At 38.5% G+C, this 132,545-nt stretch overlaps 2 protein-coding genes across 3 annotated transcripts; both read left to right on the top strand.

The window, feature by feature from the left end:
• Nucleotides 1-11,985: 11,985 nt before the first annotated feature.
• nkx3-2 (NK3 homeobox 2) lies at nt 11,986-16,359 on the top strand. The gene is made up of 2 exons (XM_037544961.1): nt 11,986-12,342; nt 13,608-16,359. The coding sequence occupies exons 1-2, from the start codon at nt 11,991-11,993 to the stop codon at nt 14,093-14,095; spliced, it is 840 nt and encodes a 279-aa protein (XP_037400858.1). The 5' UTR covers nt 11,986-11,990; the 3' UTR covers nt 14,096-16,359.
• Nucleotides 16,360-29,272: 12,913 nt separating this feature from the next.
• Nucleotides 29,273-70,703, top strand: rab28 (RAB28, member RAS oncogene family). 2 transcript variants are annotated; one of them, XM_017705395.2, is made up of 8 exons: nt 29,273-29,477; nt 37,843-37,939; nt 44,100-44,188; nt 45,486-45,615; nt 66,012-66,115; nt 66,347-66,424; nt 67,666-67,765; nt 69,066-70,703. In XM_017705395.2, the coding sequence occupies exons 1-7, from the start codon at nt 29,403-29,405 to the stop codon at nt 67,756-67,758; spliced, it is 666 nt and encodes a 221-aa protein (XP_017560884.1). In that variant the 5' UTR covers nt 29,273-29,402; the 3' UTR covers nt 67,759-67,765; nt 69,066-70,703. The 2 variants fall into 2 exon arrangements, with proteins under 2 accessions (XP_017560884.1, XP_017560883.1); XM_017705394.2 differs by lacking the exon at nt 67,666-67,765.
• The last annotated feature ends 61,842 nt before the right edge of the window (nt 70,704-132,545 follow it).

Raw genomic sequence — 132,545 nt, 5'->3', positions numbered from 1 at the left:
ATCTTCAGCACCTTCTGTGCTTATCTGAGCTGATTTCTGCACTGGCTAGATTTAGCTACTCAGGGAGAGCGATCAAAAGTCTACCTTGAGACTATTACTGAACACCCCACTGTGGAATTCCTGTGGTCCTCTATATCTATACTATATCTATAAACAATATGCAGACTTACCTAGAAGGCTTGGTTTAAATGTGTACATTTGGGACAGACTTGTGCAGTGTGTAGGCGCAGGTGCATCTGACATGTAGGTTGTACTCATCGTTTTTTTTTTTTTTAATGAGCTGATTTATTTATTTATTTTTTTTTTTATGATGACCACTGGCCTTAGACTGGAATTAGACAGCCCTACCATCCATGTGTCTGCAAGACTGGTGATTGTGGTGCCGCTGTCCTCTTTGTGTGCGCCCGCGAGGTCTGCAACTCCCTTGGATGTCCCACTTCTCTTTTTGGTGTCATGAGCAGCTTCTGGTTAGCTACTAGAAGTTAAGAAGAATGCTTTTCAATGGTCTCCTCTGGGTGGGTCACACACTAGAGGGTGCTCATGAGAAAGTGCAAAATGAATAGCTGATTTTTATACAAAATTTTATTAGGTGTTTCATAAATGAGGAAAATTCCCTGCCTGAATGAAATACATCTGAACACATTTAATTAGTTTATTCTTTGTTTATTCACCTCCATTCATTAAGAACTGTGTTTTGCATTCATGTTTTTGTTAAATGTGAATAGAAGTGGGCAGAATCCCCCCAAACTGGAGGAACTCAATTCTCATGAAATGTGCATCTCATACTCCTTTCATAGTCCAGGCCCGTAGCCAGGGGGGATCGAAGGGTTCGTTCTAAAAAAGGCACACAAAGTTTGATGAAAATCTCTGTGGGTTGAGTTCCAAAGTGTCCAATTTCCCGGAAAATGACCCTAAAGGAGAGGAAAAACAGACAGACAGTGAAGGCAAGACCCAATTAAAAAATAAAGAAAAAGAAGGTGGGATACAAAAGATGGAGAGGAAAAATAGACAATGAAGAAAAGCAACAGAGATACAGAGGAGGGAGAACAACAACAGACCTAGGTGAGCAACAGAGAGAGACAACGAAGTGCCAGCACAGTTGTAGGAAGATTTGAATAAGATGGAACACTTCAATTTATATCATTATTAATTCATGTTTAAGTTTTAATGACCATACCGATAGTGTACCTCATGAAGTAATTCTTATCTATTTATGTCAACAGTAGAGAGAGGCAATAAAGGACAGCAACATCAGAGACAGACAATGGAGGGCAGCAACAGAGACAATGGAACAAAGCAGCAGACAACTGAGGTGAGCAACAGAGACAGACAATGAAGTCACATCACAGATGTAGGAAGTTTGAGTAACACTTACATTTATATCAAATTTATGTTAACAGTGGGGAGCAACAGACGAACAAATAAGGACAGCAACAACAGACTCACAACAAACTTATAATGAATAAAATATGTCTAAATTAAAAGGTTTGAAGTGTGCTCGTGTATTTAGGGGGCATTGGAGTAGAGAGCCAAATGAAGTCCACTTTTGGGGGAAAAAGATCCCCCCCATCACAATGCTGGCTACGGGCCTGTAGTCCTGCATCTTTTCTTCACACCTTCATCGGAAATGTTGGGAGAAACATCATCATCATGAGAACATCAGCAACTGCATGTCCCACTAAGACACAATCACATCTACGCACTCACAGGCTTAACGAGTGTTTGCACATTTTTGCAGAATTTAGAAATAAATTCACATTAAAGCCTTAACACACCAAGTGTAAACAGTAAGTTCAAGTGTGTGTGTAAATAGTGGTATCTTTCACAACAGATGCCATTTTTCAGAGAGAGAAAATGCCACATTATTTTATTCTTTGTTCAGACTTTTTTTTCGCAGCATGAACCATCTGACCTATCACTATTGTCTTTGGTGTTGGCATGGCGACAATCAAGATGTGCTGTGTTCCATCAAATTATGCTTTCTCACAAATGTTAAAAGTCAAAGTCTCCAAAAGCAACTCAAATGGAGCTCATACTGGGCTACTAACATTTGCGTTTTAGCCTATGTGGAAGCAGCTTCTGAATGAAGCAGTGAAGCTGTTCTACTTTCACTTTTCCAAAATGGACAGCAGCCCAATGTCACTGTTTGCTTGGTCTGTCAGATGACAATGATGTCTTATTTGCACTTGAAGACATTCTGTATGTTTGTTTTGTGCATTGTCTTGTGTGGAGCTGAATCTGTATCTAAAATCAGCTCTATCTGAGTTATAGAAATCCAAACAGTAAGTGAAAGAGTTTGTAAAGTTTTAGCTCCTGAAACTCTCCATTCCCCTTTCAATTTGCCAAATTGCAAAGCATCCTGCATATTATCACAGCCTGTTTCATGAGAAGCAAAGAACCTTCTCATAGGTATTCTTCACACTCTATTTTTTCGCTCTGCCTACAGTGAGTGTAGTTTTGATGCAAAAAAAATGTGGCTAAATGTTTTGTCATATTTTCACACTGTGTTGGATGTGTAGCAGCCATTGGTGTGCACTTAAACAAAACCCAAGTATGGGCTTTATTCATTCTCATTCCCAAGTATCTTTTCATTCTTGTTCAGCTTCAGGGCCACTGGCTGGATGATTGGGACAGGGATCAGGGAGGCATCACTTTTTTGAGATACTGTACCTACCCCTCTTGTTATGCAAGCATAAATGTTGTGCTTGCACCAGACGTCAGTGGGCCACATCATGCCCTGAAACAAACTTTAATTCTAAAACCTGCTGCTTCCTTCTGCAGATGGATGCATCCCACTATACGTCATGTGCCGTGTGTCTCTTCATTACCGGAGACCAAAGGGCACCCTGGGGGAGGGAGTTAGGATTTCTTTTGGGACTAAAAGCACTTTAATGTTGTGTCATGTCTTATTTCTCTCTTCAGGCCTTTCTTCTGTGACGTCCAGCATGAAGAATGCATGCGAGACGGAGAAAACGCGTCACAACTTCTTCAGGCGGTTCACTCTAAATGACTTTTGGCAAAGAGGCTTACGTTGTGAGCTCAGTCTGGCAGGAAAATGAAAGAAAAGGGGGTGGTGGGTCAGAGGTAGATAGAGAGAGCAGCGGGGAGGGACCATTTAGGCTGTCAGAAGTGGGCCAGGAGAGCAGCATGTACATACTGCCATGAGGCTGTCACAGCCGAGAAACACATGCTGTTTAACAACTTGCAGCGTTAATGCTCCGCTGAGAAAGTGCACCCATGCTGAAAATAAGCTTGTGATCTCTCTATTACTTAGAGACGGTGGCTAAGTTTCACTGCAGTGAGCCGTGGAGAGGGTGAGACAGCACAAGGGCAGATTCTGCAGACAGCTTCATGCAGCGTTTACTTCATAGAGAGGCTTTATTTTAAAAGAATACTCTGGCTTTACTATAAATGTAGTTAACTAGGCAGAAACTCCATGTTTGTTAGCAGACCTAATCACATTGTAATGAAATACTGACACAGTTTCTTAAAGTTTGCTTACAGCAACAAAATTTGGGCCTTAAGATTTAGGCCTTATTTGAGCTAGGTTAATTTTAGGACACAATTGTAAGTGATTTACTAAAATATTCATCGTTTTTTTTTTGGTCTGGCAGTAAAAACTGTGGAGAGATTTTTGTCCAGTATAAATCAACAGTGTGTGTAGAATTCAGCATGACAGTAATTGTGGAGTGATTTTAATCTGGTATGAATCTGCAGTGTGTGTAGTTAATTTAATCCAGCATGAATCCAGCACTTCACTGTGTATAGTTTTCACACTGTGACAAATAATTGTGGAGTAATTTTAATCCAGTTTGAATCTGCAGTGTGTGTGATTTTTACAGTCCAACAATAGTAATCCTAGTGAATTTAATCCAGTATAAATCCTAAGCGTGTGCAGTTTGCACAGTCTGAGAGTTATAACTGGGGAGTGATTTTAATTGGGTAAGAATCTGCAGTGTGTGTAGTTTTTACAGTCCAACAGTAGTAATTATAGTTCATTTAAAAGACAATGGTGGGATGGGTGTCCAGCTTATGAGTCTCAGAATACGACGTCTTCCTCTCGCCCTTCTTCAATAAGTACATGTGAGGTACATTTTTGTCTGACCTATTTTTAAAGTAATTAAAAACACAAGCGCCAACTCCTCTCACTCTGACTGGACTGAACGTTTGCTCTAAGTGGTTCTCCACGCATGCATGTCATTTTCAATCAGATTACTTGTAGTGAGCATGTAAATGAATATTTTCCATCAGATTGTTTATTAGATGGAGCATATAAACACCTATGAATCTGTAATCAGAATGTATTCAATTGGATTGGCAAAAATGCAGTGACTGTTGAACTGCTAGTGAGCAACGAAGGGTGAAATATATGGAGGAGTGAGAACCCCCACTGTGGAAACAATAGGGGTTTCACAGCCATCAACCTCTGCAGCGTGTCTGAGAAGACTGAGGTCTTTTCAGGCTTTAGTTGAGCTCAGGTGAATTACTGAAGAATTACAAACCAGAAGTATTTTTTAACCTGTGATTTGTTATTTTGACACACCCTGCTTAGCACCTGCTGCATGCTTTCAACACTGTGAGAGCAAGGAGCAAGCAGGAAATACTGAAAGAGTATACAAATGTGTCAATGAGAAGAGGAAATTATCCCAGTGGTGTTGTCACATGTACACATTATCCTGTCAGCAAAGAACATTGTTTTAAATGTTAAGCCGTTTTGTAATGCCCAACACATGCTACTGCATTTCACTTACTCGTCATAGCCATTTATCTGTGATGTTGACACTATTTGTTTCTCACCGCCAAAAATGACCTCCCATTACACTTATCACACACAAAGCCAGCTGTTACTCGCCTTCCATCACAACACACAAACTCTGGTGAGCTCAGCTCAGTTCAGCTGAGCAATGACACAAACACAGACACTGAATTTTCATTGGAGTGTGCTAAAGTGAAAGTGAAGGGATTTGTCCCAGAACACATCATGAATTTTCCTTTTTCTTTATGATATGTGTCATTGGGAGTGGGCTTTATACATACAAGAAATATCAATGCTAAATTGTGATTAATACTGCCTCTATAAGAAAAAATACAAATGTGTTTTCCATTATACAGCAGCTGTTATTCTTTTCTAAAACCCTTTATATCCAAAATTGTAACAAATGGATATACAACATTTTGAGCTGTAACACTTCTCTCTAGGTTTCTGCTTTAGTAGAAGCAGGAAAATGTTTGCTTGTGAGTAAACATATGTATCAAAAGTAAGGAGGCTTTCAGTTATTATAGATCTTGTATAATGCTGTTTTAAATGAGTTATTATAGAGACATGTGTAACTACAGTGATGAAAAACTTGTTTATGTTGCAGCCACTCTCTCTCTCTCCACTCTCTCTCTCTCTCTCTCTCTCTCTCTCTCTCTCTCTATATATATATATATATATATATATATATATATATAATGTATGTTTTTTCTTGCCTATATATTTTTTTTCTCTTTCTCTCTTTTTATGTAACTGTCTATTTTCTTTTCTTTCTCTCTCTGACACACAAACTATCTTTATCTTTTTCTCACTGTTTTTCTTCTGGATCTGTTTTGCTTTCTCTCAAATCTCTCTGTCACTGCGTTCTCTCCTCTGTGTTTCTGTTTTCTACTTTTTATCTTTCTCTCAATGTTTGTATCTGTTCTCTCCTCCACCCCCATCTCTCCATGTCTCTCTCTTTTTATCGTAGATTAGAGTTTGTCCTATTTGATAATAATGATGATGATCAATTATTATTATTATTATTATTATTATTATTATTATTATTATTATTATTATTATTATTATTATTATTATCATTATTATTTGCAGTATTGATATATAGTTCTAAATGAATATGTGTAACTATTATATGTAATTATAATAAAAATAATGTCATTAGTATGTGAGTATGTGTTTTAAATGTTGGGTAAAATTGGCTAAAAATTATATTTACTTTTCGTTATACTCAACACAAATGCACACACACACACACACACACACACACTCACATCACTGACTTTTACTCTCCTGTCATTAGGATGTGCTGCTCTAAAAAACACACACAGACAAGCGCGCTCTGTGAACAGACTGCATGAAAAAAACCCATAAAAACACACACACTGTACTTCTGTTTCACTCCCTCTCTCGACACACATACTCACTGACCGTGTTTACTCCCAACATCTTGTCAGTCGTTCTGTCTGAATGATGGATTACTAAGGGCAAGCAAGACAATGCAGTGTTTGAGATTAGTGATCAAACCTGACAGGAGTGTTTTGGTGAGATCACCTTCAAACCGCCAAACTCTCTGTCAGCCTTGAACCCTGTGAGGCTCTTCAGACTGTCAGTTTGTGTTGGTGTCTGATAGCACGTTCAATATGAACATATGTGAATACTAATATTAATGATGATTGTTCAATGATGGAATGTGCCTGTATGGAGAAAGCTTCTGGTATGAAGTCATATAGTACCCTAATGGAAACTGCGTTTGTATTGTTCACAGTGTGTCCTACTGAGGCCAGACCAGTCCTGATATTGTATCTCTGAAACTTATTGTAGGGAGCTAAAAATTCAGATAGAATAGAATGGCTTGGTGTCAAATCAATCTGAAAACCATTTTCGATCTATCCCACATCTATGGGTTAGGGTTAGGGTAATCGATCAGCTGAGACATGTTTGGTGTCCAGTTTTTTTTCTTCTTTAGACTAAAACGGGGGCTATGAGCCTGATATTGCTAACAAACACTAGAAGTCAATAGTCACCCAAATCTTTTCTGTAAGTACATTCCTCAAAACTTCTCACAACCTTCTCTAACCGTACCCAGGTTTCCATGAAATGTTTGAGGACACCGTTTCTTTTTCACAGCTGAAATCTGGAGACAGCCACTTTACAAAACACTTGTAGTATTATTTATAGTTCACAGTGCATCACATCACATACTAACTCACATCAACGTGTCTGCATGACTTCAAGATATCTGAGATACTGTTTTATATGATCACCAATGAAGCAGATGCCAATATTTTTAGGTAAACAATACTGTCAATGTGGCATTTTTAACGTGCATTTCATATATTTTTGATTTGAAAACAATAATATGCTATGATAGGTAGTGTGTGCAAGTCTGCGCGCTGATTCTGAAACTAACTGAAAACAAGTGCTGGGTTTGGCTCTGAGCTCAACCTTTGGCTGAAATGCCTAATGCTTTAATACTAATAATGAATCCCATACTGTATGTGTCACTGCTGCTACAGGATAAAACCTCCAGCATGTAATTCGTTCTTAGCGTTGATTAACCCTTACAGCATCCATCTGCTACTAATACAGCAGTGTGGCTTTTACTGTACAGCCACTTCTCCCTGTGTAATCTGTACATGTCGCTTTATCTCCAGCTGTCTTTTTAATCTGTTAAACACCATGATATATATGTTTTTGGTGGTGGTGTGGTGGTGGTGTATAGAATATATAATTAATTAACATACTACTGCTAATACTAATACATAACTACAGTACATAATGATAGCATATAGCATATGTGAATGTTATTTGTATTTATATAATGTTTCATTATAGTAATTACCAATTTTCAGTATTTACAGTATAACAAAATTACTTGGTTAGCTACTACTACTACTACTACTAATAATAATAATATCATTGCATATATGTCATTTTATCATATAACTAATAATTAAAACATACATGTATGGTTGAAAATATGAAATTTTTATGCAATAATAAACAATAACAGTTTCAATGTTTCACATTTTCGGTTATTGTAGTACAGAATATAAAGTCATAATTAATGAGCAAACTGCTTCTATATACTGCTATATAATACTAATTGTCATTATTGTCATTAATTGTATTATTATGTAACTACAATATAAGTGCAGCCTATGTGTTTTACTCTGTGTTATGGGTAATTATATATTAATAACAATATTTAATTATATCAGTATAATATCAGGTATTATAGTATAGAATCTAAAATAGCGTTATTCATTTTTAAACTATTACTAAATGTAAAAATGGTTATTATTATGTAACTATAATTTAACTACAGCCTACGTGTGTGTGTACGTGTACTACGGGTAATTATATTAAAATAACAACGTTCATAAATACAGTATAGAATATAGAATAATGTATAATACATTTATACGCTACCACTACTACTACGCTACTGCTAACAATAATAATAGTCCATCCATCCATCCATCCATCCATCCAGCCCAATAATGAAGCTGTAGTGAATCGAGTGTCCACTGGGTGGCGCTCCTGTTCTGGCGCTCAGGCGGTTTCAGAGTGTCAAACAGCGCGGAACATTTCAGCCTGTTTTATATGCTATAATACTGAGTCTCTCAGCGCCTGAGCCCTGAAGCAGAACAGTCACTCTGTGGTGGGGCGAGTAAATTCACCGCCTTTCCAAACAGGCTGGGGGTTTTCACACTGAGAACCTGTGTGTGTTGTGTGACTGTAGGACGCGGACTGTTGTCTGCATTCAGACCGTTTCTAACGTTCTTTAACAAATATGAACATGACGGCGCGGAGTTCAGTACTGGGTTTTATTGCATCCCCGACTCATCAAACAGCCGCTGTGAACCATATGGGCAAAGTAACCCAACTCCAAACAGAATAAACACGTAAATAAATAAATAAACAAACAAAAACTTTATTCATCTGTTTGTTAAATAATAATATTAATAATAATAATAATAATAATAATAATAATGTCACTTTTTAAATGCTGTCATTTATTTTTGTTAATTCATGATCAAAAATAATATGCCTTAAATATCATCTGTTCCCCAATAACGAGACTAGATTTCTGGTGTAGAGTCTATTCGCCTTCCTTCTGTAAACAGAAGCTCAAAACATATTGAATATATATTTCATTTCTCATCATTGCGTGTGATAAAGCGTGTGTAATGTATGCAATGCGATGATTTTTGTACTTTATTTGGATAACGCGGTAACACTTTAGAATAATACTGCACGTGGAAAAAGTTAGATATGAGTTATAATTAGTTTATATATATATAATTAGCATATTAATCGTTAAAAATAGTTTACAAATACCTTAAAAATCATTAATAAGAAGTTACAACACATTAACAATAAAAAGGCCAGCGGTAAAACTCCAGATCTTGCTGGTTGCTCTTCTCCATCAGGCAGCACTGAACCTGCCAGCTTCATCACATATTCAGATCCATATTATATAACAGCTCTCGTTTGCTTGCTTATTAATGTGTAATAGCTGTCTAAATTATTCTTAGTATTTGTGACTTAATCATAGTAATATGCTAGTTTTACATTATTCATAAACTCTTTAATAAACCACTCTAATCCTCTCTGTCAGTAATAATGAACACTGCGCCGAGTTATTAATGAAATGAGATTAAAGATGATGCAGCGCAGCTTTGCGGGGTGTAAATCGTCGTTTTCCCCATCATATATTCGCTGTGAACGAGGTGAGGGGAAAAGCAGCGCTGTGAAGGACAGAAAACGGCTTCACAAATGATTGAACTACACATCTGATCTACTGACAACAACCTCCATAACTCCATAAAACGGTCCGGTCACATAAAGCGCCCCTAGTAACATTTTACAGTCATGTGCAAAGGTTTTGGTCCCCCTGGGTCACCTAGCTGCATGTTGAAAATAAGTGAACACATCTACAGAACACACTTCTGGACATTTCAATGCATGCAATGATGGTTTGTGTAAAAGTATTGGCACATTTTATGTTTTATATCTTATGTTCTCAAGGAGTGTTAAACTAGGCAAAGACATAAAAACTGTGCGCTCATATTTGCAGAAAAATGCCATGTTGAGGTTTGTTCTCTGTAAAGGATGTTTTCCCTAAAATCAGCCAAACTTAATTTCACCGGGAGTCTTCAAACTTTTGCATACGACTGTATTTAGTGATATCCATGGGTATAGTTTAATATACTTCTGTTTATACCCAGATATGAATGTATATATGTTTATACTCGTGTTTAAATAACTATTTTTCAGTTTAAAATTTTCTTTTAACGTGTATAGTTATATTCGAGAAGTCATAGTAGTTGATCATTCATTATTATCTCATTTTCGTCGTTATTTTTTTTACCTGGAAAAGAAACAGAATACAACTACGAGCCTTAGGCGTGTTTTGATGAGGAGATTGTTTACTAAAACAGAAAGCAAGACCTTCTCAATAATCACAGATAAACGCTACCAAACTGCGAGAGCCCTGAAAACACCAATCAACGTCAGGAAACGCCTCCATCCGTCTCACCAACGCATCCCTTCTTCTCTTCTTTACCTGAGAAAGACTTGGCTGGCATTTAAGCTGCTGAAGAAAGAGGAACACTCAAACACTTCGGTTTCCCAACAAATGTGGCTGAAACAGTTTTAATTTTAAACGTTTGGGATAAATACCGTAATTTTATACTTTATTTATTCAGTGCAGTTTAAATATATATTACTGAAAATATGCTCTAGAATGGGACGTCGGGGGTATAAAGCCCCCTAGCAGTGGGCTGTGGATCAGTGAAACTGGCGTTAGAGTGGCGTTTATGATTCACTAATGCTTATGTGTCTGAATGCAATCAAATCCTCTGTAATATATATATATATATATATATATATATATATATATCCATCCATCCATTTTCTAAGCCGCTTCTCCGTCTATATATATATGATTGCATTCAGACATATAAGCATTAGTGAGGTCAGGTACTGGTGCTGGATGATTAGTTGTGAATCATAAACGCCACTCTAACGCCCATAATCTGCGCGAGCGGGAGGTACCTGGAATATACAGCCTGCAACATGTATTTTATTTATTTATATATTTTTTCAGGACATGAACGGTGTGGGCATTTCTGAAGTAAATAATTATAAAATGTAAATAAAATAAGTAACAAATATAATAAATATGATACACATAAATATAAATATACATAAATATAATAAAATCGCATAATTCTTATAATAATAATAATGATAATAATTTTATTTATAATTGTTATTCATAATTAAAAATCGCTATTCTTCTTCTGATCATTATTATATTATTATTAGTAGGTAGTATTATTATCGTTGTCGTTGTTGTTGTAAAGGAAATCAAATAAGTTCACAATATGCAAAAAAAAAACCAAAACTAAATAATTAAATAGAAAGAAAGAAAAAGAAAGAAAGAAAAAAAGAAAGAAGAGTAAGTAAGTTCATTTAAAGCTCCTGCCTGGTGATGTCCATGTTTTCAGTCCGGTGTGCAAAAAGCTACACACGAGTGTATTTTTCACACCCGCTTTCCGACACGCTCTGAGATGATCTAGTAATTCCTCGCGGGCAACCTTTCGTTCTAGAACACATCTGAAACATAAAACCGGTCCAGAAGCGTTCTAGAACGGTGAAACAAGTGAGTACAAACCGCCAGCCAATCCCAGCGCGCGAGGGGCGTGGCCTTACCGGAATAAAGTTTTGGAACTCTCTGCCTCCTCGCCTCCCAGAGCAGTCTGTGACCGCGAATCTGTTGGCCAATCCCTGCGCGGGAAGGGCAAGGTTCTAAAAAGCGAAGCTCAACGGGATCTAAAACGGCTGGCCAATCCTGGCGCGCGAGGGGCGTGGCTTGTCAGAGAACGGGTGGGATAAGAAGAAACTGAGCTTTTGCCAGTCGCAAGCGGAGGTCTCTTCATGTTTGTCCAATAGCAGGAAAGGATTAAGTAGGGGGTGGAGTTGTTGCTGAAAGGGGGGTCAGTGCCCCCCCCTCCCCTTCAGGTGAAGAGTGGGACGGTAAAAGCGCTTTCTCTCACTCTGAAGTTGCACCGCGTCTGGATTTTACCCCCCAAATCGACCCACCCTCCCCCCAAACCACCGCCAGAAGGCACGCGGGACGACATGAGAGTCCGAGGCGGATTACTGCTGCTGGTCTGAGAGAAGCTGGTCTTGTTTTCGGTTCCTTTTTTCGTCTAAACTTGCCATGGCGGTGCGGTTCTCCATCCAGGCCATTCTGGACAGAAAGGAGGAGAGCCGCCAGCTGAAGGGTTTGTTCGCAGAGAGCGCGTGCTGGGAGGACGGAGAACGGCAGCGTAGCGCCTGCGTGGCGCGAGAAGAGCGGGAGGGGTATGAGACCGACTCCGGGCTGAGCGAGGACAACGAGGACGGAGGCGGAGGCGGTGGTAGAAGAGGAATAGGGGAGAAAAGTGTCTCCCCGAGAGCGAAGGAGAGAGACAGAGCCGCGCTGGAGGAAGAGGAGGAGGAGGAGGATGAAGAGGAAACCGCGGAGAGCGCGAGAGCGCTGAGCGACTGCGAGCTTTCCAACAGCGTGTGCGGTGAGAGTTAGAAAGTGTGTGTGTAGGTGGAAGAGAGTGTGTGGGGAGCACGCGAGAGTGTGTGAGAGAGAGTGACGAGTGGTTTTAATAAAGTGATAAAGTGATCTGCTTTAAATCTTTTCCACTGAAACAGTGAAGCGGTGACGAGCCAGGAGAGCCTGAATAGAACAGCTGAAGTATTCATCTCAAACTGAATGCTTAAAATACACACTGCAAGCTGTAAATTTAGCCCTAAAACTGTTTACAATTTACAATTAATCCTCTCTTCTCACTCAAACATTTCCCTGAAGAGATTTTACGCAGCTCTTTCAAAGTAAAGGGCACATTTAAGGCCAAACATTTCATTGAGATGTTTATCTAAGTGGCCATTGGACTATAGTAGGGAATCTGATATTGAAAGAAAAGAGAAAGAGTTGCTAAATATTTATGTTGTAGTTGGTTGACGGAGAAACTGTCAGAGCTGCTGAAGATACTGCAGATACTGTAAATGATACTGCAGACATTGTAGGTGATATAGATACTGTAAATGATGTTGTAGATGTCGTAGTCATTCACATAATATGTTCAAACTGTGAAACTTGTGAGTGTGCGTTGGCAGAAAGAAACTATACCTAAAAAAAAAATCAACCTAACCAAAATAAATACATATTAAAAATGAAAACCTTGAAATGCAGAAAATGCAGAATGTAAATTAAAAGAAAAAAGTAAAAATAAAAATAAAAAACAATTTCAATGGTAAATCAGTAAAAACAAATACACCTGAAAAAAGTCAAAAACACTACAGATAATTTAAATGACTAAAATGCAATGTTAAAAATGAAATAAGATTTAAAAAAAGAAATAAAATAAATGAAAAAGTCAAAATTAGTAATTCATTTAATTCGTATACATATGCTAAAATTTATTTAAATGAAGTAATAATAATAATAACAATAATACATTCAAAAACAAACAAACCAATAAATCTCGAACTGTTTAACAGTTTAAAAACAAAACCTCTGACGTCACCGATTTAAAGCCTTCTGTAAGACTATTAGGCAGCCTAGTCTTGGTACTGATGCTCTAAATGGGATTTAAAAATATGTGCAGTGTTTTAGTTGTCTTACTATTTTTAGATTTATTAATATTTACTCACTGTACACGCAGTTTATCTGTGTTGCTGCTGTACTTTGTTGTGACGGAGGAGGCCAAACATAATTTCCCTGACCAACTCTGTTCTGTTCTCTAACTGTTTTCTCATCGTGGTGTTTCATTTATCTACCCAGACTCCAGCACCGTGGAGGACCCGGGCTGTTGTGAGGGGAGGACCATCTCCGACCCCCCTAAGCAGCGGAAGAAGCGCTCTCGTGCCGCTTTCTCCCACGCTCAGGTGTTCGAGCTGGAGCGCCGCTTCAACCACCAGCGCTACCTGTCCGGCCCCGAGCGCGCGGACTTGGCAGCCTCGCTCAAGCTGACGGAGACGCAGGTGAAGATCTGGTTCCAGAACCGCAGGTACAAGACCAAAAGGCGTCAGATGGCTGCCGACCTTCTGGCGTCCGCCTCCGCCGCGTCCGCTTCTGTTACGGGAGCCGCCCCGGGTGCGAGGAGGGTGGCGGTCAAGGTGCTGGTGCGGGACGACCGGAGGCAGTACGCGCCGGGGGACGTGCTGCTGCGGCCTCCACTGCTCGCGCTGCCGCCCTCGTGCTACTGCCCTCCGTATGCATACTGCCTGCCCGCGTGGAGCCTCTCCGCTTGCGCCACAGGGAACCAGTGACGCAGCTTCCTATTTATTCTGCAGCGCAGCTGAGACTAAACCGATGGACCTGGCAAAAGGAGAGGACTGCCCAGTGTCTCGCTGCGGACTGACGACAGCACATTCGGTGTTGTCCATAAGCCGTGTTCGAAATGGCACCCTACTCACAGTTAACCGGTGGAGAAGCATCCACGCGCTCTGTTCACATACTTGCGTTCTGTAGTCTACACTCGTCTAGTAGGTAGTGCACACTAACTAAGACACGGACCACCTACCAGTCCGCTAGTACTCTAGTACCCTACAGTTAGAACCGCTGAGCACTTAGCTACAGTGGATGCAGCTTAGAGGATGGTTAGTTTGCAAGCCATTATAGCTGCTTACACTTCTCCCTTTGAGAAACGTACCGTGCGCTGTATTTACCGTGCGCTGCATTCATTTACTAGCTAGCGCGAACTAGCCAAGACACTGGCTAGGCTAAACTTACCAGTCCACCAGTACTCAGTCTACACCTAAAACTGCTGCGCACTTAACTACAATGGATGCAAGCTAGCTAGTTTGTAGGCCATTATAGATACTCACTGTTCTCCATTTGCGAAACGCCCCACACGCTGTGTTCACATTGCCATACTTGTGTTCTGTAGGCTACGCTCGTCCACTAACTAGTGCATGCTAACCAACTAATGTAAACCAACCAGTGTCCCAGTACTTACTCGGCCTACAGCTAAAACTGCTAATTACAGTCGAACGGGCTCACTTGTTGCTTAGTTTAGGCCTAATAGCTGCTCACTATAGTCCATTGGAGAGACAGAGCACTATGTTCAAAATGTCCTTGCGTTCTGTAAGCCACATACATCTGGTAGGTAGTGCATACAAACCAAGACACAGACTATCTACTAGTCTGCCACTACACAGCCTACAGTTAAACCCGCTGCTCACTTAACTACAGTGAACGCAGCTCACTTGCTGGTTAGTTTGTAGGCCATTATAGCTACTCACTATTCTCCACTGGAGACACCTAGCACGCATCATGGTCACATTGATATACTCGCGTTCTGTAGGCTACAGTATTTTGCTAACTAGCGCATGCTAACCAGGGTAAACCTACCAGTCCACCAGCCTTTAGCTACTGCTAATACCGCTGCACATTTAAGTACAATGGATGGGGCTCGCTTGGTGGCTAGCTAATATAAAAACAATATAACAAGCAAAATATGAGTAAAGCTAATGTAACAACTGTGCAGGAGACACAAGCATAGAAAACTCATAGAAACAAGTGAACATAAACACAGATAGCTTCATCCTCAGCCATCTGAGTAGTGGTTACTGGAATTCTGGGATTTCTGACTGAGCATGTACTGTAGCCTGCTAGAATTTTCCAAGTGCACAAATCCAATTCTGGCGGACTTGTTGCTAGTGTACTAGCGTTTTGGAACAAATTAGCTATGGCAACTAGAAGCAAAGCATTTTAAAATACAAGCACTCTTGAGCGAACTGTGTTCTAGAATACATCAAACTTTCTAGAACGCGAGTGGCCTAGGCATCAGGCTAGCATTGTGGAACACATGCACACATGAGCTTAGCCTACTCAAACACAAATATGCACTCGCTAAGCAAGCAAGAATTAGTATGCATGAGATAAGCGCTGTAGAACACAAGTGCACACTATGACGGAACAAAACCAAAGTGCAAGTTCTAGATCGAACACATTCAACACACAAGTTAAGTGTTATATGATCCAACCGTTCTAGAACATGAATAAGTGTCAGGAGCTAATTGGAGTGCAACCATGGTTTGGATGCTACCTACTGTGGTGCGCTGTGGGACTTCGCGCGTGCACTGGATTATTTCTCCATGGACATAACCTGCAAAATGATGGACTTCCAAACTAGTGCACTAAATCGAGAGCATACAAGTGAATAGGGTGCACTTTCGGACTTCCAAGGGACCAGGGAAGGGGCGATGTATCCAGAGACCTGCCTTCAACTGTTTTAAGCTGAACTAGCCCCCTGTCTCTCTACAGACTGATGATATCACCTTCGGTATTATAAAGCGTTTGGTATTATTATATTATTGTTTTTCTCTGAATGTATGGAATGTCTTTGATTTCGGTTCAGAGGGCAGAGAGGCTTTTTGAAGCGTTTCTTTCCTCCACTTGGAGAGCAGCTGTTGTAGGTGAACAGTGACGGTAAGACTCCAGCACTTTGCACACCTTTATAGTCTAAATCGTATTTCAGGATGGGATCATTGAGTTGAAGGGTTTGGTGGCATTAAAACCTGAAACCTCGAAGTTTATTTTTTATCAAACATGCTTGTTTCTCTGTTAGTGTAAAATGTTTTTTTTTGTTGTTTATTGAAAAAGAAAGCAGACATTAAACATATGAAGCAGAATTTGAACCGTTTCTCCCTCCTGTTTTGTACAAGTGGTGGCTGTTGTAGAAAGTGACGTCAGTGGGCCGTGACTTCAGTTTGTATTTAAAATAGAAATACAGTTTAGGGCTAGGATTACAGGGTTATTTAGTCCTTGCAGAAGAGAACTCACATGCTAGAAAAAAGAAAAACAAAATAAAAGACATGAATAAATAAAAGTCCTGAAACGCAACTCCCTAAACTATATTTTTCGCGAGAAAATGTTTTAGAAAACGTATACAAAATATATGTTAAATATTTGAATAAGTTGATTATTATTATTATTATTATTATTATTAATATTAATTGTAGTAGTAGTATTGTATTTTTGTTTTATGAAAACGCATTGCCACAATTAACAACAGTAATAATAATAATAATAATAATAATAATAATAATAATGGTATACTTCTGTGTTTGTGTCGTTGTGCCGATTTTTCTCATATTATGGTCTAATAATGCCGTTAGAGTCTAATGTTATTAGGGAAGGTGATGAATGGTCCTCTGTAGGTCCACCGTCCTGCTTTATGAGCTCTGTGAGCTGCGTTTGGGGCAGTAAAACGTGTTAATATGATTTAATGCTCCTTTGGCCGGAGGGGCAGCAGCGCTGGAGCTGTAGATCAACCTTAAACCCTTCTGAGCTGAGTTTAGCAGAAACACGGGAGGTGCATCTTCTCTGACACAGCGAGCGGCGTTAAAGGCTGCAGCACTGCAGCAGCGTCACTGTTACAGTGGAAAGTATCTGAGCTGGTAACAGAGGAAAAGAGATGAAGAGCCTTTTATTTTGGGTGAAATGTCAGTCAGTGTTTTCTGTTCGGGTAGATACGTTTTCTCCTACGCGCTTATCTGCGTCTTGACCGGGTTAATCTGGGGTGTTGAGAAGAGGCTCTAAATGCTTGTGTGATCTGTAGCTCTAAATTGATAAAGGCGTCCCGTGAGCACGTGTGTTTTGGGTCGATGCCAGAATAGTAGGCGCGCGCTGTGTAGCGGAGCGGCCTAAGAGTAGCAGCAGCGGTCATATTTAGAATTGGTCAGTGAATTGTTTAAGGCTGTCTGTGTGTAATAAAAATACCTTTAGGAGAGTGTTTTTATTGCTGTTGTTGTTGTTAATTGCGTGGTCGACATTCCAGAGCATAAAAAGAAAAATGACAAGCCGAATAAAAGTAAAACTAATGGAACAATTAACAAATGTCTTAAAAAAAAGCACATTCTGCCTCGAGACATCAGAGCAACTAGACATCAGTGTGATCATTTGGAGCCAACACGTTTAAAGTTACTTTTAAAACAAAATGTGTTGAAATATTTATGTAGCCACTTGAAGATAACCCATTTTGTATTAGACGGTGTTAAATGACAATATGACACAGAAACTGTTAAACATGTGACACAAGTAAGAGTGCTTTTTAAAGTGTATCTTAAAATTTTGTGTCGATTAAACCTTTAATAATAAGTTGGCAGAACACTAATTTGTCTTACTTTCTGTTTTTGTCAAAAACATATTATGAATCAATTATTATTTGAAATACAGTGAAAGTCAATGAGCGCAATGAACCTGAGCGTTAAGTTAAAGCGCTATATAAACAGTGCATTGCGCTGTCTTACCAGCTGACAGCTTTCAAAACCAATTTCCACAGGAGTATTGCACAATCCTGATTGGTTAATCCTGATGGCAGCTGGCAATCCAATGCAGCGAGCTAAAAGCACATGACTGGTAAGTTTGACATTCAGACGTTATTAAATATGCAGGGCTCGTTAATGATGAAATTGCTGGCCTGTAACGCTCTTTGACACGCGTCATGTGCGCTGTGTTTACGGCCGTTTGGGATTATGCTCAGACATTTTAAGAGGGGTTCAAACCCGGAGCGTGTTTAGTCGTACTACCCTGCGCACACATCACCTCAAATGCTGCAGATTATTCATTTGTTTACTTGTTTACTTAGTTACATATGTACTGTGCCTATGAAATCCAGCAGGTCGCATCAGGATGTTTTCCTCTTCTTCACTCACCTTTATCTGATAAACAGGCTCCACGTAGGCTATTCTAAGCAGCACCTTCTGAGGCAAATAGTGTTAAGAGTTTTATGTCTAAAGGGGAACTTCGAAGGGTTTTTTTATTCTACACAGGTCATTTATTCAGCAACACAAACTTTATTATCTTAAAACAATGTCTCAGACATCAGGCAGTGTATTTATATATTTATAGCCCTTTCGTGTAGAGACTTTCTGTGAGGTATCTTTTAGAGGTGGGCGTTTGGTTCTTGTCACCGCCACTGTGAATATTCTCACTCGTTAAGTTACTTTAAAGCGGAGCATTTCACATCAAACCAAGCGGAATGACTTCGTTTACGCCTCAACCATTTAATTATGGAAAATGCCGTGTGAGTTATTGTTTAATATCGTTTTATATTGTTGCGGCACGTTATAATGTGTAATAGTGCGTCATGGTGTGAGGTTTTCAGTTTGTTGTAGCTGTGCTCAGTATCGCGGTGTGTTGTGTTGTGTTGTGTTGTGTTGGGGTGTGTTATGGTGTGTGTGCCGATCCTCCTGCTCCGTCTCAGCAGGAGGTTCACCTGTGTTCACCATCAAGGACGAATATTTGAATCCATTTTAACTCACATCTCTCGTTCCCCCCTCGTGGCTGCAGTAGGATATTTATATATATGTAATAGAGATCTGAGTCTCTCTTCAGGCTGAAACTGGATCCGTAACGGGTGCGGAAATAAACACATTCAGACTGTTTTAGCAGCTCGGATTCGCCAGTAGTAGTTCAGATGAGCAGAGTCTGTGTGGGGTTTCCTTCAAGCGGATTACTGACTATATTAAAGATATCATATGTGTAATTACGGTGTAATAAGTGCGTTTTATTGCCTGTTTAGAGTGTTTACAACAGGAGGGCGCTACTTCAAAAACAAATCATAGGAAAAATATTAAAACGTCCACAGCGGGGTTAAGGAGTGAGAAAACGATCAATAATAACGATGACAAATGATATGATAAAGTATATAATACTACATGCATTGGTGAAAAGAAACATTAACCTCGCGATGAGTGAGAGGTAGAAAGATATACAGTTATTCAGGTTTTATATCTACTCCATTAATCACTGAACTAAGATAGACAGAGATGTACATGCCTTTTCTGGTCGAATGTAGGCGCGTGTATTTATTGAGAAGACGAGAAGATTCTAGTGTGTGTGTGTGTATGTGTGTGTGTGTGTGTGTGTGTGTGTGTGTGTGTGTGTGTGTGTGTGTGTGTGTGTGTGTGTGTGCGTGCGTGATCTCTCATTTGCCTGCGGGTTTTTAGAGCGGCTCTGTGATTGTTAGCATTTAGATTGTGATTCAGAATTGTTTTATCTTACTGAGATTTGTTTAACTGATAAACCAACTGGTTTGTTATCATTTAAAAATGATATTTCTGGAAACCTGCCTCGGCCTTTGGTCGGTTCTACAGTAATGAATGAAGAACTGATACCGTCGCTAATGAATCAAAAGCCAACAAATCCACCACTATTATTAATGCTAGAGTTAATGTTGGTGTTAGTGGTGGTATGAATGTTAATGTTTAGATTAGTGTTAGAGTTAATATTGCGGTCACGGACGTATTGCCGTTAAGTTGTGTGGTTTTTAAATGTTATGTTTAATTTTTTTTTCTTACTTATTTTGGGTATCTTTATTTCTCTTGATTTTCTTCATTTATTTCTCCTTGTTTGAGCGACCTGAGGCCAACTTAATTTTACAGCTGATTCTATTGCGGGATTCTTACACTTTAAATTACACTGGGAGGAAAGAACGGCTGTTTCCATCATCACCTCACATTATTAAAAAATGCTTCAGGTAGGACACACACACTCTGCACCCACCCAGCACACACCTCTGAGTGCGTGTGACTATATAAGTGACAGAGAGAGAGAGAGAGAGAGGGAGAGAGAAGCTGTGACTTGTGAGAGAGTGTGTGATGCTGAATGAGCTTTAAATTCCTCCGCGTAAATGCGCGCGATGGTTAAACTTTCCGGGAAGCTGAAATGAGAGGAGAGAGATCACACACACTCCGTAGAAATGACTCACAGATGGAGCTACACACACACACACACACACACACACACACGCACACACACACACACACGGTCTCTCTCTCTCTCTCTGTACAATACAGCTTCAGTAATAAAGCGTGGCTTTTATGTTATTTATTTTATCCCTCCGCCTCTCCTGTATATTTATGCTGTGATTGGACACGTCAAAGGTGATTTCTGTCCTCGCGCTAATAGCGCGCGCCTGACGGGCCTAATAGCGCCTAATCAGGGAGGTAATAATTCAGCCGGGGAGGGGGTGATGTAGGGGTAATAATCGGAGGCGGAGAGTCAGGGGGGCTCATAATCTCACCCCAGATCCCCTTTCGCCTTTAATGGGACCAGAGTAGCGCTTCAGCCTTGCGCTGCAAATACCCCCTCGCGTGCGAGCAATTCATTCATTCATTCATTCATTCATTCATTCATTCATTCATTCATTCATTCATTCATATGCTCGTCCCTGACTTCACGCGTTAATTTGTATCCTGATTGAAAAGTGAGGGCACGTGCTCATTTATGTGTGCGAGCGCATAGGTATGTGTCTGTGAAGTTGCCTCGAGCGGAGAAGATCATCTGACCCACACCCGTCAAAGACGGACAGGGTTCAAGTTAAGCGACACGGTCAAGCGTAACAGCGCTCGCGCCTCTGTACTCCTACTCGCGAGCACGTTCACCTTAACAACGTCTGAGGCAGAAAGATCAGAAGAGCAGCTATCAGACAGAACCCGGGCGCACGTTTTAATATTTAGACTTTCAGTATCTTTAGGAATTAAATGACAGTTAGTCTCTAAACGGGATTATCTGAATGATCTCTTAATTATAGCAACGACTGTGAAGAAGGAACAGGAGGAACTAAATTGTAATACTACTACCGCCGCTAGGCCCAATAATAATAACAACCTCAATACAGTATTATTATTATTATTATTATTATTTCATTATCCTTAAATAAAGATTAGCTGCGGTGTTTTTATATATGTGTTTTTTTTTAACATTAAGGGCTCTATGTCCCCACGTTCTTTGCCTCCCAGGCTTTTCCCCTGCAGAATTCAGTTCGATGCAATTATGGGTTTTGATCATATTTTCTCATCTGTCTACGCGAATATTGTATTTAAAAATACACTCATTTTTGTTGTATTATTTATATTGTCTTTTTTGTTTTTAACTGGGTAGTGTGCGTGTGTAGAGAAGTGAAAAGACGGGGGGCGGGGGTGAAAAATATTAGACTGTGTGTGGACTAGACGGACTGATTTTAAACTAAAGAGCAGCAGACCATCAAACTGTTTATCAAATGTTATTATATTTTATATTAATGAACTGATAATTATAACTGAATAAGTGAAATTGATATACAAACTCTCACCCAATTAACTTTTTTATACTTTGAGGTTTTTTTTATCTCAAACATATATAATATAATATAATATAATATAATATAATATAATATAATATAATATAATATAATATAATATAATTAGCTAATTATCATTATTTAGCCCGAGTTCTTATTTTATTTTATTTCATAAACCTATATTTTGGTGTAACATCTCACATTTTAAATGCGTAATTATTTTTTTGTATTAATTGCTGACTTTTATTCATCATTTGATGGATGTATTATTTTAAACACCCATATGGGGCGTTGCATGTTTACAAATGTAGACATGCAAGAAATGATCTTAAACACATTACGATGTAGTTATATCTGAGGCAGATAGATGTTTTTGCATTATTTTGCGTTATTAAATGCATATTTAAAACATTATTAAAAATTGTAAAAATATATTTTTTTCCAACATATAAAAAATAATGTTTTTCCAAACATGACATCACCTGTGTTTAAGAAAGTAACTCAGTTGCACGCAACACCGTGTATGAAACGGCAAAACTAAAGCAGTAATTCTTAAAGGATGAACACATACTGCCTTTCTCACCTTCGCTCACACTGACTGAGCCTTAATAACACAATTCAGATCTCTGACTCTTCCTCCTGTAAATCTGTAGAGGAAAACCTGTTTGGGCTCCCAGACGGGAAAACAGCTGTGAATGAAAAGACGTGGTTAACACCCCAGAGGAATGCTGAGAATAAATGATAATCAAAGGCTTAGAATAGCGTGACGTTTGCTGCTGATTTGTTACTCTTATTATATATTAAGAGGCTAACCGAGAAGATGATATCTTGCCATCGCTCTCTCTCTCTCTCTCTCTCTCTCTCTCACACACACACACACACACACACACACACACACACACACACACACACACACACACACACACACACAAACACTCTCTCAGGAGTGCTGACCGTGGAGTGGAGGTGCGCTCGGGGCTCGTTTAAACTAAGGACATGTTGCTAACGCTGTCAACTTGCCCCATCTTGTCCCCAACGCTCCTGAAATGACCCATGTTGTCCGCACTCCACTCTGAAAGCGCACTCTGTTTGAAATGTTCTGAGAAGTAGCTCTGCGGTAGAAACCTGTCTGAAAACAGCCCAAAACGGTCCCTGCAGAGGAAAAGCGTCTCCAGGCCAGTCAGATGGACCCGACTAGCGCGCGGTGGGTTTACTGATGTTTATGGCCAATCTAGCTGGTCAGTCCACCATAATAAGCTACAGTGTTGTTAAATGCGTTTCTTTAGCAGATTTGTTGACTTTATGTGTTCAAAAGTTTAGACACACTTTCAGAATAAAAGGTGCAGGTACATTTTAGTTCAACAAAGTATAAACCAATATACCCTCAAAGGTGTGTCCAACTGTATGCCTTAAAAATACTTTTTCCCCCTCCCGGGCACTGTATAACCCAAGGCATGATATAAAGAGTTAATGCGACTTAAAATACACACATTTGCAATGGAATATGTTACAATGTTCTCTATAACCAAAGAGCCTGAAGACCCTTGAGGGGACCACCCAACTGACAGTTTAGCACCTTTTCTTTTTCTGAGAATGCACCTGCTTATCCAACAGTTTTAGAAATTAAGGATATTGTTAAAGGGCAATTCCACCATTTTTAACAATTTCTGCACTGATAAATTTTTATGTAAACTTTTTTTATTTCAAAGCGGTTTGATATGAAGTGGTTTTTGGAGACATTTCAGAATACAGTGGTGGTAACCAGGGGTCACAACATCTAAAACACACATGCATCCATTTTATTCAGTATCCAAGACTGTAAATGTACATCTGAGTTTTTCATTTCATTTCATGTTGATGGTAAATTTGTAAATCTGAAAAAACAAGTCGTCTTTGAGGACTATTTGGTTTCTAATGATCTAAAAGTACACCTCCACCATGAATGGATTTTAAAAATACACGTTAGGCCAAAATAAAAAGCAAAACTTCTGTAAAACAATGTCTCATAACCATTTCATGTAATAGCTTTCTGTGAGAGAGATTTAAAAGGCATAAACTCTGTTAGACGTCTGGTACCACCACAGTGAACAACTATGAGTCTGCAAGCTTCTCTAGAATGGAATATTTCACACCACCTGACTTTGTTCACATTTTACCCACTTAATTATAAGGGAATTTTGAGAAATTGGCGGAATACCCCTTTAATATGCAGTTTGTCCCTCTTTGCTGCAGTAATAGCAAAGGCTTTTTTCAAGATGAGACCCTTATTAGTCCCATTATTAGACCCATCTGTGAAGTGAAACACCACATACACACTAGTGAGAACACACACACTAGGGGGCAGTGAGCACACTTACCCGGTGGGCAGTGGGCAGTGGGCAGCCCTATCTACAGTGCCCAGGGAGCAGTTGGGGGTTAGGTGCTTTGCTCGAGGACACCTCAGTCATGTACTGTCAGCACTGGGGATTGAACCAGTGACCTGATGATGATGATTAGTTCTTGATCACAAATCCCACTTTGCGCTGGGCAGATTTATACTTCTCATTCCTCATGGCCACATACTGAGCTTGACTTGTCTTAAAAGTTCTACCACCTGAAGCAGACCGTTCTGTTTATATGTGCTTATATGTGAACATTTTTCTGCATATGAGTCTATCGTTCAGCTTATAAACATAACACTTTGTGTAACACGGCTGACTTGTGAATTTGCTCTTTTAAAGGGCAAATTAAAGCTAAAATAGCTGTTGTTTTACCAGGACCCTATCTGGATTAAGCTGTCAACGACAATGATGATGATGATGATGATGATAGCTGTTGTTTTGTTTAGTTGTAGCCAGCGATGCTATATTCTTACAAATTATTGGCTTGAAACACACTCAAAAAATAGTGCTGGATTTCCTTATAATCTTATGCCAAATGGTTCCACTCAGCTGTGTTAGATAGATAGGATGCTCAATTTACTACTCCAGCATTCAACTTAAGGTAATGTTAAACTATATTTGTAGAAACTAAATACAAGTCAATAGGTTTAAATTGTTTTTTTTTTACTTCATTACTGAGCTGTTCTATGGTCATGCTTGACAGTAGAGCATGATAACTTGCTTAAACACTCATTAACATTGTGGGTAGTTGGTTTACCGCAAAATATAACAGAAATAAACACAAAGTGTAGGGTGGGAGGAAAGACAACACAAAGAGGGAAAGTGACACAATATGCAAATAGATGATGCCAGGAGCCAATGAGAAAGATGTTGAGATTTACTCAGTTGCGCTGACCAAGCACATCTGACAACTCACAGTATTTCAGGAACAACACAACTGGCTCAGTTTAATTTACTTACATTGGTTAAAGGAGAACTTCACCGATTTTCCAAAATTTCTGCATACTTAAATGGCTGGCATTTAAATAAAGTCATTCAGAGTGGTTTGGTGTGAAATGCTCTTTTCTGGAGAAACCTACGAGTCAGAGTTGTTCACAGTGGTGGTGATAGGAGCCAGGCGTCTGAAGAGTTTAATGCGTCTATATAACACCCAAAAGGTTTCTTATACTGTAGCAATGTGAAGCTTGTAAAAATAGAACTCTTTGAGTGTTCATGGTTCTATAAAGAAGAACAAAACTTTTATATAAAGTAGATTTGTACCCTCATAAACCTTACAATGTAAAACATAAACATAGTGGTTTGGATCAAAATAGTGGTTGGTAAATAAAATGGCTGTATTTGACAGCTGACATGTGGCGACCCCTAGTTCCTAGTGCCAACAGTGTAAAGAAAAAGTGTCTCTACAAATGAACCATTTCACGTCAAAGCACTCTAAATGACTCTACATCTCAAGGACTGAATTATACAGAGGTTTTTAGAGAACCAGGAAATAAGCACTAACCTGCCCTACCTGTAACATTGTGATTTGTAATCACATTTGCAAACTGTAATCATTTATTGACAAATGCACTAAAAATCATGCATGTTACACATACAGGCCCAATCCCATTCTACCCCTCGCCCCTACCACTTAGCCCTCAGCCCTGTTCACGTCTAGGGGTAGGGTGTCCTGATTTTTGTTGAGATAGAGGGGTAGGGCGAAGTGTTAGGGCTACATGACCCTACAAATAGAGGTTTTTCAGAGACTCCAAACAGAGTGCTATGAGAAAAAAAAGAAAAACCAGCAAAATGGAGCACAAGAGACCAAAGAAACCCACAAACGTTAGAATTTTCTCTGTTAAAAAAATGACGATAACCTCTGTACTATCTTAGTTTAATGTCGTTTCAATGTATTATGGTCCTTTTCTTCATAACAAGCATAAACATCGCTAATAGCATGCTAATGTCTCAGTAGCTAGCTAGCTAAGTTTCCCATTCCACCTTAAATAGTTCAGCAGTTCTGATGCCTAAAGTGCTAGCATGTATATACTGCACCATTTAAGGTGGAACGGGAAAATTCAAACAAGAACTTGGACTTTAGCTTCGTGTCACCAAAGAGTTAAGGGTGGGCGATAATAAATACTTGTCCCTCTTTGACAGCATACGATTCCCTAAATGTAACTAAAGCCCAGCAGTGAGGTTGCCTTTCTCTGCTATCACTGGCAGGGTCGGATACAGAACACCGCTAGCAGCCTGTTAAGTAAGTGATATGTTTTTTAATCCCACAAACGGGGAAATTCCACCTCCGCATTTAACCCATCCATGAAGTGAAACACCACATACACACTAGTGAATACACACACACTAGGGGTCAGTGAGCACATTTGCCCAGAGCAGTGGGCAGCCCTATCCAAGGTGCCCAGGGAGCAATTGGGGGTTAGGTGTCTTGCTCAAGGATACCTCAGTCATGGACTGTCGGTGCTGGGGATCGAAGCGGCAACCTTCCGGTCACAGGGCCAGTTCCCTAACCTCCAGCCCATGACTGCCCCTAATGAATAAATGCTTTTGTTTTTTTGTTTAGTTTGAGGGTCTAGGTCAATTTATAGGGCAGGCTCAGTTTCAAAGGGTTAGGATGAACCTCAAAACAAGGGATAGGGGTAAAAAGAAGAAATAGGATTGGGTCTCAGTAATAGGATTGGGCCTCGGTTTCCCAATTGTCTGTCAATGATATTCTTAATGAATATTCCATATTTAAAATACATTACTTTATTCTTGTGCATGAAATATTTTTTTTTCATTTTATTGTTGATATACTCATTAGATTTCATTGCAAGATAATACATCTACAGTATTCTTTATACATATTTAAAAAGGATACTTCTTCAAGGGTTCTTTACTAAGACCAATTTCAGGCTTCAGTGGTTCCTTGGAAAATGTGTTGTGTATGGTTCTATGTATAAGGGTTCTGTTGTTGTTACGGTGTCAGTCTCGCAACAGTAGAACAACCCTTTTTGTTGCCATAGCCTCTATTTAAAAATGATATGTTTCTATATGGAAATCATGGTTCTAAGCAGCCTAGTTTAAATTGCTCTATGTAGGTTATAGACTTCCAACAGTGATCGCCTCTCTTGTCCTATCAAATTTGCAGGCACTTAGTTGCAGCCCGCGCGCGTAACCCGCGCCTCATTTCAAATTTAAATTTCAACGGCTCAGCTAGAAGCCAATCCAACGGTCGTTTGGCCTGCGGCTAAAATGAACTGGTAAATTAAGCGGATGATTTTCTTGTTTTGTTGTTGTTTTTTCACGTTTATTAACCCGAGACATGTTTACAGATTATATCCCAATCATAATTATCTTATTCCAGTGTGTGCTTTCCCTTATCTTGCTTGCCTTAGAAACGTTAACGTTAGCTAGTTAGCTGGCTAGCTAACTTAGCGTGGTTCATCATGAGGGGTTTAAGTTCCACCTGAGTAAATATGACTAGCTACTGCTCTCTTTACAGTAGGCTACCTGAGTACATTTTGCCTGTAGCAGTATTTTTTTGTGGTAATTAATGAACAACATTTCTACGTTCACTCTTTCTAATACAGTTTTCAATTTAGTGAACATTTTTCATAGCAGTTAAGAGTACAAACATCACTCTGTATCTCACAACTTGTAACCTGAGGTAGGCTAACGTTAGCTAGGTTAGTTAGCTAAATCATTTGCTCCCAATTTAGTTAGCTATTGCTTACTAATTAGCTAAATTACCATAGCTAGCTGGCTCAACTAGGTTAACTTAACTAGCTAAATGGCTATTGTGTGCATGACTCTATTATTTTACTAACTATCTAGCTAGCTACAGTAATTATTCCAGTAGTAACTACTGGAGTTAGTAGGGATTTTCAGTAACGTTACTTTTTCTACACTTGGTTAGAGTGTGAAAAGAAATCTGCAAATTGTTTTAAAAAATGCCTGCTAAGTTAAACATTAACAAACTCTTCGGGGTGGTTTGGTGTATAACGTGTATTAATTTTAGAGAAACGTTTGTCAGAATTGTTCACTGCTGTGGTGATAGGAACCAGACGTCTGAAGCGTTTAAAGGTTCTATCACTTCGTAGAAAGCTAACTAGGTGTTCGATATAGTGCGAACACTCTGCCTGATGCCTGAAACACTGTTCTGTTATAGTTTTGTGAAGTTTTTATAGGCTTTATAAAGGCTATCAAAACCTCTCACATGTATAGGTTCAATGGACGCTTTGGATATTCAGTAAATTGTTATTTTGTTGCGTTGTAGACATCACAACCCCTGGTTTTATCTACAATGCACCATTTCACACCAAACAACTCTGAATGGTTTTGTTTATATCTTAACGACTAAATTATGCTGATATTTTGAAGGAAAAAAAACGGTGGCATTGTCCTTTAACACTGACAGTAAAAGTCATTTTTTTAGGAATTTGAAAGAAGAATGGTGTTGTATTCATAAAACAATGTGTCAGACATCAGGCTTCATTTTATCTAACAATTTCATGCTATAACTTTCCGTCACGGAGCTTTCAGAGGAATGAAAGACGTCTTGTTCCCTTCACTACCACTGTGAACAATTCTGGCTCGGTAAGCTTTTCTAGTACGAAGCATTTTACATCACACCCCTGTAAATAACTTTGTTTACATCTCAAGCATTGAATTATGCAGATTTTTAGAAAAAATGCTGGAGCTCCTCTTCAAGCTGGTTGAAAACGCTAACGCCGCACATCATGAGCACACACACACACACACACACACACACGCCTGCGCTCGGTTACCCTTAGCAACAAGGAAGCGTCATGGTGGACTAGTCCATGTAGCAAATGCAGGGACCTCTAACGTACTAAAACCATGATTCCCTCTCTCTGTGTTTGGACACGCATTCACGCACGGGCTTTGTTCTCGGATAAACTACTAGACCGTACGTTTCCGAAACTGACTTCACCAGGATTTGTCCCCAAACTGTCAGCTAATGAAATGGTTCGCGCCTGTGTTGAGTAGCTATCTGTTGGGTGAAGATGGCGGCTGGTTGCTTAGCGCTGCTACCACAGATTTTTCACTGATCATTGAAATACATTGTGCTTAGTTTTGTTCACTTGTGTTGTTAGGTTTGTGCTCGCTGTATAAGTCAACGACATGTCAGATTCTGAAGAAGACAGTCAGGACAGGCAGCTAAAGATGGTGTTAATCGGAGACGGAGCCTCGGGAAAGGTGAGTGAGGGGGATTTACAGCCTGAGAAGAGGAGGATGCTAACTGCTAATGCTAATGCTGCACCATACTCTTCGGTCAGTTATCTATTAAAACATGCACGTAGTTGACCCACGAGCACATATAAGAGCACTATTAAATCTCGTAAAGTGACGTTACAGACCACAGCAGACCAGTTGCTTTAGTAGGTCCAAAAGCTAAGTAGCTAACAAGCTCCTAGAGTTTATCTGATGGGATGATGCAGGGATTGGAAGGGCAGCCAGTGTGTCAGTGACATGTACATAAGATAAAGCTTATGTTTGTGCTCTTTTGAGACATTGAGGTTAGGTCAAAATATTAAAAGTTGAAAATTGTCACAAAAGTAGGTGTTATAGTTGCACAAATTGTGCTTTAATGAATAACGAGTAATCCTGCAGAGCTTAAAGGGGAATTCCACCAACCTTTCAAAATTTGTTCAAAATTAAATAGTTAAGATGTAAAGTCATTCAGAGTGGTTTGATGTGATGTCATGTGAAATGCTCTGTTCAAGAGAAACTTACTTAGTCAGAATCGCTCACAGTGGTGGTGAAAGGAACCAGGCCGCAGAAGAGTTTAATGACTCTAAAAGCTCCCTCACAAAAAAAAGCATTTCTTGAAATGCCTATGAATACGCTGCCTGGTGCATGAGCCATTGTACTGTTGTTAAATCATTTTGTTGGTCCATTTATTTTAATCCATTCATGCTAGAGTGGTATATGCAGGGCATTGTAAGGTAAAATAGTCCAGATTTTCCACGGTTTTACATGTGTAAGTTTGCTAGTGGTTTTGGATAATACATAGAAAGGCTATATTTGTGTACATCATGGCCCTTGGCTCCTCTCACCACCACTGTAAATAAATTTGAGTCTGAAAGTTACTCTACAACAGAACATTTTACATGAAACTCGGGCTCTCGATAGTTGTTGGTCTTGTAATGATGTTAGTGCTTTGACCATTTATCAGACAGCAGGAAGGGAGATCACGGCACATACTAAAATGTAATCTGGAAATTTTCTAAATAGGTTCAAGTAGAACATGCTTTTAGTTATGTCTAGTGGAGTTTACCAACGTCATCTTAATAAACAACAATTGGAGAGATATTTCCTGAGATTCACACCAAAGACTATTTTTGTACCACAGAAGTACATTTTTAATAATAAATGCTTATTTTTAATTAGTTGTATGTACTTTGTGTGTTGTTATATAGCAGTGTTTTGGAGCATGTAAACAAGTCACTAGCTAGGCTAGTACAGCCTCCTCGCAGTGGGGTTAATTTTACAAATTTTACACATTACAGATAACAATAAAATAAATAATAGGAGTTATACCCCACACACCCCATTTAAGCGTCTTTTCTCTTTTCATCATAATTCTTTAAATGCATTTAGGTTGGAAAGCTATTCTAGCTCAAACAACAAACAAATGCATTGATTTACCAGACTTTTTAATGACCGTTACATCTAGCCACTCAGTCCAATGCAGTTAACCTCATGTGTGGGGTATTGTAAAATTTGCACTCCTGCAACTTTTGGGTGAATTGTGTAGATGCTGGAAACGGTTTATATTTTTATTTATCGCCAATATGTATAGATTACTTGTATAAAAGATCATTTATCTTGCTCAAGTGCTTTTTAAAATTACTCAGCAAAAAACAAATGGTCTAACTTTGTGCCTCAAGCTCATTAGGCCTAATGGTAATGTGATTAATATCATTTGCATTTGTTAGTCTGGTCTTTGCTTGCACTTGCTATTTCTTTATGTATCAACCTCAGTGAGGCATAAAACATACATCTTTCCCTATCTATGACACAGTTGAGATGCCTTTTTCTGGATGTTTGCAGACCTGGCCTGTATCTGACTGTGTTTATTAGTGATCCACAGGCACCAATAAACATATTTGTAACTAGACGTTTGCCAGACTCCTTTCAAAAATTTCAGTATGAGTTACAATCATTTATGAATATATTATAGAAATAGAGCTATTTTTAACATGGCTCACAAAGATAAGTCTGCATTTAGATCTGGCTTGAGTCTTTTCTCTACAATCTCCCTGTATAAACCTATTAATGCTGCCTGAAGCTTAATCCACAGTGTGTGCAACAAGCTGCCTGCTGCTTGCACGGATTCTCACTCTGTTAGCATGTCCAGTGCTGCACTTTGTGATGTATTTTGAAAATATATGCATATTGTAAACAGGGTTACACTTAAATTAAACTTTGGCCACAGTGAGACTTTTGCTGTCGATCATATCTACTGTTCAGGTGGTTCTTATCCCAGTATTTACCTCTCATCTTTAAGAAGAATATACCAATCATAGTACCTGAGTACACTTCAGTACACTCTGCTACAGTAGTACTTTAGTGAATATTCAGCAGTTCAGTACAGTTCAGTATTTTATTTCTCATTCTAAAATGTGAGACAGAACTTCTCCATGGCTGCAAAAACTACTTATGAGAGGTTGGTAGATATATAGTTAAACTAAAAGCCTGTTGTTGTCATAATTTAGAGTGTTGTATCCTCACTGCAAATTTTAAAGTTATCAGAATCTTCGCCATTTTGTGTCTTACATGCTGTCTGTTGCAATGCTAATCTAGAGCCATTGGACCTGAATAGAGTGGTGGTTCTTGTTTGAAAATGAGTGTTTTCTTCATTTGTTTGTACAGCACTTTGATCAAATAAAGGAAAAAGAAAGCGAAAAGGTGGAGGCTAGACAGGATGTAACATGCTGTTTTGCAAACCAGCTGTTAAATGTAATGCTTTTGTGCAGTTGCCCGGTTAAAATGATGCAAACTGGCGAATAGTGTTACTGTACTATAACTCCTCTCTTTAAACATGTTGTATTGCCAAACCTCTAGGCTGGCACGTGTACACCAGCACATGCAAAAGTACACACATGAAGACTGACTGATGTGGGGGACTTTGTCTATGGAGTTTTGTAGTGTTTTTTTAGATGGTTATTCATTTGTGGTGTTTCAAGGCAATGCAAATGAGTTCTGTATGTGTAATTATCTGTTCCAATGTGTGTGCTGCTTCAGTAGAGCTCGACTTATTCTCTGACTGCCTCAAAGCACCACAAATGAACAGCCATCCCAAAAAACGCTATAAACCCCTAAACCCATAAAACCTACCACATTAGTATGTGTGTGTGTGTGTGTGTGTGTGTGTATAATTATAATTGTCTGTGTGCAGACTTTCTCAGTATGACTCTACGGCCCTAGTGTTGGTGCTGATTTCCATCTGGAGCCAAGCACACACATAATCATACATAGTCATAAAGATCCACAGGTACTCATGTAGGGCCTTATAAAGTCAGTGTGTGTCCTGGCTTGTATGCCGGAGCCTGCAAGAATAAGCTAAGTGTCCTGGACTCCACTTCTCCTCTATCTTTTGCCCACTGCTCCTGCACTGGTGATGGACATGGACATGGACTTCTGTGTGTGTGGATTCTCTAAATATTTAAGTGTACTTGTTTTGTCATTGAGAATGTCTGATTGTTCAGAAAGTTGAGGTTATCGTTGTTTTCTCCTCTTTCTTGAATTAACAGGCTCTGTTTGAATCTGTCTCCAGGAAGATGTGAAGCTTGCTGTGATTGAGCAGCTTTGAATTCTACTCCTTTTAGTTGTGAAGAAAATAATCTAAGAGGGGAATAAAAATGAGCAATTCTTAAAAGGAGTCTGAGAGGCCCAGTGACTGACAACATTGTTACTACTGAGAGAGGGAAGGAGAGAAAGCTGGACAGAGGGTGAGGCAGTCAGAGTTACTCTGGTGAGTGTTCAGAGTAATTTGCTGTGCAACCAGTTTGAGTTGGCCCATGACTGAGAGCTTGATCCATTCAAGAACAAGCTTGTGTGTGTGTGGTGTATTTTCCCTTCTTTCACAAGGAAAGTGGTTGAGGCTATGTGTCCGCTTTAGCAGATTTTTTTAGTCCTATTCCTTTTCTTAATGTATAATTAATAGTGTAATTTTAATATAATACCTATTGTACAGCATTACATGGTACAGCAAATGACTTGTCACATTTGTCCTGTGGGGTTTAAGAAATAATAGACATGGCAATAACAATAGTAAGGATTACATTTAGTATTAAAGGAGTAAACCAAAGTAGGAAATATTTTAGTAAACCATGTTCAGCATATAGCTATAATGCAGAAGATCAGACTCATCACAATAAGTACATGAGAGTAACAGAAACATCAATGTGTAATACAGGCACAATTGGGGGCTGTATTTCCAAAGTTATTCTATGAAAAGGTTTGTGATTTAACTTTTAATGAGGTTTAAGGTTGATGTAGCTTAACTGAAGCAAGCAACATGTCTGCAGTCTGGGATTATTATGCTCTGTAACATCAGAATTTCAATAGGTTGCACCACCAGCAAGGATTTCAGTACATCAGATTTGATTAAGCTTTTAAATAAAAACATGCCAAAGAGCACTGTAAATTTTCATAGCTCTGAAACCATGTAAATGGGAAGTTGCCCAGCCAGTAAATGCCATTTGTTTAAGCATAGTATGTTTTGTTTGTTGTTTCATGTCACATAAAGCATTAATATATCCCAATAAATAAATAAACAGTGTAATGGTATAAACATCAGGATTTATTGACATTTATTAGTTAGGTTGGACACACTTATGATTGATATTGATACTTGGAATAAGCAGATACTTTAGGGTCAGATTTCGGTATTGGAAAAGAAAAAGTGGTATTTATGCATCCCGACTATGGAGGGTGTGCACACTGCCCTACAGAGACCAGGGCTGCTGAGTCCAGTTGTGTGGTACGCTGCACTGTTTTACTATTTTCCCTCATTTAGCACACCTGATTCAATTACATAGTAACTTAGCGCTTTATGAGTTGCCTTGAGTTTGTTAAAGCAGGTTAAACACTAAACTCAAGCAAGCAAGGCCCTTCAGGACTTCACACATCTGGATTAGATCTGTAAGGAAAAAAGGAGAGAGAGGGGAGGTAAGAGAGACAGAGCCAGTGTAAATGTGCGATCGTCAGTGTTTTTGTCCAGTGCTCATATAACAAAGTGTGATTGGCTGTCCACTTACATCAGCACTGCATATGTTTTGTCACATACTATGCAGAATATTTTAAGTTTTTCTTTTAAGTATGAACATTAAAGCAACGTGTTCCATTACACAAGGCAACTAATTAAGGATGTTATGTGAAATGCCTCAGATGTTTCTCTAAGCTAAAGAAAAATGCTGTAGAATATAGTAGAGAGGTTTTGCTGAAGTAAAATTCCATTGTTTCTGTGAATGGAATACTGAAACTAACTGACTCTTCAATCTGTTTTGATGACCTGAGCTGTCTCTGAAACTGTGCTCTGTCCACTAGTGTTCAGAATGCTCAAACAGTCCCACAGTACATCACAATAAGCACAATAAGCAGGTGTACACCCAGAGTTCTTTATCAGGTATGAGATACCCATAGAGTGATAAGAGGACCATTTCGGACACAGCACTGGTTTCAGACTAGGGTCAGGGATTAACCTAAGAATAGCTCTACTCCCATCGGTTTGGTCCTATGTAAGTGAATGAGAGATAGGTGCAACAACTGTCATAGTACAAAGTCCTGTGTTTGTTAGATGTGCATTCTGAGTAATTATGGTGGCACTCAGAAAAAGTGGGTAGCACAAAGATATATTTGGTAGCACGCAGAGATGTACATTTTAAAATATGCTTATTTATTTTTCTTAGTGCAATGTGTTTTAGCCACTGTTAGAGAGCTAGTAACATCTTCACATCTTCTACTAGTTATTTTCTCTTCGGCAGATAATGTCCCAGTGTTGCTTTGACAGTGTAATATTTGCCAATGTAGCATTTATAACAGAGAAATATTTTTTCCTTGTTTCTGGTCCTCATCTGTCAAGGATACAGCTGCATGACACCGCACTGTCTTCCATAATGTTTTTCACACCCTTGGCAACACTGAAAATTGCGTTTCACTGGATTGTTGTAGATTTGGACCAGTGTATATGTAGGATTGGTCTGTTTTTCTGTGTGTGTGAGAGAGAGGATGCACTTATGAATTTTTATTACTGCATATGACTTCAATTCTCATTTTGGCTGTTTTTGTTAGCTTTTTTAATCACAAAGCTCACATTGTACATGGGCTAAAAGAGCTCATGAAGGACACTAGCACATTTATAGTGATTTCTTTTAGCCGATGTTGCACTATAAATAACATTTTTTCTTCTTTAATAGCATTTTAATAGCTAAATTTTCATAACTTAAAAATATTTTGCTAGTAAGAGGCAACTGACTGTTTAAGACCATCATCATGCTATGACATTTTGTGGTAGGTGTAGCAGATTCAAATACATCATGAGTACACTTACTTTCCACACATTATTTATATCATAAAATTGCAAAAAAAAAAAAAGCTGATTTCCGATCCTCTGCTGAACTTGGCTGATTCTGATTGGACATTGCTTGTGTGTGTGTGTGTGTGTGTGTGTTTGTGTTTGTGTTCATCTGTCTTTGCATGTAGATGTGGAGGAGTGAAGTTTGTATGTGTATTAATCTTCTCTGAAGGTGCCTTAATGTTAAGAAGAGGCATTTGGAGTCTCTCTAAGCAGTGTTTTTGAGTTTTCTATTAGATGCTCTGCCCTTCACTTCTCTCCCTCTCATTCATCAGCCTGAATGGAAGTTGGCACATACGCAGCATTCTCTGCCTTTCCCACGCACCCTTATTCCCCTCATACAGAGAACACACACAGCTTACACTCTGTATCTGTAGGGGATGTGTGTGTGTGTGTGTGGGTGTGGATGTGGGTGTGCGTGGGTGAAGGGGTTGGGATGGGGTAAGGGGGTCGGGGGTGAGTGGTATGTTATGTGGTGTGTGGAGTGTGTACACTCGCTTAAAGCTGTACTCCTAAATGGCTGTGATGCTCTACATTAAGCTGCTGTCAGTCACAAGTGATGTCATACTTGTGCCCCCCCATCCTCCCACACTAATCAGTGTAATAAATGACTATTACACGCACACATGCACAAGCACACATACACATGCACACATGCACAGATCTTGCTCAGAGGGTCTTGCTTTGGTTTTTATATTTAGCTCACTGGCAGAAGAACCAAAGTGCTCAAAGCTACCAGGTCCCTCCAACATTAACATTAACAGCAGTGTTTATTTTAAAACGTGTTTTTATTGGAGAGTGCAGGGATGACGAGGATCTGTTTGCTTACGGCATCATTCTGTGTTTTTGTGAGCAGTACACAAAATGAGGCTTAGGAACATCTAGCTCTTCTACCTCATGAAAATACTGAACAAGAGTTCGTCCTTGGCAATATTTATAGTCTGTATAGTTGACTACCCTATTTATGTTTATTTATTTATGTGGTTTTTTTTTTGGTGATGCAAAAGAGAACATCCTTGGCCAAAATCCAAAATTCTGGACTTTATACCGTAAAATGCTGACAATAAATAAAAGACAGTTTGCAAAAATAAACTTTATATAAATAAATTAAAAACAGTATATATATATAAAATAATATTAATAATAATAATAATAACAACATTATATAAATAAATTGCATTTTATAAAGAAAACAAAAAAATATGGGCAAACAGGGAATGGTTGGTCATTTATGGCAGTGTATCACAGTATTTTCGACTTGTTCTCTGCATTTTGATTTTGGCGTTGTGAATTTTTTTTGTTATTTCAAAAATATGTGGCAACATATTGGGTATATAATTTTTTAGGTTTTGTTGTTTTGCTGTATTCTACGTTTCACATGGATTGCTCTTAAATGGAGGACTCAGTGGGTGTTATATCCCCACTGCCTATTTAGCAGATGCATTCGAAACTGTGAAATAGTTCCATCAGGCTGACGTTTTTCATTGTTTATCTGCTGCCGCTTTATTGTTTGAATGCATCTGCGATGACCAGTGCAGGATGCAAAGGCAAAAACTCTGATTTTGATACTTTGTTGTATGGCTAATCTTTTTGCTCTTTTCTCTTTTTTGGTCAAATGCTTCATTTATTATTTTTTTTCCACTCACGAAAGTGTTATTTTTGACCATTTCCAACCATATTTTTTCTGTGGTTGAAATTTTGGGACTTTTTAGGGTTGCTTACAAATAAAATATTTTCGACATGAACGTTGAATGTTTTTTACTGATTATCTTTACAATATGAATCTAATACAGTTTTAAGAATTTAAAAATAAATGAAGGCTGTGTTGCTACACTTGTATATGTAATAAATAGTTATAAGTAGTCTGGCCTAATGGTGAACATAAACAAATGCTGTTTTGAGCTTTTATTTTGATTTAATTAATTTCTTTCTCTCTCATTCTTCACTTCATCCCTGATCTCCCCTTTTTTTCTCTCTCAGACGTCACTCGCCACCCGTTTTGCACAGGAGGCTTTTGGGAAACAGTACAAACAGACGATAGGGCTGGATTTCTTCCTCAAGAGAATCACCCTGCCAGGTGAGACACAAGCCAAACACACGCGCACACACGCGCACACACACACACACACGGGTTTCGGTGTCAGCACAGAAGTACTTAGAGAATTGAAAGTGAAGCTGAACGAGCTCAGACTCATTAAGAGTCCTGCCTGACCTGCTCATGTTGGACAATTCAAGTGCACTTTCAAGGCTGAACATTAGGCCACTACTGGGTGGACACAAGCATACCCTTTAAGAGTTTTGTCTGACAAGCTAGAATTGTGAGGCTTAATCCAAAACAGCCTTATGTTCCACAAAAGTGCACTGCATGGGGTTTACGACTCATTACACCTACCTGTCTGCCTGAAGCAAAATCCAAAACAGCTCCCTTTTTGATCTCCTCTATGTGTGCTGTGCCTACTCAGCATTTTGAACATCGTTCTTTTTCATGATTGAATGTAGTTTAATATATGGGTGCTGCCCATCATCATTGAAAGTTTAAGGGAATGAAGAGTTTCAGTGTTTTGTTTGGTCTTGTGTGAATGCAGTTTCTGTAGCCCTGTGGCTGTACCACAGTACATTTGTCAGAGGTGTTCAGCAGTTAGTTTCTTACTGTGTGTGTGTGTGTGTGTGTGTGTGTGTGTGTCTCTGCGGTGAGGTGTCTGAGTCTTCTCAGTTTTATTCACATTGAGTGCTCTTCACTAAAGCAACAGATATTGTTCTCTAATGCTAAGTTTAGACACTTTCCATGTTATGTGACTTGTGAGATGTGTTTGTACAGGCTCCTGGTGATCTAAAGATACTTGACATGAATTCTTTGGAATATTATAGAGTTGGTTGGGTTACTTGACAGCTCTGCAGTGTGTGAATAATAATTTGAAAGCTCAGGATGCTCATGACACGATCTATGCTCAAGTCAGCTTTCTTATGTAGTTTTCAAAGATTATGAAGTATTGCGGTTAAATACGGTACTGTGTAAAAGCGAAAGATCAACTTTAATTTTTTAATTATCAGTAAAAATGACCACTATGCAGAAATGTTGGGGGGGAAAAGTAGAAAACCTTCAGCAGAAAATTACACCGAAGCCTTACTTACAACTAAATATATCATCACAGTTTTAAGTATTTAGTGTGTCTACTCTTTGCCTTTATTACAGCTTCAATTCCTGTCTGGATGCTTTGTTTTAAAAAGAACTCTGCGGGAATATTTTTCAACACTCCTAAAGTTCAGTTTTAGACATACTCACAATCCAACTATTCGCAAACACATTCAGTGATGATGAGGCCTGGACTTTGGGGTGGTCAATCAGTTGTGCTGAGAACACCAGCAGATTCTTGGTTAGATTTGCAAATTCTACCCATTTATTTTATTCTAAAATAGCTTCTTGATAGTGACACATCCTTTCAGACCCATAGCACTAAGTTGTCTTCTCAGAGTTAATTGACTGAAATACCTGTAGTGTTTCTGTTTTATGGTGTTTTTTTTAGATACATAGATATATAAAATGGCTCTGTGTTGTATTGTTCACGCTGCAGAATCACACGCACTTTCTCTTGGTATTAATTTCTCTACTAAGGCCAGATCAAAGATGAGTTGACGCTAAAGTAGTGTGTCACAGCAAACTTCCAGTGAACTCCTTAGCAACATGAATAGATGTTTTTAATCTAGTTGCAGTAAAAGCATCCCAGACGTCCTGTTATAGATATCTGTGTGCAGTTGTTTAGAGAAGAAATTGTATTATTCATTGCAGTTAATCATGATTGATTCAATTCAACACACACTAGGTGCTCTAGAATGTTTGTAAATGGTATGAAGGTTAACGTTACCTTAAATTAAAAAAATAATTTTAGTATGACCTCAGATTTACAGAAAATATGTATTATATGGGGTGGATCAAAGTACACTAATAGTTTTTACTTATGTTGTCTTGGCTTGTAAACAACTTTCCGCAGCTACTGCTATTATAAAGTATTTATTTTTCTCAATGTTTGTTGAGTTTTAGTAGAGTACTATATTTATTGCAGCTTTCTGAATGCCTGAATTCATAAATTGATCCAGACAGTCTTGCAGGAGACTTAGGAGAAACTGTCTATTTTTCATAACAGCGGCACAGAAAAATGTTTTTGACATATTTAACATAGTGCTCACACTTTTTCCTTGCTGCGTTTGTTTTCAGCCCTGTTCCCATGCAGGGAGGAGAGATTAGCAAGGCTTCTTGTTTTTGTTTTCACGCTCCCATGCACCATAACTCAGCCGTGTGTGTATGTGTGTATATGTGTGTGTGCTGTTTGGAGCGGTTTTCAGGGGTTTGGGAAACGCAGGCTCTAGTTTTTATACCACATCAGCAGAATCTGCACTGGCTGCAAGCCGAAGGGATTCACTTACCGTAAAGACTGAATTATAGAATAAATAAAGAATATGTATATTTTATATAACTGAGTGAAGAGAGTGGGGTGGAAACACACATGAGGTGCTTCATGGTTGGTTCAGTATGGCTTTACGTGGTGATGTGTAGTCTGGATGTAATGACTGTAACACTGTATGCTTCCAGCAGAGAGAGGGACAGAGAGAAAGTGGGTACAGACCTTTTCTATGATTTGTGCCTATGTATGTATAGTGCCTTATGTAACATACACACATCTCCTCTTCTCTGACACTCTACAAATTTGCTAGTTTCCCTCTTCATATTTTGTATTTTAATTATCGTTGTTTTTCTTAACACCACATATATTTTCCTGTGCTAGTGGATTTGGCAGAGACCAGTAAATGCAAACAGAGACAGAGAGAGAGAGGGAGGCTAATGAGGGAGCTAGGTTTTAGGCATGTGTACCAAGACAAGACTGGGATGCAACTCAACTAGTTGAATCTGTTGGTATATTATTGTGTTTGTTTATGAAAGTAAACTGTGAAAATTTGTTTTGGTATTAATGTCACAATACTTTTTAAGACAAACAATGTGACTGGAATTGGAAGTTCCACTCATACATGCATCTTGTCACAAAATCCTGTTAGTTGAGTTTTTAGTTAGAAGTATACATTTTTTCTATATTCTGTTGTTTTAGGGCTGTTTTTTAGAAACTCTTTATGTAACTGCAGTAGAATTTCAATTTTACTTCCATGCTAAGGAATAATTGTTGCTTTAACAGTGGGAGAATGCTGACTAAGTCTAAATTAATGCAGTTAGCTCCAGGTCTGATCAAACAGGCTCTGGATCTCATGTGGGAGGGTGAAAAGTAGTTTTTGTTAAAGTTGCATACAACCCCAATTCCAATGAAGTTGGGACGTTGTGTAAAACATAAATAAAAACAGAATGCAATGATTTGTAAATGCTTTTCAACCTATATTCAACTGAATACACTACAAAGACAAGATATTTAATGTTCAAACGGATAAACTTTATTGTTTTTTGCAAGTGTTCACTTATTTTGAATTTGATGCCTACAACACATTCCAAAGAAGTTGTATGTTTACCACTGTGTTACATCACCTTTCCTTTTAACAACACTCAATAAGCATTTGGGAACTGAGGACACTAATTGTTGAAGCTTTGTAAGTGGAATTCTTTCCCATTCTTGCTTGATGTACAACTTCAGTTGCTCAACCATCTGGGGTCTCCGTTGTCGTATTTTGCGCTTCATAATGAGCCACACATTTTCAATGGGAGACAAGTCTGGACTGCAGGAAAGCCAGTCTAGTACCTGCAGTCGTTTACTATGAAGCCACGGTGTTGTAACACGTGCAGAATGTGGCTTGGCATTGTCTTGCTGAAATAAGCAGGGACATCCCTGAAAAAGACGTTGCTTGGATGGCAGCATATGTTGCTCCAAAACCTGTATGTACCTTTCAGCATTAATGGTGCCTTCACAGATGTGCAAGTTACCCATGCCATGGGCACTAACACACCCCCAAACCATCAGAGATGCTGGCTTTTGAACTTTGCACTGATAACAATCTGGACAGTCCTTTTCCTCTTTGGCCCGGAGGAAACAACGTCCATGATTTCTAAAAACAATTTGAAATGTGGACTCGTCAGACCACAGGGCACTTTTCCACTTTGCGTCAGTCCATCTCAGATGAGCTCGGGCCCAGAGAAGCTGGCGGTGTTTCTGGGTGTTGTTGATATATGGCTTTCGCTTTGCATGGCAGAGTTTTAACTTGCACTTGTAGATGGAGCGACAAACTGTGTTCACTGACAATGGTTTTCTGAAGTGTTCCTAAGCCAATGTGGTAATATCCGTTACAGAATGATATCAGTTTTTAATGCAATGCTGCCTGAGGGATCGAAGGTCGTGGGCATTCAATGTTGGTTTTCCGCCTTGCCGCTTACTTGCAGAGATTTCTCCAGATTCTCTGAATCTTTTGATGGTATTATGGACTGTAAATGATGAAATCCCTAAATTCCTTGCAATTGCACATTGAGAAACATTGTTCTTAAACTGTTGGACTATTTGCTCACACAGTTGTTCACAAAGTGGTGAACCTCACCCTGTCCTTGCTTGTGAACGACTGAGCCTTTCAGGGATGCTCCCCTTATACCCAATCATGACACTCACCTGTTTCCAATTAACTTGTTCACCTGTGGAATGTTCCAAATAGGTGTTTTTTGAGCATTCCACAGCTTTCCCAGTCTTTTCTTCTTTGAAACATGTTGCAGGCATCAAATTCAAAATGAGTGAATATTTGCAAAAAACAATAAAATTTATCTGTTTGAACATTAAATATCTTGTCTTTGTAGTGTATTCAATTGAATATAGGTTGAAAAGGATTTGCAAATCATCGTATTCTGTTTTTATTTATGTTTTACACAACGTCCCACTTCATTGGAATTGGAGTTGTATTTGTGAATGTGTGGAAGTTGAACTGGTCTGGTGGTTTGTTACAAGGAAAAAACCCTCAGACAGTCCAGTGCAAGTAGCCACTTGAGCCACAGGCTGTACCAGTCCTCAAATGTGAAATGTGAAATGTTGTGCCCAGGAGGAACTGGACAATAGGCAGTGTCGACTTGTGATCAGTGTAATAAATCCCAAATATTCATAATCGTCAGTAATTTAGCTGTTGTCAGAAAGTGATAATCATGCAGAAAACGACTTTTTAAAATGGTGGTGCGTATTTTTGGACTGATTTATTATTGGGTGTAGTTGTGTAGGTAATCTCAGAGATATGGCAATGCACTGTACTAGGAAGTGGATGAATAATTAATTCTACTGGGGATGACAGTTACTGTGTTTAAAAAAAATAATTACTGTATTAAATGTAAATATCCAGTAGCAATTAAAGAAATTAAAGCAGTTATTAAATTGGGACACCTTAGAATCCAGCTTAGAAAAGTATGTTTTCATTTGGAAAGTTCTGAACTCAATTTGACTGTGGAAATCAAGCTGATCTGATTTCAAAACTCTTATTGAGTAATTTCTGGAACTCTTTGTTTTGATTTTATTGTAAAATTGTAGTTAGTTTTGTGGTGTGAATTTGTGTACATTGTTGCAGCAGAGTGAGTTAGAGGGCTAATGGTCAGTTTGTGCATGATTATGTTGCTGGCTTGAACTCTGTGGCTGCAGAATTCAGAGCTGAAACATTTTGTATAGTTGAGGTTCTTTCAGCTGCCCAGAGTACAGTACATACCACATTTGACCACTTGTGCAATCTACATGTGATCTACATACTATCCAGAAAAGAAAACTTTTGTTAAAAGTCTATACAATAAATAAGTGTATGAAGTGCGAACCGCACTTAATATATATAACCATCCAACAGTCTATGTTGTTGTCCAAATGCATGTTTAGAGAGCAAACCTGTGTGCAACACTGATATACAAATATGCACAACTGCCAATGTACACCCACAGTTATGTCCACATTTGCACACACTTATTTGCCCAAACACTTTTGTATTGTATTAAAAGATTGATATTACATTTGACATTTATTATATTACATGACTAAATAAATAGCTTGTATTACATTACAGCATTGATATTACCTTGTAGTACTCTGGGGCCATAAAACAGCACAGAGCTAAAAAGATACTTTTTTTTTTTTTAGGAAAATAAAATTTAAAGGAAGAGAACGGTGCATTGCAACCACATATTATAGTTGTGTGCTTATTGTTAAGTGTAGTCAAATGCCTTATTCTAACATTGTCATTGTTTGATTAGGACATAACACTGGAAAGCATGTGCATACTATCATCTGCTGTTACAGGAAACTTGAACGTCACTTTGCAAGTGTGGGACATCGGGGGACAAACTATTGGAGGAAAGATGCTGGATAAATATATCTATGGTGCTCAGGTACACACACAGACACACACACACACACACACACCCTCAGATGAGTAGTATTTAGTTTTGGTATTGTGAAAGTTCCTCATGAAAAGTATCGGGATATATGTGTGGGTTTGACTATTTGAGTTCAACTTAATTGTAATTGTACAATTCACTGCATAGTTCCATAGTAAATTACATTGACATTAATAGCTACAAATATGCAAATATGAATAAATTACAAATGTAGTTACAATCGATTTACATTCTGTATTGACAGGTTTGTGTCTGCATTTCCAAATGTTTTATTTATTTTGATCATGCATTTGTTTCTGCATTTCCAGTTGTGCTATTTGTTTTCATTAAACATTAACATAAATATAATGTGCATTTTTTTTTTCTTTCAAAAATGACTGCACAACATTTCACCTAATTCTTATGACAATAAAATAATTCCTCTTCTACCAAGGAACACAATTGTTTTTGATTGAAACTTGATTGAGAAAAACACACTTTTGACAGGATTTCTCTGCTTGTTTAAATAGTTTTACCTAAGTAAAGTGTTAGCATGCATTTGTTATTGTTATAAGGATTTCTAATCTATTAGAGTAATAAGTGCATGGTTTAGTCCCAGGAGAGCTGTAGTAAAACACGTACACTCACAGTCCTTCCAGGGCTCACTCACACTGTTCTTGATGTCAGTTCGTATATAACTGGTCCCAAGCTTTGTACATAGGGGAATAGCCCTAGCGTGCTTGCCCAGAGAAGGGGTCAGTTGGGCAACAAGGTCTGCATGGAGACTACCAACACCACATACACTAGTGCCACCTACTGCTCAATCTCACATACTCACTCACTGTCACACTGGCACACACACACACACACACACACACACACACACACACACACACACACACATGCACACAAATGATGGGAGTGAAAGTCCCATACGCACTCACCCTGACACAAGAGCACACTGCCATGTGTGCTGGACAGAGTGGATTACAGCACTGCCAAGGCTCTATTGCCCTTAAAGTGAAACAGCTTTATAAAATTGTACAGCTATTATTAACTATATTAATATATGGAATGAATGAATAATGTTCCTGTTTTCTTGGTGAGGTATATTTCTGGCAGTCTGTGTAAGTACTGAAGCCCATATACTGCATGTTATTGAAAATGGCACTAATATATGAGTGGGGTATATGCTTAACAATAAGTGATATATAGATCTAATATATCATACTATGTGTTTTGAATAGGGAGAGTTATTAATGTAATATACTTTATGTAATTTGTAATGTGCCTGTGTTTGTGTGTGCAGGGTGTTCTCTTGGTGTATGACATCACTAACTCTCAAAGTTTTGAGAATCTAGAGGACTGGTACAGCATGGTGAAGAAAGCAAATGAGGAGTCTGAAGTACAACCAGTTATAGCTCTGGTGGCCAACAAGAGTGAGTACACACACCTATACACATACACACTCCCACATTGCATATACTTGGGTTGACATTTTTAAAAGTATTTGTTTCTCTGAGTGCATTGGCAAAGTCTTTGTATGATGTTTTTTTCCCCCAGTTACAAAAAAGTAGATACAGGGACAGTATGACTTCTGTCGATTTGTTGCATCATAAGAGGAAATAATATGTGGCACAGACAGAACTTTAAACAATGAAGCCACAAAACCGAAATAAACTTGAGAAAATAAGACATACAAAGTCACAGCACATGTGATGCACAAACAAAATGAATCAGCTCAGTCGGCGCAGTAAAGGTAACATTATGGTAAATAAACTAGAGTGTCTTAAGGAAGAGAGGAACATTTCAGTGAAGCTGTTTTTAAGTGTGCCATCATTAGTGCATTGTGTGTGTGTCAATCCCTACATCCCATATGCCAGCCATAAACATGGTAATGTTCAATGCAGAAATCCTTAGCCAGTGATGTATCAGATGTTGTCTAGGCATTTAACAGTGAGAAAAAGGGAAATAGATAATAATTGAATAATGATTGTGTTCTAGAATTGAGAAAAGGAAATGTGAAAATCTTTTTTTTAAAGGAAAAGTGAAAAAAAACATGACTAAGATGAGGTAATCAAAGGTAGTAATAATAATAATAATAATAATAAAAATACACTGCCTGGCCATAAAAAGGTCACCTCCTGGATTTAACTAAGCAAATAGATAAGAGCTTCCCATTGGATAATTACTACATGGGTTATTATGTTTCAGCTGGCAACAAGTTATTTAATCCTAACTGATGCAGTCAGTAGCTTCTCATTTGTTCAACAACCATGGTGAAAGACACATCCTATGGTCGTGGAAAAGATGTTAATCTGTTTCAGAAGGATCAAATTATTGGCATACATCAAGCAGAGATAACATCTAAGGAGATTGCTGAAACTACTAAAATCAGGTTAAGAACTGTCCAACGCATTATTAAAAAGTGAAAGGACAGTGGGGAAGCATCATCTTCGAGGATGGAATGTGGTCGGAAAAAAAATCTTGAATGATCATGATCGGCAATCACTTAAACGTTTGGTGAAATCAAACAAAACAACAGTAGAACTCAGGGATATGTTAAATACTGAAAGTAAGAGCATTTCCACACGGCACAATGCAAAGACATAAGAAATACATACATAAGAAAGCCAGTTATTAGTGAGGCTAACTGGCAAAAACTGCTATTTGCCCTGTTCCAGAGTGGTGGGCGCATCAGGGTAAGAAGATAGGCAGCTGAAGTGATGCACCCATCATGCCTAGTGCCTACCGTACAAGCCTGTGGGGGTAGTGCTATGATCTGGGGTTGCTGCAGTTGGTCAGGGCTAGGTTCAGCAACATTATGTGCCCAAAGAATGAGGTCAGCTGACTACCTGAATATACCGAACGACCAGGTTATTCAGCCACTGGATTTTTTCTTTCTTGATGGCACGGGCATATTCCAGGATGACAGTGCCAGTATTCATCGGGCTCAAATTGTGAAAGAGTGGTTCAGGGAGCATGAGACATCATTTTTACACATGGTTAGAGTCCAGACCTGAACCCCATTGAGAATCTTTGGGATGTGCTAGAGAAGACTTTGCACAGTGGTCCAAATCTCCCATCATTAGTATAAGATCTTGGGGGAAATTAATGCATCTCTGGACAGAAATAAATGTGCTGGCATTGCAGAAGCTTGTGGAAACGATGCCACAGCGAATGTGTGCCGTAATCAAAGCTAAAGGTGGTCCAACGAAATATTAGAGCGTGTGACCTTTTTTTTTTTTGACCAGGCAGTGTAATATTAATAATAATTTACTGTTTAGAGACATACATATTTTAGCCATATGATTTATTGCTTGCAATTATACTTTTTATTCAGAAGCACTTTCTACTGAGAAATAAAATGTTAAAGTAAAAAGGTTTAATCTTTCAGTGGAAAGATTAAAGCAAATTTTCTAATTCTGGTTTGTTGTGACCTTGTTTAATTTTTTTCCTCACTGAAACAAAGCTGTTATCCTTAGAATAGTCAGCTATAGGGCTTGATTGATATGTCAATTAACTGGGCATTCACAGTATTTTCTTGATAACACTGGCAATAACACACTGATTCTAGGGCCATTTCTGGATTCCAATTCACAAACACAAGTGAAAGACTGTCTGTTTAACTATGTGATGGCAGTACACGCTGAACTGGTCTGAACACAGAACACCATCATGCTAAGTGTTATGAAAACATATAAAATGCATGCAAATTTAACATTTAGAATGGGAATGCTGATAAACTTTTTTGAAGAATGCTAATGAAAATTTATAAAATAATAAGTGATAAAACAAAAGCGCAAAGCATTCTGGGTGTCTCCACTCAACAGTTTCTGTTGTTTCAGAAGTTTAAGAAGTGTGATAATTGAGAACTGATTGGCGATCCTATCATTCAGTAAGACACTGTTTAACCAAAATTGTTTGAATATAAAATTGAAATCCAAAATATAAATATAAAGTTGAAAACATTTTTTCGGTTATCAGAATTTTACCCCCCTAAAATCAGTATTAGTTTTTGCCACCAAAAATGTTCTCATCAATCTGGTCCTAGTTGAGTGATCAAAAGATAGACTACATATAAACCGACTACAGAAATACTTGCTTATAGCTTTAAATTAAAGTGTGTTTGTTAGTCAAGTAGTAATGGAGACAGATAGTATATAAAACATGTTCATAGTACAACAGTGTGATCTGTCTCTCTTATCTGTGTATATGACTGTGCATGGTCTGATCCAGCAGTTACTGCTACATCCATATTTCATTCACATTTTTATACTTTGCTTATCTCACCCCGTGACCCTCAGATACCCTCTTTGATGTACACACACAGACACACATGCATGTGTTACGTTCTACACAGCCAGACAGTAGAGCTGCACACAAACGCGCATTCCCCTGGTAGAGTAAACACAGGAGATATGTGTGAGACAAGCAGGGCTGCTCATCTGCTCTTGTTCATTACTATATATCACAGACTAATGCCGTGTGTGTGCGCGTGTGTGTGTGAGAGTGTGAGAAACAGAGAGAGAGAGACAGACAGACAGACAGAATGAGAGAGGTCTGCCTGGGAAGTATTTGAAACAATTTATACAACATGGCATTGTGATACTTTGAGTGAAAAAATGATGTTGTGAGGTGTTGTCATTTATTTTTAAAGTTTCTGAAAAGGTAATGCCATACCAAAAAGAGTTCTTGGAGTAGACCCCTAATATTCATCAACCATTGTAAGTCACACTGGATAAAAACGTACGATCTAGAATGTATGTAAATGTATTAAAACATTTTCATTTAATTTAAAGCAGAATTAGCTAAAACATTTTATTTTGTGAAAGTTGTCTTTTGGAGTTATAACTTGTCAAAAGTAATACATAAATATGTAATGCAGTGCAGTATATCATCAAGCTATATTTAGCAAACCACAGATCTTTAAAATTAAAATAGAATAGTATTGTGGCTCAAATGTCTAGATAATATTGTAATGTAAGGCCTCTTGTGATTCCCACCCCTGCTGGAAGGATAGATTGAGTTGGTCCCCTTTTGCTGCTATACCAGCCTCTGTTCTTTGTTTGACTCATTTTATGGCCTGTGAGATTTAAACTGCTTAATGCTAGATTTTATGCAGTCATTAACATATTTCAGGCAATATAGTATATGTTAATTTAAAAATGGCACACTCCCAGTTTACAAATTGGTGTATTAAGATGATGTATCTATGTGCTGTGATATCGCTTGCTTTAAAACTGTGAATACTTTTGCATATGAGAATGTTTTGAAAATAAATGAGTGTAGGAATTTTGGCATAGCTTCCAGTTCATAAACAGTCTTTAATTTTTTTTCTAGTGATAAATAGGGTATTTCTGTCAGCTAAAACCAGTCTGACTATTCTCCATTGACCCATGAAAAAATCAATAAGGTGTCATTAAGGTGTCACTGCCATTCACTGGATGTTCTTTTCATTAGTGCACCATTCTGAGTAAACTCTAGGGTCTGTTGTGAGTGAAAATCCCAGGATATATATAAATACTCAGATCAGCTCATCCGGCTTCAACAATCATGCCTTGGTCAAAATCACATTCTCCATTCTGATGGTTGATGTAAGAAAGTGGAATCTGATCTAACTTTGTCATCCTTTATTAGGCTTCAGATCTTTTTTCTCCTCTCTTTCCATCTTCACTCTGCCTGTTAATAATTTAGTATTCAGGTCCAGACGTATTTGCCAATGGTAGTGTTTTTATGTTCATTGGTATGAGTGCTCTGCCTGGATTTTCCAAAGAACACAAGAAGAACAAGAAGTATCTTAGATATCTGGAACATAGACATATAAACACACACACATTAGGAATTGTAGCCATGTTACAGGGACATCCTAACTCTCCAAATAAAAATAGTAGTACAGAAGCATCCTAAATAGACAAAATTTACTAAACGTCGTTCAAACTTTAGGAGATCCCAAGCAGTGTCCTGACTTTAGTTTAAATTGTTAAATTTCTCTTGTTTTTAGGCAACTGTGACGGGTGGCATGGTTCACTACTTCCGTAATGGTGTCATTTGTTTATATTGCAGAAAGATAGTTTCATTTTTGAGATGTCTTCTTTTTAAAAAAAAAAACAGCGCACTGTAGACACAATCTCCACCATCCACCTTTGTGTGTTAATGTTAATGAAACGTTATTCAAGTAAAATTTAGGGTGATGGCAGAGTTGAATGTTTGGCTGTTTATTTCGAGGAATAATGTTAGCGCGGCTCGCAGACCAGCTATAATTTTGGACAAAGGACACTGAAACAGGAGTGGCCATGCCTTGTAAAACAGCAAGGGGAATTATCACAATATTCTTAACTTCTAGTTTATCCTAATTTAGTTTTGTTTTGACCTTCTTAAATCAGTAATAGAAGTCATTTAGATCTCTAACAATCATTTTTAACATTATTTAATTACATGTTTGTTACAACTGTGAAATGTATATTTGTGAAAAATCTTGATGTGACAAATCTTAACGTCAGACTAAAGATAGAACGTTTTTGTAATACATCTCATAGAAGAAAAAAAAATCACAGCCGCATGCATATGAAAGTCGTATAACTACGTATGCAGTCATGTAACTGTAATTATATAATTTGTGAAATATTGTCATTATATGATATTTGCAGTATGAAACACACTGTCAAAGCCAACCCTGCAAGTACAGTCATAAGAACTGTGAAACAAATTCATTTCTAGAGTGTATATTAGTTGTAGTCCATCAGGTAATTCACTCACTAGGATGAATTCAGATGTCTGTAAACAAAGGGCTTCATGATTTATAAAATGCCCAAAAGTTGTGCAGTTTGGGACTGCAGTGCCAGTGGTAAACTAAGAGTAAAACCAACTACAATTTGAGACTTTACCATTTGCCTGCTAAAAATGAGTCAGCCCCAAAACATCCTCAGAGGCTCAGGCACCACTTGTACTTACTGCCTTTGCTGTCTGTAGCCTGTATTCTTAAAATAAATAACATTGAGCATCATGACAGCAGCTGTGTAATCCTGCTGGTGTGTGCTTTCAAACAGCGTTTTTTCCCTTGTAATAATGCACAAAAATGCTGTTTAAGTGCCTGTTGTGCATTGTTTTGGAGAATCTGAGTTATTCTGAAGGAAATGTATATTGTATAAAATGTATAAATATATAAAAGTATATTTCACAAAATTTACAAGATTTTGTTTTTCCCAGTTAGAATGACGAATTGTTCCAATAATTGTTCTGAATTAACAAGTGCTACAATTTTATAATATGTGCTACTACGCTTGCAACTTTCATGGCATCAGCACTACATGCTGAGAAGGTTTATGCACAGCCCCAGCACTACAGTGTTATTTCTGCCTCTATGATCTGTTCATTGTAAGATTTAGTTGGCCCTCTGAATGTTTATCAGGCTTCATGAAAGCAGATTTGGTCTTACTGAAAACAACTGAAAAGTCCTGGATGAGATATTTATTGAAAGCAGGATTGATTTTGTAGTCTCACTGAAACTGCATGGGGAGATCGCTAATGCAACTTGATGATCCGGATTCTGAGTTATAAAAATGACATTTTCCCTGCACTCTGTGGACTGTGTGAAAGAGAGAAAGTGTATATGTGCTTGCCTTTGCTGTCAGCCTTTATAATCTGTTTCATTTATGTGTCTATAAGGAGCAGTAAGTTATATCCCCCCCACACACACACTCTCACTCTCTCTCTCTCTCTCTCTCTCTCTCTCTCTCTCTCTCCATTCTTGTTTTGGTGACTTTAATGGGTTCAGTTCTCTTAACCTCTCCTCATCAGTCACTGCTTTTAGCACCCCCACCCCACCCACCCCTCCTTCCAAACACACACAAGCACACAGATACAGACAGGCACTCATTAGGAACTATGGGAAACACTGCCCTGCAAAGGCGTTTGTGTGCGCATTGTATGTTTAAAGTAAAAGAAGTAGTATAATCATGTCTGGTATGAGATCTCTCATAAATGTTGACTTGCATCGAGGCCTAAATGCAGTCGACTTAAGTTTAAGCCATTTAGGTGTATGTGCATGGGCACAAGCTTGAATGCCCCTCTCTGTGTGTAGGTGTGAGTCTCTCTCCCTCTCTCTCGTTCACTCTCTTTTAGGGAGAGCCTTAATTGCTCCAAGGGGAAATCTGAGTGTACTGCTACTCCTGTAGCAGCTCCAGGCCAGGCTTGGCCCAAATTTACCGTAGACCTCCCTGCACTTTTTAAACTTATTCGCAACATTCCTGTGTATGTTTGTGTACACCTGCTTATCCAATGTTTCCTCTGAAATCAAGGTTATTAGTAGGCCTATGGTCCCCTGTTTGCTGCAGTAACAGCCTTCTGTTCTGTGAAGTCTTCTGTGAACATTGCTGAGGCGATATGGTTGCATTCCCATTAGTGAGGTCAGGTACTGATATTGGATGATTAGTTCTAGATCATAAACATCACTCCAGCTCATCCCAAAGGTATTAGATGATGCTTCATCAACCCACACGATACAGTTGTACTGCTCCACAGCCCAGTAGACTACTCTAGCTGACTTTCAACAACTGGTATGGTGACCTTGTGTGCAGCTTCTTCAGAGCATCTCATTCTGTTGCTCGCACTTCTCTGTGGAGATTATACAAGCAATAGGGGTGTCACCAATGGATGTACCTTAAAGTAGCAGATTTTACTTAGAAGGGGATACTTCTGGATACTTTTGGACTTAGAGTTTATGTTTGGCACACCATTATACATACCCTGAGCTACTCCACCTACTGTTTATTTTTTTCATTTTTTAAGTTTTTCATTTCGATTTAGTTTCAAGGTTAGTTAGTTTTAAAGGTGCATTAATAATTTGTTTTATCTGATTTTTTGGTTTAGGTTTTTGTGTAATTTCATTTTAATTTTTTAGTGCTGTGATGATTGCTCTGACAGTAGGTATTTGGTAGGCTTAGAATAGAATTAACACAACAGACTTAGCTCAGCTCCTTCTTTACTTAAAATCATCAGAGGGGTCCACTTCCAAACTTTCATTTACACTCTCAAAAAACAAAAACAAAAGCTCTTTCTCAATAATTGTATTTTGATTAGATTTATTTTTCTGTTTTTTATTACAGCTGAGTACAATTTTTCACTTCTAGTTTTTGTCTTGGTAATAATTTAAGTAAACTGTAATAACCCAGCACCATATTTATCCAATCATAAGTCATTTAACCAGCATATGCCTTCAGCTCAATAGCATAATGCTAGCTTACTAACAATTACTTAACCTGTGGCAAGTATAGAGATTGCTCAATTTTCTTTTTGGCCTCAATGCTGTTAGACCACCTGTTAGATACTTGTAGCGTACAAAGGGAAATGTTTGTGATGTGAATTGGCCAATTACCACACTACTGGGTACACCTGTATCATTTGACATTTAGCAGTGAGGACAGTATTTAGTGGGGCATGATCCAGTGTGCACTAGAGAAGGAGCTTACTCAGAGTGTCAGCCATGTCACTCAAGACAACAGTTTGTGCCCTGAGATTATAGTCTGAACCGCTTTAGGGTTACGCTAGTAACGAGATATGTGTTTGTGTGGATGAATGAGTGAGCTCAGCAGAGAGTGCTACATGTGCTGGTTGATCCTTTAGGTAAATATTGGTGCACATGGTGCTGCAGAGAGGAGCAGCCATAGCGACTTGTGTGGTACGACATGGGCCATTACACCTCTGTCTCTCTCTCTCTCTCTCTCTCTCTCTCTCTCTCTCTCTCTCTCTCTCTCTCTCTCTCTCTCTCTCTCTCTCTCTCATGCACGCACACACATACGTACACACATACATATACATATACATGTATGCCTACTATTACTCTGCTGCCATGACACTACCAGCCAACTGACCACACATGGAGCCTTTTCAAGGCATCCCCATTGCACAAATAATTCTGGATGTTCAAATTGTATAATTAAACCTGTGTTGCTGATATTAGTACTATAAAACGTGGATGAGTGTGTATGTGTTGTTGATGTTGTTAGTCAGAAGTCATCTGTCCATCTATTTATTTATCTATCTATCCATGGGTCCATCCATCTGTCTATAGATGTGCGCAAATAGGAATTCTGGCCTGATGCCAATATCGGAATTTTTCTTTGTACATTTCTGCCAGTGTTGGCACGCAAACATTTATAAAATGTGGAAATTCGGAAATGAACAGAGAAATGTGGACTGTATCTGTAGTGGAATATAAAGATGCAGATATTTAAGCACAGCAGCCAAGTTTCACCTAAATGTTCTGCTCCTTAGGATTACAATAAATTCCATGTGAAAATTGATGGGAAACATGGGAAACTGTCCAATGGCTGTAATTTTTTAAAGCAATTATCTGTCAGTATCAATGTGATATGAAATCACTGTACATCCTTACTATCTATAGACGTGTATATAGATGTAGGTGGAAGGTAGTAACATTACTGGCAAATTTTTGTGTATGTGTGTGGTCCTCTGCAGTCTCTTCAGCACTGGGGTTTTTGTTGGCTTTCATAAGTCCTGGGAGCCCATAAAGTGTTATAGCCATACTCTGGGCCCCTGCACACAACACACATGATTTTGCCCTTAAGAGTATTTCAATAGAAATGTTTTTGGGTAGTTGTGCTAGCTACATTGCAAGTTTGTTTTATTGTTGCATATGTTAATGTGTTTATTTCAGTTTGAGTATTATGTAGGTATCGAATGTGTGTGTGTGTGTGTGTGTGTGTGTGTGTGTGTGTGCGCGTGTGCGCGCGCGCATGTGCACGTGTGTGCATGTGGCTATGTGTGAGTGAGTGTGTATGACCATGAGTGTGTGCACCCCTGCTGTGCTGTGTTGCAGTAGAAAGATGATCCTGTGATGTATGAGCTGTTGACAGAACACTTCTGACCATCAGGAAACCTGTTCCCAGTGCAGTCCCAGCACATTCAGACACACACACGCACACACATCCACACACAAACATACATCTTAACACGCGGCAGTGACCTGGACCCGGTCTACAAAGACTGTTCTGTCTTAGAACTCCCACTCTAGCAATCACACACACACACACACACACACACACACACACCACTAACAAACTCACACATACTAATGCACATGCATTTGCTTTAGTCTGTATGTGTAATTTACTTACATTTACATACTTGCTCTGAAGATTTAGTGAACTCATTAATCATTGTTTACATATTAATTCATTCATTTCTTTATTCACTCATACTTTTGGGTGTGTGGACCTGTCAGAGCTGATTGCTTTCTGAATGATCAGATGCTTACAAAATATAGTCATTACAAGAATACTTGGACATTTTCATTATACGCAATACATATTAAACCTCAAAAAAATTATTATGATAAGTTAGGACTGTCAAACCCCCAAATAGTTCTACTATTAAAAACATTGTATATTTTTTTAACGTTTCATGTACTGTATTAAATCCAATTAAATATTCCTAATTACGCTAAAATGTTACAAAGCCTGCAGGTGATATCTGTGATATGTTAAAAAAAATACAGTGACATAACTCATCACAGTGATGCCAAAATATTGTTGTTTGCCAAGCCCTAGTTATTACTAAAGTCGAGGCTTGGGAAACATGTAAAATGTGACTTAAATTTATAATTAATATCTTAGTATTGGAATACTCTAATTTACACAACTATACCACATGAATGGTTTTTCACTTTATTAAATAAACCTATTCTACAAATCAGTAGAGCGCAACATCCATCCATCCATCCATTTTCCACGCCGCTTCTCCGTCAGGGTCGCGGGGGGGTGCTGGAGCCTATCCCAGCAGTCATCGGGCAGAATGCAGGATACACCCTGGACAGGTCGCCAGGGCAGACAGACAGACACAGACAGTCACTCACACACACACACACCTAGGGGCAATTTAGCATGTCCAATTGGACAATCTGCATGTCTTTGGACAGTGGGAGAAAACCGGAGGAAACCCATGCAGACACGGGGAGAACATGCAAACTCCACACAGAGAGGACCTGGTCACCCGGCCGTGGAATCGAACCCAGGCCCTCCTCGCGACAGCGCTACCCACCGCGCCACTGTGCTGCCCTACAGCGCAACAGTGCAGTGAAAAATATTGCTTAAATATATTTGGTTCAAATTTGTACAGTGGTTCCACAATGAAATATATCAGCACAATTACTGTTGTTCATTTTCCTTACTATTGGCAATAATTATGTTTATGTGATGTATTTTATTAATGTAAAATCAATGTACACATTTAAGTCAAGTACATTTAAAGCAATACTTTATTCAGTGTATGTGCTAGGAGAAATGAATTCTGTGTGAATATGAAAAGATCTCAGTTGCATACGTCTAATCTTAGTGCTCGTGAAAGTTGTAGGTCCCACTTTTCCCAAAACTTGGCATGTAGAGTATCAAACCACATTTTCCACTGGCCCAAGCAGTCTCTTCAGTGCTTCAGTATTTAATTTATACAATATTTAAACACTGGGAAAGTGCTTCCTGTAGTTTTTTGATGCTACAGAAACCAATATTTTGTTTTAGGAACCATACACACATAAGCACAGCCTGCTAGGCTGTTCTCCATTTGACAAAGATATAATTTGATTAGCAAAACACAGAATCCCCCTTTAAGATATGCATACGCACAAATATTAAACAATCTGCCTGTTTCAACTCAAGACAAACATACTTCTAGATGCACATACAGATTCCCTGACAAATACTTCACTCCAGTGCTGAATGGTGGTATGGTATAAAAGGGAGAAAAGAGAAATATGTATGTGTTTTTTTTTTTTTTTTCCTTTCCTTGAACACTTCATTTGAGCACTTCATCTCTTACACAGAAACACACGCACATCCATGACTAAGGCTGCTGTTCTCACTGATTGGTTTGGGCTGCTTCTCCTCCATGCTGTTCTGAGTGGCCTGGCAGCCGTAGAAGTCCTGCTCAGCTGCCCAAACTGTGGCCACAGACCCTAATGCTAGGCCCTGACTGCTTTTATGAGCTGTGCTTGTGGCATTTATGAAACAGTTTGTTTTCATATTGCTTATGAAGTTACATGCTATGAAGCCATTTAATAGAGCAGTGGATTCAGTAAAGAGGCAGTCAATGTCCAGAGTGATTAGCATCACCAAGCCAGAGTACTGCAGTTTCCACATGCTTATACAGCCCAGTGACTTCCTGAAAGGTTGAAGCCATCCTGACCAGCTCTGTCTAAATCTACCCCTCAATCCAACACTGTGCTGCTTAACTTTAAATCTCACCATATGTTTATGCCCAGTATGCCTTAACCATGGCAATGTTGAAGTCCTGTCCAGACATCAAAGGTTTTTGTCACAGTGTTTGCTGTAGCCTAATTCGGGGCAGATTAAGTGTAGGTTCAGACTTACTTGCTTATTAGTAGAGAATAACTGTAATTAGTCTACAACTAACTCTCCTCCCTTGACACTAGGTCCTCCTTCTCCATCAACATCAATGGATTGCAAAAAAGAGAGAACGGCTGTGTGTAGTATGCTTTTTTTTTTTGGTATGTTTTAAACGACTTTACACATGGAAACTTGTATCATGGCCATTTAATGTTGCGCACACACACACACACTCACGTCTTTATCACATGCTCATCTCATTCCACATAAATGGTTATTTCATGTAAATCTCAGCATGTGGTATTCAAGCCAAACTTAGCTCTTGGAGCCTTCACAGCAGTGCTTTGCCATAGTCACACTACAAAACTTTGTATGTTTTGTGCTGTAGAAATTTGTTTCAAGCTGTGAAAGGTTAAGGCAGTAGTATGTAATGTATTATGGAAGTGAGATTAGACTTTAAAGTTTAGAAATGAGCTGCAAATTTTAAAGCATTGAGTTCTGCAACATTATTATAAATGCTGTTTCTACAACTCTAGATAGAGATTTTGAGACGAGATTTGTGTTCAGCCCAAAAGATGTGGTAATATTTTTGGTATGTGTGTAGTGGAAGTGTTTTTGTGCGTGTTAGTATCTCAATCTGCAGACAGTGTCTGTGCTTTATCAGAGTAAATGGGTGTTGAAGTGTGCTGATGGCTCTGTTAGTCACTGTGTTTATAACTTCGCAGAGCCACTTAAGAGAGGCGCATCAGCGAGGGGTCTGCCTCCCTCATGCTTTCTCTAATGGAACGACCCGACTGGGGAGCAGCTTCTTAGTGGAGCTATTTAACAGCAGCTAGCAAGCTCTAAAGACCAGACAAGCGCCACCCCTCTCCTCCATATCCTGCTCTCTCATGTACATAGCTGCAGTGGGCCGAATTACATCTGGAGTTCAGAGGTCCTCTGAGTTTCATAAAAGCCCTTTAGCCCTCACTGTGGGGTTCGACCTGCATAACTCTGCCTTGTCCCCACACTCACTGTGTGTTTAGGTTAAACAGTGTTGGTGGCTGTTAACAGTGTTATGTGAAGTTTATTTGCTGGCAGTTACCTGCTCCGTTAAATGTTCCAGGCTGACCCCAGCACAAAGAGAGCTCTCACTTCACTGTGCTCTCTCTGTGCGTTCTGTCCAGACCTAATGCACTGGAGGTTGAGAAATTAATATGCATTTTCATATGGCTTATTCATAAACCTTAATTTCATAAGTTTTTTGTGCATTTATTTATCTTTTATTTTTATCTTTTTATATAATTTTATTTTTATTTATTTATATCTATCATTGTTCATTGCATTGTTAATTGCTCTATTAAGGTTATGTCTGCTTTTACACTAGGTCTTATTTATCAAGGAGACAGAATTTAACTTGAAGCTGAGAGACTGGGGCTCAAGGTCATCTGATTTCTTCTGATTTTGTTCATGCAGTTAACAGGTAACAGCTTTCAGTGCTATATTAAAGCTCATGGATCAGTTGATGGTTTTAGATACATGTTGTTATCACACCAGTGCACCAGTAAAAGACCCATAATGGAATCCTGAGACACACTACAAGCTTCAGTAATAGAGATGTATAAGTTCAAGTAGAATTTCTGGTGTGGGTGTGAATGTGTGTGCGTGTGTTTCAGATGGCATGACGCCACAGCGGCGGTTGTTAAAGTAAACATTTCCTGGTGAGAGGGACGAGGTGTAGCCATTGCTCTTTTCTCCTTGTAATCTGTCATAGCTCCATCTCTCTCTCTCTCTCTCTCTCTCTCTCTCTCTCTCTCTCTCTCTCTCTCTCTCTCTCTCTCTCTCTCTCTCTCTCAGCTTTAACTCTTTAAAAAGCTTGCTGATGATTCGTCTTGCCATCTCTCACATGCACACGTAAACAGTTTATTTAGTGTTTGCTTGGTCTTCCTGCTATACAGACACACTGACACCAACTGAGAAGAACCAGACCTCCATGACCAGATCCACACACACTGATAACCCTCAACCACTGCATTAATAACAACCCCAACTCCTCCTCCACACACACACACACACACACACACACAAGTCACAGATAGAGAGAAAGAGAGACAGACAGATGTACAAACAAGAGCACAAGAGAGAAAGGCAGACCTCCACTACCAGATCTGCACAAGCTGATAACCCTCAAGTGCATTAATAACGTACACACACATACACAAATGCAGATAGTAAGGGAACAGCAGGATTAGTTCTGTATCCGTTGGTGCCATGCATGAGTGAGTGAGTATGGGAGATGGGACACACTGGTCTAGATTAGATTAGACGAGAAAAATGATCAGCAGGACTGTAATGTACACAAGACTGTATGGATTCAAACTGTGGGATTTGTTTAGCTTTGTCTACCTGATCGGGCTGGGGTTAAGTCTAATGCTAATGGCCTATTTTGACATCATACCATCATTTAGCTGGATGAAGGCAGTAGCGAGTCTGCATATTTTGAAAGCTCTGGCCTGCTCATTGGCAATATTTAAAAGACCTAGTACAGTGTTTGTTTCATTTTCACTTGATTTTTTTTTTCTTCATCATGAACAGATACTCAAACCTGGGATGACTCATTAACCACACTGGCCTATAAGCAGTGTTATTTTTACTGTGCTCTTTTGATTCTGTTAAATTTTGATGTTTGAGCATCTGAAAGAGTTACTAAATGGATATTGGGAAACAATAAACAAAAACAGGCAAGTTTTTACCTCATATTAAGGTAAAAAGACTTGTTGTCTTCTATATATAATTCACTTGTTAAAGAAATTTGTTATATTTGTTTTGCTGATTGAGTTTATTATTTGATATATTTGTTATTGTTTATGTCCATAATCAATTTTTTGTCACTGCAGTAATTTAACCTGTGCTACTATTAGAAATATAAGGTGTTATTCAACAATTTGGGTGATGATGGACTTGGGTCAATATCAAACTCAAAACTTGATGATTTGGATTGAACTGTGTACACTTCTAGTTGTCATTTTTGTTTTCTCATTGTGTTGTTTGCTGTGATTGATGCAGCCAAAAATAATTTTCCCACCTTAATTGGACAGCAATTATACTTCTGTTCTGTGGGTAAGCTGTAAGTTCTGGCACTTGGCTATAACATACATCACCACTACCTCTGTGTTGATGAAAGTGAATGTATTTAAGTCATTGAGATATTAAGATGTATTTATAGCATTTTGCAACTTTTCCCATTCACTTTTTCTCTGTCCCTCTCTGTTTCTCTTGTGCTCGTGTGCACTCTTATGTGTGCTTATGTGTGATAACTGTACTCTCTCAGTGACGGTCAGGTCTGGAGCAGAATAACACTGTTCTGTTCTCCATGTCCCACTGCTGGAGAAAGTCTATATGTACAATAACTCCATTGCAGACTTCCAGCCACTATTTTTGGTAACAATAGCTTTTAGGAAAATATTTCTCCAACGAAACACATTAGTCTATTTGTACCGATAATGAATGAGGCATGTCAGGAATACTTCACGGTAACTGCCAAAATATCCTGTGGTTTTTCATTTCACATGCAAAATCTCTTGTGTGTAAGTGAGTAAGTGGTGTGTGTGTGCACGAGTGAGACTGTGCACACGATTGGGGACAAATGCTGAATTTTACTTCAGACTAAAGGCTTTTTTGGAAAGAATATTTTAAATATTTTGAACTGCTGATGGTTCTGGTTGTTCAGGTATGACTCTACACAGAACTATCATGATTTATGCTGACCTCAGATCATGTGTGAGAAGAACTGCAATTCTGCAATGTGTGAACATGTTGCAGAGTATAGTTTTAAGGTGTGTGTGTGTGTGTGGGTGCGTGTGTGTGTGTGTGTGTGTGTGTGTGTGTGTGTGTGTGTGTTTATACTTTGCCATGTTATACTTTTGCTGTGCGTGATGACCAAATGTTCCCACCGGTAGGACAAGGAGACCCAGTGCCATTGATGCAGAGCACTTCTCTTATGCATCACTTCTCTTATGCATCAATGGCACCAAAAACTAGTCGAATGCTAATGTCGTCAGGGGTGCATACAGACCAGTTTTAGGGGGTTCGGGTGGTGGGGTTCAGGCGGGGCACAGAATCCGATGAGAGAGACATCTGTGAATGGTTTCATTTGAATTTATAAAATATACATTGTATTTACAATGAACAAGCTTGCTTTAGTACCACAAACCAGTCAGGTGTTGCTGAGCCAACTCTGTCCAGTGTGAGTTTTTGGGATCATTGAAGATCATGGTGCTATAACTTGTGTTGAAAGCTGCAACAGTGCTTTTGCTTTCAAGTTTCTCCCAATTTGTGGTGTCTGTCGTGGATACTGACAACTTGCTTTACAGAACATCAAATCTAATTTGATCCAATTCCAAAGTTGAATTTTCGAATTCCTCTTTTTGTCGTATCGTCATGATAAACTTATTTTTTATCCTCAAAACTGCCCTTGGCTCTTAATTCTACGGTGAAGTTATCACTTGCCATCACTTTAGTTATTGTGCTGGTAACATTAACATTACAGTTGGTAAATACTAACAGAATTTGATTTGATGCAATGAGTTCTGTGTCTGAACGAACAGTTGTTTAATTATTAATTGTTGATATTTGTAAATGTATCAGAATTCACCTAGTAAAAAGCTTCACAGCAAATGGCCACTTGGGTCATAGGCTCTGCATATTTAGTGGCCAGAATGTGAAATATTGTGGCCCTGGGTGCCAAAACCAATTATGTTCAATCATTGAAAACTATCAGATTTTAGGAGACGTGTATTAACACTAGCTATGCTACATTTGTTGCTTTGGATTGAGTAGTGGAGAAGATTGAATGGACTTATGTTTTATGTCTGAAAAGCACTTCTGTACAACTGTAAGTAAAGTATGTTTCATTGTTTTGATGCTTCTCATCGGCCTTCAACAACAGTCGAAGAAGTTGTAGCTTAGTGACAGCAGGAATCACAAGCATGCATCTGACGAGCTTGCATTTGGAGTTTTACATCTGAAGTCTTTTGTTTTGGCTGGTTGAGCTGTAGTTGAATGCCATCGAAATCCAAACATACAGTGTGTGATTTTAGAAAACTTGTTCTTTGGTGACTCACACTTTATATACTTATGCTGTAAATTTAAAAAGACAGTTGTGTAGACAAAGCCTATGTTTTATGTGCTCTCACCCTGAAATGAAATGAAAATGCCCCATCCATGTTGTGTGAGATGCAGCCATTGCAGACAGCTCTGTCCATGAACTTCAAATAAAGCTATTTCATTCAAAACAACACGCTTTATGCCGAGTACTGAGCATACACTGAGAAACTGAGCTACCTTGCTGCTGGGGCTCTTTACGGCCTGTTTTACAAAAACCAAGGCAGTTTTGAAAAATCAGTCAGAGTAAATTTGGCAGATATGAACTTCAGTCTTCAAATTTGTTTGAGTAAAAGAGCCGACCCTATACCACTTTTGATAGTGATGTATCCCTGATAATTACAGAAGTGTAGATTGTGTGTGTGTGTGTGTGTGTGTGTATATATATATATATATATATGTATATATATATATATATATATATATATTCGCACATATGCAAGTGTGTATGTAAGGTTGATTGATAAGCATTTAGAAGTGTTGAGGATCTAATGGATCTAAAGGATTAGCTGTGTTTAGTGATGGTAGCAGCCAGAGAGCCTCCTCTGCTCCAGACCATCATTAATAAAACACACATACTCACATTTACCTGTTTATACATACAGAGACAAGGAGTTAGTGTCGGTGCCAGGGAATGCATCTGCGTTTTTTGTGTGTATTGAGTATTCCTATGTGTAAAATGATCTCTTCAGTCTTGGTTAAATTAGTTTTTGCTGTGGTAGTATATGGATCACTGAGTGTCATTGAATGACTTATATTTGTCATACTGAGAGATTACCCATGGCTATGGGTCTCTGAACTTTAAGGGCTACAGTCACATAATGTTGACAGAGGGATGTCAAAACTGCTGGGGAATAAAGGTTCAAATCTCTCCCTGCATGGTTAGCGAGACTCTTGTCGTACAGTTATCTTCATATGTTGTCTTCAGGTATTTGTGCATGACTGTACTCAATAGAAACGGTACAGTCTGTAAACTTTTACAGATATTTTGGAAATTTACTTTAAGTTTGCAAAATGTCTAAAAACTGCTTCTTTCACTCACACTTTCACAAGGGCTTAAAAGCAGGGTGCTGGTGAGGATGAAAGCTTGAATAGAAGCGATCTTGAGGGAAGCTATAGGGAAACGCAATACCTTGCTACCTATACACACAGACACACTCCCGTACAGAGCTTCAGTAGACACTGGGTGTGTCTATCCCTGACACAAAGCCCAGAAAGAGAAGAAGAGAATCTTTACTTTCAGCTCAGTGACTTCTGCTTGACCCCTCTGTGTTGACCTGGTGGTGACCCCGCAGTGACATCACAGTGGGTGTGTGTGGCGAGTTTCATGGCTCACAGTGAGGCAGGACATTGTTGTGAATGCACTAAATCAGTCCATGCTGACAGCACATAGATTTCAGTTCCTTGAGGCCAAAATTGTGTTAATGTGGTGCATGCAGGTAATCAGTGACCACTTGCATAATACATGTTAAGTGAATTTTGGCTTAAACGTTACCTTAAGTGCATTGCATAAAATCTCTCTGGAAAGTGAAAAAATTATAATATTGTGTATGTGTAATTTTGTTGACAGTGGCACTGTTTAAATTTGCAGCTTAAAATGTATCCCTTTAAGCAACTAACATAAACATACTAAACTAACATAAATGCTTAATATATTTTATGCAAACTGCCATAGCTCATCTTTCATTCCTGTCATGCACACATACATGCAGATGTCATGTCTGCAGAGTCATAGAGAGGTCAGTATGTGTATGTATATGTGAGGGAATATGTTCCCTCAGGGTAAAGAGTACAATGTTCTATAGGATAATACTGTGTAATGGTAGCTGTAGCCTTTTGGGATGTATGTTTATTTCAGCTCTCCTTCTCTCTCTCTCTCTCTCTCTCTTTCTCTTTGTCTCTCTATATCTCTATCTATCTCTCTCTCTGTCTCTCTCTCTCTCTCTCTCTCTCTCTCTCTCTCTCTCTCTCTCTCTCTCTCTCACACACACTCACACATGCGCACACACACATACAATAAAAGCTTGTAAACCATCCCATGTTTATTGATGATTGCACTGCAGAAAGAAAAAAGGTGCTAATAAAAGGTGCATATTTCTGTGGTAGCCTGGTTTGTGTCTAATAACTAGACGAAAGATCTTATTTAGATATTTAGAGCTTAAATGTTACTTTTGTGATGTAGCAAACAGTATTCAACATACAGTGATGCAGTATTGCATTTAATTCCTCTCAGCTTTAGAAATCATAAATCAGCGTCTAAATAATACATTTATTTAGACATTTATTGTATCTGATCCTTAAAGACTTCATTTGCATTTGAATGAACTTGTTAATGATGTATTAAACTCCTTAGTGAAATTGTGAAAATGAGTCTATATCAAATAGTTACATTTAAAGCTGTAGTTCAGCTTTAGTTTTATATAATGAGTACTTTAGGAAAGAATTTTAATACCTGGAGTGAAATTTGAAAATTATGTTTATACGGCAATGCTTGGCTTTTAAAAAACTTTTTGTCTGACCACAGCAACTTTTGTCACATTTTTGTTGGATCGTTTAGGCACTTAGAGACTGCAGAGTGAAAGCAATATCTCCTTTTTTGCCACTGTACTATAGAGGTTTTGTAGTTTGGAAATTGCTGACACATATTTCTTCAGCTGTAAGTGTTTCAAGGTCTCACAGTTGCATCCCTAATTATTTTCTTCCAGCTTAGTGCTGTTTGGGTTGTGTGATATTTCTTGCATTTTTTTTTATCTGATCTGTAATTTGCTTTTGATGCGCTTTTGTCTTGATAATTGACTCGATTCACCACCTGACTGAGGAGCATGCAGTGGTTTTGATCCTGTACCCTTCCAGTATTTAGATTGGAGCTTGTCAGTGCACACCAACAGAAGAATCTTGCCAAGGCAATATTGTACACCTGACTGAATTGAGGATGACAGGCTGAAAGAGTCTCAGTACTCATATAGTGCTCATATTTCAGCTTTTTTTTCCGGTTTTCAGTTTATTGAACTTTGTGTAATCTTTGGATTTGTCCAGTTGCAGCAGTTTACATTTAAAAATAGCTGCACGCCAGTTTAGCAACTGCAAAAACGTCTGCAAAGCCACTGTGTACTGTGTGTACTGAACTGACTACAAGGCTGTATGTGTGTGACAGAGAGAGAAAGAGTTGAATTTCAGCCTCTTGGCTAAATTATTTTCTCTTATTAAGGTTGTGGTGGAGTGGCTACATCCTGTCTCTCTCTTTCTGTTTCTCACACATGAAAACACAGATTTAAACATTCTGCTTTTGTAAATGTGTGTGATTCTCTAATGTGCATGTATTGTTTGCTTAGTTGATTTGGAGCACATGCGGACAGTAAAGGTGGACAAGCATCAGCGTTTCTGTCAAGAGAATGGCCTCATCAGCCAGTTTGTGTCAGCTAAGACGGGAGACTCGGTCAGTAACACACACCTGCAAACACTAGCTCATATACTCTAAAGTATGAACACACATTGATCCATGCACACACATTAATCCAAGTATGATCCATTCATCATAAAAGTGTCACATAATAAAAAGACCATCTACCCTTTTAAAAAATGTAGATAACAGTCTTTCTGACAGTGACAATATGTTTATTTAAGGGAAGTCAAATAGTATCTTTGTGTCATTGTGTGTGTTCTCTAGGTGTTCCTTTGTTTCCAGAGAGTGGCAGCAGAGATTTTGGGAATAAAACTCAATAAAGCAGAAATAGAGCAGTCGCAGGTAAGCATGACCTATTTAGAATGTATGGATGCTTGTGTTTGTGGGTGGGCAGTAATAAATAAACACATTTTTTCGCATTTAAATGCTTTATTTTTTTTTTATTGAAGTACTTAAATAAATACATAACACCTGTCAACCTATTCTGCAATCCTTCTTTTTTCAGAATAAATAAATATTTATAATAGGCATTTTTGTCTCCCAAAGTCTAACAATATCAGGTGTGACCATCCAGCCATGTATGCAGATTAAGTAAACTATTTAAAAAATGTAATTTACTTAAATAAAAAATAATATGGCATGACTTTTTTGAAATGTTACAGATAATAACATCTTGCAAAATAAAGCAACTTAAAAATATGTTTACCTAATTGCAAAACATCTATAAATTCAGTTTTCTCTTAATCTAATCTAGTTTACCAAGTTAGGTGGTAAGACCCCAGGAAATCCACAAAAATCTCTTATTATTAAAATAAGGTTTATTTAGTTGGGAAAAAACGTATAACCTTGAGTTCAAGGACAAAATATTATACAGGTGCCCAAGTAGTTTATTACAAGGACCTCACGTTTTCAGTAGTGGTGAATAACTTTTTACATTTATATATGGTTGGTAAACTTGATCCTGTTTTAAATGTGAATTTATACCTTTATGAAAACTATGAAGCCTTAAAAAAATAATAATAGTAGTTTTTAAATTTGGAATTTCTAAAATCATTTTGAAATCTATTTTTCATTGACCTGTATGTTGGACTGCATCTGCAGGGTTACTGGTAGGGATCTGATTTAGTAAGCTAATCTAAAAGCTCAGCAGCTGTGTGTGTGTGTGTGTGTGCGTGCGTGCGTGCGTGCGTGCGTGCGTGTGTGTGCTGATCTCTCATTACTAGTTGTCAGGTCATCAGGTTTAGAGAGGTTAACATGAGGTCATGACCCCTGAACAGATAGCCTCTGCAGAGAAGCCCTCTCCATCATTCTGGAAAAGTGCGTGTGAGTGTGTGTGTGACAGAGAGAGAGAGAGAGAGAGAGAGAGAGAGAGATTAATGAGAGACTAAAGTGTCAACACTTGTCTTTCATCATAATTAATCATTATTAGCTACAAACACACTTTAACTGTTCTTTCTTGTCATTGCTCTTTGCATTCTCATTTTCATAACTCTTTGTTTTGCCTGTTTTTCCCCACCCTTTTACATCTTTTTCCTGTCTCTTCTTGCCTTTCTTTGTGTGTGTACTTGCATGCATATCTGTAGCGGATAGTTCGAGCTGAGTTGGTGGACTATCCTCAGGATGAGGGACTGATTACTCAAGACTCCAATCAGAGCAAGATCTGCTCTGTTCAGTAACATAACAGTATGTGCGAGTGTCTGTGTGAGTGTGCAAGGATGAGTGAGCATTTACACTTCAGCTGTAGAGTTTGTTGCTTTGTAACTGTACCTGTAGTTTTCTTAGATCACTGGGCTGTTTAGAATTGACCTGAATCATAGTTAACGTAGCTTTCATGTGCATTGTTAATTCATGTGATTTTTCTGCTTTTCCATATGCTTTTATTTTATTGTGAGGCAGTGTCATCAACCATTCTTGAACATTTCAAAGGACTTTTCATTTAAATATCATTATTACGTTTCCCACAAAATTACTTCTTTTAACCATGGTATTTAACTGACATTTTATAGGTGTTTCTGAGAAACTAATATGGGTGCATTTCATCTTGTAATTCTCTACAAGTTTGCTAGTTTGACCTCTTTCATTGCCGGAAAAATAACTGTTATATTTGTACCGTAGTAAACTCCTGCTAGTTGCAACAAAAGTAACTTACATTTAAATTAAGTAGCAGGCCAACCATCTGAGCATAGTAAGAGTTAATTCATATGAAGACACAATGCTCCAGGATAAGGTTAGTTATTGTTTGAAATTTGCATATTCGGATAGCACTGATGAATCCATGAAATGCTTCAGATTCTTAAACAATATTTGATATTTATCTAAAAAGGTATATAAAAAAGCAGAGAATAATAAATCATGTACATCATTAGACAGTGACTAATGAAATGCTTTTATTCTTTTAGGACGTTATAGCGATCTGTCTGTCTGTCTGTCTGTCTGTCTGTCTGTCTATCTATCTATCTATCTATCTATCTATCTATCTATGTTTACATACAATAATTTGTAATACATGTATAAATAAAAAAAATAAATCTATAGAAAGCCTCAACTGATTCCCATTATTTATTTCATCAAATAACAAAATTATATTTTAAATTAGAAAGCTAAATCTTTGGATTTTAGTCTAACCAGGTAGGTGCAGCCACATGCTTATAAGTGAAGCCTTTTAAACTGGCCATACATCTTGTTATACCACAGTGTAATAGCACTTTGCAAACCGGGCTGAGGCGTTTCTGGTTACAGATTGTGCAGGTTGTGCAGTTTGAAACATATCCAGACAATGGAAATAAGGAATGACTATTACTGTCAAGCTGTCTATTGATGGTTAATGAAAAGATTTGGCCGACAGCAACTATATCCAGGACTGACCACCTTAATAATCTATCAGTTAGTATTTTCAGTGGTAAATCATGGATTTAGAAAGGGGTTAGATAAAGATGTGCTGACAAATTGAATGTCTTCTCTCCTTTTCATGCTTGGCCTGTAGCGAGTGGTGAAGGCGGACATTGTGAACTACAGTCAAGAGTCTGTGGCCAGGACGGTCAACCCTCCACGAAGCTCCATGTGTGTCATACAGTGATCAACAGACACTGGGTTCCTTTTTTCACCTCCCCTTTTCTCTCTTTTTCTCTTTTCTCTCTTTGTCTAGATATCTCTGAAAGGATTAGTAAGAGACTGCAACCAGCAAACTGCTCCATAAAGCAGTGCATAGACTACACACACTCATACCTCTTGGCTCTTGTATAAAGTGTGTGTTTGTGTGTATGTCTTCAGTTTTAGTTGTTGATATTCTGAAGCAGTGTTGTATTTATGCTGAATACGTTTAATGTGCACAGCATAGACACATTCCTACATTTGCTGTTATATAATTAACATGTTGTGGAGGGCAGCTCTTCAGTCCTTGTATTTACAACACAAGAGAAAAGCAGATTTTACAATTATTGTTTTGTGAAAAAGACCATGATAAAAGAACAGAGAAGAACAGGGAGAGAGGTAGGGAAAGTGAAGGTGCTCATGTGCCGTGAAATGAACTCCAAGCAGAACCTCGCTACTCGTTTACAGATTCTTCTTTTCTGTCTGTTTTCTCTTTGTTTTGCTAATTAGAGAGAGTGAGTTTCAGAACATAGTGTATATTTAAGAGCAGAGCATAGCAGCGCCAATCTTCAAACCTTGAGCGTTTTTTTTTGTTTTTGTGTAAGCAAGTCCAAAGGGAGAAGAAGGCAAAAGATTGTATTGGTTTCTGATGGTGAGAGCAATTGTTGTCAAGCTACCAACTGGGTGGGAAGTATTGGGAGTGCAAGATGTAATGATAGTTTAGTATAGTAGTGTGGGACCTAATTGAGACTCAGTTGAAGACATCTCCACTCAGTCCAAAGTGACTGTCACAGAATAGCCAAACTCGAGCTGTGATGACTCTGGGTTCTGATAGCTCAGCTCAGTCAGGCGGTGCATGTGTATCTTAAATGAGCCCTGTAGGTAGGATGCTGCAGTCAGAAAAGCTACTTTCTAAATGTACCTAATAATGAGCATGCTATGGAGCAAACCAGCCAAGCCATGTCCATCAGTGGAGGACTTTTCCAAACTGCTCTTAACACACTATCAACCCAGGATTCTTATTTTACAGTGTTTTTGCTGTGCTTGCTCTCTCTATTTTGTAAATGTGCATCATACCATCACATTTATTATAAAAAAAAATTTTTCCCCCTCTGCTACCATATTACAGTACATACAGTCACAACATATTGCAATGATTTCTTGTTCTGGACCAATAAGGTGAAGACACTTTTCTGCAGAACAGCCATGACACTTTAACATCCACACAGGTCTTCACCTCAGCTGCAACATATGTACTTGACAAATGTTTTTTTTTTTTTTGTCTTGTGAAAGTCTATTTTTTCTGTTGTGTCAATCCTGCAAGTGTTTTCATTCATGAATTGTAATGGGATCTGAAGAACTCTTGGAAAAGTTCTGTCGAATGTCTTCTGAAAATCTTTATTTAAACACTAAGCGTTATCAAGCCAAGCTTTACTCGTTCTAGTGAAACAGAATGTTGTATACTCTGTACATTTAGGAATAAAAAAAATGTGTCGTTTTGTAAGCATTATTAAAATATTACAACACGTTATGATGCTTATTATTTTTCATCCTTTGGAAATGTGAAACATACATTTTCCAAATCCAAATCCCAAGGTTGTATTATTACTATGGCAGATGATAGTCATGTGGTCGAGGAAATTGTCCAATATGAATATGTTTAAAGCGAGATGGCTGTAATAGAGTGTAATGTGATCTGGGTAAGTAGTTATGCTTGAGATCCTCTGCTCTGCTCTCCTGGGCTGTTCGCCTCATCAGCTTGCAGTTTTTTTCCTGCAGATGTAGACCTAAAAAGTGATTGGCAGTGGAGGATGAGTTGACCTGATGGGGAAGTGAAATACAGTTAAAGCAGTTTAAAACTGCAAAAACAAAAAAAATTTGTGTCTGGAAATACATGAGTAATGATCATTTGAAGAGCCCATTATGGATTGTGAGACTATTTAAGGAAATGTAAAGGAAAAATGATATTCCAAGAACCTTAAATGTATATTCCTCTTTGCAGCGCTCTTTTGTGAGTATAGGTGAGGCAGATTAAACAGTCTGGGTTGATGTGAAACCACAGAGTGTGATGGAGAAGCGAACAATAGGGCTGGTATCAGTTAAAGCAGGTGTATGATGTGTCCTGAAACATGGCCGATGTGCCTTTTTCATCTGCAGGTGTGACAATGCAGTTGAAGACAGAGGAGACCCCAGGGAGCTGTAATTTCAGCCCTGCTGGGGCATTTTTCACACAGAGAGTGGCCTTACAAACACACTACTAATGAGGGAAAAGCCCTTTGAGCCTTCATCTTTACTTAAAGGGTCCCTAAACCCATTTAGACAGGTGATGTTTTTATTTTTATGTCATGATTGTATACTGAAATAAATGTTTAAAACTTTTATTTATTATAGGGTAGAAACATTTTAATTTCACTAATCTCTAGGAATGTGACAAAAGACAGATTTACGTCTAATTTTTTTTTTTTTTGAGCTACAGAAGTTAAAAATGTTTAAAAATGGCTTGCTTCATTGCGATTTAGATTGACAATGCAATGCTCCTTTCTAACAGTTTTTTTTTGTGTTCATGCAAATTTTAACCTAAGGTAAAATAAGATCTGTATATTTCCTACTTAATTTCTATAGTGTTTTGTATTATATCTCATGTCTTAGGCTCTGAATGATATTCTAAATAGGGATGCACCGATATGCCTGAAGACAGATTGACTCTTAACTGGATGAGCATTACAAAGAAATTTAACTTTCATTCTTGTTGTTATAAATGCAGTAAAATTAATAAAATGTAGACATTTTAGCACAGTAGCCCAGCATCACCTAAATATTCTGCGCTTCAAGAGTACAAGAAATAGATAATCAAATATCGGTTTGAAAGATCAGTTAAATGTAAACATGTGCCAGTAATCTTATTTTAAGCAGTTGTCTGACATTTCCAATACAGTACCAATGTCATCATGCATCTCTAATTCTATATCAATATGTTTACAATAAGAGAAAAAAATGAAACTTACATTATTTGTTGCACATGTATTTAATCACCACTAGTGAACATCACTTTAAAATGCAATAAACATGAGTGTCTTAAGCCGTTCTCTAACTTTGATGTCCCACATTATCTGAATCCATTTAACCACCGGTGGTTCCAAAATGCACTTCGTCATATTCTTCTTTCATTTTTCATAAGCTACATTCAAAAAGGGAGAGCTGTTACTGTCTTCCTTACAGTCAAATAGATGGGTGATATAATTTTAAACCCTTATAATAGAAGAATCTGGGCTATAAACTATAAACAGATGGTGTCTCCTCAGTCATATACTGTGTAAAAAATATTTTTTATAAAATAATACAAACAGCATCTAAGATTTTTAGCTTTCAGCAAATTTCAGTAAATTGTAAGCATATCGCAATATGTGTATGGGCAGCTTTTACCAAAAATAAATAAATAAATAAAAATTTGCATTTATGTCATGCAGTTATTTAATAATTTGCCTTACGATTTGGTCATGTAAATGCAGATGGGAAAACCAAAATATTCCCTGGAGAATAAGAGGTTAAAGAACATTATTAGTTATGAAATGAATGATTAACATCAAAACCTATGAAATCATAATACAACGTATGAAAATCACAAAATGTATCACATCACAATTTTTCTACCAATGCACTTAGACTGTTGCTTACAAGTGGCCTGCTGCTGCTGCTGCTGTGGTTGTTGCTATTGTTACTGTACCTGTTGTTGGTGATGGTGGTGATGATGTTATAGCAACTCAAAGGTGCTCCTCGAACTTGTGTGCATGCCTCTAGCTCCTCATATCCGCTATGTGAAAAGGACAAAAAGGAAAGAAAAAGAAAGAAAAGGGAAAAAATTGCAGCCGTCACCACTGGTGACAGGCCGCTCTCCTTGCTGTTTGGACAGGTGTTTTATTTTTATTTCGTTTTTTTCCCCCTTAAGAAAACAGCAGCACATCACTTTGCCCTCCTGCTCAAAAAGACACAAGGAAAGAATAATATGTGTCGGAAAATACGGCGGAAAAGGGGCTAAACCCTGACAGACGGGCGGAGGGATTTAAGTCCTGATGAATTTGTCCGCCTGTTCCACCGGCTGCTGGCTGTGAGTGATGGTGAGGCTAATTTGCTCAGTGTCAGTTAGCTTTTGCTGTGAGAGTCTCTGCTGTGGAAGAAAGAAGAAAGTGAGAGAGAAAAAAAAATTCAGTTCTGACAGCAGAGGAAGCTGCTTTAACGGCTCTCAGGGCACCGAAACCAGTCACTAAATGCACAGACGGCACCAGAAAGAGGCACTGAACTCACCAAAAAAAGTTTCATATCATATCATATTTGTCAGTCAGTATTTGACTTAAGTAATGTCTTTCACTGCCGCCCAAACACAAACAAAATATCATTTATAATCTCAATTCATTCACATAAACATTAAAATTGTGGATTAAAGTAAAAAAATTCTCAGCAGAATAGCAGAAGAGTAACTGCTGTTACTAAACTGAGATGTTCTGCATTAAATGCTTCGAATCCTTTTGCTGGAAGTGAGCAATTTAAAAAAGTAACTGCATAGATTTTTCATGCTTTTTCCCCCTTTTTTCTTGCATATATAGAAGCAACAAATGGAAGTTTGCAACCAATGATTTTGAAGGCAGATCGTACCACTTTCTCTAGCTGCTCTCTCTCTCTTATGCTATACTGTCATACCAGCTACATATGGAGAAAGGTCAACACACTTCCCACAATAACTATAAGAGTGTGTCAGTCTCACGTCACACCAAATTTTTTAAGTTCTTATTAAAAGAAGCCTTTAGTGATCTTTTCCCAAAAAGACAGCAATGTTGCTCTCCCACTAAAGCGATGTGTTGACGATCGTCCCCAGAAACTTGAAGGAGGCAACCATCTTCACCTCTTTGCCATTTATGATCAGAGATGGTAGGGCCACCTTCCATCTTCTGAATTCTGAACTCCTATGTATGTAAGTGCAAAATGAAATCACTACAAGCATCAAAAACAGTGAACAATAGCACGAACAGCAGCAAGCACAAGCAGCACCAAAACAAATCACTGATTGTACCAAAAATCACCAATCATGTACTAAAAGCACAAACAGTAGCGAAATGAGCCACTAAGAGCAACAAGAACACCTAAGCCAATAACTAAAATTACCAACAGTAGAAAAGTGAGTCACTAAAAGCACCAAAATCACCAAAAACTGAACGCCACAAAAATAGTTCATTATTTTCTTGTGTCAAGTGGTTGCACACATCAACACAGGACATCAACACAATTTCTTTAAGTTGGCTTGTTTTGGCAATTCATGTAACACATTCATTGACCACTTGACATTTAAATCACGTAAGTTCAAAGCAGTATTTTTTTCAATGTAGGATTGCTGTTGTATTAGTTCTGGCTTTAGTAAACATGGTTGAAATCTTTCTTTCATCTTGCATACTTATTACCTAGAGGTTTTTATTACTATTTCTGTCCCTATTAAGCATGCCATGTTGTTAAATAAATGTGGTTATGAACGTACGAAATTATGAGTGCTTGCCGAAGCTGTGTGAAATCTTAATCCAGTCACTTTATTAATCTAGTCACTATACTCCGTTTATTTTTGTGAGACATATAGCCACCCGGTGTATGTAAGGTCTGTCAAAACGTGACTAGTGATAAGTTAATTATGGTCAGTAGTTTTCACCTTCGACACATAAGGCCTGGCTTGGAATCAAGGAGAGCCGATCAACATGACAGTCCTGACAGAGTTGAAGCTGCGCCGAACACCTTAAACTCCTAAAAACCTACAATTAGTCAGTAATGAGGTTCAATTACATTTTATTAGGGACTTTAAAATGGTCTCCGATGAGTAAGCCGGTTAAAGGGAGCCGGCTGTGCGATGCACAAAGTGGAGAATAAGTGCTCATTGTGGAAGAGAGATGTTTGGCCTATGTTAGTGCATGTGTGTGTGTCTGTTTTACAAGTGTTTTCAGAGTGATGTCAGACATTAACGATGACATTAACTGTGAAGTTGCCGAGTATGTTCATTTCAGTGGCGCTGATCTGTAACTGGATCCCGACTGACCTCTGTACGCTGGGTGGTTTTAGGGTCTTCCGTAAGTACCCACATCATGCACGCAGCACAGAAGGAGACATTGTGGACCATCGGCTCATCGCTCAGGCTGAGCTCTTAAACATGGACAATAGGCCATCTGTTTGCCAGAGGCAAGGAGATTGTTAAAGTCAAGTGTAAATAAATGCCACCTGTATTAACTCCCATTTGGGTGGTCAGACTAGACGTGCTGATACAGTTAGACGTCTTAACAGTTACAGTGGAACTGCCTATGGGATGGGACAGGGTTTTGTGAGACATTATTTGGAGCCCATCTGTATGCCTGATGGATATTACAAGACTAACTGTGCTTTGCTTTTGGAATTTTTCATGGGCTGACTCGATGCACTTTCTTCCTTTTTGGCAAGCACATATGAGACAAATACTTGAAGTTGAAAGTTAAAGTTGTTTAACAGAAAAAAATTGGCATAGTGGTTTGGCTGACAGATACAGTAGATATGATAGTCGGGGATCACCCTTAAATGATTTATTTTTCAGTCATTAAACGTCCAGTCAACAGCAATTATTTACAGTCATTATTCAGCATCAGGAAAAAAACAAAAAAAACAGAAAACACATATTTCACAGAAACTTACACCGAATCCTCAACAACTAAATATAATAGCAGTTTCTTAGTATTTATTGTGTCCACCCTTTGCCTATAATACAGTTTCAATTCTTTTCAAAGCACTTGCTTTCAGTTTTGCAAAGAAATTCGCAGGGATATTTTTCTACCCCTCCAAAGTTCAGTCTAAGAAGTTGGTTGCATTTTCTGCTTCTTCCAATTCAAGTAATTCCAAACATGTTCAGTGATGTTGTGGTCTGGACTCTGGGGTGGTCAGTTCATTGTTCTGAGAACACCAGCAGCTTCTTTGTTTATTTGATTTCCTTTTTTCAATAGTGGCTTCTTGACAAATACATATCCTTCCAGACCCATAGTGTTGAGTTACTTTTGTACAGTGGAAGGATGGACAGAAAGTTTTTTTCAGATTTTAATCAAGAGTGGACCTTGTTTTTCTTCTCTCTCTCTCAAATATTAAGGATATAAGTTCTGTTTTTTTTTTGTTTTTTATTTGATGCTGACCATTTTGGTGGTCAACCAGGTCTTTCACACTTTCACAGAGTCCAATTTCTGTATGGCCTTTAGTACATACACATATTGTTTGAACACCAGTTTTTTTTCCCCCATATCTTCCTTTGTATTTCCATTTCTGTATGCAGGTAGATTATGTTATATCTAGTCTCTTGCAAAAATATGAAAATGAATACTGTGACTGGAAATTAAAAAAAAACACGAGAAGTTCAGGAAAAGTGAGTGTGAGACATATTACAAAGCAGTATATGGTAGCAGCACTGGTTTGTAATATATGTAGTTTACTAAATGATATGCCATTTATTTGGACAGTAAGCATTTATTTGTTTAAAAAAAAAAAAAAAAAAAAAAATATATATATATATATATATATATATACACACACACACACACACACATTATATTGCCAATTGGCTTGTTTGCCTTCACACGCATATGAAATTGTGTGAGATCCCAGTCTTAATCCAAAGGGTTTAATATTTAATATTAATAATTTTGGCCCACCCTTTGCAGCTTATAACAGCTTCAACTCTTCTGGGAAGGCTTTCCACAAGGTTTAAGAATGTGTTTATGGGAATTTTTGGCCATTCTTCCAGAAACGCATTTGTGAGGTCAGACACTGATGTTGGACGAGAAGTTCTGGCTCGCAGTCTCCGCTCTAATTAATCTCAAAGGTGTTCTATCAGGCTGAGGTCAGGACTTTGTGCAGGCCAGTCAAGTTCTTCCACACCAAACTTGCTCATCCATGTCTTTATGGACCTTGCTTTGTGCACTGATACGCAGTCATGTTGGAACAGGAAGGGGCATCCCCAAACTGTTCCCACAAAGTTGGGAGCATGAAATTGTCTTTTGGTCTGCTGAAGCATTAAGAGTTACTTTCACTGGAACAAAGGGGCCGAGCCCAACTCCTGAAAAACAACCCCATACCATAATCCCCCCTTCACCAAACTTTACACTTGGCCCAATGCAGTCAGACAGTTACCGTTCTCCTAGCAACCACCAAACCCAGACTCATCCATCGGATTGCCAGATGGAGAAGCGTGATTCGTCACTCCAGAGAACAAGTCTCCACTGCTCTAGAGTCCAGTGGTGGTGCTTTACATCATTGCATTCGATGCTTTGCATTGCACTTGGCAATGTAAGGCTAGAATGCAGCTGCTCAGCCTTGGAAAATCATTCCATGAAGCTCTCTACACACTGTTTTTGAGCTAATCTGAAGGCCACATAAAGTTTGGAGGTCCGTAGTGATTGACTCTGCAGAAAGTTGGTGACCTTTGCGCACTGTACACCTCAGCATCCGTTAACCCTGCTCTGTCATTTTATGTGGCCTACCACTTCGTGGCTGAGTTGCTGTTATTCCCAATCACTTCCACTTTGTTATAATACCGCTGACAGTTGACTGGTGAATATTTAGTAGCAAGGAAATTTCACGACTGGACTTGCACACATGGCATCCTATCACGGTACCATGCTGGAATTCACTGAGCTCCTGAGAGCGAAAGAATTTGTGATTCTTTCACAAATGTTTGTAGAAGCAGTTGGCATGCCTAAGTGCTTGGTTTTATACACATGTGGCCATGGAAGTGATTGGAACACAATTGATTGGAATTCAATGATTTGGATGGGTGAGTGAATACTTTTGGAAATATAGTGTATGTGTATGTGTGTGTGTGTGTGTGTGTGTAAATATATATATATGTATATATATATATATATATATATATATATATATATATATATATATATATATGTTTGTGTGTGTGTGTGTGTGTGTGTGTATGTGTGTGTGTGTGTACCTGCAGTGCCTTTGCATGTGCCTGTGTGTGTGTGTGTGTGTGTGTGTGAGAGAGAGAGAGAGAGAGAGAGAGAGAGAGGGACAAATAGATCTAAATGCTTAGGCAGCACTGTAACTCAATATGGTAATCCCAATAAAGTTTTGTTGAAGTGAGTTGAAAGAGAGCGGAGCATGAGGTTTGGAGACAGGATTGGCAAGAGGGAGACAGGTCAACAAGAACCAGGAGATAAAAAAAAATAAAAATTAAGCAGAGTGTGTTTGCACGGAAACCTGTGTATTCTCCATGTCATCTGGTAATGCATACTTTCCCTTACCATCTCTCTGTGGTCTCTCTCTCTCTCTCTCTCTCTCTCTGTCTCACTTACTTTCTCTCTCTGTGCTTATTTTAGTCACTGCTGAAACCTGGTGATGACAGTGGAAGCCACACAGGCCGAGTGAGAAAGAGGGTGTGGATCTGTAGCCAAGGTCAGCAGGACGGAGAGATGGAGGGAGAGAGGGGGAGTGAGAGGGAGAGAGATAGGTTACACCCTCCTTTGTTCCTCTTTTTCTTCTTTTTTTTCCACCTGCAGTGTGCCAGAGCTACAAAATAGGGGCATTCTGGATGAAAGGAGAGAGACAAGGAAATAGAGAGAGGGGGAGAAAGCAAGTCTCCTGTGTGGCTTGCTCATCAGAGGAAAAAACTTGTGACTGACAGAGAGAGAGGGAGAGAGAGAGAGAGAGAGAGAGAGAGAGAGAGAGAGAGAGAGAGAGATAAAATGTGTGTGAATGGAAGTTTGTTTTAGAAAACGTGTTTGTGTGCGCATCATAAAGACAGCAAGACTGTGAAAGAGAGTCACTGTGGCTGCGGGTCGGTGTAGTTGTGTCACTCAGTTTGGCTCCAGAAAGGAAGCACTAGTTAAAGTAGAGGATATGGCCAATTCCAGAGACTATATTTATAGTATGTGTAGGATGAGCGGGCCAGAAACAGCATTAACTCCACATGAAAAGCACTCCGACTCTGACAGCTGCCCCGGCTCTATTCACATATACCATATACCCACAGCCGTTTTCTTTCCAAAGCACAAAAAATATCATCACACAGTGGTCAAATGAGTAATTCAGGCATGGGATAAAAAAAGGGCAAATGAAGCCTAATAAATTTTTATAGATAACAGTATATCATACAATGTCAGAAATAGGCTTGTGCCTGTTACTGCTGATTAGAAAAAAGAAATAAAAGTTTACATATTCATTTATTTCATGCAAACCATGAGCGTAATTTCCAAGTGGGTAGGGAGGTTCCCTACATCACTAGTAATTACTTTATCACTCCTTCCCTGATAATTAATTTGGACAGTTTTTAAAAATTATGTTATAAAACATGACAAAATTATTGGATTTACTGATATAAGAAATTTGGCCATAAATATTTTTAATTTATAGTATTTATTTACAATATAAGAGCATTAATAATACTGAGATAATACATATTCATTTAAATATTTTGTTTCTCATTGTTTTTATACTATGTTAAACCTAGCAAATAAATAGAAATTGTGCACTAAAATTTGCAGAAGATTTGCAGAAAATCACCAAAATATAATTTGGATGGGGTGTTCAAACTTTTGCATACAAAGACAAAAAAGACAAAAGTGTTTGGTGTGCGGTTGCCTACATGATTGTGTAGACTTTTGACTATGTTGGGTGATGTGATATCCCACAATTATTCTACCTAGATTAGATTGTTTTGTAGCCACATTAAATATGTTAATATACTATTCTCACAACTTTTACTGAACAACACTATTATCATATTCTGTGGTCTCACTTTATTTGGTCCTTCACTTGACTATCTATAGATATTCAATTAATTAGCAAACTATCTGATGGAACTCCTGGTAGGATTAGTACTAGGGTTAGGTTTAAGACCAGAGTTTTGGTTAGGTTTAGGTATTGTATTGAGGTTACAGTAAGGGTAAGGGTAAGGGTTTGATTCAGGGTTTAGAGTATAAAAAATGAATTATTGAATGTAAGTTATGTAAGCGAAGCAATTACAAAGCATCTACAGTGGGCTATTCAAATAAAGTGTTACCTCTGTTTTTGTATGAAGAAATATAAGCCTACAATCAATCAATATGTTTTCTTCTGTATCCACTTAACTGTTTATTGTGGTTATTTCCATGGTTACCTGAGTAAGAGGATTCTGATACTAACAAGGCTTAGTCAGAAACCCTATAAGCAAATATATTTTTGATTACTTAACACAGTTTAAGAGAACTGTGAGATCATTCAGGCATGCAGTTTGCATGATTCCTACTGGGGGACAAGCTTCCATTACTATTGCATGGACAGATAAAGATAAAGATAAAGATTTATAAAAGGTTCTTTGGTATATGTCTTAAGATCTTAAGTGATACTGTACCTATAAGCAAAATATCATAAACGGAAATGTTTTTAGGTCATTGGCTGTCATGCCTAATTTGAAGGGGGAAATGGGTTTCTCACCCTTTTCTTCAGTTTCATAGAAAATGAAAGTTTTTCACCAGAGCCACTGAAATCACAGCGCCGTTAAAATGGATTTTGTGCTGGAAACCAGGCCCAGTTCAAAATTAGCCCACTGCTGGAGCCCCATTTCAGGGGTGAGAGAGAGGAAGAGAAAGGAATATAGAACGGGAACAGAGTCTATAAAAGGACCCCAGAAATGAGACTGGCCGTGACGAATCAAACTGATTTATTTCTGCATTAAAATGTTCCACTATATACTTACCAAGGACTATGGTCGCATACATTCCTAAATGATTAGCAGCTATATAAAGCTGTATGTGTGTGTGTCACCAGAGGAAGCTTTATTCGAACCCCCAAGCAGAACGAATGGCAATGGCAGAGGACTGCAAAAAAAAAAAAAAACATCTGAGGCTAAAACAATACTCTGTTAGTGAAGTTACTGCTGGTCCTGGGGTGGGCAGGAGATGCAGACACAAAGAGAACCACAGACTGATGGTATGTCTGAAAAGAGGCCTCAGATATTTTGGGAAGTCAGTCCCTTTGGGAAGCTGAATGTGTTGTGACACAATAATACCAGTAAACCAATAAGATTAATTTAATTTACCATACTTTTGATAAAGGTTTGGCCAAAAATGTATTTTTAAATGCCTTCATGACATAGAGGGTGTTGCAAAGCAATAGGAGGCAAAATAGTTCCCAGAGAACACTTTTTTCAGACTATTTTACCATTATCAGCATTACATATAGAAACTCAGAAGAGAACTGTAGGTTCACTAGTTGTTTTCAATAGTACATAAAATGGCTACATTAGTGCTGTAGACATTGTCACCCATGGTTCCTGTCACCACCACTGTAAAGAAACTTTGTCTTGAGTGAACAATTTGAAAGACATGTTTGCATTCATAACAGCATGTTAACACATATATAAGCTAACCATATCACTTTACCATTAAGTTAAGCGATACTTTTTTGATCCCACAACTGGGGAAATTACACCTCCAAATTTAACCCATCCGTGAAGTGAAACACCACATACACACTAGTGAACAGACACAATAGGAGGCAGTGAGCACACTTGCCCGGAGCGGTGGGCAGCCCTATCCACGGCGCCAGGGGAGCAGTTGGGGGTTAGGTGTCTTGCTCAAGGACACCTCAGTCATGGACTGCTGGCCCTGGGGATCGAACCGGCAACATTCTGGTCACAGGGCCAGATCCCTAACCTCCAGCCCACGACTGCCCCAAATTTTTTTATGGAATCAGTTATTAATCAAAATATTGCAGTGAGATATTACTTGATTACTTGATACTACTTAAGATAGCACTGATAATAACTAACAATAAAATTGAATTGAAGTGTCAGATACATTGCTATGCTAGTTGCTCTTTTAAAATGTTTGTTTGTGACACAAAATGAATGTCATATCAAATGTCAATAATGAAAAGAATCAAGTTACTTACATGTTAAAATAAATATGACAATGCCATTGAGCAATCATGCTATTAACAGAAATATAGACCAATATACCCTTACACAAATGGCTAATCAGCCAATCACATGGCTGCAACTCAATGATTTAGGCATGTAGAGGTGGTCAAGACAACTTGCTGAAGTGCATCAGAATGGGGAAGAAAGGTGATTTAAGTGACTTTGAACACGGCATGGTTGTTGGTGCCAGACGGGCTGGTCTGAGTATTTCAGAAACTGCTGATCTACTGGGATTTTCATGCATAACCATCTCTAGGGTTTACAGAGAATGGTCTGAAAAAGAAAAAATATCCAGTAAGCAGCAGTTGTGTGGACAAAAATGCCTTGTTGATGTGAGAGGTCAGAGGAGAATGGGCAGACTGGTTCGAGATGAGAGAAAGGCAACAGTAACTAAAATAACCAACCAAAATCTCTTAGGAATGTTTCCAACACCTGGTTGAATGTATGCCATGAAGAATTAAGGCGGTTCTGAAGGCAAAAGGGGGTCCAACCTTTTACTAGCAGGTACTAGTACCTAATAAAGTTACTAGTAGAGTAGACCAGCCTTTTGGCTCAGCATTAAAGAGGAAGTCTCTTTCTGTAGGCCTCTTATTGGCTATTCTGGAAGCTTTTAAATTATTCCTTTGTTGGGCTGCTAGTGAGCAATGTAGGGTGGGGAGCTGAGAACCCTCTGCTGTGAAAACAATTTACATCTATCCACAAAGACAGCCATGCCAAGATAAACTTAGTAGCACCATTCTTTCTTTCTTTAGATCAAAAATTGTGAACTGGCACACTATTTTTACAGTGCATTTTTAAAAATAGCATTTAAACACAGTAAAACACTTTTATAAATACGGACCTGTTTGCTCTTTGTTTCTGATTTTGTAAATCAGACACACATCTATTGAAACATAATCCATGTATGGCAAAACTGCAAAGTTTAACTGAGGTACCCCTGAAACAAGCGGAAAATTGCATTTTATGGCTACTGTGAAAACACGATATGTTGTTTAGCCCTCTTTTCTACCCAGTTACAAAGTACATGCACACATGCACAACGGTATGCTCATTTATAACACTAAGACAGACCCAGTGTAATAAGAGGGAGGTGGATTACAGCCACATTATTCTATCTGTCCTCATTTACCCCTCTCTCGTTCACATAACACATTCATCTTCATATCTTTCTCTCTCTCTCTCTCTCTCTCTCGCTCTGTTTCTCTGTCTCTCATCCAAACCTCTTTGTGCTATATACTGTCTGTGTTGAAAATGATACGGATTGCCTCCCAGGTCCTCCCCGTCCTAATGCTCTGATTGGACCCAAGCCATTTCAAATGCCGTTTTAAAACTTTTTTTTTTTCTTAAATGCCTTTTATATTTGATACAGGCCCTCTGTCTGTGTTTATATTCTTCACAGAGGAGCTGGAACTATCAAAAGGTGCCCCTGATCTGCTTCATCATTTATCAAGTCTTTTGTAAAAGAGAAAATAATGAATCCTTGCCGTTTTCCCCCTATATCTCATGTCAACAGTGCCATCAGTCTAAGAGGGAGCTGCACACACACGTCCTTCAAGGCATATGAGGTCTGCTGGCTTCTTTTCTAAGCTACAAGCTATGCAGCATTACTTGATGGCGAGTGCTGGCAACCACTCTAATCAGTGCCTACGTGAAATACCATTTACACTAGCATTTCACTTCTGTCATTGCAAAAGCCTTTACAGCTATATCATACTTATTATGAAGTTATGTGATGTCCAGCCTTACAACAGTACAATACAGGCCAACAGTTTGCAAGAACTGCTTTTGTTAAAATCACCATGAGATTTTTTATTTTTTCAAGAGGTAAGAGACAATAATGTGGTTATTAACACAGAATAAAAGGTTTTGGCTAAATGTCTGCAGCAGTAGTGTCCAACCAACTCTGTATTCCTGCGCCCCATGATGCTTTAAGTGACTTATTAACAGAGCTTTGGACAAAGCATAAACATTATGTTAAAGACTAATGATGTCCTGACATCATAGAATGTATATATAACCCCATTTCCATAACCTTTGGTACACTGGGCAAATTGTAAATAAAAACAAAATGCAACAATGTGTAAGTCATTTAAACCCTATATTTAATTGAAAATAGTACAAAGACAATACATCAAACCTTGAAACTGAGAAATTCTACTGTTTTTTGAAAAATATATGCCCATTTTGAATTTAATGGCAACAACATGTTCCAAAAATGTTCATGCAATTGTGTAATGCTAAAAGAACACCTGGTGCTTTATTGGCAACAGGTCAGTAAACTGGGGACAAAAACGCATTGCAGAGTCTTTCAGAAGTAAAGATGAGGAGAAGTTCACCACTCTGTGAAAGACTGCACATGCAAATAGTGCAATAATTCAAGAATAACATTTCTTAATGTAAAATAACGAAGATCTTTTGCTTTTCATCATTTATGATACATAATATCACTAAAAGATATTATATTGAGAGAATCTGGAGAAATCTCTGTATGCGAGGGACAAGGGAAAAAGCCAGTATATGCTGGGAATAATTTGGGGGCCCTCAGGCAGCACTGCATTAAAAACAGACAAGATTTTGTAGTGGAAATCATTGCATGAGCTCAGGAACACTTCTGAAAACCACTGTCTGTGAAAACAGTTACTGTAAAAACATCACTGCATCCACAAATGCAAGTTAAAACTCTATAACACAAAGAATATATGTAAACAGGAAAACAGGTGGAAACAATCAGGGGCAGAATCACGAAACAAGGGGGCAGGACTGTGAAGTAAAAACAACAGCACATGGACAGGACTGGGAGGGGCCAATCGTGACAACGTTTAAAAAAAAAAAACAAACAAAAAAAACACTATGACAATGCTCATTTCTGCCAGTAAAGGGAGATTTATTTCTGCCAGAGAGATTTTTCTTTTGAGTCCTTGTTATTCCCTGCGGTTCCTCCTCGTTCTGTAAGGGAGATTTTTCTTTTGAGTCTTTGTTCTTCCCAGCAGTTCCTCCTCGTTCTGTAAGGGAGATTTTTCTTTTTGAGTCCTTGTTCTTCCCAGTGGTTCCTTCTCATTCTCTAAGGGAGATTTTTCTTTATGAGTCCTTGTTCTTCCCAGTGGTTCCTCCTCATTCTCTAAGGGAGATTTATCATTTTGAGTCCTTGTTTTTCCTAGTGGTTCCTCCTCATTCTCTTAGGGAGGTTTTTCTTGTCCTCATTCTTCTCAGTGTTTCTTGCTCATGCTCTTATGGAGTGTTTCCTGCCTCAGTGATACTTTTTTGGCGGTGAAGCCACATGTTTTGGAAAGATAGCTACTATTAGGCACTATTCAAATAACTACGTTTATTAGAATTGAGTCTGTATCTCTTGAGGCAGGGTCAGATTGTTTGTACTGCCCCAAATAGTGAAAGCATGTTTGTTCTCTATGTGCAGAAAGGCAATTTATTATGTTTTGTCTCTTTTTTGCTTAGTTAGATTGGTCGATCAGTGAGAGCACCAGTGAACATGAAGTTTACAAGAATGTGACTGTCAGAGGAATCTGATTTCTTATCAAATCTGAATTTATGATTTCCAGATTTCCAGATTATATATGAACACTTTTCTTCTTGGTTCCCAAATAATGAAGAAAAACAAACAGCTCCCAGACTTAGCTTAAACTACTTACTGAACATGAAACTGGTACAGGTACTGGTGCAATTGTATGGCAAGTGAGTGTGTTTCTAAAACCACCTGTTCATTGTTATGGGTCTGGTTGATTTTTAGTGACAGACCAGAACATTTGTTCCATATTTTATCTGGAATAATCATTTAGTTTGGCATCATAAAGACAAACTCCTTCTCTCTCTCTTCTTTTTTGTCCTTTTCCCTGTCTTACCCCATCTCTCACTCTCTCTCTCTCTCTCTCTCTCTCTCTCTCTCTCTCTCTCGCTCAAGTCCAGTTCAATTCAGAAAGCTTTATTGGCATGACCATATTTAGTTACACTGCTGCCAAAGCACTGTTCAAATAACAAGAACTAACGTTAAGAGTAGTCAGTCTACACTGGGCACCCTAGGCCCTGTGAGTGAGCGAATGAGTGAGCAAGCAAGAGAGTGAGTGAAAGAATGAATGAGTGACACATGGAATTCCCGGTAAGCACGCGTGGAGTACCATGCTGATTGGTTGAGTTTGATTTAAGATTTGCTGTCAGTGTGACGAGAGCCAGAGAGCTCGTACATCACGGGCGCTGAGCGGTGACTCCAACTTCACAGCTGGGTGGAGAGAGAGGGAGGGGAAGGGTGTGCGTGTGGGAGAGAGAAAGAGAGAGAGAGAGAGAGAGAGAGAGAGAGAGAGAGAGAGAGAGAGAGAGAGAGAGAGAGAGAGAGAGAGAGAGAGAGAGAGCTTGCTTAAAGGAGCTGGAGAAAGGGAAACAGTGGGAAAAGAAAAATGATGGAGAGAGAAAAGGAAAGAAAAGTGAGCTTTCCTCAGCAGACCTGAGCTCTGGTCATTGAGTTAATCTAGACTGTATGAGGGCATTCTGAGCACATCAGATTCAGTCAGTGTTATGAGGACAAAAAAGTAACACACTGAATTTGCTCAATTTTCAAAATGAATGAAATATATTACATCAACACAGTCAAAAGTCAATACACTAAAAGACAATCTGTCTTAATGTAATATATTTTATTCATGTGGAAATTGTGTACAAATTTGAATGGACTAAATTTACTGCATTACTATTTTACAGTGCCAGCAATTGTGCTTTGTTAAGACCTTTTATTTGTCTTTTGCAAGGTGATGTCATGTCTATGTTATTGTAAATATAACATTTCTCCCAGCATGATGCAGGTTTGAGTTCAGGTTTGAGTTCAGGTGTGAGATTCCTGCAAAACTTTGGGATGCTATAGCACAGCAGCTATATCTTATATTGCTTAATCTGTTGTAAACATGTAGAATTATATCCTACCTGTGATGCCATAAAAGTGTTTAGAATTTCAGAATCTAATAAACCTGGGGACCACTAGCCAGGTGGTCTCTTCCAAGTGGCTCCCGTTGAAAAAATGCAAGAAAAAAAGAGTCAAATATATGTTTTTCGAATCATAAATAAATAAAAAAAACTATTTTTTAAAAACGTATCTTAGTCAGTGTTTATTTGCAGCATTCGTGATTCCACCGTTAGAAAAAGGCCAACCATTAAGGGTTATCTCTTGTTTACCAAAAAATCATCTTGACCCACAAGGCTTTGTAATAATATTCTTTCGATTGAGTTGAAAATGAAACATTTTGGAAGATAGTGGCCCTATTCTGGCAGAAAGCTAACACAGCAGTCCACAATAAGGACTTAATACCAACAGGAAAACATGGTGGTGGTAGTGTGACAGAACCATGAATCATTTTAAAAGTATGTTTTGTGTTTCCTCATGTTGTCATTGTCATGTATTACATTTTTATGAGAATCTAAAACCATTTATTGATTATCAAATATGAAAATATAGAGGAAAACAGGAGGGGACAAATACTTGGTACTGAAATTCATGGTACTGAATGTAGGCTATAGCCTCTCAATGTTGGTTCCCCTGATTTATCATATCAAATGTGCATCCCTGCATTTGTTTTGTAAAATACATTAGATGTACTGTTAGCACATTGATAGAATCAGTGACTTTATTCAAATGAACAGTGTGTAGTAATGTGTGTATGCTTGTGATAAACATACTGGCACTCGATAATAAGATGGTGAGCAGATGGACAGCAGTTAGGGTCAGATTCCCTGGAAGAGGTGTGTGTGTGTGAGGTAATTACTGAATGAACACAGAGCAATGCCTCACACAACTCTTTTGTCTACAATTTCCACCTGTAAGAACCCCACCTGGGACTAGGAGGAGAGTGTGCGTGTATGAGGTGATGGTGAGAGGTTTTGTTGTATGGGTCGTGTCAGTGCTGAGGTCAACTCATCAATCAAGTGCAACAAGGCGAATCTGTCATTATACACACCCGCCCACACACACACGCAAACACACGCTGCCTGAATTCACACCCTTATTTACAGACCATGGATATAATGTGTAATAATACTTATTCATTACAAATGTAGCATAGTAGCATTTTACTTTCTTTGATATTTTTTTTGTCTGACACCATTGCTCTCAAGAAGTAAAGCCAGATGAATAAAACAGTACTAGCTTCACTAGCTTACAGATTACGGAAACATATATACACAGAGTGCACACTCTGTACCTCACAAAGCAAAGTACAAACTTTGCAAATGCTTTTTTCTTACACTACATCTGTAACAGAAGTCCAAAGTTATGTTCACGTTGCCAGATTGAAGTAGCTGAAGTACAGTTTTTTGCATCAGTATGACAGAACTGTGTGAATGCAAAAATCTGTTCTTTTAAAATTGAGCCCTTTTGGCAGTGTTCACATTACACATTGCACATTTCACTCTACTCAGATTTTTTGCTCGGATCCAATCTAATTCTAAATCCATAGTTTACAATCATGTAGGTAAGTAACCAATCTGCCATTAATATGAATTAACATGTGTCCTGAATTAACTTGCATATGCACATCCTAATCAAAAAGTCCTATGAATGAACCACATGTGTCATGAACAACAAAAAAATAACCAGTGCAACAAGCTTTTGTACAAAGTTGCTTTACTCTTAAAATGCTCTTAGTTGTTCACTTGTAAAGCAAGATGAAGGTGAAAAAGGCATGGCAATGAATCGGATACATATCCAATCTAGGACCACACATGAAAGTGGCTCAGGTCAGATTTGAAAAGATCAGATTTGTGTGTCCACACAGCTCTGAAAAAAAATCAGATCTGTATCACATCAAGGCAATAAAAATCAGATTTGTACCACTTTAGACTGGTAATGTGAACATATCCTTTCTCACATTAGCCTAGATTCAGGCCATGCAACTGTGATGATTCAGTAAACCACACATATTGGATTATGTGCACCTTGAATTGCTCTGGAAAAAAAAAAAATTACGATAATGATTAATTCACAAATAATGTGCAATTACCATTTGTTTCCTGCACCACTGTTTGTTCATCTAATTTTTGCATCTGCAGTGGACTGTCTTCAATCTTAGAGCTGCATTGGATCTTGTGGTCTGAGGCCCTCCTAGGCCTCTGACAATCAGAGGCCCTTGGGTACTGGCCCCATCAGAAATCGTTCATTAAAGTCTTCACGCACAAGACATTGAGTCCTTATCAGCACCAGAGGCGGAGGTTTTGCAGAAAATGTAGTTGTAACCATAGGAGATGGCAATTTTGCAACTATTATTTATGAATAATAAAATACTGTGTAACATATTTTATAAGGAACTATTACACATTGTATTTATAAATTGGAGAGTTCTGTTTCTGATTGACCTAACCATGTTAAAAACCACTGTGTCTACTCACTGTCCACTCTATTAGACAAATATACCTTGTTGAATCACCTTGTAGATGTAAAGTGACAGACAACAGCTTATCTGTTGCTGAATAGTTTGTGTGGCTGTCTAACCCTTCAACAGTGATCACAGGACATTGCCCACAGGATGCTGCTGGCTGGATATTTTTGGTTGGTGGACTATTTTCAGTCCAGCAGTGATACTGAGGTGTTTATAAACTCCAGCAGCACTGCTGTGTCTGATCCACTCTTACCAGCACAACACACATTAGCCTGTCACACCATGTAAATGTCACAGTAGTGCTGAGAATGCACTGTGGGGATCCTGTGGGGGTCCTAACCATTGAATAACAGGGCAAAAAGGAGGCTAGCAAAGCATGCAGACAAACAGATGGACTTCAGTTTGTAAATGTAGAACTTCAAAGCATTCTTATACTGAAAGTGGAGATGGTTAAATGGTGAAAGTGAGTGTAGGTACAACAAAGGCTATTAATGAAGTGGCTGGTTGATGTAATATTTACAGAATAATAAATCATTTGGGTAAAAAGATCAAGAATGACCAAAGGTTCTGACAACTGAAAAAACAATGCTAAATAATGTGTTGTGAAGATAAAAAGAAAGCAAAAGTCTGAAATTTAATAGAGAAATATTAAGTAATACTGTTTTGATAGACCACTGTAGATGCTTTGTAGATATGCAGATTGTCTTTAACTAATATTCAACTAAATGTTGTTCAAACTAGATACTGAATGTTAACCCTAACTCTAATCTCAACTTCAAACCAAATCCTGCACCTACTCCTAAACCTAACCCTGATTTAACTTCAACCCAAATCCTACACCTACTACTAAACCTAACCCTAACCTTAACTTCAACCCAAATTTTACCCCTACTCTTAAACCTAACCCTAACCTTAACTTCAACCTAAATCCTATATTCTACTCCTAAGCTTAACCTTAATTTAACTTCAACCCAAATCCTACACCTACTCCTAAACCTAACCCTAACCTTAACTTCAACCTAAATCCTATATTCTACTCCTAAGCTTAACCTTAATTTAACTTCAACCCAAATCCTACACCTACTCCTAAACCTAACCCTAACCTTAACTTCAACATAATTCCTACACCTATTACTAAACCAACCCTGATTAACTTCAACCCAAATCCTACCCCTGCTCCTAAACCTAAACCTAACCCTAACCTTAACTCCAACTATCTAAGCATCATCAGAAACTTCATATAAAAATGTAAGTGTCTGTACACTGTCTAAAGGGAACCATCCAAATAAGGAATGACCAAATATTACACTGCCATGGCATCTTTTGACTTGTCTTTAAAACCAAATGGATTGATTTCATTTACAAAAACCTGTGTAGAGTTCTTTATGAATCATGATGTGTGAAGTGATTTACTGGAATGACTTCTGATATGAATTAACTAAGGATTCACATAAAGGATGTATAGTAGGATGATGTGATAAATGTTGGGTAAAATGTTTAATAGGAAAATAATGGATTTTGTCGCAAAAACATACAGTGTCATGTCACTGACCCAGCTACTACGTACTTAATTTTGACAGTTGAGCATTTAGAGCTTCAGGGGTTAACTAGGCAGGCTATACACTTCAGAGGCTCTGAATAAGTCATATATTACAACACACACACACACACACACACAAACACACACACACACACACTTAGGAGAGGTGTGGAGAGACTGATTTAAGGCGTTCCTGGTACTAGTTGGAGTATCAGAGAAAGTGGCAGACAGAGTTTATTTTTTTCTGTATCAGGATCCCATTAAAAGTTTGTTTGTCTTTAGCCTTAGAGAAGGGTGCGTGTGTGTGGTTCATTTTAGTGGTCTACAGGTCTGCGAGGCATTTTGACTTTATTAAGCACATGAACAGGTGTTTCCTCACCTCCATGTACATACTAATGACCTAACACGTTCTCTCTCTTTCTCTAAAGCAGCTAATGAGCTGACTTAAGAGTGTCCACATCATTAGGTCATTAGGAAAGGGAAACACTTGTAGCCAGAATGGACACACAAAGAAGATGTAGAGTATGTGTGTGCATGCACGCACCTTGACCCAGAATCATATCCGGACTTTTTCGAACCGCCCAATCCAGCGTTCAACAGCTTCTTTCTTTATTCTGATCCATTTGGGGCTTCTGGACTCTGAGCATTAGTGATTAAGAAGTAAGAAGCCCGAACTAATGATGTTATTTTACTGCGGCTCTGCCGGCTGATGGTGAGGTCATTAGGAGCTTGCTGTAGTGCTAATGAGTAAGACAGGCCTAATGGATGGATGAGGGGAGAGAGAGGCCTGCTCATTAAGAGGCCAACAGTCAGACAAAAATAAACACATTTGCGGTTGTCTTCATTTAGCGCTTGTTTGTAGGTTAAACAGTGGTGTCATTCTGGTAACTGTTTTTGTTTAAGGTTCATTGAAATGTTTATATGTTAATGTTTAGGGCCTAAGCACCCATTAAATGAGACTTCATCTGCAATTAGACTGTTTAGACAGGCCAATTCCTGAACATGTTACTAGAGTAAGTACACAATGGCACCTGGTGCAGGTAACCTGGGATGTGCTGGACTCATATAAACAATATTTATAACTTATAATGCAAAGGATTGTGTATGTGCCCACTTTTCATTTCTTTATTTCCCCAAAAGCTACATAACATCATAATTACATATTCACATCAGTGTGTTTGTTTGAAGGCTTCTAATATACAAACCAAACACAGAACACCTGCAGAAAGCAAATATATAAAGCAATAAATATAAAGCATTTATGCCATGAATCACAGAATAAAGATGTTCTATGAAGATGTTCAATAACATTATATTGACACAAGGTCCCTTAACCCTCTACTGCACAGCGTTGCCCTCAGGCACGGAAAGTGTTCTTAAGCCCAATGTGCAGTCTCTTTAAGTAATGGCAACCAATCAGAATGGTCGACAATGTACGAAAGAGCAGTCCAATAAGGTGTGGTAGTCACTATCAAGCATCATTTGAAGGTGGGACTTTTTTTGATGCATGGTCACAGGAGCACATGATGTGAGAGGAAGGTAAGATAAATAAATATAAAATAATATTTTATATAAATAAATAAAAAGGTGTAGAGAAGCCTTTTGTCAGGTTATATGAAAGTTTTATTTTGCAAGTACAGAAATTCAGTTTTCCTTGTGCGATAAGGGGTGTTTTTCAGGGATATCTTCAGGGATACTGACAATGTGCTTGGATGTTATCATATATTATCACATGTATTTGTACACAATATAAGCACTAAATATATTTATCTTTATTTTTTTATTTAGTTTTACATTTCTTTATATTTTTTGTCAGAAAAATGGATACAAGATTGTTCTATGGAACAAAATAGCAAGATTGGCATTTTAGGCAAATCCCATCTGACAGTGAAGACAGTGAGACAGACAGCAATGACAGTGAGGAGGAGTTGAATGGAGAAAAAGGTTTAACCAGAAGTGAAAAAATAGGGGTTTAATTTCATACAGCGGACAGCATACAAAATAGGAATCAGATATCAAGCTGTAGTTATCCATGTTTTTGATGGATTTGAAACTTACTTTTATGCCTTTTAATAGACACTCAGAATACCCGTGGGGATGAAGATGAAGACAAAGTTGAAGATGACAATCTGTCTGAAGATGATAGTAGCTCTTCCCAGACCCCTCGATGGAAAATGTGTCACAACACTGCCTCTCCAGTACACCGACTGGTTACACATACCTCCATCAGGCAGGGAAATTCTGACTCCTTACCAATACTTCAAAAATCTTCTCTCTGATGACCTCTTTAAGCTTATTGTGTATGAATCAAACCTGAACAGCATTCAGTGCAATCCTGCCTAGACACTTAACCTTACTGTTCAAGAACTTGAACAGTTCTTTGGCATTGAGCTCCACATGTCGTGGTCGTGGTTTGGTCTTCCAGCCACCCGCATATGTTGGAGCCACAGTAGCCGCATTCTACATGTTGCTGATGTGACGCCTCTTGCGTGGTGGGAGGCCATCAAAAAAATTGTCCATGGGGGCTCCCGAGTGGTGCAACCACCTAAGCATTGGCCCTATCATCAGGAGATCATGAGTTCGATCCATGGTGATGCTACAGCCGGGAGTCCAAGAGAGCACAATTGGCCTTGCTCTCTCTGGGTGGGTAGAATGGCCCCCCTTCTCCCACCATCACTCAACGTGATACTAATCACACTGCAGGTGTCTGTTAGCTGACATAACAGATCTGGCGGTCGGTGCTTTCCTCCGAGCGCGTTCGGCTGTCCTGTGACGTTGCATGAGCAGCAGTTTGAAAAGAAGCGGTGGATGGTTTTGCGGGTCTTGGAGGAAGCCTATGCTAGCCTTCACCCTCCTAGTTTTGGTAGCATCGTGTGATTGGGGAGTCCTAAGTAGAGGGTGGAATTGGAGACGACTAAATTGAGGAGAAAATTGCGTAAAAAAATTAAACTAAGTAAATAAATAAATAAATAAATTCTCCATTTTAGCGACAACAGTTGTCGGCCCATGAGAGATATGGCTGAATACGATGATGTCACAATTGGCCCCTCCCAGTCCATGTGTTCATGTTTTGGTTTTGCCCATGTGCGTTTTTGTTTTGGTTTAGTCCAGCCCCTTGTTTTGTAACTCCTCCCCTGATTATCTCCACCTGTTTTCCACCTATCCCTCATTATCCCTGGACCGTTACAACCCTGATTTTGGATTTGCCCTCAATAAAAGTTGCTTACCTCCGCACATGCGTCCGCTACCTCACTCCGCGTTACAGAAGAGCTATACTAGGAAGTTACAAAATGTTGGTCCTTGCTGGATCAGATGGTGTTCCATACAATTTTGAAGTTTTCACTGGGAAGGCTGTACATCGAACCGAGCTTCCAGATGTAGGGGCAAGTGAGAATGTAGAACCAATACCAAAGAATGAGAATTTCAAGCAGTTCTTTGACAACTGGTTTAGCTCAGTCCTACTCATGCTCATGTTGCAGGGCATCCACTGTCTGGTTTGTGCGCTCAAATCGTTTACCAGGTAGTTCCATGATGTCAGATCTAAAAAGATCTGGCCGTGGATCCTTCCAGGAAAAGACAGCCTATGTTTGAAATATCCAGCTGCACGCAGTTAAATGGTATGACAACAGGCCAGTCACCCTCCTCAGTACCTATGTGGGTGCTCACCCTGTATATTGACAGATGAGACAGAGGCCAAAAGAAAACCATCAAGGTCCCATGCCCTGCATCAGTATTCACATACAATCAACACATGGGAGGTGTTGACTTGTTGGATCACTGACTGCTTTATGCTTGATTGCCCTAAACTGGTCCATCATGGTGAAGAGAGAGCTGAGCCAGAAAGCATAGCTGTCAATTTTCAATGTCAATCTACATTCCGACTCTCACCTATGGTCACGACCTTTGGGTAGTGACTGAAAGAATGAGATTGCGGATACAAGTGGCCAAAATGAGCTTTCTCCGCAGGGTCGCCGGGCTCTCCCTTAGAGATAGGGTGAGAAGCTCAGTGATTCGGGAGAGGCTCAGAGTAGAGCCGCTGCTCCTCTATGTTGAGAGAAGCCAGTTAAGGTGGTTCGGGCATCTGGTAAGGATGGCCTCTGGATGCCTCCCTAGGGAGGTGTTCCAGACATGTCCAATGGGGAGGAGACCCCGGGGAAGACCCAGGACACATTGGAGGGATTATATCTCTCGACTGTCTCGGGAACGCCTCAGCATCCCCCTGGAAGAGTTGGAGGAAGTGTCGGAGGAGAGGGAGGCCTGGGCCTCTATGCTTAGGATGCTGCCCCCACGACCCGGATTCGGATAAGCGGTGGAGGACGGATGGATGGATGGATGGATGATTGCTTTATATCGCTCCAACACCAGGTCAAAGAAATGGTACCACTGCCTTGTCTTTCATTTGATAGATGTGGCAGTGGTGACATGTTGGCTCACCTACAGACAGGATTGTGCTGACAATGGAATGATGAGAAGTGAACACTTGCATCTTTATGCTTTCACGTCCCAAATTGCACACAGTCTGTGCAAATCTGAAAAAAGGACGGCAGGAAGAGAGGGCGGACCAATGGTGGGATTTCCCAACAGAATGAGGAGAAGAGGAGGAATCAGGGGCACACAGCTCCCATACGTAACCAGGATGTCCGCTTGGATAATACCTCACACTGGCAAATAATGTGTGACAAGAAGGGAAGATGCAGGGTTCCTGGGTGCATAGGAACCCCCAAAGTAATGTGCAAAAGTGTAAAAGTGTTTCACTGCACAGAAGAATTACTTTTTGAAGTTTTACACAGAGTGAAATCTTATTGCATGAAGTGCATGATATGACACAACACACTACGTAATATGAACCTACACCTGTATCAAATTAAATATGTAAATATGTTTTGTGTTGTCTTCCCATTTTACATACTGATTTGTTGACATTTTTAAAAGATTTTATGGTTTTGTACTGCTCTCTGTACACTGTCTTATGATATATGAATTCATAATTTTCTCTACGATTTTGTTCCATTGTTGCACAACATTGCCCTTAAGCAACAATAAAAAATGTTTGGTGGGGTGTGTGTTGGGGGAGGTGGTCCAAAAAATAAAAAACAAGTTTTATGAATAAAATATTTAATTTATAACACTGTTATGATGCATGATTAGTGGAACAGAGCTACAAACCTAATTAAGGACACTGTATATCAGTTATAAATATTTCCACTTGAATTAGATTATAAAAGTGCTGTTTAAGGAGACCAGAAAATTATATTTTTCATGTCTGCATCAATACCAGTCTCAATGATAGTAACTGTTCACCAACATATTATAACATAACTGTTGTATTTTATAATATATTTACTTAAGTACATTTAAAGCAAGGCATTTTATACTTTTATACTAAAGTGGAATTACAGACAGGGAACTTGGTTTTACTCAAGTAATATTTTACTAAGAGTGTTACTTTCCATCAAGTGCAGAATTGTTGTAGGTATATGTGTACATCTGTTCATAAATATGGAAAAAATTATAAAAATCTTCACATAAGATTGAGGGCATTGAAATTTTCCATAGAACTGATAAATAGGCCTCTGCCATTTTAAATTCTATTACTTGGAAATGTTGCTTCATAGCAGTGTTACAAATGAAAAAAATGTCCATCACTTTAAGCCCTTATGTCATTTATTTATGTCACCTTGCAAAACTTGGCATTATCAGATTATAAATATTGATGTGTTGGTTTTTAGATATGTTATTTATTGTTTATGCATGTGTCATAAATTTCTTAGCTAAGTAGTCTTAAAAGTAAGAATTGCCTTAGTTTCATAGCTGTTATTAGTACACATCCATCCATCCATCCATCCATCCATCCATCCATCCATCCATCCATCCATCCATTTTCTAATCCGCTTCTCCGTCAGGGTCGCGGGGGGTGCTGGAGCCTATCCCAGCAGTCTTTGGGCGGAAGGCAGGATACACCCTGGACAGGTCGCCAGTCCATCGCAGGGCTATTAGTACACATATTCATTTAAATTTGCACTAAACTTAAGGTGGCACAGATTTTAAGGTGGAACTTTTGGAAGGTGGAAGTTTAAGGTAGCCCTAAAATTTACATGGCACAGAATTTTAAGTAGAACTTTATTTACCGTAGCACCTAACAACAAATTTTGGCAACATCTAAACAACTATTAACAGTCTTCAACCATTTTAACATTTTAATGTAATTAACTGGCATTTTTAAGCTAACTTAAAGTTTGTTCACAAACTTTCCCTTACTAGTTTAAATTTGAGTTTCAATATTCATGAGTTTAAGTATTTGAATAGCAGTGCACATCTCTATGAATAATGAATAATGGACCAGACAACCTTATGGTTATGTTATGTAATTTTGTGTTAAGTTATAATAGTCATCAAATGAAATTTTTGACAGAATTTTTCCATTTCTCTAATCACTTTAATGTGAATTTATATAAAATGTATTTATATAAAATCACTTCGTGCTTTGTTGCATAACTTGTGCCAAAAGCAACTTCTAAGAGTTAGTGACTTTCAAAAGTTTGACCAAAAAACAGTTTGACCAAAAGGTTTGATTAAAAAAGCATTTTTATCTGTATGTGTGAATATGCTCTTGTAGGTAGTACTTACTGGCCCATCATCTGCTTAAATAATTAAAAAGAAGAAGAGAGAGAGGGAGAATCGAGAAAAGACCTCCCTCACGCTGACCTTTTCTCAGCCAGAAAGCAAACCTGATCCTTTCTGCCGAGAGGGAGAAACAAAGAGAGAATGAGAGAGAGAGAAGTGTGAAGATGACAAAAGATTCTCATCCGACACCACAGCAGCCAAAACCATCTGTCATCATCAGTAAGTGGCCTGAAATGCATCACACTTACCACCCTGCTCAAACTTTAATGCCCCACAACCAATTAACGAGGCAAAATTATCTCCTCAATAATTCAGCCTCTAAACACACACACACTGATCCGGTTTCATTGTCAGGGGGGTTTCAGGAGGTCCCCTTTGGGTTTTTCTCTCCTTCATCCTCTGTGACTTTAGTTACTTATTTATCTGTTGCCTTTTCACTCTGTGTGACAGGTCCCCCTTCTTGCTTGCCAGTGTATCTGATGTTGTAGTTGTATGTGTGTTTGTTGTCATCCACATTCAGGATAACAGTGCTCTTATTTACAAATTACATATAGATGCTTACATATACGAAATATGTATAGGATATAGTAGTATTAAATGTAAGTACTGTGCAAAAGTCAGAGACCACCCTTTCATTTTATTTAATTTCTAGTCAAAACATCTATTAAATACAAAATAACACAAAAGCCTCAACAACGGAATAATATTTTGCTGTCTCAGCGCTTTGCCTTTAATACAGCTTCCATTCTTTTTGTGAGACTTGCTTTCAGCTTGTCAAAGAAATCTGCAGGGATATTTTTTCCACACTTCCAAAGTTCAGTCTTAGAAGATGGTTGCACTTTCTGCTTCTCACGATCCAAAAAATCCTTGTTCCACATCTCAGATGCTTTGTTCTAGTGCAATTTTTCTATTCTTTTCTTCATTTGCTTTACTCAGTAACAGTCTCTTACAGCTACACATACTTTTAGAACCTTTCAGATGTCTTCTCACAGTGGAAGGATGGACAGAAAGACCTCTGGATTTTATACACATCTGAAGTAAGAGTCACTCAAATATGAAAGATTAAGGTTTATACTTAACTGTATATGATAATAGAGTATAGTTATATGATGGGGATCTACCAGGTAGGCGAATAAAATCAAGCACACAGCCATGCAATCTCCATAGATCGCCTCTCCTCTGTTACTCATTACAGACTTCCAGAGTGGCTCTGGAAGCAACTTCTGCACAAGAACTGCATGTCAGTTTCATGTAATGGGTTTCAATGGCTAAACATAAGCCTAAGATCATTGTGCAATTGCCAAGTGTCGGCTGGAATGTTGCAGAGCATGCCACCACTGGACCCTGGAAGCATGTTCTCTGAAATGAAGAATCATGCTTCACTATCTGACAGCCTGATGGACATTTTAGACAATTATATGCTTCCAGACTCTTTTGAGATAAATTGGAACATTAGTTGTGAGCCAGGCTTTCTCATCCATCATCAGTGCCTGATCTCATAAATGCTGTTTTGACTTGTGGAAAGCCTTTCCAGAAGAGTGGAAGCTGTTATGGTCACATAGAGGGATTCCATATTAATGACCATGGTTTTGGAATGTCCAACAAGCTTGTATAGGTGTAATTCCACAGTGTCTGTGTACTTTGGCCATATAGTGTGTGTGTATGTATATGTATGTATATATGTATATATATATATATATATATGTGTGTGTGTGTGTGTGTGTGTGTGTGTGTGTGTGTGTGTGTGTGTGTGTGTGTGTGTGTATGTGAACATTTGGATGAATAGGCTAATAGAAATGATTCAAAATTTATAATATGTATGAAACATGCAGGATCCCATATCCTAATATTGTGTGTGTGTGTGTGTGTGAGGTCTGTTAGGCTAAAGGACAATAGGAGGACACTCTGGCACTCCTGGGCTGGATCAGGCTCCCCTGTAAAAGTCAGCAGGCTCAGGTGTGCCCAGGTGTGCTCAGGTGTTCTTGGGAGAATGGCAGGTGAAACCGGAGCGGCCGAAACCTGCCCATATTTCCCCTTTGTGCGCCTGTCAGCCCTTAATGCCACTTATGGATTTTAATATGAGCCATGGAATAACCCTACCTGCATTGTGTGGCTGCGTTAAGAAATTAACTGAAGTAATGGCACGCACGCTGCATTTTTCAAACTGAGATAAGGAAATCTTAAACGCAGACAATGGACTTTCATAACTAATCCCTTCATCTTATCTTTCACACACACACACACATACAGAGGGAAATACCTGAGATGGTGAAGTGAGAGATGAGGTCTTACCCTCTGGCTCCTTGTTTCAATGACTATAGATGTTTGGTTTAAATTCAGAGACTTTTAATTTAACATATTTTGACATGTATTGCCAACAAGTTATTAATGCTGCAAAACTAATGCTGCTGTCAGCACAAAAAACACAAATATCATCTCCAGAAAAGTGTGCCGTGAAAGAATTCACAACTTTCTTAGAATGATAAGGAAGCTAAGAGAGAAGCTGTCAGTCTCTCAAAAATAATTGCAAGATGATCTAAAAGTTATGGGAGGCAAATCCTGCCATTAATATGTAAATGTAAACCTCTTTTTGCCATTTATTTTTCCAAACATCTGCACAAATATCCTGCCAAAATTGAAATTGAAATGAAATCCCTTCATTTGCAATTTCATTTTTCACATGAACGCGAGCCGTTTGTGACAAAAATAAAAATAAATTGAAAACGCCTATTTGTCATTTCATTTTAGTCATTATTCTGTTTTTCATGGCCAAATCTCAAATGAAAATGCTAACAGACAAAAGAAAACACAAACTTCACTTTGGCTTAGGCTTTTCTTCATGAAACGCAGAATATGTGTCAAAACTAAAATCAAAATGCAAAGTTTACTTTCTTATTTCTTTTTCATAGTGATGCAAATCTTCATAGTGAGGCTGCAAATCTGACAAAATTCAAATGAAAATGCAAAATGAATTAATCCACAGCAAAGTGACAGTTCGTCATTTCATTTTCGGCACTGACACGCTTTAACTGTCAGAATGAAAAGGAAAATAAAAACGAACATCAGCGCCACCTGCTGGGGACTCACTTTTCATTTTCCAATTTTTCGATTTCTTTTTCTATCTGACCAACATGCAAATATACACTGCTAAAAAAATAAAGGGAACACTCAAATAACACATCCTAGATCTGAATGAATGAAATATTCTCATTGAATACTTTGTTCTGTACAAAGTTGAATGTGCTGACAACAAAATCACACACAAATCATCAATGGAAATCAAATTTATTAACCAATGGAGGCCTGGATTTGGAGTCACACACAAAATTAAAGTGGAAAAACACACGACAGGCTGATCCAACTTTGAGGTAATGTCCTTAAAACAAGTCAAAATTAGGCTCAGTATTGTGTGTGGCCTCCACGTGCCTGTATGACCTCTCTACAATGCCTGGGCATGCTCCTGATGCCAACTCCTGGACAGTCTGTGGTGCAACGTGGCATTGGTGGATGGAGCGAGACATGATGTCCCAGATGTGCTCAATCGGATTCAGGTCTGGGGAACAGTCCATAGCTTCAATGCCTACATCTTGCAGGAACTGCTGACACTCTCCAGCCACATGAGGTCTAGCATTGTCCCACATTAGGAGGAACCCAGGGCCAACCGCACCAGCATATGGTCTCACAAGGGGTCTGAGGATCTCATCTTGGTACCTAATGGCAGTCAGGCTACCTCTGGCGAGCACATGGAGGGCTGTGCAGCCCTCCAAAGAAATGCCACCCCACACCATTACTGACCCACTGCCAAACCGGTCATGCTGAAGGATGTTGCAGGCAGCAGATCGCTCTCCATGGCATCTCCAGACTCTGTCACGTCTGTCACATGTGCTCAGTGTGAACCTGCTTTCATCTGTGAAGAGCACAGGGCGCCAGTGGCGAATTTGCCAATCCTGGTGTTCTCTGGCAAATGCCAAGCATCCTGCACGGTGTTGGGCTGTGAGCACAACCCCCATCTGTGGACGTCGGGCCCTCATACCATCCTCATGGAGTCGGTTTCTAACCGTTTGTGCAGACACATGCACATTTGTGGCCTGCTGGAGGTCATTTTGCAGGGCTCTGTTCCTCCTTGCACAAAGGCGGAGGTAGCGGTCCTGCTGCTTGGTTGTTGCCCTCCTACGGCCTCCTCCACATCTCCTGGTGTACTGGCCTGTCTCCTGATAGCGCCTCCAGCCTCTGGACACTACGCTGACAGACACAGCAAACCTTCTTGCCACAGCTCGCATTGATGTGCCATCCTGGATGAGCTGCACTACCTGAGCCACTTGTAGGGTTGTAGAGTCCGTCTCATGCTACCACGAGTGTGAAAGCACCACCAACATTCAAAAGTGACCAAAACATCAGCCAGAAAGCAGAAAGGTACTGAGAAGTGGTCTGTGGTCCCCACCTGCAGAACCACTCCTTTATTGAGTGTGTCTTGCTAATTGCCAATAATCTCCACCTGTTGTCTGTTCCATTTGCACAACAGCTGTGAAATTGATTGTCAATCAGTGTTTCTTCCTAAGTGGACAGTTTGATTTCACAGAAGTTTGATTTACTTGGACTTATATTGTGTTGTTTAAGCGTTCCCTTTATTTTTTGAGCATTGTATGTTAATTAGCACTAGGCAGGGCTACAGGGTACATTTTAAGACAGCCCCAGCCGCCCGAGGAAAAACACATTATGTCCCAGATCTGGTGACCAAATGTCCACGCCGTCCACGCCGAAAACCGAATCACACGACTGTCACTTTGCTGTTGATTTATCCATTTTGCATTTTCATTTTAATTTTGTCAGGTTTGCAGCCAATCACTGCAAGAAATAAGAAAGTAAACTTTGCATTTTGATTTAAGTTTTGACAAATATTCTGCGTTTCATGAAGGAAAGCCAAAGCCAAAGTGAAGTTTGTGTTTTCTTTTGTCTGTTAGTGTTTTAATTTTAGATTTGGCCGTGAAAAACCAGAATAACAACTAAAATGAAATGACAAATAGGCGTTTTCACTTTATTTTTATTTTTGTCACAAATGGCTCATGCTTATGTGAAAAATGTAATTGCAAATGAAGGTATTTCATTTCATTTTCAATTTTGGCAGGATATTTGCATAGATGTTTGTAAAAAGAAATGTCAAAAAGAGGTTTGCATTTTATTGTTTTCATTTCCTTTTTGGCAGGATTTGCCTCCCATAAAAAGTGGCAGGAACAACAGTTAGACAAAGAACAACAATGAATCAAAAACACAGAACACTTTGTCGATATTTGCCATATCATATTTGGAGAAGGAAGTGTTGCATGTATGATTCCAAGAACAGTGAAGTATGAAGGTGGGAGCATCATATGGGGTTGCTTCTCTGCAAATGGTACTGAGACATTAAAATGTCATTACAGGAAACATAAATGGAGTCTTAACCATCAGTCGTCTTTGCTAGAAGTCTATTGTTTTGTTTTTATACAGGCAGAAAGTTTAACTCCTACTTTTAACTGCTATTAATTAGCAAATGCTGACCTCAAAAAGCTTCTGCTTTTTGTAATGATTTCAGTCTATGAAAGACTACAGCCAAGGTGTCACTGAAGGCACATCCCACTTATTTTTACACTTGTCCTGAATATGTAAGTCCACACCCAGGAACATTTTGGGGAGGAGCTCATTATAACTGGGCTGCTTTCACACACAAGAATTCCATCTGAACCGGGAATTGATCGAACAATTCCATGCATCATTTTTTTGCATGGAGTACATATACTCAATTGTTTCTGTGGGCTTTTTTTAGGAGGGCAGAGTTCCCTGGAAGTGAATCACAGAGCACCAATTTCAGGAGGACCAGACACTGGTTCTCTGGATCAATCCCAGGGTTTGACAACAGCTTTCACACTTGGACAAACAATCCAAATTCACAGATCAAGTGATCACTGGTCTGGGGAAAAAAAAAAAAAAACTCTAGTGTGAAAACGCCCTCAATGCATTCACTCTAAAATGGATTAATGTATGGACAAAATTCAGGTTCAAGATTCAAGACTGCATTTTAAGAAGCAATTATTAGCTATGCAACATACTTTTATTTAGATTACAGTAATACACAAGCAAAGTTGCACAATGATAAATGGCAACTAGAAGCTTCCATTGCTTAGCCATGTTAACCTCATAGTTCTGATTCAGAACTAAAGGAGCAAACTGTGGATACCAAACATGTCTTGGCTGATGAGCTACATTTTGCGTAAGGAGTAAAGATTTTGTTTACTGCTACTGTAACTGTTCTTCTTTTTTTCCTTGCTCAAACACTATTGGTGTAATTATGAATTGTGGTGGAGCGTTAAGTGTGTTTGTGTGTTTGTAGGTGTTGCATCTTTTTGTGCACGTGAGCTGTTTTGTGTGTGTGAGTGTGTGTGTATTAAATATTTGATGTGGACGGGGTGTGTTACTCGAGGTGGGATTCTGTAGGGAACACCCAAAGCCACTGCTATTGTTCTCCTCTCTTAACCAAGCCTTTCAGACACAGGTGGATAGAGTTATACCTCTTCTCACACACACACATACACACTCAATCATATTCACAAGCAGATACGCTTAGACGCACAAATACACATGGCATCCTTGCACACATTGCACTCATTTCATTGCTAGAGCAAATGTGAGAGGTTATGTGAGATTATAAGATATGAATGCAGTTCTTACCAGGGCAACGATTTGGATACATTTGTAAAATACAACTCCCCAAAATTTATTTATACTGTTGTCAACATTGCCAGCTGAATCAGCATGTAAACTGCATCCATCCTCCATATAACTTTACTGTTAGCATTATGCATTCTGATAGATAGCGTTCTCCTCGTATCTGTCAAATCTAGATTTGTTTATCACATTGCCAGATAGTTAAGCCTGATTCCTCACTCCAGAGAACATGTTTCCACTGCTCCAGAGTCCAGTGTAAAGGTTTACACCACTCCAGCTGATGCTTTGCATTGTGTATAGTGATCTAAAGCTTGTGTGCAGCTTCTGTGAAACGGAAACCCATTGAATGAAGCTCCTGACATACAGTTCTTGGGCATGTTATGTCCAGAGGCTGTTTGGACCTCTGTAATAAGTGACACAACAGAGAATGGGTGGTTTTTATGCACTATGTGCTTCAGTGCTTGTTGGCCCACCTCTGAGTTTGCATGGACTACTGCTTCACAGCTGAGCTTTTGTTGACCAGCGCAGATCTAGGAAGGCAGAAATTTCTGTGACACAGACTGACTTGTGGCAAAGGTGGCATCCTTTGAGTGTTTTAAAGTCACTGAGGTCTTTAGTATGACTCATCCTACTGCTGATGTTTGTGATGGAGATTGCATGGCTATGTGCTTGATTGTACACATCTGTGGGCAATAGGTGTGGCTGAAACACCTTTAAATAGTGTCCACATACTTTTGACCATATAGTTTAGATGGAGACTTATAAATGGTGCATTAACAGATGTTAACTCAATAACTGTAAACCTACAAAGTGCATTTATGTATTAGATGTTTATGATGTGTGTAGGACTTAATAAACTGGAAACTCAATGTATACATATATCATATACAGAGTTCACTAAAACATTCACTAAAGTTTGCATGTCTGTCTGTGCTTTGGTTGTCCAGTCTGGCTCTGGGTTAATGAGGTCCTGATGAGCCATAAAGTGATTCCTTTTCCATCCAGTGCATGATTCAGTTCACCAGACAGATGAATTAGACTGGGTTCTATCTGACCACACAAACAATTTTTCTCTCATTTTAAGTCTCCTCGAGCTGCTGAAATGCTCTAATCAAACTACCTCATTCTCTCACATCTACCACGGGACGCCCTATTTAACTTGCCCAGTCTGGTTTCGCTCCATTCATCTCTCTTTTTTACACTTACACTGTCTTTCTGCTGAAGTACAGTGGTATCACGTTTATGGTTCTATCTGTTGTGGTGTCCTGGCTAAACATCCAGCTGTTGAATGATGTGTGGTGAGTTCATCTGTTTGTTCAGCATTATAGTAGTGCTTTAAGCAGTGATTCTCCACTGATTCTTCAATTACCTGGACAGTAGCATTTCCACAATGAATGTCAGAGCCGTGACTGTGGAATCATCGCTATTACATTTCTGATAGCACTTGATGGCTGCATGAGGTTGTGACGCAGACTTGAAGATAGTTTGCAGCTTCTCTAAAGGGCTTCATCAGTATAACAGGGAACATTCTCCCAGAATTCTCCCAGCATTTAGACCCCACTGACTGATTAACAGCTGTAATGGAGTTAGCGACTTTGAGGATGTTTCAGAAGGCAAGCTGGGTTTAAATATTAGAGGTTTTCAGTCATCAAAGTCTTTAATATAACTAGTGCTAGTGAAACTTGTCTTCCTATTTCCAACTTGCAAAAGTGATATTTGATATTTTCATTTTCCAAAAATGTAACCATGTACACAAAGCAAGCAGTGGATACATATCAGTCTCTCACTATGTTTGGAGTCAGACAAAAACCTCCCATGAGTCCTTGTTCATGTATATGTAAGAGTTTGTTGCATACGGTTTAAATCGTACGGATTGTAAACAAACAGAAGGACACAGAAGGAAAAAAACCCTGCTGTGATGACGCAGTTGATTGGAAATGTAATCAATATGCTTGATTTTGACAAATTAGAGTTCACACTTCAAATCACCACTGTCCAAAAGGGAAAAAGTATCTCCAATATAACAACTTTTCAGGAGAAGGCAAAAACTCATTTACTGCCAATATAAGATAATGGAGAGAGAGTTTATTCCAAGCAATTCTGTATTCTGAGTTTTTTTGTTGGTCCATTCATTATGAAATTTTCACACAATGTAAAGGGTAGATGCCATGCTCAGATGACATTTTAATGAAAACTGAAAAAAAAATGGACATGCAAGTTTTTCTTTGGACAGTGAGGAAATCTTATGCAATCGTATGCATTGTGGCCTATTCACACCTATACTTAGTGCTGTCCACTTATGATCTCATCACCCAGGATCACAGCATACAAGCGCTGTGGAGTGGGAGCGGAGTGTGGAGTGGAGCAGCGTGCTCCATTTTGCCCGGAGCACGAAACAGCTTTTTAGAAAGTTTGAGCATCATTGTTTTCACTCACTCCAAAATTAGTCCAACAGTGCTTCATCCCATGAGCCAGTCCTTTTCCACACAACATTGACTACCTCTGTGTGACATGAATGATGTGACGGCTACAGCTCGTGCATAACAGCCATTCATCACAGTGTTTGTGCTGCAGAGCTGTTCAGCAGACCTACATGCTGAAAATTCTCACAGATCACAGCAAGGTTCGACAGACATTACAGTCTATTTTGCTGTGCAAATGATAAAGAAGATATATATTAAAATATATATTAAAATAGATAAATATTAAAAGCATGTAAATTTGTTTTTACCCTCAGCTCTGGCTTGTGAATGGATCATCATTGCATCTGTACTTACCGAAAAAAGCCTGTGTAGCTCAGAATAATAGTAAACTCATTTTGTAATGGCCATAGATTGTTAATGGAAAAAGTGTATAGTTTCTTGTCCATATTTCCAAGAAATTAATGAAAATCTTAGGAATTTAGTAGTAGTTAGCGAGGATTGTGAAATAGAAAACCTGAAGCAGAATGATTGCAGAACGTGGAGCAGAAACGTCTGCCTGTCCAGTTCACTCATATACTCTGCCTAGGACGCTTGTTAATGCCATGTGTAAACAGGGCCTTGTTTCCCCTCAGTTCCGTGGTGAAATGGTATCAAATCCAGATGTAATTTTAACATATGCTCTTCTGCAGTACCAGTGGTTAACAGTGTTTTGCTTATAATCCACAGGCATTTGAAATCAAAAGTAAAAGAAATGGAGAGCAGCTCAACTGTGCATCGCAATGTCAGAATAGTAATTCCTCTCTCTTTTTTGTTGAGAACTCAGGCAGTGTTGTTTAGGATTTTAAATTAAGTGGAACTAAGGGGCCTAGGCCAATCCCTGAATCCAGTCCATAGCAATATCCCTCCTTCACCAAACTTTACTGTTGGCACAATACAGTCAGGCAGGTAATGTTCTCCTGGCATTTGTCAAACCTTGACTTGTCCATCAGGCTGCCAAGGGTGATTTGTCACTTCACAGAACATTTTTCCACTGCTTCAGAGTCCATTGGTGGTGTGCTTAGCCATGGAAACCCATTTTTAAGCTCCTAATCTGAAATTCTTTTGCTGATGTTGCTTCCAGAGAAAACTGGAACTCGTTACTGAGTTACTCATTACTTGCTGCTCCTAGGTGCTTCCCTTTCACAATAACAGCACTTACAGTTGACAAAGGCATTTGTAGCAGGACAGTACATATCACAAATTGCTGAATCTGTGCCAGGACAGTTTGCCATGATTGATGGAGCAATGAACTCTGAATTACACCAGCAAATTCTAAAGGAAAATGTCAGGACATCTGTCCGTGAGCGGAAACTCAAGAGAATGTGAGTCATGCAGCAAGACAACGACCCAAAAACACACAAGTTGTTCTACCAAAGAATGGTTAAAGATGAATGAAGTTAATGTTTTCGCATGTCTGAGTCCTACAGCAAGCAAGCAGTTCATGGGAGGGAACCTACCAACATAACAGAGTTGAAGCTGTTTTGTACGGAGGAATGGGCATCAGTTCCACCAAGATGACGTGCAGGACCAATCAACAGTTACCAGAAACATTTAGTTGCAGTTATTGCTGAACAAGGTCACACTAGATACTGAAAGCAAAAAAGTCACATACTCACACATCTGAAATACTGGATCATTTTCCTCAATAAATAAATGACCAAGTCTAAAATTTCTGTCTAATTTGTTTAATTTGGTTCTCTTTTTCAACTTTTAGGACTTGTGAAAATCTGATGAAGTTTTAGGTCAAAACTATGCAGAAATATAGAAAATTCTAAAGAGTTTGCAAACAGACATAAAGTAGATAAAATTAAGAAAACACATACACCTCTCATCTGTCAGATTGTTCAAAAGTATTTTAAATTGACCAAAAGGTAAAACATTTTACAACTTAACTGAACGTTATTCCACACTAACATGAAAATGCTGTCTTGCTAAATTCTGTAGATGAGAATGATAAATTCAAAACCAACCAATCATTATTTTGTTATGATTACTGTGTTTCAATAAAAGTATTGTTATTATAAAGTATTATTATTATAAAGATGGGGGTAGGTGGATAGGGGGGTCAGGGTAATTGGATAACACTTTTTTGAATACTCTTGGACACTAAAAAAACATTGGTGTGCAAAGCGCTTTACAATCTCAGAGCCACCTTTCTCCCCAATGTGCCGAGGCGGTAGTCTTCTAGAATTTTTTTTTCTTTTGATTGACAGAAGCATCTCTCTGCCTCCAGCTCTCCTCTTTGTTCTGTTGCTATGCTGTTGCTAAGGATTCAATGGCTTTTGAACTTCAAGAAGTGTGTCGGCACGAACACCTGCGAGGATCAGCTTTGCTAACTCTGCACACACACACAAACTGCTTCGCACTGTCACACTCGGCTGCTCTCAAAGCAGAAGAAAAGAGCTGGAGCAGGTCATAGGCCAGAGGTCAGCATGGAGGAGGTGTGACAGGTGTTAAGTGGAGCAGACAGCCGAGCGTTTAATGTTCTCACCTGCTGCCAGGTGTGCGTACGACACACACTCACACACACAAACACACACACACACAGCACAATGTAGTAGTTCTGGAGATGTTCAGTAGTAATCGGATATGCTTTCAGTACACGTCTGCTCGGAATTTGACTTACAGCTTCACACCTCTATTTTACACACACACACACCCGCACCCACACACACACACGCACTGCATATACACATTATTGTTCAGCTCTAATGGCCCCTCTCCATCTACATGAATACAAGCACAGGCTTAAGTTCAGTTGTAAATCAACTTGTGTGGTGTCCGTGACCAAATAGGGTTATTAAATGTCCGTTATTAAACCTCTTGTTGTGTCATTAGAAACTCATTCCACAGTGTTTATGTGTACCTGCTGTTGTGTGTGGAATATTTGTTCCAGGTTCTTAAGGATGAATTCTATTGATTGTTCAACATTTCTACATAATTAAATGTTTTAAAATAACCTAAATATATACATACATACATACAAACATACACACACACACACACACACACACACACACATTGTGTGTCACAGGGGGAGCTGGAGCCAAACCCAGCAGTCTACATACATACATGCATACACACACACACACACACACACACACACACACACACACACACACACACACACATTGTGTGTCACAGGGGGAGCTGGAGCCAAGCCCAGCAGTCTACATACATACATACATACATACATGCATACATGCATAAATAAATAAACAAATGAATGAATGAATGAATCCATTCAAGAGTAGCTTGCAGAGTCGGAATTGTTCCCGGTGATGGTTATTGGACCCATTTGAAGCATATATTGCCTCTGAAAGCTCCCTCTCAGAAAATGATTGCATTAAACACCATTTGTGACCTGTTGCCTGAGAAATTGCTTACGACAGTTCTGAGGGAAGATTTTTATTTATTTATTTTTTTAAAATACATTCATGTCAGAGAAATACAAGAATGCAAAGGCAAATAAGGCAAAATAGAGAAAACCTTTTGTGTTAAAGACAAAGGCCCAGTTTTACTGGTGCATGCCCAGTGCGGTGAGCCTTTTACTTTACTAATGGCACATTGGAAAAAATGATTATTGTAAGCCTTGTTGTTGTGTTATACCTTATCATAATCCTGACATCCTTTTGTTTCCTGAACATCCACTTGGTTTTCTCCTTTCAACACTGTTTATTAGTACACTATCTACCTTAACCATGGTCAACCTTTCAGAATTGTTAGCAGAGTTAGCATGTGAATGTATTTCAAGGGCATTATGACATCAACAGCAGTTGGAATTCAAACAGTCTCAGGAATCCACCAAACAAGTCTATGTGAAAATGAATTACTCAAACTGAAAGTTATGAAAACCTTAAGCTGAAATTATCTATGAAACGTTGTTTGAATGATGTCTGTATGTTTGGCAGTTCAAGTTGTCTTCATTGTGTTAGAAGAAGAGAAAGAAAGGAAAAGAAAGATAAAAGATGAAGTAATCAAGCTGAAAAGGAGTGCTGTGTACAGTAGAAGCACTTTAAGAAAGCTCAGCCAATCAGCTTCAGGGATATTGTGACATCATCAGCTACAGTTGATATTCCAACTGCCTGCAGATTCTACCATACAAGTCTACATGAAAATTAATCATTTTTCATTATGAATTAAAAAATATATATATCCACCTTATTTTTTGTTTGACCACTGTGTGTTTGGAACAACATGTAGCGTACAGCTGTCAGTATAGCCAAATTAAGATGAAATTACAGCAAGAGCAGCAATGCTACAAGCAGAAAAAGCACATAACTTAAGCAGACATGGAGCTAGCTTAAATGTGGCTTCATAATGGCTCTTTAATAAAAAATAATATAATATTATGGTAATATAATATAAAAAATACTTATCTGCCCATAAAATGCAACCAGAGGATGGACCATCAGTTGAAAACCACTGTTTGCTCCTAATAGACTTGCTTTAACTGGTTTACATGATATATTCTCTCTATAGCTGGATTTTGCCCTCACTTATAGGCTGAGCATTTAACAGAAAGCTAACTATCAGGGTAATGCAACAATAATAAAAGAAAGACACAAAGGTTAATCTCTTAAATAAAGTCTTACTTGAAAACCGTGACATACAAAGTAAGGAATATTCCCTACATGCCTGTTACAAGCTAAAATGTCTGTATTTAAACTAGAGCTGACATTCACAAATTCACATATAGTGCTAAGCTAACGCTGGTAGTTTGATGCTAACATAGCTACCATGGTAAAAATACAAAGAGCATTATCAAAATACTGGTTTATAAACATACTACATATTTCTACATACACTCACCGGCCACTTTATTAGGTACACATGTTCAATTGATTGTTAACACAAATAGCTAATCAGCCAATCACATGGCCGCAACTCAATGCATTTAGGCATGTAGCGGTCGTCAAGTCAACTTGCTGTAGAGTGACTTTAAGTGACTTTGAACGTGACATGGTTTTGGCATTGTTGGTGCCAGGCGGGCTGGTCTGAGTATTTCAGAAACTGCTGATCTACTGGGATTTTCACGCATATCCATCTCTAGGGTTTACAGAGAATGGTCCGAAAAAGAGAAAATATCCAGTATAATATCCAGTATGATGTGAAAGGTCAGAGGAGAATGGGCAGACTGGTTCGAGATGACAGAAAGGCAACAGCAACTCAAATAACCAACCAAAATCTCTGAGGAATGTTTCCAACACCTTGTTGAAAGTATGCAATGAAAAATTAAGGCGGTTCTGAAGGCAGAAGAGGGTCCAACCTTTCACTAGCAAGGTATACCTAATAAACTGGCCAGTGAGTGTATTTCTCCATTAGATATGTAATGACATACTTATTTTCTGGCTGTACATGATTGTAAGTATAAACACCAATGAAAACTTTCAATAAAATGATTTGATTAGTGTGAATAAAGGCTATAAATAGCATCCTCTGATTAAAGCCTTCCTCTCCCACAGGTTCAGGATTCTGTTCACATATCATAAGCTACAAACATCAGCAGACAAATATTTGAGCATTCCAACAATGAAGAAAATTTATATTTGTCATATTAGGATGTTATAAGCATTTTATTGTCTGTTTACACTTTGCTGGAAGTTCTGTCCAAAAGTTACTCAGAGCATTACAAGGTGCAGAAATAAGGTGCTTATCTTTACTGCATTTTGGATATGATGGTAGAGATGTTATACTGACATTATGTGGTGAGATGGTTAAGTATTCCTATGTTAATGTCAACAGGGCCATCATTAATAATTGCAAGGCTAAGTTTGAGTTGGATTTATTGGATAATAGCTCAGCTGATGATTCTCAATGGTAGAGTGAGCATCACACTGAACACTTTCTCTACCAGTTAATATGATCTTTAACACTAAGATGCTTTTGGGAAACTGGACCCAGAATGATGTTATACATGTTTAAAGTTGAAAGAAAGAAAGATGTTGCAGGAGTGGATTTTGTACATGCTTCTAAATGCTTCTAGCAGTGCAGAAGCAGGCAATGATCCAATTATACAAGGCTAACTTGCATCACTTAATATAAAAGTACTTCAAGTCACCATGTTTTAGAGACATACTGTATGTTGTGGGATTTAAAATTCAGCAAAGAGATTTACTGAACTTGTAGAACTATGAGCTGGCTTCATGCAGTGAAAGTTTCATACGACTTTAGTAAGCTGTTAATAATGCTAACAGCTGTTTATGTGGCTGCTTGTGCCCCCATTCATTCTTTGTTCCCTGCTGTTACTGTGAGTTATGAGATTTTGAGATGAGATTTTAAGATTTCACTTTCTCCTCACTAGATGCCCCTAATGTCAATGATTCCAAAAGAGGAGAGTGAGACATGGACTATGATGATCTTCTCATGCTTCCAGGGCAGGATGAGTGAGACATTAAGTAGGCTATAACTGTAACAGCTACATAAACATTCATTTTCAAAGGTATAGCACATACATGGCGTAGGTTAAAAAGGTCAAATAAATATAAAACAGATAGTTCTGGTCCTAAAATCTGCTAAACATGCTAAACAACTCCAACATTAATTTGGTGGTAATTTGGTGACTGAAAAGTACTTATAAACTGCAAGGATTGGCATTAAGCAGTGCCATTTTGTCCTATGTTCACTGTTATACAGAAAAAAGTTTTAAAAATCATGAAATGTCTGCAGTTTACAGTGATCGGTGACTGAACGTTCTTCTCTTCATGCAGTGGGAAATGGTTGCTAAGCAACGATACCATGCTCTAAATGAACTACATTTTTTTGAAGAATACTTGTTTGAGTTGGTTATTATTAATAATAACTTAAATAAATAGTTATCTAAAACACTGTGCAGTTTAATGTATTTTATGTTGGCCACTATTTTATAAAAGGAATAAGCTACTTGAGACAATGTATTACTGCAATTTTATCACAGGTAAGGGAGTTTTGTGTCATGCCAATGAACACCCTTCCTCATCATAAAACTGCAGTGACCTACGGCCTGTTGTGGCATATGGCTTTGGTAGAGAACTGCAGATACATAGAAAAAAAAAATATATAGTTACAGAAAAAAGAATGGCATTGATGGCTGAAAAAATTATACAAAAACAAATATGCAAATATGTAAATAACATCTTGGAGATGAATTTGAAGCTTGAACAATGCAGGGTATCAAAATACATGCTCCTATTTTGCCTTACTAGTGGAGTCATTCAAATTGCACTGAATTTATGTTGCAGGCAACTTACAACATGCGACCAGTTGCATAAAAGTTTCACTGTTTAAAGCCAGCCTAAAGCTGATTGCTGCGTTACTAGAAAGCACCAAAGCCCATTGGAAGCTTATTTGCTTAAAAGTTTCTTTTTTGCAGGTTTTCACACCAGGTTTGGACACCATGGTATATGACATATGTCACACAACATGAAATATCAACAGTAAATGCCAACTTTACCTTCTTTATACCATATACCAGCCACTTGTGACTGGATGACTAAAACTTTGGGCAATGTACTTAGTTTCTAGTGGCAAAATGGGGGAAAAAGCAATAATTGAAGCTGCGTTGTGCGTGATGTTATAGTAATGTTGGTCACAGTTTATAAACAATCTTATTATTATTAAGGCATTTATTTTTTCACTGATTTTTATGACAAAAGTGCTTTCACCAGTAAACTATGGACAGAGGGCTCCCCCTCAGCGCTGGCCTGAAGACCACTAGAGGGTGTTTGTAGCCTAGTGGTCAAGAAACAATGATCTACGGACCAGCCACAGTAAAATATCACTACTGGGACCATATCTGTGAAAGGTTTAAAGCAGAAATAACAAATATCTAATGAGAAAAAATGCAATCTAAATAAATACTTTTTAATTATGTCTTATTGGACACTTGTGTCAGTTGCAACAGCTGATGGAATTCAAGGACAGCTAATAACCTGTGTTGCCCTGTTAAATAAATGAATGGGTAAAATAATTGTAAGCGTGAGCTTTTGGGTGTGTGTTGTGTGTGAGTGTGCACGTGTGACTCCTTAAGTTCTTCAGAACAGGAAGTGCTGAATAGGGTTAATTACAGTGAATAAGCCTCTCAGCACCGCACAGCTGCCTGTCTGTCTACTTATCTGACAGAGGTCATGACTCCGGGGTTTAGAGTCAGTGTTACAGGACCTCTAACACGCAGCCACATGCACACTTTGTTTCTCTGATGTTGCTGTCGTGTCTGTTTTGATCATTGTGGAGAATGATATTCAGATCAGGATTAATATTTATACATGGAAAAATCAATCAGAAAATATGACTGACTTTGGAACTATGCACAAATTCCTAGTATATTAAAATATATATTAAGGCAATATGCCTGTTGTGGCTGTGCTTTATAGTTATTTTACCAAACAGCAGGTTATAAGAGTTTTACTCCCTCTGGTGATGTGTTTCAGCAAACACAGCCCTCAATGTATATCTGTATATGTGTGTGTGTGTGGGTGTGTATATGGGATATATGTATTATACGTTGATATTATACATTGATGTTGCTTTTCCAAATCTCATTGGTTTGGTATTCATATTATTAGTTTACCGGTTAGTAAACCAATTGTGTGAACTAGACACAACAAGCAGGACAAAGAGCAGTGACATGTTACTGTACGTACAGTCATATTAAGAAGCAAGTAGAACCCATGAAACGTTTAGACTTTTATAACATATAGATTATATACAAACAGATAGGTGGTCTTCATTTCAGCAATGTTGGTAATGAAGGTACTACAATATGTATGGCAATATATATGGTAATATGGTAGTATAAGCTAACATAACAACATTAAAAAAATGAACATGTTGGTCATTCTTTATATTATTGAAATAAACAGAAAAGCTATTTTTATACATATATCACTACTTTAAATATGTCAAATTGAAATTAGGTTGACCTGTTCAGATGGTAATGAATAGAACACCATTAGATAATATCTTGCAGAAAACTGTCTTATTTAAACTTCAGATATCTGGTCTGGTTTATTCTTCGTTATTGGACTGTGTTTGATCATGCCTAGATCAAAATAGCTCTTTGATGCCTTCAGAAAAAAGGTTGTATGTATCCATGAGTCTTGAAATGTGTTTAAGAAGGTTTATCAAGATCACCTAAGTGGATGAGATTTAGCGCTACGGTCAACTTGTCCAGGCTAGGCCACCACAGCAAATTTAACCAGAAAGCAGACCATAAGGTGCCAACAGAAGTCTGTGAGAATCTCAAAATTTAATCAAAGCATCTGCCAGTAGCTCTTGGCAGTGTTGATGTCAAAGTGCATCTGCTATTGAAAGTCTGAGTAGAACATCAGGACAAGACCAAAGCTTGCTAATAAATATTTATATCAATACTTCTGTAACAGTGTATTATGGGCAGAGTCAAAGACAGAATTGTTGTACCATTGTATCATATTTAGAAGAAACCAAAGATATTTGATCAATAGAAACTCAAACTAACTATAAAGCATGGTGGTGGAAATGTTATAATGTTATGGTTCAGGGCTGCTTTGCTTTTTTGCTTTTAATTTTATAATATCTTTTCATGGGACAACACTATAAAAATGAAACTTGGATATAATATAGTAGTTAGTGTACAGCTTGTATAGCAGTATAGATTTACTGTCTTCTGAAATGACTCAACACACAGCCATTAATGTCTAAATTGCTGGCAACACAATTGAGTACACCTCACAGTGAACATGTCCAAATTGTGGCCAATTGTGTCGTTGTCCATCCCTGGTGTCATGTGACTCGTTAATGTTACAAGGTTCCAGGTGTGAATGGGAAGCAGGGCTGTTAAATTTGGTATTTTGGGTAAAATTCACTCATACTGGCCACTGGATATTCAACATGGCACCTCATGGCAAAGAACTCTCTGAGGATGTGAGAAATAGAATTGTTGCTCTCCACAAAGACGGCCTAGGCTACAAGAAGATTGCTAACACCCTGAAACTGAGCTGTAGCACAGTGGCCAAGGTCATACAGCGGTTTTCCAGGACAGGTTCCACTCGGTACAGGCCTCGCCAAGGTTGACCAAAGAAGTTGAGTCCACATGTTCAGCGTCATACTCAGAGGTTGGCTTCAAAAATAGATCCATGAGTGCTGCCAGCATTGCTGCTGGGTTGAAGAAGATAAACGTCAGCCAGTCAGTGCTCAGACCACATGCAGCACAATGCATGAACTCTTCTGAAGCTAACATACAAGAAAGCCCACAAACAGTTTGCTGAAGACAAGCAGTCCAAGAACATGGATTACTGGAACCATGTCCTGTGGTCTGACAAGACCAAGATAAAACTTGTTTGGCTCAGATGGTGTCCAGCATGTGTGGTGGCACCCTGGTGAGGATTACCAAGTCAACTGTCTCTTGCCTACAGTCAAGCATGGTGGTGGTAGCATCATGGTTTGTAGCTAGTTAGATAGATAGATAGATAGATAGAGAGAGAGAGAGAGAGAGAGAGAGAGAGAGAGAGAGAGATGTAATAGACAGATAGACAGAAAGTGTAATTATTTCATTGGCTACAATATAAAGACAATGCTTGGTGAGAACAAATCAAAATTCTTTATCTTAAAAAGTTTGGTTTAGGAGGAATAAACATCTATGCTTCCAACTTAACTGGCCTGAACAGAGCCTTGACCACAACACCACACAAAAAAATTTAAAAATTAATTGGAAGCTTTCAACCCAACATCAGTACCTGTCCTCACTAATGCTCTTGTGGCTGAATAAAAGCAAATCCCCAAAGATATGTATAAGTCATGCTTGCATACACATAGCTGAGTAAATTTAGTTATGACACCTTTCTGATGCTTAGCTTCAAGCTGAAAGTGAAACACAGGGCTGCTTGTTGTCTATACTTTCATATTCTCTGCTTTGCAAGTAAAAATATTTCTTTATGTGCTGTGGACAAATGTGTCGTGATCATTAGCAGAAGCGTATGTTCTTTAGACATGAAGCCGTAACTGCTGCCAGCAATCTCTGTGATGACCTCAAAGGCCGCAGTCTGCCAATGGGCAAGATCAGAGGTCAGGACCTCTCTTAGCTCAGCAGTTGGCAGGTGCTTGTTAAACATGATTACATTAAAAGAGCGGTGCATGAAGACACCGCTTACTACGAAAACACCTGGCACACACACACACGGCAGTGGAAATCTAAGCTGACAGACAGCTTTTCATGTGAATACACGTCTTCTCTCTTTTTTTGTTTTTAGATATTAGGGTAATTTCATATAATTGTTTGAAACAGGTCCACTTTTCTTAATTCCAATATGTATCCTTGACAACAGGGTCAACCGCAGCAGATCGGCCAGATGGTGGAATGGGGGAGCAAGACGGAGAGAGAGAGAGAGAGAGAGAGAATAAAAAGACGTTTACTGTTTGAGATGCTTTGTAATGCTTGCTAGAAGGTTTAAAGTGAAATTACATAGTACTGTGCAAAAGTGAGAGACATCATTTATTCAATTTGTGATTTACTAAATGTCCAATCAAAACAGCCATTTGTTGTTCCTTTTTCGGAAGATGTTCCTTAGAAGATTAGATAGAAGACAATCCTCTTGCATAAGGAAGAGGAAAGTCAAAGGAAAACTAGTTAAAAAGAAAACAGAAGTTTCCAAAACTGCAAAATATCTAAAGATATGGAGAAAACAGGCCTTTAACATCTATCTGCAGGACCTGGTAGATCATCTGGTAGGAAAGGACAAAAGAGGAGAAAATTAGTAAATCAGACAAGGTAGCTGCTGGTGTTTACAAAACAATGGACTGACCACACCCCAGTATCCAGACCTCAACATCATCAAATCTGCATCAAAGGATGCATAATGCTGAGTATAATTAATATCTAGAATTTATCATATTTCAGAAGTGGAGATGAAATCTCAAGGCAGATAACTTGACAAAAATTATATAATTATGTAAACGGATCATTGCAGTATATTGTTTGTTTATTTAAAATTTCTTTTTAAAATGACCATTGCAGTAACCACCAAAACTATCTTACATTAATTAAAGTGGAAGGAACATCCCCCTCCAATGTGAGGCCCCTCCTCTGCTGTCTCTTTGGGGCTGTACGAGCAGTTATAATGGCACGAGTAGGTGTCAGAATATATTCCACAAATAAACATCAGTGCAGCAATTCAACACACTCGCGAAATCAGCCCCTGTCTGTGTGGGTGAGTAACACTGCAATGGAACGGAGACCTAGAAACAACACACACAGTGTCTCACAGGGCCCCCCCATGACAAGGCACTTAAACACACACACAACCAGAGATAGAGCAGACGCTCCATCATAAGTGAGCGTGTTCCCTGTGCTAAAGGCATCTTTGGTTCCATGGGTTCTCTCAGCCAATCCTGCTTCTTATTGTATAAAGTAACCCAAAGGGTGGGGCTGGTCTGCATGTGCTGCGCCCCAACGGAGCTTCTATAAACAAGCAGTTAGGGTCTGATGATGTCATCAACACCCTCCTCACACACTTCACACAAATGACTAAAAAGAAAAAAAAGAAAAAGAAAAAAAGCCACATCTACAATAAAAGAAAAGAGAAAAATCACTTATACATAAAAAAGTAAAACAGCAAATTAAGCAAGGGACAAACTGGTTGAGCTATTCTTAGGTTATAGAATTGTAATAAAACTTTGAGCCCTGGCCCGTTAAGGGGTTAAAGTCAATGAGCTCTTCAGCATAAATAATGAGCTATTATCCTACAATTCATGTGGCTGAAATGGAAATGGTTCAGAACGCTTCATCTTAACAGGAGTTTACAACACAATATTCAGGGCCTCTTTTGAGTGAATCTCCCTGGATTTTACAATACAATAATAATATATACATCACGAAACATTGTAAAATATAAATAAATTTACAAGATATTTAGATTTTATAGTAGTCATAGATTTACACACATGAGCCATGTTTACCTCCCACAAATCATTGATCCATCTCACAGCTGTGCGGTTTTCTTCTTTTCTTCAGTCATATACATTCAATATATAGATTTTAGACAGTATATATGATGACATAATAATTACAGTCTGTTTACATTCTAGCATAGAACTGTAAAACCCCCTTACTTCTAAACTTCTACTTCCATCTAAGATTCCACTGGGATGAGAGAGTTTGGCTACTCTGTTACACAGATCCACTCATCCAATCATTATGCTAACAGTGCAGTTCTCCACTAATAATGCACTACACTCAGAAATCTACAATAAATATTGTTAGCATGAAATAATAATAATAATAATAATAATAATAATAATAGTAGGCTGAATGGTGATATGCATTAGTAAAGCTGGCATTTTATCTTTGAGGTCATTTGAGTCTGTGCCCTGCTACTGCAGTGCTATTTAAGTGGGTCATTTCAAATGAAACATCATATGGTGCATATTATCATACACACACTCACTCAGAGCCATACTCACACACACACACACATGCTCGTATACACACTCGCAGTAATACACACATGTAATTTCTTTACCCAGTGTGCGTCCAGCTCTAATAAAGGTTCCGGGAAATATAACTGGTGGAATGTTGACCACATGTTTAAAAATAAAAAGAGTGGAGAGCCTCGGGAGGAGAAACTGCCGAGCTTAATCAGGGTTCATATCACCTCCTCTTCTCCACTCTTCTTTTTCTCTTTTCTATCTCTCTCTGCCTCTCTTTCACTCTCTATCTGTTTGAATACGCTGACATTTATCGTCATCATTTCTCTGTGGTGATTGATTAATGATGTACTTTGCTGTCATTTTACGGCATGAGGGCAGAGAGAAGCAGTTGTGTATCTCTCTCTCTCTCTTGCTCTCTGGCTGCAATGAGTTCTGTTTATTCAGCCAAAGTGGTGTGTGTGTAATTTATTTAAAATCTATTTCAACTAATAAAGAGCTCATTCAGTGAGGGCATTGCTGCAGGCACGCTTTCAAATGACTCTTTAAGAGTTGTACTGGCTGCACACACACTCGCACACACCGCATACAAACACACACACCCACGAACACACACCCGCTATGAGTGAATGCAACAGACCGCTCATTAGCTCTGATGCTTTTTTTAAAGAAAGCAGTAGGAGGACTAGTTGTGGATTTTGTTCTGAAGGCCCGTTTGTACAGAGCTGTGTATGACTGGGATTTTGTCACAATGAAAGTTGCTGTGGTTAAGAGTTTTTATTAAAACAGGACTATTCAGCAGTGGCGAAATGTGACATTACAGCGAGGCCTTCAATTCAGGCAATAATTATCCAAATTCAGTCAAATTAATTGAGAAAAAAACAAACTTCTACTACTTTATGCAAACACCTATTCATTAACAAACACTGAGTTTGAATATCTGTATATTTCATAAACCACAGCAGTCCCTAGTTCTATTTCACATGGCCCATACAGCCCAAATTGAGATATATCTATGATGAATGAAGTCTTGATGAGATGAGGATTCCTCTTTTGAGTTTGGCACTTTTCAGTGTTCTAGCCTCATGCTGTTAGGGACTTTTTCCTTACACTTCCTTTGGCTTTCTCATTAGGGATCTGCTTCTTTGGTAAACTGCTTTGGGACAATATCTGCTATTATAGAAGGCAGTATATCAATAAAACTGAACTAAAAAAATGAGAAAAAACACACCTCCATAAGGATTTGTACTACTTTCAGTTAGTGGTCATATTTGATTTGTAATAGTATGTTAGCACTAAGCTAGCACTAGTGCACATGAACCTTTTTGTCAATTTGACTTATTGAGGGCTGGATCTGTATTACTTAAAATCTGCTTTCGGACAAAATCTGTTGTTAGAAAGCATTTAAATAAAGTGCAGTCAAGTGGTTAAGTTGAGAAAATCAAAGTGGTTTTAGATCGGAACCCTGAGGCACACCTAAAGTGATTTTTAAAAAAAAAAGTGTAGGTTATGTTCTAAGGGAACATTTGTGCAGGGTTGGATATGACTGTGCTTATGTTATATTAAAAGCTGTTGTAGTTAAGACTTTTTATGAAGACAACACTATACAGCAATGGTGAACCATGACTGTTGTAGCTATGCTTTCAAGTTAAATTTTGTAAAAGACTTTCCACATTTTTCAAAAGACTTTAACATACTAATTTCTGGTCTGTCATTGTATTACATTTCTAACAACTGATTGAAATCTGGTTAAAATACTCTAATCACCACTCAGTGACTTCCAGAAGGCCAAGAGTAAGTTTTTTTCATGTATAATTGGTCCTACCCCTTGTATGTGATTGGCTGATTTTTCTGCTACTTTGAATTATGTTAGTGTTCTATTTAATGTTGAAGGATTTCTGTCAAGGTCCTGCAGTCCTTATCAATGAGATTGGGGAAAACAGTTTTTCAATTTTTCATTTGTCTGTTCAAGATTTTAACATGAGAATATTAGCACATTATTTACAGAGTACAACAAGCATGAACAATTTCTTCTGAAAATAAATTAATTAAAATGAAATTTTTTGAGTCTTTCTTCTCGGGAGAACTCTGGGGGTTATTTTTCTTGCAACTGTAACGTTTGGCATTTCTAGGCTTGCCTGGAACAAACCGCCTGACTGGAAAGCAGCCTGTGAAAGGAATTATTTGCTCATCAACGCAGAGCTTTACTGGTTTTGAAAGCCTAAGGCAGCCTTGTTTCACTCTGTCAAGGAGTGGCCTGACTTTCCAAAGAATGTCTATATTCTTTGTTTCCTCATTCACATCAAGGTCATTTATCATTTTCAGTGAGTTTCTCAGTTTGAAGAACGTATCTCTTGTCATTTTGTTACTTATAATTGACACTTTTGTTTTTTTGGCCCAAATCATCTTGATTCTGGGATAACCAAGGCAGGCCATGTGAACTGATATGCCAAAGAAGACCTTCATTTCCTGTGGAGTGGTGTTCAGAGAAACTCCTCTAGTCTACAGCTCCCTTTGATTTGTGAATGTTGACAAGTCTTCAAAAACCTTGTTGTCAATGTATTGGGAAAAGTACTGAATTGGACTCCATTCTGCACAAAGTGTAGGGTCATCTTGATAATCAGGAGGCCTAGGTAGCACAGGAGTGATTCTGTTTTGGTGGAAAAGCAGAATAAACAGTTGTATGAAATTTCATTTATAACATTATTATTCATTTAACCTCCAAACACTTTGATCTGATACGTCTGAAATGCAATTATTTCATTCACTTTAAAACTACAACCAACCTGATCACAATGTAATGTAGTTAATAGTCCTTTCATTTCTTTAAAAAAAACTCTAATCACTCTGATCACAAGGAAATATAGTTAATAGTTATTTTATTCACTCTACTTTCTGTTGCCAAGTGCATTTTATTTAACGATGCAGTATTTATATATATTTTTACTGGTTATAAGCATTCATTTTGGTAATCCTAAAACTAAATATAAGATGCGTGCTAGTCCTGGCCCACAAAGGATGACGGCTCTCCTGTTGGTCTGTGTCTGTGATCTCATCTGATGAGCTACCTGCCACTTCATTAGAACTCTCTACCTCTTCTTCATCAGGTTTAAACTCGTCCTCAGCATTATCCTCATCTGACAAATCTAAGTCTGAATCTCCCTCAATTATTCTGTACAAAATCTTCTCTGCCTCTGTTCTGTCTTCTAAAACAATATGTTGAAACATTAGTGACTGCGAAAGACATGAAGATCATTTTAGTCTCAACTATAGTGGACATTTATGAAATGGTTATCATTTAATTTAAAAAATAAATAAACTGTTCTCAAACCTCATTAAACAGTTCCTAACAGCCTCAAAAGCAATAAAATATATGAATGTTGTAGGGAAAATAAAATCAATAATTAGAGAATATTTGACTTATCTTTTCTCATTCCATAAAATGTGCATGCTGATATGGAGGCCATTTTGTTTAAACAGGAAGTGCAATTTCTCAGCATCCTACCCCAACACATGTGATATTACTGGAAAGCCCAGGATGTCCTTTTTAATCCCTTTGGACCCAAAGTCCATTGCAATGGACATGACATATTTCTGTCTCTAAACCAATAAATACCCTGTATTTAAATGATGTCAGTAATGCTGGTTACTGGATCCTGATTATCCAATCACAATCATGTCATGACTTTGAGCATGCTCTGAGAGAGTCATAGACATCGGACAAGACAAGCATGGCGGAGCAACTGCAGAGAGGGAGAAGTAAGTACCCATTTTCAATCAAAAATTGATCAAAACATTTATGCTCATGCTAACCAAACAAATTTGCTGTCAGCATATGTGTAACTGTTGCAAATGATAATATTTGAAGTTATTTTGAACAAATATATTATCATTCATTTACAGGATGTTTTTAAAGTCCGATGTCCATTGCAATGGACATCAGGAGTTGGGCGAGCTAAGCTAACACTCATGTGTTTAGTGTCAGTATATACAGAAACAAAATACTTGTAAGCTTTCCATAAGTAAAGTGTGGTGTCACAGTATATTTATTCATGATTATATATTTGTAAATATATATTTTTCGTACAAAATGTTCTTGTAGAGCATAGAGTCGAAGACTTCCTTTGAACGTCTCTTAAATGGAGAGTTATCTGAACTTGACTCCTTGAATTCAGGAGATGAAAAGGACGGGACCAGGACTGAGATAGGTAGTAAGTTGATAAGGTGGTAAGAAATTAAGAGTGTTTTTAATTCTTTGTACGTGGTTTTCATATATTTAATGTCTTATATGTAAGATCTAAATGGAATGCATTACAGTTCAAGAGTGAGAATACATAAAATGAGTTAAAATCTGATTGTTTTGTTAATAGATTTAGAGAGGGACAATGGAGAGGTTACATGCATGCCAGAAGAACTTGATGTGGTAGATGAGGTTGAGATAGAGGAGACAGACAGTGCAGGGACAGAGGAGAATAGCAAGAGGACAGAGGAGGATAGAGGAGGACAGGAGGAGATGACAGTAACCAGGAAGGAAGAAATCAAGTGGCGTCACAGGCCGTTCACTACATTCATCGACACTTCCTTTGAGAATCCTCCAATTCATGAGGATCATCATATGAGACCCTTTGAATACTTCAAACGGTATATACCAGATGAAATCTTCAATTTGATGGCCGACAACACAAATGTTTATGCCTTGCAAAGTGCTACACGATGTTGCAAACCAACAAGTTCAGGAGAAACCAGAACCCTAATTGGTCTCCACCTTGCTATGGGAGTGATGAAAATGCCAAGAGTCTCTATATACTGGGAAGCTGGGATGGACATTGATATTTTTCAAAACACCATGCCCTGTGACAGATTCTTCCAGCTTCGGTCACATTTGCATTTGGTCAATAATTTGGAGAAGCCAGCTGAGAACAATGATGTGTTTTTCAAGGTACGTCCTCTCTATGATGCCATATGCAGTAGATGCTTGGAGCTTCCACTAGAAGAGAACCTTTGCATTGATGATCAAATGGTGCCATTTCATGGAACTCTGTCTGTCAAGCAATTCATCAAAGGCAAGCCACACCCATGGGGGTGAAAATATACTTCCTGTGTGGGAAAAGTGGCATGGCCCATGACTTCCTGCTGCACCAAGGCACTACAATGGAGCTATCATTGTCCTACAATAAAAAGTATGGTTATGTGTTGTAGTTCCATAATAGTTTACTGAAGGCAAAACTGATTTCAGGTAATCTACAATCATACATCTTGTGTTCATGTGCATGCTCAGATTGCGTTATTTCCCTCTCTTCTTGCAGGCTCTGAGTTTTCCTGGTGATGACATCACTGCTGTTCCCTACCCATGCTGTGACATACTGATCAAGTGTATGTGCATGTTCAGAACTGTACACAGACTCAAACACATGCAAACATCCAGTTCCAGATGTTTAGGTCGTACCTGATTGATTACTATGTGGAAAAACTCAGCCTTATTTTTCTTAGGTTTTTATGACATTTAAGCCCATCGTGTTGTGGCGTCCGTTGAAATGGACATGACAAAAACTATTAAAAACATGAGTTAGCAAAAATGTGTTTTTTCCAATTTGTTTTTATGTTGGAAAGGAGTCACAATCAGTTTAAAAAAAAATTTTTGGCCCAGCAGAAAAAATGCGGGTATGAAGGGGTTAATTATTAGGGTAACTCAAATGAGTAAAATGATAGATGCAGAAACAAAATGTCCACAAAGGACACAAATGAATAGGCGACATCTTAAGAGGTTAATTAAACTGAATTCAAGTGATTAAGTTGGGAAAACAAAAATGTCTTTAGATCGGAACCCTGAGGCACTCCTAAAGTGGAAAATTTGTTTTAATCAGACTTGACTCTCACTACTGTTAAACACAGACACACACACACACACACACACATATACACACTCACTCTTTTTGGAGCTTCCTCTCCCACATGTACCCGTCTTTTTATGCTACTTCAGCTTGACATCTGAATTACAAATATACTTTCAAACAATTAGAACTCTAAGGGAGTTTAAGTCTCGGTGTAAGTTCAGGCAAGTCCTGCAGTTTGAAAAATCTACTTCACCCATATTTGCTCCTGTCAGTCAGTGTGTGTGAATGGTGCAAAGGACCTAGCTGTGGTCATAGTTACCATGGCAACAATGTCCATGTGCCATGAGTCTGTGTGTGAGGGCAGCTTTTGACTGACAGATTGGAGTCCTGCTTTCCAGTCCTAAACAGGAACTGAAGAGCTTAACCTCTGTTGGCCAGAGCAAGACTTATTCATATGTCAAGCTCATGGTATGCAAACACACACACACACACACACACACACACATATATATATATATATATATATATATATATATATATATATATATATAAATAAAACAGCATAAGGATGTTGAACAAGGAGAAATATCTGCTGTGACTTTTCCACCAACCCACCAATATATATATAGCAGTAGCAGTCCTCTATTTCTTAATCATGCTTTTGGTGTGAAACATGCATGTTTACTGTAGCATTCTGCTACTGGCTATATATAAATTTGTGTGTGTGTATGTGTGTGTGTTAATATAGTACAGTGGTAAATAAATAAATTACTGTATATATACATATATATGTGTGTATGTGTGTGTGTATTCTTTGGGAGTACTATTTTTTCCATACAATGCATGGAGCATCTCCAGCATGAAAGTTTAAAAAAAAAATAAGGCATAACATAATCTCTCTACAGTAAAACAGTCTCGATCATGAGGCAGTGTGTTAGTAACTATTTCATGCAACACATTTCTGAGGGGTGGCTTTTAGAGCCAGTAAATATTTCATTCAAAACCACTTTGACTTTGTTTACAGCTTAACTATTAAATCAGACTGAAAAAAATAAATAAGAAATGGAAATTGGAATTCCCCAGCAATGCACTTCAGCAAATCAGTTGTTTTGTGTGAGAGAGCAGGGTCTAAATAGGGACAAAAAGAAGGACAATATATCTGATTGAAGTAATCCCATATGAACTATTTCAAACTTTTGATGTCTTTATTATTATGATAAAATGTAGTTCAAAATGAAGTATCTATGACTAGGTGTGTCCAAAATTTTGACCAGTCTTATATGTGCCCATAGCAGTATAAGACTGCAGGGGCAGGTAGAGTTGCAGCTCTCAGTGGGATTAGAGGGGTCGTGTGCAGGACTGCGTTCTCTTCATGAACGATTATTTAATGTTCCTATTTTACAAACCGGGCAGAATCCACTGAACAAAGAAACATGGAACTCAATCAGCGCAGAGGAGACCTGGCCGCTCCCCTTTACTCTGTAAACCAGCCGCTGGATGGAGAGAGGGAAAGAGAGAGAGTGCGTTGTTGAGATGAGATTGGGCGTAAAGTGTTGGGTGGGGTCGTGACCCTGGCGATGTCACTAGCGTGCGGGCCACCCAGCATGCTCTGCTGTGTGGGGTTTCAACAGCCCAGCGGGGCCACTGCTCTAACAGCAGCACTCGCACTGATGCTCTCCAGCTATCAAAGCAAGCGCTCACACTCCTACTCTCTCTCTCTCTCTCTCTCTCTCTCTCTCTCTCTCTCTCTCACACACACACACACACACACTCATATGGGCACACACACATTTCTACGTTTTGGTTCACTTCTTTCTCTCTGTCAATAGCAGGCCAGCAAAGCTGTGATGAAACTCCAAACTGAAGCTGTAAAACACAAGCTGGCAGATTTTCCCACCATTAGTCACTCTAGTTTGCGCCGCAGTGAGTTTGGGCACTCTGGTTCTTCATCCTGCTGGTCATCAGCTGCTCTTCTGAGTCTGTGGCAGTGAGTGCAGTGTAACCAGGTCGACATTTCTACCTTCAGACAGCTATGAAAAAACAAAACTTTTCTGTTCTAAGTGGTCTTTTTTTGTACAGATATATAGTACCAAAAGTTTGGACTATTGTACCTACTTCATAGTTTTTATTTATTTATTTATTTTTCATTTTTACCATGCTCTCTATCAACGTGGACAACCTGAACTGAAGGCTTTGCCTTAATAGCCACAATTCTACCCTTTACAGTGATAGTGAAAAAATCACAACCATCAAAGCATTCCCCCTTACCTCAATGCATTGGCATTCTCTCAAGCAGCTTCATGAGGAGCTACTTGGGATGCTTTTTCCAACAGGCTTGAAGAAGATCAGCAGATGCTAAGACAATAGTTGATAGATGCTTTAAATGACAGTTTTGAATAAACACATACATACACATTAATGTCTATATAAACAATATATTCAAAGATTTATAGATGCTTCTTCAACCAATGTTTCCTATGAAATAAAAGTTAATAATAGGGAGTGTGTTCCTCTTTGCTGCAGTAACAGCCTGGAAAGGCTTTACGCTAGATGTTGGAACATTGCTGTGAGGTTTTGACTGCATTCAACCACAAGTGCATTAGTGAGTTCAGGTATTGAATTTGGATTATTAGTTCAGGATCATAAGCACTACTCCAACTGTAGTGAATAGTGCTCCATCACTTCAGTAATGCAGTTCCACTGCTCCACAGACCAATGCTGAGGGGCTCTATACTTCTCTAACTGATACTTGGCATTGGGCATGGTGACCATAGGCTCATGTGTGGCTGCTCCAGAGTGTCCCATTCCATTAACAATGCTTTGTTATGAAGATTAAATAAGTTGTGTGGGCACAAGCCTTTTAATCAAAATGTTTTAATCAGGCATTTCCAAACTTTTCAGTTTGCTTTCCAAGCTTATGAGCCCACACTTTTATAGCAGCTACATTTAGTAACAGCAGGTAATTTAATTATATTAATTATTATTATTATAATAATATAATTGGATTTTGAAGTGACATGAGGTTAATGACCAATACTTAGTAAAAACAGTGCAGATAAATTGAAATGTACTTTTGTGTAATAGAATATATTAATGATATTGTATGATCCCAGTTTTTGTTTAATCTCTTAATGTAGACTAGCTGAGATGGGCAGAAAGGCCGTTCTGCTGTTGGTAGGAATAGAGCTCATGTTTTGTCTGGTATCTGGTTTCTTTTAAGTAGGAAATATGAGTGAATGCACACAAGGGGATGTGTGTGTTTATGTATGTGTGTGTGTGTGTGTGTGTGTGTGTGTGTGTGTGTGTGTGCGTGCACTCCACATGCATCCATCTGACCTAATGAACGTCTACATCCACTGTTTGTCTTTTCTTATATCTCTGTTCTTTTCCACCTGTCTCTTTCTAAAACTTAATAAACTTGAATTTAATTAACCCATTTTGAGAAAAGAATTATGTGTTCACCATGTTTTATTTAGATTTTTTTAAGCTGAGCTAATAATCTGCGATGGACTGGCGACCTGTCCAGGGTGTATCCTGCCGTCCGCCCGATGACCGCTGGGATAGGCTCCAGCACCCCCCCGCGACCCTGATGGAGAAGCGGCTTAGAAAATGGATGGATGGATGAGCTAATTGACTGATTGTGACTTCATCAGAATCAGAATTGTTTCTGTAAGCAAGGTAAGATTTATATCTCGGCACTGGCATTAAGACCATCATTGTAACAAGTAAATAAAACCAGTCAAAAAGTCAAAAAGAGGAGGAAATATATACACTGTATTGTACAGTATTTGCTCATCTGCCTTCGCATGCAGTGCAATCCCATTCTCTGTCCATAGAGTTTAATATGTCAGCCCACCCTTTGTAGCTATAGCAGCTTCAACTTTTCTAGGAAGGCTTTCCACAAGGTTTAGGAGTGTGTTTATAGGAATTTTTGACCATTCTTCCAGAAGCGCAATTGTAAGGATGAGATGTTGGATGGGAAGGCCTGGCTAGAAGCCTCTGCTCCAATTCATCTCAAAGGTGTTCTATCGGGTTGAGGTCGGTCCAAGCCAATCAAGTTCTTCCACACCAAACTCACTCACTGTCTTTATAGACCTTGCTATGTGCACTGATGCACAGTCATGTTGGAACAGGAAGGGCTCATCCCCAAACTGTTCCCACAAAGTAGGGAGCATGAAATTGCCAAAAATCTTTTGGTCTGCTGAAGCATTAAGAGTTCCTTTCACTGGAACTAAGGGGCCGAGCTCAAGTCTTGAAAAACAAACCCCACACCATAATCCCCCTCCACCAAACTTTACTCTTGGCACAATGCAATCAGACAAGTACCGTTCCCCTGTCATTTGCCTAAGCCCAGACAGAGAAGTGTGATTCGTCACTCCAGAGAGGCTCCACTGCTCTGGAGTCCAGTGGTGGTGCTTTACACCACTGCATTCGATACTTTGCATTGCACTTGGTGATGTAAAGCTTGAATGTAGCTGCTCGGCATTGGAAACCCATTCCATGAAGCTCTCTGTGCTGTTCTTGCGCTAATTTGAAGGCCACAGGAGGTTTAGAGGTCTGTAGTGATTGACTCTGCAGAAAGTTGGCGACCTCTGTGCACTATGCATCTCAGCATCCGCTGACTCCGCTCTGTCATTTTACGTGGCCGACCACTTCGTGGCTGAGTTGCTGTCGTTCTGAATCGCTTCCACTTTGTTATAATACCACAGACAGTTGACTGTGGAATATTTAGTAGTGAGGAAATTTCACAATTGGACTTACGGTACCATGTTGGAAGTTGCTGAGCTCCTAAGAACAAGCCATTCTTTCATAAATGTTTGTAGAAGCAGTCTCCAGGCCTAGGTGCATGATTTTACACATGTGGCCATGGAAGGGACTGCAACACCTAAATTCAATGATTTGGATGGGTGAGTGAATACTTTGGGAAGTATAGTGTATATATTACATGACAATAAAATAAAAATAGTTTCTTAAAATCTAAGAGCCCTTATGTAAATCCACACTTTTCTCAGTTTCTCAGTCTCATAACTGCAGAACATAATAGCATCATAGTAGTTACAGAATGATTTATAGTTGTTGCTAAATTAATTTATAAAAGTTACTAAGTAATTGATAAGAAGAGAATAGTTCATAATACTACCTGAAAAATTTTGGTAGATCATAAGTAATTCATAGTAGATACTGAATTAATCATAGTAGAAACTAAATAATTTATTACTTATTTAACTTTATAAGAGTTAATAAATATGTATTTATATTTGTATAGACACTAAATTTATACTAACTACCAGAAAATTCATAATGGTTGTTGCATAGTTTGAAAAAAGTATCCTACAGAATAACATACAGAAGAAAACACAATATATATTGAATTATTTATTAGATAATAGATACTGAATAGTTATTGGATTATTTGTTACAGTTGCTGAACAATTGAAAGTAGATACTGAATAATGAATAGCAAATAGTGAATAACTCATAATAGTTCTTGAATAATTTATAGTAGATACTAAAGCATTTATAGATCCTGAATAGTTACTGGATTATTCAATAGAGTTACTGAAAATGAATAGGAGATGCTGTATGACCCATTGTAATTACTGAATCACTCAGAACAGTTATTGAATAATTCATAACAATTAATAAATAATTCCTAGTAGTTACTGAATATGTTTTAAGATTAATGACTAAATAGTATGCACCTCATAGTATGCATTTAATGGTTTAAATTAAATGCTTATAAGCAATATTACAGTATCTCCTTGTTTTCTGAAATATGCTACACTTTATATAGTCGAAGAGAGAAATACATTTTAGTTTTAACTTCTCCTGAAGGTCACTTCAGTGTAACATTTTTCTCTTCACCGTGACAGATTTCACTGATGTGAGCCGCCGCAGAGGCCCGCGCCTGAGCGGACGGCCGGCAGAGTGATGGAGGTTTTGGCGAAGGCGCCCGTTAGGGCTCCTAATGTGCGTATTTAAATTTCAGAGCAGCTAAAGTGGAACAAATTGGCCAGTTAGCATGGCAGGCTGACACTAAGCAGAATGCTAGCCTCCAGCCCACTGGGTCTTAAAGCACCTCAGCCTCACTCTTTCATTCACTCATTCTCTCCATTCTGCTTTCTTTCTTTCTTTCTTTCTTTCTTCTTCTTCTTTCTTTCTTTCTTTCTTCTTTCTTTCTTTCCCCCTCCCCAACTCATCCCCCTCTCCATCTCTCTTCACCTTACTCTTGTCTGTCTCTAGTTATCCTCCCATCTCTCTTTAACCACATGCACACGTACTCACACGTTGCCCTCCTGGTTGCCATCTGTTGATAATTAGGGGTGCGTCTCTAGTGAGTGTGTGATATTTAATATTTCCTCAGCACTTGGACAAATAAGCTGGAAAAGCTGTGAGGAGGCTGCCCACAAGAGTGGAGATAGAGAGAGAGCAAGAGAGAGAGTATGTGTGAGTGGCGTGTGTGCACAGTGTGTGTTTGTGTGTGTCCTAGCTGGCCAACTCGTCCTTTCTCA

The sequence above is a fragment of the Pygocentrus nattereri genome, chromosome 14, assembly GCF_015220715.1.
Source record: "Pygocentrus nattereri isolate fPygNat1 chromosome 14, fPygNat1.pri, whole genome shotgun sequence".
NCBI lineage: Eukaryota > Metazoa > Chordata > Actinopteri > Characiformes > Serrasalmidae > Pygocentrus > Pygocentrus nattereri.
This window is presented reverse-complemented; position numbering and strand designations above follow the sequence as displayed.

Bases quoted from the DNA above. Each gene is read 5' to 3' on its own strand.
- nkx3-2 (XM_037544961.1), top strand. From the start codon at position 11,991: ATGGCGGTGCGGTTCTCCATCCAGGCCATTCTGGACAGAAAGGAGGAG. The intron at 12,343-13,607 runs GTGAGAGTTAGA...TTATCTACCCAG, and splicing joins GCTTTCCAACAGCGTGTGCG to ACTCCAGCACCGTGGAGGAC.
- rab28 (XM_017705394.2), top strand. From the start codon at position 29,403: ATGTCAGATTCTGAAGAAGACAGTCAGGACAGGCAGCTAAAGATGGTG. The intron at 66,116-66,346 runs GTCAGTAACACA...TGTGTTCTCTAG, and splicing joins CAGCTAAGACGGGAGACTCG to GTGTTCCTTTGTTTCCAGAG. The intron at 66,425-69,065 runs GTAAGCATGACC...CTTGGCCTGTAG, and splicing joins CAGAAATAGAGCAGTCGCAG to CGAGTGGTGAAGGCGGACAT.